This window comes from Sinohyriopsis cumingii, chromosome 15 (assembly GCF_028554795.1).
Source record: "Sinohyriopsis cumingii isolate HCF-2022 chromosome 15, ASM2855479v2, whole genome shotgun sequence".
Taxonomy (NCBI): Eukaryota; Metazoa; Mollusca; class Bivalvia; order Unionida; family Unionidae; genus Sinohyriopsis; species Sinohyriopsis cumingii.
In genome coordinates, this window is record NC_142975.1 from 36,374,317 (window position 1) to 36,518,495 (window position 144,179).

The window sequence follows — 144,179 nt, forward strand, 5'->3', positions numbered from 1 at the left end:
AAAAGAAACAAGAGGAGTCGGAAGAAGAGAGGGATTCTTCAGAGGAAGAAGAGGAAGAAGAAGAGGAGGAAAGCAGACAGGTGAAGAAAAAGAAACAGGAGAAGAAAAGAAGAAGGGAAGAAAGTGAGGAGGAAGAAGAGGAAAAGCCTGTGAAGAAGTCTAAAAACAGAGAGAGTAAATAATGACACAAAAGAAGTGAATGAACTTTTTTAAGAGTGTTTATGTTGTGAATTGAATTGTAACTATGGATAACAGAATACATTAATGATAAAAGGTAAGTGACTTTGGGTTATGATTTTAAAATAAGAACCTACACTCACGCACTCATACACAGACACGTACTATAGGGGTAAAATGGGTTGTTATTTTGAGTTATTGGCAATTGAAATGGTATCTCTTTTCGAGAGAAGTGGGTGGCCCTGAAAAGGGCCGTTATTTTCTTGGTGATGGGGTGAGTTTAAGCAATCAACTTTAACTGTCTTAAGCCTTTGCCACGTCCGAGGCCTACTTTTGATGATGATGATTGGGTTGAAATCACTAAGGGTGGTAAGGTAGGCTTAGTCTCAGGGTTGGCGTGTTTAGCTCGGGAAGGTCGTATTCTCTTCGGTCGTGATAAAGAAGTCTGATACATTTGTTTCAGACTTCTTAACTCCGCTAAAATGTCCAACAGTACCGTGACCGTTTGACTTTCACCCTCTTGTTTCTTTGCTGCTTCTTCTTCTTCTTGCTGTTTTTTTCTTCTTACCTCTTCTTCTTGCTGCTGTTGCTGTAGCAGAAAAGCTTGTTCTGCTTCCTTTTGTCTCTGTATAAATTTCTCCAATTCTTCTTTCTGTCTCTGTCGAAAATTCTCCACGTGCGGTAAAGATGGTAACGAAGGTTCTGGAACAAATTCTTGCGAGGTCAGAAAATCCACAAAATCCCAGATTACGGCTTCTGAAAGTAAGTCCGGGTTCCCTTGGGTAGTATCCACCGTCGGTGCACCCCCATGGATCGTTTTCTGAGTTTCCGTCATGTTGAATCATTGTCGCATAGATTGACAGCGCACAGGCGCTAGCGAATGTATATAGGCCACGTGACGTCACAGACTGCTCTCTTCCGATTGGATGCGGACTGACTGAATTTCGTCACGCGTGTTTGGATTGGTCAACGAACTCAATCCGTTTCAATCCTTCCTCTCCCTATAAAAAAGCGCAGTTCAGTGCAATCACTCACTCACCTATTCTCGTAGCCGCAAGATGTGGACTGACGTTGAATCTTCCACCCTCGTGTCTTCAATGATGTTCAGGACGGACATGCTCATGTATGTCCGATCCAAGTGGACCGTTGTCCACAGGACCAGCAGCAGACTGTGGATACGAAGAGTCTACATAGAGAGACAAGGTTGCCTCAAGAGGACTCTGATGTATGGCCCTGCTGTAAGACGCAGCTTGAGGACAAGAAGATGCCACAGATGCCCTTTATGTTAAGGGCATATTAACATAAATCCAAAGGCCCTTTTCAGGGCCACTCCTATTTCTCGAAAAGAGATTGACTTTCAATTGCCTAACCCCGAATTATTATTTTATATATGTGTGTGTGTGTGTGTGTGTGTGTGTGTGTGTGTGTTATGTTCCTCTCCCCCTGTTCCCTTTCCATAGACCCATCAGGTCTGGACCCTGTTACAATTCCCCATGTTCAATTTCCCTTGTCGCTAGAGTTGCCCATGCTTTTCTCCCCATGTTCAATCCCCTTGAGGCTAGAGTGGCCCAAGACTTTTCTCCATGTTAAATTTCCCTTGAGGCTATAGTGGCCCAGGGTTTTTCTCCATGTTAAATTTCCATTGAGGCTATAGTGGCCCCCTTTACTACTATCACCAAATGACATGAACACATATGAACACACTATTTACCTATTTAAAGAAACAATAAATAAAACAATCAATTTTGAAGATAATGTAAGAAAAATACTTTAGAAATGAGAAACCAATTAACATTGTATGGTATTAATATGTACTTGATAGTGAGTCAGTCGATTTGCAAGTTCAACTAATTTGTGTTTATTTATGAACTGAACTTTAATTTTACTTAACGAAACGTGTTCTGGCACTAACATTTATTTGACAGTGACTCTATCGATTTACAGTTAAAATATTTGTGTTTATTTATGAATTTAAGTAAGTTTTTACTAAACGAATCATGTTGGTAATTTGCTAAATCTCCTATTATTCCGGATTTCCCTTCAATCAACTTGAAAAATTGGAATGGATCCCTTAAGATAGTGTGACTTTAGATAAACAGTGTCAAAGAATGACATTCATCATAACCTGAGAAAGGTATCCGCAATAATCGTGTAAGCAACAAGTACCGATTAATTGAAAGTGAAGGGGGTGGTAATAATATGGTTGTGACGTGAACTGAGTAAAGGTTCATGAAAATATAAGTGATTTATAACAGATATAACTAAACCAAACGCTATTACAAAAATGTGTCCAAAGTTCTTGACCCCACCAGAAAACAGAACCTTGAGGCAGATGTGGTACTTACAGGAAAGTAGGCTATATTTTCCAAGCACTTACAAATTCTAAATTGAGTAAGGAGAACTCGAGATGAGAACAAAACAAACTTCCAACAACGTACATCTCCATAGTATTTCTTGATTCAATGGCCAAACCCAGTGCCAGCACTCTGAGGTAGAAGTGGCACGGATGGAAAAGGAACTTGCGATGATATAATCTAAATAACAAGGGAGTCGGTTAAAGGGAGCATTAAGCGAAACAAACATCAACATCGTCCAACACTTACGATCGTTCCGTGTAATACCTCAAACATCGCTGATAGACCTACACAAACTCAGTACCTCTCTCAGTCTGAGAGAATTGCCGTTAGAAACCAACCGACCAAGCCAATCAAGGCATTTTACTATACACGGACCACGTTACCGCATCCACTGAATGATTTACTCAGTCAGCATTCCAAAACTGCTGAGCGTATCCTGTTTCAAGTACGTTCATTACTTTGCAACTTAGCTTCATATGTTCGGATTTTATCTTCGCTGGACATTCAGCTACGGTTAAAAGCCCACTTCCGTGTAGTCTAGCTTTGTATGTATGTATGTATGTATGTATGGATGTATGTATGTATGTATGTATGTATGTATGTATGTATGTATGTATGTTGTTTTTGTTATAGGGTTTAACGCTATTTTTCATCACATGATACATGGCGGCCAGTATTAATGGTGGAGGAAGAACCCGGGAAATCCCCGGAAAGAACCACCGACCCACGAGAAGCTACCAGCAAGCTTTCTCACATATCCACATTGGCCGAGCCCGAGACTCGAACCCACGCAGACAGACGTGAGATGGCAGTGATCCGTGACGGAGAGCGCTTTAGACCACTCGGCCACTTGGGGCCCCGTCAATGTATGTATGCATGTATGTATGTATGTATGTATGTATGTATGTATGTATGCATGTATGTATGTATGTATGTATGCGTGAGTTCAAATCCCGTTTGTAAAATCTGTGTAAAATATTTTATTGTGGTTGGGCCCGTTTTCACCAATTATTTTATACAGAGTCTAACAAACTATGCCGGCCATTGCCTTTCTTTGTAATGCGGTTGCATGTCTGCAATAGCTAAGACTCCAACATATAGATTTTTAATACATTAGCATTTGTATTCAGCTGCAAACAATATGGGATCGTTACAGACCATCTTCCGTGTTTATGATGAATGTTTCAAACTGGTAGTTTCAGCTGTGATATGTACTCAGGCGGTTGTTCTTTTGGAACAAGCACAAGTGTCTCTCTTCTAAGTCCTCTAACCGTTCTTGCAATTTTCCTGATTGTACTAACGCACGCCTGATTGGACCAGGTATTTATATGTTCCCGTCATCTTAGTGGTGGTTTCCGCGACTGTCTTTACCTGTTCCCCTGTTTCCGTTGTCTTGGAAACAATATATTTTGCTGGCTTAAACAGTGGTTCAAACTTTTGTTCAAAGCCTGCTATGAGATCTTCCCGTGCGTATTGTCTCCAATGTAACATATCTTTGATGCACGTCCATACTATGATATATCCTTGACATGTTACAACGATCTCGGTTTACTTTAGGCACGACTGTACATTGTTAAGTCAAATAGATTACGCCAGTGTTTTATGTAAGAACTCTGGAAAATATTCTCGCAGGATTGATTGGGTGTTCCGGCATCATATCATTGTACACAACATGATTATTTTCACATGCATCAAGGTCGTCGGTGGTATCGATTGTGGTAAAGAAATCAACGGTAGACTATCTTCTAAACGTTGTTTGAGGCGCTGCCTTAAAATCTTTGAGTACATCGTAGCACGGTTGACCGTTAGTTGATGTCTTAATCTTGTACATGTTAACCCATCTGAGAATCATATTCAACAACAGCTGAAAGTTTCCTTATCCATTTAATGACGGTAAAAACACCGTTGATGTTTTTTTTATACGTGATGCAATGTCAATTGTAGAATAATACAGTTGTTGTATAAACAATCGTGTCTTTATATCGTTGTCAATGCTACATGAAAGCACGTACCGCAAATCGACGTTCGTTCAAACAAGTAACGGTAGAGATGCGTTCACTGGAACCAGTGTTCCATGGGGAACAAAAGGTTCACATTCATTAAAAAGACGGTGGCGGTTACGTCGCTGCTGTATTAAGATACCAGGGACACCGTGGAGCAAATACCCTAGTGAAAAGCACATTCCGGGATAAACTTAATGTGGGCCAGGTACACGGCTTGATATACGACTTGATTCTACAAGCAATCGAAATCTGGTGAAGCACCAACGAATCATGTTGATGTGGCATGTTACTGACATAACCTTGTTCATAAAGCATTAAACATGCACGTCAAAGTCCTGATACAGCTCTCATCCATTGCCTGAATGAAATAAAATAACTGAGCAAATCGCTCGATTTATCATCAAAGCAGCATTGAAGTTAGGAATATGTTCTGAGGCGGACAGATATCCATTAATTAGATGTAAAATATGCTGATATAAAAGTTTCAGAGCGGACATTATCCAAAATATTTTGCAGTCCCTACTGTTATTAAAAAGTTTGTTGTTGTTCTAGGGTTTAACGCCATTTTTCAGCACAAGATAGGCTATACATGGCGGCCAGTATAACTGGTGGAGGAAGAACCCTGCAAAACCCAGGGAAGAACCACTAACCCACGACAAGCTACTGGCAGGCTTTCCCACGTACCCACGCTAGCCTTGCCATGGACTTGAACCCACGCAGACAGAGGTGAGATGGCAGTGATCCGGAACGGTGAGCGCGTTACACCACTCGGCCACTCGGGGCCCCGCTATTAAAAAGGTGAACCTGCCGTTGAACAGGTCACTCTTGGAATTATTCGATCATGGTTTGCCAAATTTGCGAAGGTGGCGAATTTATCTACCTGCGCCAAAAGATGTTCTCGTGGTTGTTTTCATATAAAAACACCTAATCAAGTCCATCTTTCATTATTACCATGTGATCATGTGAAAGCACGCAAATACAAGTATGCATTACGATGACAGATATTGCCAGTGGATACAAGGAAGCTTAGTCATTGAAATAGAAAGATTCAGTGTGTTTCAGATGCACTTACACGCGCGGACCGTTAACATGGTCACGTCTATAAGAAGTCGATCCAGGTAAAGAATTTCGAAGAGCTATTGTTGCGCTCTGAACAAAACAACGGGTGCGTGTTCTTGTCGGAAATATTAATATATATCGTGACAAAGCTATTTTGGAACGATTTATTCGTACACTTGCTAACCGATTATTCGAACACTGGTACGCTCAAGAATTGTTAATCAGATCGCACAGACCCGATATTCTAGAACTGTGTGTGGGGGTGGGTGGGCCGTCCCTCTGGAGCGATCTCACGAGTAAGCAAGACGGCTTCCATTAGTAATACAAGCACTAAATAATGAAATCACATACGCGATCGGATCGAAACCCGCTGGTGCGATTCGGAGCAAAACTGTTACAGTTAGTTGACTAGGATGCACTTTCGTTCAGTATCTGTAAACATCTTTGAAGTCGGAATGTGGGTAAAGTCGATTTGCTGACCATATTTGGTCAATCGACATATTTACAATTTGAGACCGAATCGTTTTTCCAGGACATCCACAACGTTATAGTTTGGGTGCTGAGATGGAACCATGAGAGACACGTCTACGGGATGTGAAGCCTCCAGGTACTGCACTTGTGATTGAGCAGGGGTCTCAAACTCAAGCCACTCTGTAGGATGCAAGTAGTGAATGGGGCTGTATAGCGTCAGTGGAAATCCCAGTCGGAAAGGTCACGGGCACGTTTAGCGTAAAGACTTTTACTGACCCTCTGGGCACGTTTAGCGCAAAGGGAAATTTAACATGGGGAATATTGGGTCTGTGTAGCGACAAGAGAAAGTTGGGTATTTGTATAGGGACAATATGAATGGAACAGCTGAGGCGACGTCAAGGTACTTAAGATAGGAAACAATGTAGGAAGGGGCTAACCACAATGAGCGGAACAATGGCAAAAATGTTGCAAGTGGTTGACCTGAATACGCACTACCCTAGGTTGAGACAAATAGAGTAGAGACATAGACAAAGACACAGAAACACATTTATATGGCAAAGAGAACAAATATCTTTTCGAGACACATGAGTGACCCTGAAAAGGGCCTTTTGTGTTTTGTTGAAATAATTCCGTTAACACAGGGGGTATTGCATAGGTCTCTTTCTCTTCATCAAACTTCTTCTGACTTCTCGACCACAGATGAGGACTGTCTTCAGACAGCCTTATCTCTGCACATACATTCTTTCTATTCCAAATACTCGTATCGGTGATCAGCATGATTGTCCATAATGATCTGACATACATTGAGATTTAGTGGATTTTCTCTCTTCCTAAGAATTTGTTCCAGTACCAGCACCTTTGCCACCTTCTCCTTTTCCACCACACGTCAAGGATTTTAAACAGAAACAAAGAAGAACTGGAAATTGTTTTACAGCAGCAGAAAGAAGCAGAACAAGCTTTTCTCCTTCTACAGCAATAGAGAGAAGAGGAAGAGTGAAGAAGGAAACGACAGGAAGAAGCAGCAGAGAAGAAACAAGGTCTATTAGAGAAGGAGACTAGTGAAAGCCAAACGGTAACGATACTTTAAGACATTTTAGCAGAGTTTAGGAGTCTGAAACAAATGTATCAGACTTATTTATTACGACCCACGAGAAAAAGACCTTCCAGAGCCAAACAACCCAACCCTGTTACTACACCTGAGATATCCACCCTAGTGATTTCTACCAAATCATCATCGACAGGAACAAGTTCAGAAGTATGCCTTGGCCGTGGCAAAGGCTTAAGGCAGTTAATGCTGATTGCTTCCCGTTCCTGAGTTTATATATATATATATATATATATATATATATATATATATATATATATATATATATATATATATATATATATATATATAAACGCTCGTATCGTGTTTTTTTTTGTTATAAAAACAAACGCCCAACGGTCCTTTTCAGGGCCACCCACCTCTATAGAAAGAATATATTATTCATTTCGCCTAAATCAATTAAAACTTAAAATCCCTCGTTTTGCCCATAATGTACGTGTGTGAGTGAGTGCTTGAGTGTAGGTCTCTATTCTAGAAACATCAAGACCGAGAGACCCTTACGTTTTCTGTCTGGTCTATTATGTTACAAATGTTACAGTCCAATGCACACCACCTTACAAATGCACAGATGTCTTCTGTGCCTTTGTTCACTCTCTCTGCTTTTGAACTGCGTCAGTTTCACGGGGTTTTATCCTCTTCTTCCTCGCTTTCGTCTCGTTTTCTTTTCTTCTCTTTTTCTTTTTCTGGACGTGTCGTCGTTCTTCCTTTTGGGAGGGCACCTCTTCTCTTTTTCATGTTTGGAACCCCTCTCTTTCTTATGCTCTTGTTGTTTTTCATCCCAAACGGCATTACTTTATATTGGTAAAGTCCATCTGGAGTCACAAATGACGAAATTTCCTTAGTTCTTTTCCGTTAGTGCAGTTTGCCAAAATCCTCTCAGAAGGTCACATTTAGTGACATACTTGGCATTCCCGATCTGATCAATACAGTCATAGATTCTTGGTAATGGGAATGAATCTGTGTTTGTCATACTATTCACCTTCATATAATCAGTACACATACGGAAAGTTTTATTTGGTTTTGGAACAAGTATGCATGGTGAACTGCAGTCACTTTTACTGGGCTCTATAAAATCATTCTCCAGCAAATATTGAATTTCTTTTTTCAAGTATTCCTGTTTGGGATGGTTCATCTTGCATGGGTGTTGTTTGACAGGTTTAGAGTTTATAATTTCAACGTCATGACAAATTTTGTTTGTTGTTGTAGGAACATCTGGTAATAAGTGCTCATATTGAAATAATAACTGTGTAAATTCATTTTTTTTTTTACATTTTGTTACAAATGAGAAAGTTTCTGGTCCAGATCATTCATAATTTCTGAATTCCAATTTTTTTCTCACTCTAATATCAGTAGAATCCGATGATATTCCATCACTTAAATCTTCACCGAGTGGGACAGGTACAACTAAATTAATGCATGGCTAATCTGGCTATCTCATTCAGTATACTATTTTAGCATGTTTATGTGACAGAGTTGTTTTCGTTTACGCCTCCCAGAAGTATTTATGATGTAATTTAAATCATTTACTTTCCTGTCAACTGTGTAGGGACCATAATACTTGGTCTAAAGAGGATTATGTTGTATGGGCAAGAGCGCCAGGACTCTATCAACAGGCTGAAATCTCATTTTTGTCAGAGATTTTATCATATGTTGACTTTATTTTGGATTGAGTAGAGTGCATATTTGCTGTCGTGACCTCACAAGCCTTTGACAACTTATACTTCAAATTGAAAAATAATCAAGAAGATTGATATCAGAATCTTCATTAGACAGAAGTTTATCGTTCACGAACTTCACAGGTCCACACACAGTGTGTCCAAAATCCGCTTGAAAAGATAGAAGCATAAAGTTTCTTGTACTGATTCCCTAATATCAAACAATATTAAATGAATGCCTTCATCCCAATCTTTACCAGTATCAAAACAATATGATCGAACCATGTTTTTCAAAGTATGATGGAATCTTTCTAATGCCCCTTGCCTGTCAGGGTGATAGGCAGAAGATCTGAATTGTCCGATGCCTAATTCGAACATAACTTGCTGGAAAATTCCAGACATGAAATTTGAGCTTTGAGGCTAAATTGAGTTTAAAAAAACTTTTACTATCGTTTTAGATTTTATATTCTTCATGGGAATTGCCTCAGGAATCCTTGTTGATGCACACATGATGGTCAACATGTATTGGTTACCTGACTTGGTCTTAGGTAAGGAACTATCACTATCTACCATCATTCTACTAAACGGTTCGTGAAAGGTAGGAATATGTTGCAGATGAGCCTTAGGCATTTTCTGATTGGGTTTTCCTACCATTTGAGAGGTATGACAAGATTTATAATACTCACTAACAACACTTGTGAATTTTGGCCAATAGAAGTGAGTTTAGATCTTATGAGTTGTATTGATCACTAAATGACCACCCAATGGAGTTTCATGGACCATACTAATTATTTCTCGTCTGGTTTTGGAACTACAGTTTGATAGTTCACTGACCATTCGTCATCAGCAGGTACCTCGAGAGGTCTCCATTTTATCATAAGAATTCCCTTTATATTGAAATAACAGACAGGATATCCCGTTCGACGACAAGTGATTGTCGTTATCACCCTGTTTAGAATAAAGAGAATGAACCTTTAAAAGAGGATCACTGTGATCAATACCTTGTGATTGATCCAAATAATAAGTGAAAGTGATCTCATTAAAAGCATGACCAATACATGTGCCAGCTAAAGGAATACTTTCCCTATCTATATCATTCTCAAGAGCTTTCTTTGACATAGCTATGATAACTGCACAAGCTGGAAATAAATCAGGGAATTCTTTTTCAATCAGATCGACTTTCTGATCCAAACAAGGTTCGTCAGTCACAAGTGGATTAACCACAACCTTGTCTCGATCTAGATAGTTACCTAAAAATAAATGAATTCCCTCAACGGGTAAAACAGAGACTGTTCCGACTTTCACATGTCCTGAGAATAAATCTGATGACAAATTTACACAATGGAGATGAACATTAACAATGCCTAACTCTACTTCCTTAATAAGAACACTCATCTTCAGAAGACTTCTCAGAAAAAGGCAAAGTACCTGACAATGAAAAACTCTGAGACGTTCATGTGTCCCATAACATTTTAGTAGGGATAGGATTTGCCACTTGAGTGATATAGAACCCTTCGATATGAATGGTTCATAATTCTCCATAATAAATTCAGACTGGTGATTTTTAGAAGTTGTGCCAGTCTGAGTTTTAGGAAGTCTAGTATCAGCCTGAAATACTTTTCTGCCAGAAGACTGTTGAGTATAAGTATAATTTACAAAAGGAACTTTATGAGTTAAAAGATATTTATCAGCAGCTGAAGCAGCATTTTCCAAGGTTTCAATCTGATGCTCATCAAGATAAGACTTAATGTCACTATGGATACAGTTTTTGAATTCTTCAAGTAATATAAGTTGTTTGATAATTTCATAATGTTGTTCAACTTTCTCGGATAAGCACCTATCAAATAACCGCTCTTGTTCTCTAGTAAACTCGACGTGAGTTTATCCAGCTTCGTTTCTGTAGTTTCTGAATTTTTTTTCCGATAAGCTTCCGGTTCTAACTCATATCCTCTTAAGATGTATTCTTTGACCGTATGATAGTCACCACTTAGTTTAACTGACAGTGAACAGTAAATATCACTAGGTTTACCACCGAGTACATATTGTAATAACTGAGTGCAATGCTCCATTGGCCATTTGAAATTTTTCGAAATATGGAAAATATATGTCTACTTCCTTTTCTCTGAAAGGGGGGCACTAATCTAATATTCTTTCAGAGATCAAATCTTTAATTTGGATTTGAAGTATAAATGTGCTTTTCACTTGCCAGTTCCATTTCTTTCATTCTAAATTGATATTCCCCCCTCTCTCTCTCTCTCGTTCTTCCTTGTCTAATTGCTCTTGTAATTTTTTTGTTGTGTTGTAATAGCATTTGATTTTCTTTTTTCCGCTTGTAAATGCGTTTGATCTTTTTATAACTGCATTTGTCTTTCTCTTTTCCTCCGCTTGTAAATGCAGTTGCTTTTGTTTCTCTATTTCCTGTCTCGCTCCTCTTTTTCATATTGTAACTGCATTTATTTTTTGTTTTTGTAACTGCATTGACATCTGTTTTCTCTTTCTTCTGTTTGAAGCACCAGCTTCCTTAACTCTAAATCCATCTTGTATCTTAATTCTAATTCCATCACTTTTATGTCAGAACCTGATACATAACACTGTTATCCAAAACATTCTTTTCTACCAAGTACTGAACCAAACTATCTCTTATTTCGTGTTTCGTTAAATAAGGCTTTACCTCAAAATGATCGTATTTTCTGGCAAGTTGAATCAGTTCAGCTTTCTTGAAAAGATCTAATTGTTCATGTGTAGGGTTTAAAAAAGAAACTTTTGATGACATTTTAGAAAAAGCTTGCCGAGTTCACTAAATATTTTACAACTTAGGGGAATTAAAATTTCAAAAAACAACAAGTTCCCTGACTTTATCTAGCCAAAATTCAAAATTCCGGACAAACTAACAAATCTTATATTCAGTGTTTAGGATGGAATAAACGGTAACATAAGAAAGACTGAAAACAACAAGCTTTGACAAATATAATAATTAATTTCATTGGAAAGAGTCTCTAAAAATGAAAAAATATGAACTTACGGTTTTAAGAATCAAATCCAAAAATAATCCATGAATAATCCATGAATACAATTTTATAAGTCTGAATAATAAAATGTTCTAATGATTTCAAGCTCGAGTCCCGACGAAGAATCCAAGATGGAAGACGATGACGTATGCTCTAAGCTGTAGTGTATTGAAGTCTAAAGTTCCTTATAGAAATACGAAATATAACTCCGGTTTTTGAAATCTGAATGAATCAGTTTTATAAGAGTAGTCTTTGTTCGAGAATCTCACATAAGCACACGTTTGTTCCAGGAAAACATAATTAATCCCTTTGATTCCCATTAATTTGAAATAACTCGAAACGGCACAACAGTCACTTTCCAGTATAACAGCCCAACTCTGTTTACATCTCCAAAACAAAGGTTATATAGTATTCTAAAGCGCAGTTTTGAAAATCCCCAAGTTGCGAAATCAAAAAACGGGGAGGGGTTACGTGACCGTGCTTATATCACGTACGCTTAACATGATATTGACGAAAACTAATCATTTTACTCAAAGAAATAACAAAATATTGTTTACATCTTAATTCACGGTGTCGCATCATATCATCGAAAACAACCAATCGTTTTAAAATAAAAAATGGAACATATTTACGTGATTGCTACTAATTTTGAATCAATGTCAGGATCTAGGTCAACACCTGGTGTTTACTAAAATGAACACTCAAGGTCAAACTGTTTTATTGAAAGATTATCATCCCGAGTGAATAAATTGACATTACAATACGATGTAAAGAACAATAACAAAAATAAAATTAAAACTGACAAACTAACAATTAAACTGAAATAAATATATATTAAATCAAATATAATTAGATCAAATATATATAACCCCATCCCCGATTATTTCCGATTTTGTACCCATCTGTTTCACCACTGGTGCCAAGATGGAGGGGCTGTTGTGTACACATACCCACCGTCGCCTTAACAACAGCAACAACAATCCATAAAACCCTTGGACACTTTGGGTCCGTCTCACACAGCGTGAACATGACGTCCATTTAGTCTGATCTTTCCGTCAAAATATTTGTACCTTGCGGCATTGTTCGCGAAAAAAATCCACAAATACGTGCTCGTGTCTTAGAAGTCAGTCTCAAAGAAGTCTTACGATGGTTTACGTTGACAGCAGGCCAATTACCCCTTGGCAACATTCACATTCCACATCAAACCAAATGCTTTCTTGAGTGAAGCAAAGTATCCTTGACCCCGCATCGACACTCGAACAAAAAAGCAAATCATTATGGGATCCCAATGCCCCCAATGTCCTCCCTAAGATAAAAAGTCACTCCCAATAAATCCAAGCAGACCCAAAAGAAGAAAAAGAGCAGTGCTGTCAAGACCAGGGCAGATCAACAGAAAAGCATCAGAAAAGGAAAAGCCTTCAGAAAAAGAAACAGAAAAGACCACGACCTACAGTGACGGTGATCACGTTCCCAGTAGTCTCAGGTTCATCCACCTCTCCGTTGCTTGCTAGTGATGCCAGCTAGGCAAAATTTTACACCCGTTCTTCCTCATTTGATGCCACAATATAAACCTGCGTTTCCAAGAACTTCTCCATCTTTAGCTGCAGTGGCATCTGCTCACAAAGTACCTGCCTCCAAAATCAAAGTCCAAGATATTTCGGGCATGTTACAGGGTTTATTGGATTTGTCCAAGTAAGAACTGTCCCGTTTTAGTCCATTGCGAACCCCTCCACGACGTTTTGTGCCTGTCATCAATTTGATACAACGGAAAGACAATCAGCGGCGACGCATTCAAGTATAAAAAAGTCCTGTGGTAAAAAATGGGGATTAGTGTTTTTGTGATCCTGAATAACAAACTGGTCAGTATCAGCATGGACACTTACCCTTACCGAGCATATCTGGAAAATCTCCTGATGTACGGAAAAGAAGCCAAGAACATTCATCTGGATGTTTGTGTAGTATGGAAACCTGACACAACAGCCAAATTCAACGATACCGATTTGAGTACAGATAAAGAACCGAACCACAATGTGGTAATCAACAGTCGACGAAACAAAATCAAAGGACTCAACAAAATTTTAGAGCTGATGGATCATTTGCATATAGAAATGTGGTTGCAAGAGAAGTATTTGCTGAACGAAGTGGATGGCCTGAGACTGAATCGTAGCAGTGTCGCTTTTCATTTGTTATCTAAGTCTGCCTATTATAAAACACTCATTCAAGAAGCCAGATTGATAGTACGACGTGTGGAAGTGTTACTTCCATCAGTGGAAATCTCGCTTCACTTCACAACGATGTCAACCTTGCCAAAAATAGTTTATTTGTTTAAAAAATTGTTTGCTTTTAAAATAATGTTTCATGATTCATTTTTGGTTGTTTGAATAAAGAATGTTGCGTTTTGAAAAATCGTGTCGTTTTGTTTTCAATTTTTATCATTATACATGCTCTTTGAGTTATTTCTATCCCTCACCCTAAAATCAACTCTATAGTATTCCGACCCAACAAAAATCGTAGGGATGTTTTCTATCACGTTCTTCCTTTACCATATAAAGCGAGGCAGTCTGCAGTTTGACCATCCATTGTTGACTCATTAACCTATGAAGCTGTCTTCTCATTTTGCTAAACTAAACGAAGCCTACGTGTATTTGCATCGTGTCAGGCAAGTTCAGATACCCAACCTGAAAAGATAGAGAATGTCAGGATGCTGAAAGTGGACGAAGACCTGATAGAAGAGGTCTTCAGAGATCAAATAAAGAAGTAGAAATAAGTATAGACGGAGAGGTACAGACTTCAGAAGCAGAGATATCAGCAGCAACAACAGCAGAGACCAGACAGAGTTTTTTTCGACTGCCGTGTGGACACGAAAGTGTTCTCCTTCTCTTTCCGACGAAGCGGGCTCTATCCTATGGGAAAGCCTACCGAAAGACGGGGACGCAATCTTAGAGGATAAAAGATTGCCATAATTCCCGTCCACAAAAACAGCCCTTTTCAGAGTTACGCCAATACTCTAGAAAAGAGACTATTCAAATTGCCAATTGGTGTGAGTGTGTAGTGTGACTATAAACACTCATTCATTTACTGATATATGCATGTGTGTTTGTGTGTGTATTTGTGTGTTCGTATGCATTCGCATACATTTGTGTGGATAGTAAATTGTGTTTTTTTCAGTAGTAGATTTTGTAGGTTGTTTCCGTGTGTTTCTTTTCACTAGTAGATATTGTGGGTTTTTTCCCTTTCCTTCTGTGTGGATAGTAGAGTGTTTTTGGATGCGTTCGCGTACGTTGTGTGGATAGTATATTTGGGGTTTGTATGCTTTCGCGTACGTTTGTGTGGATAGTAGAATATGTGTTTGTATGTGTTTGCTTACTTTTGTGTGGTATGTAGAGTGTCAGTTTGTATGCGTTCGGGTACGTTTGTGTGGATAGTTTATTTGGGGTTTGCATGGGTTTGCGTACTTTGTGTGGATAGTATATTTGTTTATTTTCTCTTCCCTTTTTGTGAATATTATATTTTGTGATTGTTTTCTCTTCTTCCCTCTGTGGTGTGTGTGTTTGTGTGTGTGTGTGTGTGTGTGTGTGTGTGTACATATTATGTTTAGGTCTTGTATGTATTCGCGTACGTTTTTGCGGATAATATATTTGGGGTTTGTATGCTTTAGAGTAAGCTTGTGTGGATAGTAGAGTGTGTGTTTTTATGCGTTTGCTTACTTTTGTGTGGATAGTGGAGTATTTGTTTGTATGCGGTCGCGTACGTTTGTGTGGATAGTATATTTGGAGTTTGTATGCGTTTGCATACGTTTATGTGAATAGTATATATATATATATATATATATATATATATATATATATATATATATATATATATATATATATATATATATATATTTTCTCTTCCCTTTTTGTGAATATTATATTTTGTGTCTGTTTTCTCTCCTTTTCTCTGTGGTATGTGTGTGCTGGTGTGTGTGTGCTGGTGTGTGTGTGTGTGTGTGTGTGTGTGTGTGCATTCGCGTACGTTGTGTGGATGGTATATTAGGGTTTCTTTTTTCTTCTTCCCGTGTGTGGATGGTATATTAGCGGTTTGCATGCGTTCTCGTACGTTGTGTGCATAGTATGTTTGGGGTTTGTATGTATTCGCTTAGGTTTGTATGGATAGTTTATTTTGGAGTTTGTATGCTTTCGAGTACGTTTGTGTGGATAGTAGAGCATGTTTTTGTATGCGTTCGCTTACTTTTGTGTGGATAGTGGAGTGTCTGTTTGTATGCGTTCGCTTACTTTTGTGTGGATAGTGGAGTGTGTGTTTGTATGCGTTCGCTTACTTTTGTGTTGATATTATATTTGAGGTTTGTAGGCGTTCGCGTACGTTTGTGTGGACAGTATATTTGTTTAATTTCTATTCCCACTTTGTGGATATTATATTTTGTGTTTGTTTTCTCTTCTTCTCTCGGGGTGTGTGTATATGTGTGTGTGTGTGTGTGTGTGTGTGTGTGTGTGTGTGTGTGTGAGAGAGAGAGAGAGAGAGAGAGAGAGAGTGTGTGCTTGCATGCGTTCGCGTACTTTGTGTGGATGGTATATTTGTTGTTTTTTTTTCTTCTTCTTCCCGTGTGTGGATAGTATATTAGCGGTTTGCATGCGTTCTCGTACGTCGTGTGCATAGCATGTTTGGGGTTTGTATGTATTCGCGTACGTTTGTGTGGATAGTTTATTTCGGGTTTAAACGTGTGTGCTTACGCTTGTGTGGATAGTAGAGTGTGTGTTTGTATGAGTTCGCTTACGTTTATGTGGATATTATATTTGGTGTTTGTATGCTTTCGAGTACGTTTGTGTGGATAGTAGAATATGTGTTTGAATGCGTTCGCTTACTTTTGTGTGGATAGTGGAGTGTGAGTTTGTATGCGTTCGCGTATGTTTGTGTGGATAGTACATTTGTTTTTTGTTCTCTTCCCTCTTTGTGGATATTATATTTTGTGTTTGTTTTCTCTTCTTCCCTCTGTGTGTGTGTGTGTGTGTGTGTGTGTGTGTGTGCGCGCGCTTGTATACGTTCGCCTACGTTGTTGCCATGGTATATTTTGATACTTTTTTTTCCTTCTTCCCGTGTGTGGATAGTGTATTTTGGGTTTGCATGCGTTCTCGTACGTTGTGTGCATAGTAGGCTTGGGGTTTGTATGTATTCGCGTACATTTGTGTGGATAGTATATTTGGGGTTTGTATGCGTGTGCGTACGCTTGTATGGATTGAAGAGGGTTTGTTTGTATGAGTTCGGAGCTACCACCAGACTCTATTTTAATGCGAGTGCACCAGTTTGTGGACGTCCTGAGTGCGAAACAGCACCAACATCAATCGTAAGTTCATTGACAATTGCATTGTGTCTGTACGCGTAAGTATTAATTCCATCGGGAAATATCCATCTTCTAGTATCAAGCGGTGGCAATCTCGTCTTGGTATATCTGTATACAAACATGCGATGTTTCTTTGCCGACACAGACAAAAATCCTTTTGTACATTCATTCGTAGAACTCGTTCGACCTTTTGCTGTTCTTTCCGGCTTCTACCACACATGACTATCTACTTGTATGAGAGCTTTTTGGTAATTTTTACTGATTACAGTCCAGATGTTCGCATGCATAAGGATGTGATGTGAAGACAAATGTCGTATAGGATAGAAATGTCTAAACTCGCTTTAATAACACTTGATCTATTTTTTATCCGTGTAACGTGCAAACCCTACCCCAAGCCAGAAATGTTCTCAAGATATTATTCCATACCCACTTCTATGTTTATTCACGTGTCAGTTGTCTTTTTGCAGGTTTACCCTTGGTTTGTTGCTTTAAATTGACGTAACTGTTTATTGGGGTCCGCACTTTACGCATGACATCGAAAGGTCTACTCCCAAACCTCGTTGAGGCACAAAACTAAAATAACCAGGTAGAAATGACTTCCATTGCGTTATTATTGATTATTATTTCAAAGGTGACAATGCAAAGAGAATATAAATGTTCAATCCCGTCTAACGTTGATTTCGTACATTCACTAATTTCTTGTTCATGTTTGGTATGCAAAATGTGGAATAAACATTCAAAAGCATTATCCGTGCTCCCCCTTTTGAATCTGTTTATTAACCATGATGTATGGACAGAAAATCGTCTGCACAGAGCTCTTTCTCCCTGTTAAATGGACGTTTTCTTACTTTTTATTGTTAAGTCTTATCGAATTGTTACGGAACGAAATCACGTGATCTTTACCTTATTATTTTCTTCACATCTGTATTATTATCTTTGAAACACTATTAAAATGTGGACTGTGCATAATCCAAACATTCCATCAGCTATACGCCCAGTACCCCACGGACAAGGACTGCCGGTTCCTGATGCACCAGAATGATTCTGACTTGAGGCAGAGGAGGAAGCAGAAGCGGGTGAAACTTCTAGTCCTGAACATTAATGTCACATGACCCATATTTTCTCCCATCTTCCTCCTCTGAACCAGACCTCATAAGACAAGGTGAACTGAATGACCTTGTCAGGGGTTTGGAACTATCCATGAGTAAATTTTCAAGGTTAAGTGAAGAAAAGATAAGAAAGGTGTCTTTGTTGGTATAAACTTATATAAGCAAAATACATTTTTGTCTTTTGTTTCATAATAAATGTTATTTATACAACCCATTTCCTGGTTGTTGTTTTTTTTTAAGTGTTACATAAACAGGACAGGTGAAATATTATCAATGTAAAGCAACCATGAATACATGAAAAGACCTTGGTTTGCAACTTATGATTAAAACTCTGCTATCTACGCAATATATATAGACGGAAAATATAAGACTTAAATATCTTGGAAACCGTACCCAATCAGAATTTAGTACATCAAAATCCATCATAAATAGCATAGTTAATCTCTAAGGCAGACTTCCAAAAATTGTAGACCAGTTATTGACTCTATTATTCCTTAGAAATATGAGCCTAATGTGATTCCCAAGGACATATCGAGGCAGACGACATGGATTGTCCTGTGTGTGCATTGATCCCGCGACCTTGAGATTACGAATCCGATGCTATAAGTCTCTATTTTAAACGTTGTTAGTCACGTTTTAAAGCACGTACGCTCGGACAAGAACATTTTTAAAAAAAAGGATTGAGACCACAACAAATATTTAATGTGTTGCTTAACGTGAATATGACCCACACGATTGCAGTGGATAAACAACACATTAAATATTAAAAAAATGCGACCAACATAAGTACATGAGCTAGAAATTTACTGAACTGTTTAGCACCCCCTTCAAAATTTTTTTGTGATTCCCATAACGAACACCGATATTGCAAAGACGATAAATATAAATATGTATTGCTTTAGTTTATGCAATTGTTCTCTACCTGTTTAACTCGACTTGCAGCTCTGGCGATTAAACGGTCCGTGACACAAGATCAAAACGAGGCCCATTTAGAGCTTCGCAAAATGATGTAAGGAAAACCCAGTCAAAGTGAAACTAGAATACATTTTCCGTTGCAAAGAAATCGTGCGATCTCCGCTTAATTATTCTCTTCATTGGTAAGTGAACTTATTTTTTCTTCTTTTGTTGTTGATGCTTTTCAACTTTTTTTTTTACTCTAATCACTTGGAATCCGAAATTAATTATCCGCTTGACTTGTAGTAAAAGTTATTTGTAACAACGACAACGTACTGAATGACGAATTTCAACTCAATTTTTGCAGTGCAGTCACCTAAGCGGTTGTTTATAAATATTTATTGATTTTCTCAGTTATGATGTTTATATACTTGGGGGAATTTTTTTAAAAATCTTATCAATATGCGGAATTGGAAAACGAAGAATCAACCAATAGTGTAAATTGAAGTATTTCCTTTTCTCAATCAATCAATCGATCGATCAATCAATAAATTAATCACTATGTGTACCATTTTATGTACACTTTTTCTCCACTCATCGGTCTATCTACCCATGAACTATGTCCCAACCTACATGTCCACTATCAACTTACCTCTCTGTCTACAGTAACTAAATAACATCCTCGTGAGCCATCCTATACGTACCTTCATACCTCCCTACCTAATTATCAAATAATTTGTGTATTGGTATATATATGAGCTATGCACCGCGAAGGTATCAAGACTGCAATGGCATTATATCAGACTTACACTCGTATTATTATGTATACAAGATTCAAATGACAACGCCTTAAAGCAAACAAGACGGGGGGGGGGGTGGAGTGAGAGAAAGAGAAAGAGTTTTTTTTATATATATATATAAAACTCCACGAAAATCCTCCCTTTAGTTGAATAAGCAGTGTCGGCATTTGTGCAGCAAATTATTCACATTTAGAGTCTATAAGTTGAGAATAAAGCAAACAGGAAGTAAATTAATTCAATACGTATCTTACTGACCTTGACCGACTGGCCGACCTATCTTACAGCATTTGAAGCAGACACTGTAAGCAGGTACTCGCATTGCGCAATGAACAATATTAAAAGCTAGGTTATCAAGGCAGCTTCATTCTTTTTATTTTCATTTTTAAAAATAAAATGAAGAGAGAAAAAAACATAAGAAAGAAATGGTATGTTTTCAAATACAGTGGACAAAGGAGAATATAATTGTTCTATTCGGTCACTTTTTTGTGAATGTAATAGCCGGAGATCAAAATTTCATCTTGTGTCGAAAGGTAGATTGCAAAATAGTTTGATACGAATAATAAGATACTATGTTGGTGACAATTTAGGAACAAATGTACATATCAACTGCAATTTCACTTGTTATTCCTTCTGATTCTATCTAGAAAGATCTGGATGTTAATAACTAATCGTAACATCACAATTCAGAATCAAAATTATAGTTGTTATATTCATAGGATTTAATATGACTGATTTGTTGAAATGGCTTTTTAAATATAAAGTTCGTCTCCATTAGGTTCCTTTAATACAGGCATAAGAATCAATTTTTCTTGTCACAGACATACGATTTAAAAAAAAAAAATGCAAATAATAAAAGTGAAAAGAGCTGAAAGTAGTGAAAGGGGGCACCCTACGGACAATGGGAATTAGCATTACAAAACCCCTTGGGCAAATCTACGGACAATGGAAAATTAACATGGAGAAAAATCGTGGGCAAATCTACGGACAAGGGGAATTAACATGGGAATAAATCGTGGGCCACTTTACGGACAAGGGGAATTTAACATGGCGATAAATCGTGGGTCACTCTACGGACAAGGGGAATTTAACATGGGATTTTTTTTTAAAAAATTTTTTTAAAAAAAGGGGTAGGCAATTCAAAGACTATCTCTTTTCGAGAAATATGGCTGGCCCTGAAAAGGGCCTTTGGGTTTATGTTAATATGCCCTTAACATAAAGGGCATTTGCGACATCTTCTTGTCCTCAAACTTCGTCTTACAGCAGGGCCATACATCAGAGTCCTCTTGAGGCAACCTTGTCTCTCTATATAGACTCTTCTTATCCACAGGCTGCTGTTGGTCCTGTGGACAACGGTCCACTTGGATCGGACATACATGAGCATGTCCGTCCTGAACATCATCGTTGACACAAGGGTTGAAGATTCAACGTCTGTCCACATGTTGAGGCTCCGAGAATAGGTGAATCAATGCAGTGAACGGCGCTTATTTATAGGGACAGAAAGGATTGAAACGGATTGAGTTCATTCACCAATCCTAACACGCGTTACAGAATTCAGTCAGCCCACATCCAATCCGAAGAGAGCAGTCTGTGACGTCACGTAGTCTATATAGATTCGCTAGCGCTTGTGTGCAGTCAATCTATGCGACAGTGATTCAACATGACGGAAACTCAGAAAACGATCCATTGGGGTGCACCAGCAGGGGAGACTGCCCAAGGGAACTCGGACTTACTTTCAGAAGAGGTGAATTGGGATTTTGTGGATTTTCTCTCCTCGCAAGAATTTGTTCCGGAACCTTCGTTACCTTCTTCATTACCGCAAGTGGAAAATTTTAGACAGAGACAGAAAGAAGAATTGGAGAAATTTATACAACGACAAAAGGAAGCGGAACAGGCTTTTCTCCTACAGCAACAGCAACAAGAAGAAGAGGTAAGAAAAAAACAACAACAGCAACAGCAAGAAGAAGTAGCAGCAAAGAAACAAGAGGGTGAAAATCAAACGGTCACGGTACTGTTGGACATTTTAGCAGAGTTAAGAAGTCTGAAACAAATGTATCAGACTTCTTTATCACGACCGAAGAGAATACGACCTTCCCGAGCTAAACACGTCAACCCTGTGACTAAGCCTACCGTACCACCCTTAGTGATTTCAACCCAATCATCATCAACATTACGCAGTCCAGAAGTAGGCCTTGGCCGTGGCAAAGGCTTAAGGCAGTTAAAGTTGATTGCTTAAACTCACCCTTTCACCATGAAGAAAAAAGGCCCTTTTCAGGGCCACCCACATTTTTCGAAAAGAAATACAATTTCAATTTGCCAATAACTCAAAAAAAACTCACCCATTTTACCCTTATAGTACGTGTCTGTGTATGAGTGCGTGAGTGTAGCTTCTTATTTTAAAATCAAAACTCAAAGACTCTTACCTTATATCATTCATTTATTCTTTTCTCCATTTTTTACAATCCAATTCACAATTCACAACTCAACACTTTAATTAAAAGTTCATTGATTTCTTCTTTTCTCCTTGTTTAATCTCTCTGTTTTTTGAATTTCTTCACTGTCACACTCTTTTCCTCTTCTTCCTCCTCGCTTTCTTCCCTTCTTCTTTTTTTCTCCTGTTTCTTTTTCTTCACCTGTCTTCTTTCTTCCTCAGAAGAATCCCTCTCTTCTTCTGAAGAATTCCTCTTTTCTTCTGACTCCTCTTGTTTCTTTTTTGGGCAATCTGGAGACCAATGTCCTTTTTCTTGACAATAATAACAGGTATCTTGACTTTTGTCTTTTTTAGTCCCTGTTTTTGTTCTTTTTTGACGGTCTGGACACTCTGAAGACCAATGCCCTTTCTTCTGACAGATATAGCAAGTATCTTGACTTTTATCTCTAAAGGAAGGAGAGTAGTCCGTCGGCTGGTCTGAAGAGAATTTTCTAATGACCCCTCGCAAAGCTCTGACGAAACGTTCCATCTGGTTAGTCTCTTCCATCGTTGTGCTCGGCTTGAGAGTGAAATGAATAGTGAAAGGACAAGACACTCACCCTTTTATATACGCTGGTCTGCTATGACTATAAAGTAGTTTATGGTGTTTGAACTTGAGTCATTTGACTTTTTGCTTTCAAGATGAAACGATCCCATTCATTCGAGAAGAAAGAAGAAGAAAGTAAGAGGCAGAAACGTGATCTATCGCCTCGTACCAGGGCTGAAATCTTGGCACAAATTCATGCCAGTGATTTTGAAGAGGACATGAGTGAACCAGAATCCGAAACCTCTAAACCAAGTTCACCACCCTTAGTCAACCCTGAAAAGTACTATTCCATTCGAGAGACGGAAAAGCGCTCCTCTAGAAAATTTAGAACCACGGCTTACAAATACACGGTGAAGTTTAAAGATTTCAAGGCTGAAGTGCCGTTAGAGAAAGCAGAAGTGTTCATCACCGAGGTGTGGGATTCTTTGCTCACCTCACTCAAGCGACAATGTCAACCCAAAGAAGACGATCGCTTGAGACTTTCCATACAACACGACGGTTTGAAATCCCCTGTTTGGATCGAGTTTAGCACCCCTGCAGAATTGACTGCTTCCAAAGTCATGGACAAGATTCAACACGTACAACAATCTAATGACCAGTTTGACATCACCGATGGTAAAGCCACACTGGACATGACCCACGTCTCTCCTCCTCAAGGGACAGGACGCAAAAAGATGTTATTGGTGGACGACCTTCGCAACACCAAAACAAGTCTCGTCCGAATTGACAACCCTCATGACCAGATGTGCTTAGCCCGTGCCATCCTGGTGGGACGAACCTATGCCAACAAGAACGACACGGTAGAATGGAAAAGAACCTGGGACACTATTCAACGTTCCGACCGAGCCAAACAACGAAATGAAGCAGAACTCCTGTTACAACAAGCCGGACTGTCCAAAGACACACCCTGCGGCATTCCTGAGATGCAAAAATTGCAAGATGTCCTAGCTCCACGATACACCTTGAAAGTGCACCCTCAAGAAGTGCGCGGACCTCTATTGTTTCGAGGGCAAGATTTTAAGGACGGAAAATACATTCATGTCTATCATCACGATGACCATTTCGATACGATTACCACTATCACTAGATTCCTGGGATACAGTTATTACTGTGAAAAATGTGACTATGGTTATAACAATCGAGAGCAACACAAGCATTGTGGATGGAAATGCACAGGATGTTTGGCCTCTCCACCCTGTCTGAGCGAAGAACCAGTGCCTTGTTCAACTTGTCTGCGCACGTTTGTCAGCCCTACCTGTTACCAACAACATTTGAAGACGCAAGGTTCACAGAAGAAATGCGCTTGTCAACTGCTGAGATTGTGCCCCGCGTGTGGACAAGGCATACGTACCAATAATACCAAGGCACACGTATGTTCAGGAAAGAAAAAATGTCACATTTGTCACCACATCGTGGACTTGGAACACGAATGTTACGTGCAAAAATACCAACCCCCACCAGAGAAAGAGGACGGTCACAAGAAGAAAGGCAATTTCATCTTTTTCGATTTCGAATGCATGCAAGAGACTGGCATTCACATTCCTAATTTCTGCGTGGCTCATCGAGCGTGCGAGAAGTGCATTCAAGAACCTATCTTTAGTCATTGCCCTCACTGCAGCAAGATTCCTGGAGGACGTGAAAAAATCTTTCGGGGGCCGAACACGCTAGCCGATTTCGCTCGATGGGTCTTAGACCCCATCGACAAGACGTGGAGCCAAGAGGACATCGAACGTTACGGAGATTGTCATCGTCATGCCACGGTGATGGCTCACAATTTCTCCGGATACGATGGACAGTTTCTTTTGAGGCACTATACGGAACAAGGCACCGAGCGTCCTAAAGTGACTTTGAACGGAGCCAAAATCATTTTCATGCAAGTGGGACAAGTACAGTTTAAAGATTCGATGAGCTATTTGGCCATGCCTTTGAGTCGAATGCCTAAAACGTTTGGAATGACAGAAATGGCTAAAGGGTACTTTCCACACTTTTTCAATACGGAAGCCAATCAACACGCCGTTCTACCCCATTTGCCTGAGGCTCACTATTACGACCCCGACAACATGCGTACCGAACAACGAGAAGCTTTCTACGCTTGGTACCAGATTCACGTCTCAGACCCTTTCGACTTTCAGGAAGAAATGCTAAAGTATTGTCGTTCTGACGTGGACACTTTACGGCGTTGCTGTGGAAAATTTCGAGAACTGTTCATGGAACACGGAGGGGTGGATCCTTTGAAAGAAGCTTGCACCATTGCCAAAGCGTGTTCCCTAGTGTATCGACAACGATTCATGCCTGAAAACACCGTGGCTGTCATCAGCCCTCAAACGACCCACTTTGTCAAGCGTCAATACTCGGTCAAAGCCCTACGTTGGTTACATTACTTGTGCGACAAGGAAGACAAGTGGATTCAGCATGCCCGCAACGGAGGGGGCGAAAAGACCATCGGAACGTATTCGGTCGATGGCTGGGACTTAGAAAACCCCAAGATCGTGTACGAGTTTAACGGCTGCTTATTTCACGGATGTCCTGTTTGTTACCCTGACCGTGGTACTAAAAATCAGTTTTTGCAACGAACCATGGAAGACTTGTACCAGGACACTTGTCAGCGACGCCTAAAGTTAGAACAGGAAGGATACCAAGTGGTGGAAATGTGGGAACACGAGTACGATCACCGTATGAAAACCGATCCCGAGTTTAAACGCCTCGTGGAAAGTTACCAGTTCATGGACCCGCTGAACCCGAGGGATAGTTTGTACGGAGGAAGGACCAATGCCACCTGTTTGCTGTACCAAGCCGACGAAGAGAAAGGAGAAAAAATCAAATACTTGGACGTGTGTTCGCTGTATCCCTACGTGTGCAAATATTGTCGCTTTCCTGTAGGGCATCCGCAATTGCTGACGGAACACATCGACCTGAAAAACATTCGACAATACGAAGGCTTGATCAAGTGCAAAGTTTTGCCTCCCACGAACCTATACCATCCCGTCTTACCTCACCATTGTCAAGGCAAACTGATGTTTCCATTGTGCCGTACTTGTGCCGAAACGTGCAACCAAGACCAACCTTGTCAGCACAGCCAGGAAGAACGGGCCTTGACGGGAACGTGGGTCAGCGTAGAATTGTTCAAAGCTCTGGACATGGGATACCAACTGTTAGAAGTGTACGAAATTTGCCACTTTCCCAAGACACAACAATACCGCAAGGGTGACCCTACTCAGAAAGGCATTTTCGCAGACTACGTGGATGCCTTTTTGAAACTGAAGCAAGAAGCCAGCGGCTATCCTTCCTGGTGTCACACTCCCGAAGACCAAATACAATTCAAAGAGAAATACCGGGAACAAGAAGGCATCACTTTAGACCACATTGAGAAAAACGAAGGCAGGCGATCGTTTGCCAAAGTGATGTTAAATTGCTTGTGGGGTAAAATGGCACAACGACCGTGTTTACCCAAGACGGAATATTTGACAGAACCTTCCCGCTACTTCCAGATGATTCACGACAAAACCAAATACATGAAACACGTGGACGTCGTTCGAGAGAATTTGATCTTGGTCAATTACGAAGAAGATCTGGACTTTGTACAAGACGACCCTTTTGGAAATGTCATCATTGCGGCTTACGTGACAGCCCATGCTCGCTTAAAATTGTACGAAGCTTTAGAACTGCTAGGGGAACGCGTCCTGTACTTTGACACGGACAGTTGCATTTACATCCATCACCCGATTCAACATCACCCTAACATCGAAGGAGACCGTTTAGGAGCCTGGACAGACGAGCATCCTGACGACAAGATTTTAAGTTTCGTCAGTGGCGGTCCCAAAAATTACGGCTACGAATACCGTGACAAACAAGGAGAAGTGCACACGACGTGCAAAGTGAAAGGACTGACTCTGAATCATCGTACCAGTCGAGTGGTCAACTTTGGGGTATTGAAAGAAGCCTTGCAATCGGGAGAGGATGGAAACTTTAAAGTGACCACCTATCAACCGAACAAGATTGTACGTTTACCCACTCACCACATCGTCAGTCGACCCTTGGAAAAAATCTATGAAATTGTATACCAGAAGCGAGTTCGACTTCCCAATCATTTCACCTTACCGTACGGTCACGTCGGTATTGGTCTGTATATAAAAAGGAACCCTAGGCAAAATCGATAGTTCATTGTGACTACCAAGACCGAGCGAACAAGATGAATACTTTCAGAGAAACACAGAACAAGTTGTTTAGAAGGGCACAATTCAAGTGTGAGGCTTCGGAAGTGGAATGCGATTGTGAGCCTTGCGATGGGTACGATGCTGTACCTTGTGACCTGAGCGATGCCGTAAAGCATCATGGGAACTTTAGTGCCCCTACCCCTATCATGGAAAGTGATGCTGTGCGTGTCAAACCTGTGGGATGCGAAAGTGATGCCGCTCGTCCTCTTGGACATTTTACTGGGTTTCGTTTTAAAGGGGAATGTTCACCTTCACGTCTACCCCCCTACGGATGTCATCCAGCCCTGAGCAAACTCCTACCCATGTCACTCAACCCTCATCGAAACGAACCTGTGAAAGACGAATATTGGTTCCCTGTGCGTTTGTCGGAATACTGCGACTTTGAAAATCGTCTTCAATCGTTCAAAGGAAAATGGCCTAAGTATCTAGGAGGACCGACCCCCGAAGAATTAGCCAGAGCCGGATTTTTCTACTTGGGCGAAGGAGATAAAGTCAAGTGCTTCAGTTGCGGTGTGTCACTTCACCACTGGGAACCGCAAGATTCGGCCTACGTAGAACATGCTCGATGGTCACCGAATTGTCATTACTTACCCTTAGTGGGACCGAGACATTGAAGTAACTTCTTACCATAATAATCTGTTCATGAATACTTTACAAGAGAACATTTGTGCTTTGCCTGTGGAGTTGAGAGAACGCATTTATCGAGAACTGGTCAAAATACAAGTGAAACGTAAAGAACAATTGCATCCGTTACGTCACCGGTGTTTGAACCACTGGTACCTGAAAGCTATACAAGGATTGATTCAATTGAAAGTGTTCCATCGGACAGACATTGATCAACGATCCTCTAGTTTTCAAAAGGATTGGTTTGGTATGGACGATTGTAGTTACATCATTGTAAACGTACTGCATCGAATTCCAGAGGAAGAGTTAACGAATTACCAACATCTTGAACACAATGTCAACTTAGTGAAAGAGGAAACTTCTGAACGAATTGTAATGTGTAGATTAGTGACTCAACGATTTAAATTCGACACTGAAGTGAAACCATGTTTGTGCAAAGAGTACATTTCTTGTGTCAGACCAAAGAGGATTTAGTATGACCTATTCATGGATACTTTACAAGAGAACATTCGTGCTTTGCCTGTGGAGTTGAGAGAACGCATTTACCGAGAGCTGGTCAAAATACAAGTGAAACGTAAAGAACAATTGCATCCGTTACGTCACCAGATCTTTAACCACTGGTACCTGAAGGGTATAAGAGAACTGATTCGTCAGAAATTGTTTCAGTGGTCAGACCTTGTTCAATACTTCCAGGCCCCCGATGATTCACGTGTTGATCATTTCGGTTACTTCGAGATTCACCTAGAGCAACCCATTGAGGAAGACGAGGTAAAGGATTACCAACATATTTTACGTGGAATCTACTTAGCGGAAGAGGAAACTTCTAATCGAACTCTGACGTTTCGGTTACAGTATGCAAGATTTACATTACCCACTGGAAAACGAACATCACTGGCTAGAAAGTACGTGTATTCTTTTCGAAACAAAGAGACTATAAAAACAGGTAGCTATGCCACGACTTATGTCGTATGTAATCCAACAGATTCCGTGGAAGGAACTCAATGACCATATTCAAACCGTGGATCATTACCATCGATTATTGCAAGAACTGTATCCATTCAATTTGGGACGACAAGTGGTGTGTGTCTTAGTGACTTGTTTTCTGGGATTTCGTTTACCAGCCGATTCTTTGTGGACTCTTTACGATCAGTACTTACCACCTCCATGGCCTTAAATGGTCACGAAAAACTCCTTTTGCTCAAAGCCTTGCGGTTTCATCTGGATACTTCTCGACCTCAACAGGAAAAAAAGATTCGTCAACTTTTAGCTACCCAAGACGTGTATGACGATGTGTGTGTAGCTTGTGACTTACACCCTCATTGGACAGATGTTCGTGACTGGAAAAAGGGGGGTTTTGAGGTTTGGACCCAAGAAGTGGCCCAGTATGCACAAGAGTTGTTCAAGGAAAAAAGTTACTTTTCAACCTGTGTTAGTGACAGTGCCAGAAGAACCCGTCACCGAGAACAACCACTCGCTTCAGGACAGGACTGTCATGGACATTCCTGAAAGGTCATTCCGGGAGGACACTTGTGTGACAATACCTCATGTAGAGACTGTAAGAACATTACACACTGTCCCTAGGACATCTTGGTTAACCAAAACATGTTGTACAGACACTTGTTTATATTCCACTTTGATCGCTTTGCTGTGTTTTATATTCCTGTACATCACTATTTGGGTTGTATGTATTTTTGTCTTTCGTGTTCATATTTGAAACATTCAATAAACGTGTTCTGAAAAAAGTATATAAACTCTTGTCTTGTTTGTTTTTCGTGTCACAAGTGACATTTCTCACACCATGGCTACCTCTGCTGTCTCTGCTCCCTCTTCCTCTACTGTCAAAGTCATCGACGAACACTTAGATCGTGCCAGTTGGGAGGCTTTGTATCTTCGCCATCCCTTTAACATGCTCATTGCTGGACCTAGCGGTTCAGGCAAAACCGAATTCGTCAAACGTTTGATCGAGCATAAACATCATTTGATCGATCGGCCCCCTCAACGGATCGTGTGGTGTTACAAAGAGTGGCAATCGGCGTACAGCCTCTTGCGAGAAAGTCAAGGCGATTCCATCGTGTTTGTGGAAGGCATTCCTAAAGAAGACGACGGCATCGTCTCTGACTCCCGTCTAACCCATTTGGTCATTTTCGACGACATGTTAGGAGAAGACGAAGAAGAAATTAAATTGTGGTTCACGCGCAAAGGGCATCACCGTAATGCCAGTGTCGTTTACATCACCCAAAATTTGTTTCAACAAAGTAAAGCCCATCGCACCATCAGTCTCAATGCGCATTACGTGGTCTTGTTTAAAAGCCCTCGAGATAAATCGCAAGTGCAAGTCTTAGCCAAACAGTTAGGAACGCCTTGGCTGACTCAGGCGTACGACGATGCCACTCAAACGCCACACGCCTATTTACTCGTCGATTTGAAACCTACCACTCCCGAGGATTTGCGATTTCGTACCCACTTGTTTCACCACTGGTGCCAAGACGGAGGGCCTGTCCTGTACACGTCTCCGTCCTCGACTTCATTTCACTCCCCATAAAAAAAGCTATAAAAACCTCAGACCCTTTTTCGTCTGTCTCACACTCAGTGAGAACATGACGTCCCTTCAGTCGCATCTTCCCGTCAAATTGATTCGTGCCTTGTATGGCATCAGTCGAGAAAAAGATCCACAAACACGAGCTCGTGTCTTAGAAGCTAGCCTCAAAGAAGTCTTACGATGGTTCACGGTGACGGCACGTCAATTACTCCAAGGAATCATTCAGATTCCTCATCAAACCCAACGCTTTTTCGATCGAAACAAAGTCGCTTTGGTCCAACTGGCCGATCCCCGCATCGACACTCAAACCAAAAAACAAATCATTTTGAAACCTGGAGGGAGCGGTACTCTAGGAGGGGTCATCATTCGCTCACTCTTAAGATGGGATCATAATGCCCCCAAAGTTATCCCTAAGACAAAAGTTCAACGAAGCCCCAAGAAGAAAAAGACCAGGTCCCCAAAGAGAAGAACTTCTCCAGTGGCGGGACCCTCCTCTTACCAGACACCACCCCGAAAAAAGAAAAGAAGCCCCCAGAAAAAGAAACAGAGAAAAAGTCCTCAGAAAAAGAAAAGTCCACAGAAGAAAACTAGTCGCAAGAGAGGCACTGCGGCCAGGACGCAGCCTTACACTCGCAAACCACGACCTGCCACAGCGTCTCCGACAGCCTCACGTTTGTCCACTTCTCCGTTGATGTCACCAGGAACTGAAGAGTACTTGGAGACGTTGATCACACCAAGAACTTCTCCGTTGATGACCCCCAAAAGAACTTCCCCAGTGGCAGGACCTTCCCATTTAGCGGCAGTGGCTGCTGCTCACAAAGTACCTTCTCCCAAAATCAAAGTCCATGAAAGATCGGGCATGTTACAAAGTTTACTGGATTTGTCCAAGCAAGAACTGGCTCGATTTAGTCCGTTACGTACCCCTGCACGACGTGTCATGCCTGTCCTCAAACTGATACGCCGTAAAGACAATCAATGGCGACGCGTTCCAGTATAAAAAAGGCCTGTGACCGAGTAGGATATCAGTGTTTTTTGGTGCTCCTGAAGACTCAAAGATGTCACCCTCCAGAAAACCCCAAGGAAAGAAAAGGAAAGGACTGCCACCACGTTTAGCCAAACATGGGGACATGTTATCTGTCCTGTCCAAAGCTTCTCCACCCCTACGAAAAAAACTCATTCAAACGGCCTCCAAAGAGGTCATCGATACCGTGTGCGAATGTTGTTTGAACGTCTTGAAAGGCACGATCCCTTTGTCCAAACACCAGAAACAATGCTTAGGCAAACATCGTCACGTTCTTCGGAAAATGGTTCAAAAGAAAATTCCCATTCGTCAAAAAAAGAAGATGTTGGTCCAACGTGGAGGCATTTTGCCTCTCTTGTTAGGCCCCATACTGAAAGGAGTCTTGGGAACCATGTTGGGAGGACTGGTGGGAGCAAGATAAAAAGGCCCTCGAAAGTCCCAAGATCTCAGAATCGGCCGCTGACAACCCCATGGAAGGACGAAAACTAGCTTTAGTGCCTTACAAACGATGGATGGAATACCATCGGTGGCAAGAACAACGCACCCCGCATTTACCTCCCAATCCCAATTTGAGCGAGATGTCCCAGTTACAACACGAATTGCAATCCTTGATGGATCGCCAAGATTTGTCCGAAACAGAAAAATCGCAAAAGTACGGTCAACTCTTGCAAAGACTGCAACTCTTTCACCAGAAAGCTTTAGACGAAACAGCTTTACCCACTCTGAAAGATTTTAAGACCTTGATGAAAAGTCCAGCACCATCATCATCATTACCACCACCACTACTGTCATCCCCAACCGTCACCAGAGATGCTACCCCACAAAGACCTGAGGAAGAAGAGACGCGCGAAGTGTTTCAAACACCGTCAGCAGCTCCCATTTCGAGTAAGATTGCAGCATCCTTATTGACCCCGTCCCCCACACCCCAACGAGAAGAAATGAAAGCTTGGGTTAAAAAGATGATGTCCACACCTCCTTCGACAGAAGTGAAAAAGAAAGAAGAGAAACCAGAAGCGAAAAAAGAAAAGAAAACCAAAGCCATTCCATTGCCACCTCCACCACCACCACCACCTTCGACTTCTACTCCCGTAGCCCATCGGACACGTAAATCCGTTTCCAAACCACCCTTTCGACCCACCCAAAGTAGCATCACCGAAGAGTGGGTGACTTATTAACACACCAACCAACACAAAAAAAATGGAAAAAGTCTTAGCCAGCATTTACTACGATCCCTTCCATCCTGCAGGTTACGCAGGAGTTCAAAAATTGTATCGTGCTGCCAAAACGCGACTGAAAAGTCTCCGTTTACCTCAAGTGCAACGATGGTTACAAGAACAAGCTACCTACACTTTACACAAACCCATTCGACGCAAGTTTGCCAGAAGTCGCACCCGAGTGGAAGGCATCGATCATCAATGGCAAGCCGATTTAGCCGATGTCTCTCATTTGGCCAGCTACAATCGCGGCTACAAATATTTGTTTTGTGTCATCGACGTCTTTTCCAAATTTGCCTGGGTCGTGCCCTTGACTTCCAAATCGAGCAGCGAGTTAGTGCGAGCCCTGCAACGGGTGTTGAAACAAAGCGGTCGTCACCCTCTTCGATGGCAAACGGACAAAGGCACCGAATTTCTGAACCAAGCTTTCCAAAAAGAATTAAAGAAACGTGACATTCATTTTTTTACCACCGAGAATCCCGAAACCAAAGCCAGCATCGTGGAACGTTTTCAACGCACTTTGAAAGAACGCATGTGGAAATATTTTACGCATCACCACACTCTGAAGTACATCGACATCTTACCGCACCTGGTGCAAGCGTACAACCAATCTTACCATCGAAGCATCGGACGTGCCCCGCAAGACGTGACTCCCGACAACGAAGTGCTGGTGTTCGAGCGCCTGTTCGGTACGTCCCCGACGAGAGCTGTCCCCAAGAAAAGTGGAGAGTTGGTCGTAGGAGATTGGGTGCGCATTGGCAAAACCAAACGCACTTTCGACAAAGGTTACTTACCTAACTGGACGACCGAACTGTTTCGCGTCACTGGACGAGTACATGGCCGTCATCCTGCCGTCTATAAATTGGAAGACATGAACGGAGAAGTACTCAAAGGAACGTTTTATTTGCCCGAGTTACAACGTGTCACCAAAAAAGAAGACGACGTGTACGACATCGAAAGCATTCTCGAACGCAGAACCCGTAAAGTGGGCAAACGACGTGTCAAAGAAGTCAAAGTACGTTGGAAAGGATATCCACCCAGTTTCGATTCTTGGATCGACGCTTCGCAAGTCATCGACTATAAAAAGAAGTGACCATCATGCCCTTTCACACAGCAGACGCAGCTACATCGACCACTCCTTCTTCACCCAGTTCTTCTGTGCAAGATTTACAAAAACAACCCTTGTGGGTGTGGTGTGGAGAACGTGTGCCTAAAACGCAAATCGTCTTTTTCTGCCAAATCTTCGTGGTGTATTGTGTCATCGGGGCAGCCATTGCCAATTTGAGTTTGCAACAAGGAGACAAACAATTGTGGACCATTTTATTGAGCAGTTGCATCGGTTACCTGCTTCCCAATCCCTCCCTGAAATTCTCCTCGAACGGGAACGTTGTGTCCAGTGCCAGTGCCAGTCACCACTCCAACAACAACCACAACCAGAAGCCCATTTTGGGCGGAGACACACCTCTGACATCCACTAATATTCCCTCGGACAGCCACAGAACTCTGGAATTATGAGTCACCAAAATCAATTTTACTTAACCTTACCCAGTGACAGTTCCATGGAGGTGTTTCCCCACAACACGTTGTGCTCTTACACGGCCAAATTACCTCAAGCCATCCCCTTAGATCACGAAGCCCATTGGGAAGTGGCTTTAGTGGAAATGATTCACCCAACCCAAGTCCTCAATGTCATTCCCCAGCAAAATTGGTTTAAGGTGGAAGTTCATGACAAACAATTGCAAGATGAGTTGAATAAGATTGGCACATATAGCAATAAAACCTATGATGGCACAACTCAAACGTGGACCTACAACTTGATCATTCCCGCAGGCTATTATTTCAGCGGTCAACATTTGGTCAGCACCATAGCCACCAAGTTTAATGGCATGTTCCATAAAGCTTTGGGGAATGTCCAAAAAAGTGTCACCCTGGAATACCACAGAATAGCTCGTCGCTTTCTGATGAAATTTTCTGAGGGGTCCAAAAAATTCATGTCTTTCTTATTTTGTCCTGAATTGTTTGACATATTGGGCGGTGACACGGAGCTGAGGAAGATAGGAGAACGAAAAACAAGCCCCGAATTAGCAGTCGTTCATGACAACGACTCTTTTGCCAAGTATTTTCGTTTCCCGGTAGAACTGAACCAAGGACTGAATTTGATCTTCGTGTACTCCGATGTGGTGGAATACAACGTGGTGGGACACACCTCCGTACCGTTACTGCGTGTCATTCCTTTCAAAGTGGATTCTGCCACGAACGCTGACGAAGAAGGTGGAAACACTTATCACGTCCACCGCGAATTTGTCCATCCTCACTATTTACCTGTCAGCAAGTCGTATTTGGACACGGTCAACATTACTATAAAAGGAGATTTGGGACAAAATATTCCATTCACCAAAGGAAAAGTCACGGTGAAACTCCATTTTCGAAAACGGTTCTCTCACGATTCGTAAGTAAGTCATGTATCCAGTGTACCGAGGGGTGGCTCGACAGCGAGGACACGGTTTAGGAGACATGTTAAAATCGGCCTTTCGTTCGGTGGCCCCGGTGTTGAAACCGATGGTGACACGCGGATTGCACGCCTTGAAAGATGCGGCACTGACGCAAGGCAAAGAATTTCTCCAAAATGTCATCATCGACAAACAAAACCCTAAAGAAGCCTTCATGAGGGCAGGCAAAAATGTCTTGCTGCAAACGGGCAAAGACATTTTAGGCCGACGAGACACACCTATAAATGTCCTGCACGCTACCGAGTCAGGCATTCAGCAAGGACAAGGCAAAAAGAGACGACGAAGAAAACACCCTTTCACCAGACTTCAAGCTAGAAAGGCCAAGAAAAGAAGAACCGTTCGAGACTTAGACGTTTTCGATTATTGAAACACAGAAAAAAATGATGCACCGAGAGTCTTGCGCTTGTTCCAAGACGGAACTGGATCTGTTTGCCATGCCCCCCACCATGATGACCATGCAAGAATCCCAATGGGTGGAATTTTACCCCGTCTCCTCACTGATCGATTCCGCTCCCATCGAGTTTGAAATCAAAGGACAACCCGAAGATTACATCGATCTGAATAGCAGTTACTTGTACTTGAAAGTCCAAGTTCTAGATAAGGGAGGAGATACTATAAACGGCGAAGAGAAAGTAGCTCCCATCAACAATTTCATGCATTCCTTGTTCAGCTCAGTGGACTTGTACTTGAACAACAAACTGGTCAGCAGCAGCATGGATACTTACCCTTATCGTGCCTACCTGGAAAATCTCTTGACGTACGGAATAGACGCCAAGAACACTTATCTCAATGCCTGCGTGCTATGGGAACCTGACGAAGCGAACGAATTTGATAAAACAATTCTTGAAGCTGACCCCAAATCAAAAATAAACACCAATGAGGGATTTGTAGAACGAAGAAACAGAATCAAAGATGGACAGAGTTTAGAACTGATGGATCGTTTGCATTTGGACATGTGGTTACAAGAGAAATATTTGCTGAACGGGGTCAATGTTCGCTTGAGACTGAATCGCAGCAGTGCCGCTTTCCATTTGTTGGCTGATACTGATGCTACTATTGGTGGCAATCCCAAAAGCAAAATCCTAGAAGCCAAACTCTACGTACGACGCGTAGAAGTGTTACCCAAAGTAGGTAACGACATCAGTCAAACGTTGAGCAGAACGACCGCCAAGTATCCCATTCGACGCGTGGAAGTGAAAACGTTCACCATTCCCCGTAACAATCAATCCATAATCGAAGATCATCTGTTTCAAGGACAGTTACCCAAACGTTTGATCCTTGGTATAGTCGAGAATGAAGCCTTCAACGGACTCTTCGCTAAAAATCCTTTCAACTTTCATCACTTTGACGTGACCAAGATCGAAGTCAGTCGCGATGGCAAGACCTTGTGTACCCGACCTTTCGAGCCTAAATTTGATCCCGATAAGAATTACTTGAGGTCGTACTTGTCCCTGTACGAAGCCACCGGCCAGTTAGGAACCAACACCAGTCACGGCATTACGTACGAGGATTATGCAGGAGGCTATGCTTTGTGGGCTTTCGATTTCACTCCAGACCAAGGCAGCGACGAGGGACATTTCCACCCTATAAAATCTGGCCAGATGCGTGTGGAACTTCAGTTTGAAAAGCCACTGGACAAGACAGTGAACGTCATCCTGTATGCAGAATTCGATAATACCATAGAAATCAACAGTTTGAGAGAAGTCATTCTAGATTATTAGAGGCTATGGAAGACTGTTATCCCTCTTTACCTAGTGGAGAAACTTTGGAGATGGAATGTGAGGAGACTGTGGAAGAAGAAGTGATCATGATGAAATCGAGATGGCCAGAACAAGAAGCCCATTTAGTCTCCTGTTTTGCCAAACACTTGGTCGACAAAATAACAGAATTGATCAAGAAAAACTGCTATGGATGTCAAAACGATCATCCCAGTCAAATTCAACACGATAAATGCCTGATGTTAAGTCAAGAAGAAAAATTGGACGAGTATCTGGACGAAGCTTGGAGTCTCATCTCGAACAAAGACGTGTTGCACCAGTGGTATAAAGACTTGCGTGAACATTCTTGTCCACCATTAACCACTCAAGAGATCCATCGTATCGAAGCTCTCCTGAATCAGAGTGAGGAAACAGAACGAATAACCGCTTATTCGTCAGACATTTTCAAGCAAAAAGTCAGGATCGAATTGACAACGTATTATTACCTGTGAAGAAGAAAAAAAACCACACAAATGGATACCTGGGAACTTTATTACCTTTTGAACCACAGTTCGTATACGGCTTCTTGGAATCCTGTCGTCTGTGCTAAAGATGAACTCCCTCATCGCAAACCTAAAGACCATCAAGCTTACGTGATCAACACGGACGACAGTCATCTCCCAGGAACCCACTGGGTAGCCGTCTACTTTCCTCAAGAAGGATGTGTGGAATATTTCGATTCGTACGGATTGCCCCCTTTGGAAGACGATATCATCGACTTTATGAGAAGAAATGCTCAAACCACCCGATTCAATAACGTGAAATTACAAGGCACAGATTCCTTGGTGTGTGGACAGTACTGTGTGTATTTTCTGCATCATCGCAGCCTGGGCTATTCCTTAGAACATTTAGTGACTCATTTCGATCCTCGTTCTTCTGCTAGAAACGATGTGAAAGTAGATCGATGGTTCTGTGACCATTATGCTTATCTTTTGTCTCAAGCTAGGAAACGTAGTGTCCATCAATGGCCTAATGATTTCCAACAGTGGAAATCACAATTTCATTCACAACGTTGTCAGCCCTGTTCAAAGTAGATTGTCCATTGAGAAAAAAATGTTTGTGATTTGAAAAAAATTGTTTGATGTTATAGTGTTGGATTATTGTTAAAAAATGTTAGAGTTGTTCTTTAGTGTTAAGTGATTTTTGAATAAAAAATGTTGTGTTTTGAAAAAAATGCCTTTGTGGTTTGTTTAGCTATAAGACTGTTGAATTGATGCTCTTTCATTTCTTACTATCCCTCTCATGACACTCACTGAAACGTTGAGACTAGAAAACCGTGTGGGGATGTTTTCCTTCACGTCCGCGCTTTGACTTTAAGAACCGGTTTGTTTCCAGTCTAACCATCCATTGTCGACTCATCCTCCTACGAAGATGTGCTCCAAACTAGCTAAGCTCAACGAAGCCTACGTGAATTTGCATAGGGTCAGACACAGTCTGATACCGAAGCCAGAAGAAATAGAGAATGTGAGAATGTTAAAAATCACTGAAGACCTGATAGAAGAGCTCTTCAGAGAAGAAATGAACAGGGAGAAAGAAGAATGGACAGAGAAGTACAGACTTCAGAGACAGCAGCAACAGCAACAACAGCAGCAACAGCAGCAACAACCTGAAGCTGACAGAGGCTTTGTCGATTGCCGTATCGACACCAAAGAGTTCTTCTTCTCTTTCCGAAGAAGCAGACCTATCGCCAGAAAGTCTATCCTCAGAGGACATCGCATTCTTAGAAACTAAAAAAGAATGCCATAGCAAACAAAAAAAAACAGCCCTTTTCAGGGCTACCCAATACTCTAGAAAAGAAATAACCATCGATTTGCCAATGTGAGTAGTGTGAAAATAAACACCAACTCTTGCTATTAAAAATGTGAGGGTATGTGTTAGTAAGAGCTTAAAAAATAAGTTGGTGAGGATAGTAGATTAAAATGATATATTTTCTTAGTGTTTGAGGTGTAAATTTGGGGTTAGATTGGATTGATTTGAGTATGTGGATAGTCTATTGAAGTGATTTATAAAAATTTTATAATAGTGATGGGTAGCATAAAAAGTGAGAGAGTGTTTCTTTTAGGTCCGCGCGTTGTTTTGGGTCATGATCTAGGTAAGATCAATTTTACGTTATTAGGGGGATGTTTTCCATCACGTCCGCGCTTTCACTATAAATTGAAACTCGCTGGGCAGTCTAGCTACCCTTGTTGATTGATCAACACAGCCAGAAGAATGACTAGCAGAATAGTGAAACTGTTAGAACTCCAGATGCACCTGGAATATGCCAGGCGGATAGTAAACGAACTATCAGCAGAGGCTATAGTAGAAGAAGCAAGAGTAAAGAAGGAAGAGGAGGAGAGAAGAGAGAGGGAAGAAGAGGAAAAGAAAAGAGAAGAGAGGATGTCGTTCAATATTCCCGAGACAGAGGATTGGGGTGTTGAAGCGAATCATCCTCCCTCTGCGCTCCCCAAAAGAAAGGTGAAAGAAGACTGGGGAAGAAGATGCGTGTGCGGCGCCAGGCCAGGAAGGTGCAACCATTAGATAGGTGCATCAGGAGTTAAAAAAAACAGCCCTTTTCAGGGCTACCCAATACTCTAGAAAAGAAATAACCATCGATTTGCCAATGTGAGTAGTGTGAAAATAAACACTAACTCTTTATTAATAGTGGAAGTGTATGTGTTTGTGTGTTTGTGTGTTTGTGTTTGTAAGAGTAAAGGTATGTTTGTGTGAATAGTAGATTATGGGTTTCTTAGCGTATGTGGAGAGTATAGTTTGGGTTTTATTATATGAAAAAAGTAGGGGGATGTTTTCCTTCACGTACGCGCGTTGTTGGGTCATGATCTAGGTAAGATCCATTTTATGTTTTTAGGGGGATGTTTTCCTTCACGTACGCGCGTTGTTGGGTCATGATCTAGGTAAGATCCATTTTATGTTTTTAGGGGGATGTTTTCCTTCACGTTCGCGCTTTCACTATAAGAACCCACAGTGTTCGTCGTTCAAACCATTCTGCAAAGAATAAAAAGAAGATGGCGTCAAACCAAATGGACAAAATACAAACCTTGCAAGACGTTTTAGACAACTTAGGAATAATGGAACAGATGCTAATAAGACTGGTTGAAGACCATTATTCCTATAGTCCCCATCGTGTAAAGATGGAAATTAACAACTTAAGAAAAGCAAAGGACAAGATTAGTGGTGTGATGAAGGAAATAAAGGAGGAGAAGGAGGATGAAGAGGAAAAGATAAGAATAAGAACATGGAACGAAAAAATTGAAAAAGAAGAAGAAAATGAGAAGAGGAAGAAAGAAGAAGAGGAGGAAGAGAAGAAAGAAGAGGAGGAGAAAAAAAAGAAGAGAAAGAGTGTTGGAGATAAAATAAGAAGTTGGTGGAGGAAAAGAAGAAATTAGAAGCAGAAGAAAACCCAAAGGCCCTTTTCAGGGCCAGCCATATTTCTCGAAAAGAGATAGTCTTTGAATTGCCTACCCCTTTTTTTAAAAAAATTTTTAAAAAAAAAATCCCATGTTAAATTCCCCTTGTCCGTAGAGTGACCCACGATTTATCGCCATGTTAAATTCCCCTTGTCCGTAAAGTGGCCCACGATTTATTCCCATGTTAATTCCCCTTGTCCGTAGATTTGCCCACGATTTTTCACCATGTTAATTTTCCATTGTCCGTAGATTTGCCCAAGGGGTTTTGTAATGCTAATTCCCATTGTCCGTAGGGTGCCCCCTTTCACTACTGCTGAAGCAGTCTTGCACGGGTAGTGATTTCATACTAATAGATGACAAACCGAAGATCAAAGAGCCGATTAACCGATGTTTATATCAGTTAGCCATATCGCAATCATATATATAATTTTCCTTGATTGCTTAAGAAAGTGAACCACCCGATATTCATTTTTATCAAACTGCACGCTGAAACTTTTTACTATGTTATTTAGCAGCGGTATTTATCCTTCAGAATAGTGCAAGGTGTTACTGTACCATTTATTACACAGGTGATACATCGAATACAAATAAATCAAAGACTCTGCTTGGGCTATTAAAAACGGTATTATAACTAATGCACAATTGTACATTATACGCCATTTCTATACTAACATTTTTATTCAAAAGTGACTCGACGAAAATAAAACCTTTTATAGCTTTTATTGATTTTAAGAATAAAAAATCTACAAAACATTTGTTTATGTAGAAAAGACAGGTCTCTGGTAAAGATTAGTAAGATGCAAAGTGACTGGGAGTATGTTAACGATGATAAGGTCTATCTCATACAGCTCACTGCAGTCATCAGTCATGTATAAACTCGCACTCAGACTGTTTCAATTGTTCACGTAGGCTTCTTCCCGGCGAAAGCCTCTCTCCATCTGTGTTTAAGTAGTGAAGGGGGATACCCTACGGATAATGATAAAATATATTACAGAAACCCCTGGGACACTATACGGAAAAGATTTTCCAGACCCCCTGGTGACACTCTACGGATAATGGGAATTTAACATGGGGAATATTGGGACTGTATACGGACACCGAAAAGTGGGGTTGTTGTATAGGGACAATAGGAATGGAACAGGTAAGGTGGTGTCACAGTACTGAAGATTGGTAACAATGTCGCAAGGGGCTTGCCTCAATCGGAACCAAAGAGCGGGAAAAACAACATAGAAAGTTTTGGCGGGAGATAGACATATATAAAACATAAAACATACAGCACACAAACACAAACAAACTATACAACCGACTAAAACATACTTTAGGCAAGAAATCATATCTTTAGGTTTTTCTTCTTTATTTTCTTCAGTTCTTCCACCATGTTCTCATTGTCTCAATAATTCCTTTCTTCTTCTTCTTTTCCTTTTCTGGCATCAAGTCAGGATGTCCCATAGATCTAAGTTTCTCCTGATCCTTCATCCAGTTTTCGTTCAGTCTTTCATGCTCCTCTTTTTTTCTTTCTGTTTTCTTTTTCCTTTCTCTCTTTAGCCCAGTTACCTTTAATCTTCTAGCACTGTTCTCATCATTTCTTCTCCTTTCTTTAGTTGGTCAAGCCCCCACTTTACAAAAGACCACTCTGTCAAATTCAATATGTCTTCTAACAAGCACCTGATTTTGATGACAGCATCAAGTGCCTGCTTCAAAGTTCCCACTCTCACATATTTTGGTTGAATAAGGCCTCTTAATTTCTTCACTTCCTCCTCTATCATGCCTTGCACCAGATCCCTGGCTACTTTCAGGTTGGTCATTTTACTTGTTACAAAGTCTTTGGTACCTGGATACCTAAATTCACGTTCTAGCCTTTCCACCACATAGGCGGCATCCACCATCCAGTACCAACTGTCTTTCAAATTGTTGAACAAATCCACTGCCATCTTTGTTTATTCAATGTTGAATGGCGCGAACGACGAACGCTTTGATTTCATATTTGTCACTCAAGGACGTGAAGGAAACAATCCATTATACTATCTTCACATATTATCTACTATCCACACACGGAAAGGAGATAAAACAAAACCCAAATATACTATCAACACAAGGGAAGAGGAAAAGACAAACCCCAAATATACTATCCACACACGGGAAGAGGGAAAAGAAACAACCAAACCCAAATGTACTATTCACACACGGGAAGAGGATAAAACAAACCCAAATATACTATTCACACACATGAAGAGGAAAACAAAAACAACAAACAAACAACCAAATATACTATCGACACACGCGAAGGAGAAAAACAAACCCAAATATACTATCGACACACGGGAAGAGGAAAAACAAACACAAAATATATTTTCAAAAAGCGCAATATCTACTATCCACACAAACGTACGCGAACGCTTACAGATCCCAAAATATATCATCAACACAAACTAAAGCACACTTATACAAACACACATATTACTATCTACACAAACGTAGGCGAGCTCATACAAACACACATAGCCGGGCGTACTCTTAGTGCATCTGAAGTTTCAGAAGTTTGGTTAGTCTGCTGTTCACGAATTAACGATGGGTAGCCAGACTGATGAGCGCTCCCTTTATATTTGTAAAGCGCTGACGTGAAGAAAAACATCACCTGATACCAAAACTTTCAAGACCCATATCATCGGCCGAAAAATATGGAACGCGCGGACCTAAAAGAAACACTCACACACTTTTTACTTGTAAACACTAATTACAAACACATACATATTAGTTTTTGATAATCTATGGAAACGAAGTGCTTATAGACACACTACTAACACATTTAAACAAAGTGCTTATAGACACATCTATTTTTTTAACTTACTAACGTACAATTGGCAATTAAATTATTATCTCTTTTCTAGAGTATTTGGAGAGCCATGAAAACAGCTGTTTTTGTGAACAGCGAGTTATGGCAATCTTTTATTGTCTTAGATTGCGTCCCCGTCTGGCTACATGCTTTCTCACAGGATAGGGTCTGCTTCTTCGAAAAGGGAATAAAACTTCTGTCTGGTTCCTGCTGCTGCTGTTGCTGCTGCTCTCTCTGCTTTTGAAGTCTGTATTTCTGCGTTCATTCTATCTTTTCTTTCTTGATTTCCTCTCTAAAGAGCTCTTTTATCAGGTCTTTTGGTCACTTTTAACATTTGGACATTCTCTATCTCCTCAGGCTTCCGTATCAGGCTTTTTCTCACACGGTGTAAATTCATGTAAGCTTCGTTCAGATTGGCTAGTCTTGAACACATCGTCATAGGAGGATGAGTCAACAATGGATGGTCAGACTGGTCGGTCGGTCTGTCGTTTTGATTATAGTCGTGTTCACCCTTGCTGGCATGTACGACTGTTTAATTTCCCATTTGGGAATGATAGATTTTGTCGAAGGGGAAGGAATGGTGCCACTTCCCCCAGCGTATTAATGCACTTAAGGAGTGCTATTTGATTGGTCTGATTTCGAGACATTTATGTGTCACGGGAATATTGGTGAGTGGGAATGGTCCACAGGCATTCACCTTGATGGTACATGTCTGGAGATGGCAAAAGAGGATCGGGCTCAGTGAAAGGGATGCGTCCTACATCCGGTATCGATTTTTGTGCCCCAGTTTCCGAATAGTAAATAGCTTCGTTTGCCTTATTTATAATTTGACAAATAATTTATAATGTTTGTAGCAGAAAATAAAGATGTAGATGGCACGATGAATCTCCTAGTCTATTTTAGTGAACAGTTATTTAATCTAGTAATATTTGGAGTTTCTATTCTAAAAATAAATATTTCTGCCTTGTGCGGGGTGTCTGTTGCCTGGGTTTTAATCACCTTATAGATCAATATTTGTTTAAGGACATGTTTCCTAATTATATAATTTGGTGCCACCTGGTGTGGCTGGTACTGATTGCTTTAGATTTTTAGCCACTAAATAGGTCTAATTTTGGGTTGTTGCTCTAGTTTCTAGTTAATTTATGAGTCAATTTGTTTCCGCATTGTGTAGCAGGCCCTGATGGCTGCGACTTAAGAAACCTTATAAATTTTAATTTTGATGGCCATGATTAGTATATTTTAAGTCGATTCATCATGCCTTAAGTAATGATAGAACATATATATGCTAGTATGAATGCTGGTTTCTTTATTACCAATCACTTGTTGCATTGCTTAATGGATTATACATTTGGACAGCTCAAGCCGCCGAAATGGGTGATAGGTGCAAGTGTAGCATCAGCCCGCGAACTGGCGGTATTCGCCCCATTTCGGGCTGTAAACCGTATGCTACTCCCGTCACCAATTTCCCGCCCAGAAGCACTATGACATGTCCGATAATGCACATGTTGTATGAGTGTATATTGATTAAGTACTATTTCTAAAGCAGTGTCTTAAACTATATTACTTATGTGATCTCCCTAGGTATCCGGTCGGTCTGAGTACATGTATTTAGTTGGCTTAAGGAAGATTAACATAGCATCAATTGTTTGATTGGGGTTTGGGTTGGTTTGGTAAAGAATTTCGGGTTAGGTATATGACGAATTAATTTTCTGTTTCTTGTTATGTATTGACCAGTTTTTTTAATTTGTTCGTCATATATTGGACATATATTGGAAACAAACAGGAGGGCGTCATCATCAACGCAACTGGAGCATTTTGCTCCAAATTCACATATTCCCCATACTGCTTACAAGTACGGTTTGACTGTATTGATTCGTTACTGATCTGTTGATGACGTTTGATATTGGTTTTCAGTGCTTTGGTATTGCGACTTTGTTTAATCGAGTATAGCGTACGTCCTTCGAGGCATTGTCCCATTGTATTTGCCATTTAGAGACAAGTTCTGGCTATAATGCTGTACAATTCCGAGACGCTGTAATTGATGTGGGTTGGTTCATTTTCGCTCAGTGCGTTCTTTGCTTCTTGATCGGCCTTCTCGTTGCCTGGAATGTTTATATGTGATGGAACCGACATGAATTCTACAATTTGGTCTTGTTTTGCCATGTTGTTAATTAGCAAGTAACTTTCTTTAAGGAGCTTTTCAGGCCCCTTTGAGTTGCATGTTTCCAGTGTTTTACGTAGACTAGGTGAGTCGCTTATTATTAGTATTTTTTGAGTTTTTTGTTGATATGCTATATTTACTGCTTCGAATATAGCCCATAATTCTGCTGTGTATATTGAGCATTTATCTGGCAGTCGGCTTCCTATTTCGTTATTCATTCCGGGGTAGTTAGTGCTGCAGCATTTATCTCTGGGTTATTTGATTTAAACCCGTCTGTGTATATTTTGACAAAATTTTTGTAAGAGTTGTCTAATATAGTGAGGATCTTTATTTTTATTTTTAAAGGATGTTCTTCTATGGATCCGAAGATTGTTGCTAGGGTGTTGACAATTGTTGTTTTCGTTGACCGTGGCGTAGGGTCTGGATATCGAATCTTTTCTGAACGAAGGCAGTCGAGTTGTACTTCTTTACATGTTATGTGGATCATTTTCTCAGATGTTGGAAGGGGACGAGTCTCCGGCTAAATGGGATGTTGCATTTGTTGTTGTTGTTGTTGTTGTTGTAGGGTTTAACGCCATTTTTCAGCACACGATAGGCTATACATGGCGGCCAGTATTAATGGTGGAGGAAGAACCCGGGAAAACCACGAAAAGAACCACCGACCCACGAGAAGCTACTGGCAAGCTTTCTCACATACCCACATTAGCCGAACCCGAGACTAGACCCCATGCAGACAAAGGTGAGATGGCAGTGATCCGTAACGGAGATCGCTTTAGACCACTCGGCCACTCGGGGCCCCCGTTGCATTTGTTAATGATGTTCCTGTTGGGTGCTTCGGATTTTGTATGGAAATTCTGGCTGTATATCTTAATGTGAATTCTTCTCTTCTTAGTGTTGAAGATGTTTCGCCTGTTTGGATATGTAGTTCATATTTAGAATTATTTCGGAGTGTGCCTGTGCATTAACGCAAATCTTTTGCTTGCATTATGTCAAGGCGTTGAGTATTGACGGTTTGGCAGATGCATAGATCTGGCATCCATACTCCATTTTTGATCTAATTAAAGCCATGTTAAGTGTTACCAATGTGTCTTGGTCTGCATTCCATTGTCAACCTTTGATGTTTTTCAGAAGATTAAGGTCTCCGCTACATTTCCGTATTAATTCGGTGATGTGATGGTTCCATGTGAGATGTTTGTCGTAATACTTACCTATAAATTTGGCCACTCTTTTAAATTTGGTTGGTTCGCCTTGAATATATAGGTTTGGTGGCTCTATATTGCATCTTTTATGGGGGGGGGAGAATAGTATTCCCGTTGTTTATCCTTTTATATTTTACGGGGTGTGAATATTATTCCCGTTGTGTTTCCTTTTGTTAGCTTGAACCCCCATTTGTCAGCCCATTTGCCAATGCTATCTAGGCTGACACGTAGTTTTGTTAATAGTTGCTGGCTGCGTGGGTTGCCCGCTTTCCATAAGCCGCTGTCGTCAGCAAATTGGATAGGTCTTTTTTGCTGCGATCGACAGAGCGATCGAGATCGTTTATCATGATGTTGAATAGGATCGGACTCAGGATATTCCCTTTATGGGTGCCATTTTCTTGTACATATTCTTTTGAATAATGCGCTCCTATTCTGGTTCTGATGTGTCTGTCTTTTAAAAAAGTTTTAATCCATTGATGCATGTTGCCATTGATTCCATAATGGTTCAAATTGGCAATGAGACCATCAGTCCAAACTAAATCGATGGCTTTCTAACGGTTTAAGAAAATATCTATGAGGAGTTTATCGCATTTTCTTTTAGCATTAAAGGCTAGTTTGATACGGGACTCGAGCCTTAGTAGTGGATCTAGGGTAGATCTTTTATTGCGGAAGCCACTTTGGTTTTGTGAGAGAAGATTGTTGCTTTCAAGGTGATGTTTGAGTATATTGTTTATCATCGTCTCCATGACCTTGCATATGGTATCGGTAAGGGAGATCGGTCTGTATGAGGATATTTATGTGGGGTCTTTGCCAGCTTTAGGGATCGAGATAAATATAGCCTGTTTCCTTTTGTGGGGAATTTGCCCTTTCTGCCATGATATATTAACCAAATCTAGTATAATTCCTTCTATATAGGGTGGTATTTTCTTATATTTTTGTCTCCTAGGTTATCGTTACCTGGGTAGTTTATTTTCTTATGTCTAAGTGCTGATTTACATTCGTCCCGGCTAAATGGTTCGTTTAAGGGAGAAATCATTTGATCTAAGTCAGTAAGTAGATCTAGATATTTATACTTTTTCTATGTACTTGGAATCTGACTGTATAATTGTCACTTTTGCTCATTACAGTGTATTGCTAGTTGTTCTGCTTTATCTTTATTGCACCCCTGATGTTTGGAATACTGTTGCTATTTGCGCCTCGCAATGCTTTTAGTTTATTCTAAACTTGTTTAAGTTGCATTGGTTAATTTCAAGGGTGGAGCAATAGTTTTGCCAAGACGTTTCCTTTGCTCTTTTAATGATATTCTTTGCTTGTTTTAATTTTAGTTTATAGTTTGTATAATCAGTTGAGAGACCTGTATGGCGAAATTTATTAAGGGCTTTCTTTATTTCCTTGATTATATTTTTGCAGTCTTCGTTCCACCATGGGATTGGTTGTTTAGCATTAGCGGTGGTTTTGGTTCCTGTAGTGGGGATACTTTGAGTGGCGGCTGAATTGATCGCTTCAAGGATCTTTCTTGTTATATTTGTTAATGTCGTCGTTCCTTAGGCTGGCTATAATCACTCCGGTGAGCAAAGAGTTGAATGAATGCCAATTGGCTTTGTCTAATCTCCATTTGGATACTTTGAAGGAAGTGGCAACAGGATTGGTAAAATTAATGGTAATAATAATGGGCATATGGTCACTGCCCAATGTGGAATCTCTATCTACATTCCAGTTAGATATATATACTAATCTGGCTGTGCATATTGTTAGATCAATTCCAGATAGTGATCCATCCTCTGGTGAAATTCTGGTTTTAATACCATCATTAAGTATGACCATATTATTGTGGGTGGTCAACATCTTTTACTATGTGAATTGAAGTCACCGCAAATAATCTATTCATTTGATCTGCTGATGAGTTGGATATAGCTGAAGGGGGAGACGGCACTGGCTTGCCGGGGTCGTAAATATTAAAACTTTCAAATGAAAACTGCCCACTATGGATGAGTATCGATTGATATTGGAGGGTTGTGTGGTTATGGGGTCGTTTGTGGCTACAGTGTGTTGCTGAAATGATGTATTTGGGAGTGAATCATTGACAAAGATGGCTAACCACCACCTTTTAGCTCAGTTTATTAATGCTTAATCCCCGGCTCCTCCATTGCCAGATTATTACGTTCTTTTCCCCAGTTTTATCCATTACTGTTGTTATAATAAATTATGGTAGTAAATTATAGAGCCAAATTAGTGTTTGGTTTGGAGGTGTTTTTCCAGTAAATCAGATAATTGCTTGAAAAATGTGATACTTTTGAGAGGAGTTAGTGATCCCCACCATGAGGTCCATTACGTATCGGACAATTGTGTCACGTGAGAATACCTCATGTGGGATGCACTTGTGCTACATGTATTACTTTCGCCCTTGCTACTTATATTCCTTGGCAGTGGTGGGTTTGTAATTTCAGTTTTTGCCTGGTTTCGAACCTCCAGAACGAAGCTCGATATGTATTATTACCTTTAATTACTTGTTTTGGTTTAGGATCCACCTGTTTTTTATTGGCGCTAGAGAGCAAGAGGGTGGTTCCTGTTGTCAGCTTTTTTTTTTAATTAGAGCGGGCTTGGCTAGGGTCGGGTTTGGGGTTTTGTTTGAAGTTTGGCACATTTATAGCAGGTGTTTGTGGTTTTTGTTCCTTTTCCTGCACGTTTCGTTTCTATAGAATAGTTGATTAGGTAATAGTAAAGGGCAACTTTAGGTCTTTCATTTCTTTTATGATTTCCTCTTCCCTTCTGGTGTAATCACAGTCTTTGGAGATAGGATGGTGGGGGGGGGGGGCTGTTGCAGTTACATATTTTTGTTTTAGGTATGCACATTTGCTGTTGTGATTTCCACCGCAGGTGTCGCATCTTTTTTTGTTTTTGCAGCTGCTGGCTTGGTATCACCATGAATTGCAATGACTGCAGAAGCGAGATTTGATATTGAATTCTAGTAGTGGGTGTGAGTGGCCATCAAAGTAGACGAGAAGTGATGGAATTGAATAGAAATCTAGTAGGATAATGTTGGTTGGTTGTCCTTGGCTAGTCTTAAACATAGAAACTCTTGATATATCAGCGCCCTGGTTTATTAGTTATACGGCTATGTCGTTGTTACTTAAATGATTAAAGTTTGGATATAGTTTAATGAACCTTTTGTATGTTGTAGTTGATTTTTGTCCAATTATCAGTGTTTGTTGAGTATTGGTTTTTTGGACAACATCTTGTTTTTCCTGCTTTTTATTGTTCCTTGCCTGGTCCTGCTGTATTATGCTTGGGGTGTTTTTTAAGAGTGCTTTATGCCTTGTTACGTTCAGTTTGGTTTGGTTTATTTGTTGAATCTCCATATATTTGACCACTTGCCTTGAGGTGCTGCTTCTGACTATGACGTAATTTGATCTTGGATGATTTCAAAGGCTCCAGCATGAGTTTGAGTTAGTATTTATGATAGACTAATAGAGCTTATATTGAGTTGTTTGGAGCTGTTGCTATCGATGAAATGGGTAAGATCGATACTATGGTATTCGATATTTTTCCTGTTTGTTTGCCTTTTCTGGGGTCGTGACCTGGTCTCGACATCGTCGGACTTTATCTTCGTTGGGGTTCGTTTCGCTCATTTGGGAGTGCATTTATGCTTGGGGAGAACTTTCGGGGCATTAGGATTACATTTTAAGAGCTGTCGTTTCAGTGTGGTTAACAAAGAATCCATACGTTACTGATGAACCTCTCTGCTTCTCTAATATTACTTCGGACTTGAAATCTTTAAACTTCACCGTGTACGTGTAAGCTAGTAGTTCTAAATTGTATAGAGGAGCGCTTTTCCGTCTTTCGAATATCGCAGTACTTTTCAGGGTTTACTATGGGTAGTTAACAGTGGTTGGTGTAGAGTTTCTGGGTCTAAATTCTGGCTAACTCATGTCATCTTCAAAATCACTGAAATGAACTTGTGCCAAGACTTCGGCTACTGTACGAGGCGATAAATCACGTTTTTGCCTCTTACCTTTTTCTCCATTCTCCACGAAATGATGCGATCGTTTTATATTGACTCCAGAAAGTCGAATGACTACATTTAAACGCTATGGACTCCTTTACATCCATATCAGATCATTGTATGTATAAATGGTTAGTGTCTTCCCTTCCAGTATTCATTTCACTCTCAAACCGACCAGGACAATGGAAGTGCCCACACACATCAAACTTCTGATCAGAGCTTTGCGAAGTTTTCTTCAGAGAAGTCGACGGACTACTCCCCCTCCTTTCGAGATAAAAGTCAAGATACTTGCTATATTTGTAAGCAGAAAGGATATTGGGCTACAGAATGTCCAGACAGTGAAACGTAAAGATACTTGTTATCATTGTAAAAGAAAGGGACATTGGTCATCAGACTGCCCTAAGAAACAACAGGAGCAAGAAAGAAAGAAGGGTTCCTAACAGGAAGAAAAGGTACCCTCCCCAAAGTAAGAACACAGACACGTTCAGAAAGATAAAAAAGTAGAAAGAAGACGTAGAAAAAGTGAGGAAAAAGTGGAGGAAAAACCTGTAAAAGTGAAGAAATTTATTTTAAAAAACAGAGAGAGAGAGACAGTGAGAGAGAGAGAGAGTGAACTAGACACAGAAGAAGTCTATGAACTTTTTAAAGTGTTGCGTTGTGTTGGGAACTGGATTGTAACATTTGTAGTAGAATAGACCAGACAGAGAAAGTACGTGTCTCTTGGTTTTGTTTTTTGTAGAATATGGATCTACACTCACGCACTCACTCACACACGTACATCGTGGCAAGAGAAGGGATTTTTTGCTTTAATTGATTTTGTCAAATTGAATGATATCTCTTTTCCAGAGAATTGGGTGGCCCTTTAAAGGATATTTGGGAATTTTTTTTTCATTGTTTTTAAAAAAAGAAAAGCACACTCAGGAATGTGACTTAATCCGCTTTAACTGCCTTAAGTCTTTGCCATGGCCAAGGCTTACTTCTGGACTAGATCATGTCAATGATGATTTGGTAGAAATCACTAGGGATGGTTGAGGAGGCGCAGTAATAGGGTTGGGTTGTTTGACTCGGGAAGGTATTTTTGTCTTGAGACGTATTATGAAATTTAATACATTTGTTTCAGACTCATTTACTCTGCCAAAATGTCTAAGAGTACTGTCTGTATTTGACATTCACTGTCCTCCTTCTCTCCTAGATATTTTTTGTTTCTGCTGCTGGGTCTTTTTCCTGTCGTTTCTTTCTAGCTTCGTCTTCTTCTTGTTGTTGCTGTTGAAGGAAAAAAGCTTGTTCTGTTTCTTTCTCAAATTCTTCTTTCTGTCTCTGTTTAAAATCCTCGACGTGTGATAAAGAAGGAGAAGGTGGCAAAGGTCCTGGTACCGGAACAAATTCTTGCGAAGAAGAGAGAAAATCCACTAAATCCCAATTAAAATCGGTCCCTTCTGGAGGTAGGAGTGTGTTGACTATGCTAGCCGCTCTTATGCCATCGCTTCTCGTCTCCACGGCTGGTGCACCCTAACTCATCTTTTTCTTAGTTTCCGTCATGTTTGAAAACTGCCGCATGGATTGACTGCGCACAGACGCTAGCGCACCTATCTAGGAAATGTGACGTCACAGACCGCTCTTTTCGGATTGGAAGACAGACTCTACACTGTGACTGAATTTTGTAGGATTGGTGAAAAACTCAATCAATTTCCATCCGCTCTTCCACAATAAAAAATAGCAGTTCATTTCATTCTTTTCACCTGTTCTCATCACAAGCAGTAGACGAACGTAGACTCATCTACTCTCGTATCTTCGATGCTGTTCCGTACGGACTTACTCGTGTATAATAAATCATCATGGACAATTATCCCGATCACCGCTACTAGCGCTTTTAAAAGAGGAATGTATGTGGAGAGACAAGACTGTTTGAAGAGAGTCCTTATCTACGGACCAGAAGTCAGAAGAGGTTTGAGGAATAGAAGAAGACTTATGCCATGCTCTCTATGTTAGCGGAATGATGTCAACATAAACCCGAAGCCTCTTTTCAGGGCCACTCATATGCCTCGAAAAGATTTGCTATCTTGTCTAATTTTTTAGTCGGTTGTATAGTTGCTTGTATTTTTTTGTTGTATGATGTATGTGTTATATATGTCTATGTCCCAGCAAAATGTTCTAGGTTTCTTTTCCCGCACTTTGGTCCCGATTGAAGTCAGCCCCTTGATACACTGTTGTTGTTACCAGTCTTCAGTACAGTGACGTTACCTTACCTGTTCCATTCATAGTGTCCCTATACAACAACCCCACTTTTCTTTGTCCGTATACAGTTCCAATATTCCTCATGGGGGGTGGGGGTGTCTGAAAATTCTTGTCCGTAGAGTGTCCCATGGGTATCTGTGATGTATTTTCCCATTATTCGTTTGTATCTTCTTTCACTACTGTAGATTCATATTAACGACATCGAAATTGCATTACAATCAAATAGAAGCGGATATCAATTTAGGAAAATATGTCTGTATACCTGTTTTTGCTTGCTGATGATACTTTGATATTTTCACAGACAGCAGATGGTCTACAAGCATCCTTTGATAACCTACATAAAATGGAACATATTTGTGAATATTAGTAAAAATAAGGTATGATATGTTTAGTTTACAAATGAGTTTGAAGACTAGACCTTTGAAGTAAGGAGGTGTGCTTCCAGACATTGTGGATAATGTTAACTAGTTAAGATTTGATTTTTACCTAACGAGGCACGTGTCACTGTGCAATAGAAAATAATGCTGGCAAAGGTATCAAAGTAATTAACATATTTCTCAATAATAATAATAATAATAATAATAATGATAATAATAAAAATGTTTTCTCTGGCTAATGCTATGATTCCAAGTTGTACTCGAGTGGGTATTGGTACATTAGAGTGATCCCAGCTATCCATTTCTATTTGACCCTCGGAGTAATTATATTTGATTGTATACGAAGGCGTGTTAACCTCGTTCTCGCGCAAATATGCTTCGAGCAGTGTGGATTATCGTCAGTGCAAGCATGCCCTCCCAGCTGATCATCATATGACAATTCTGGATCTATCACGTGATGTTAAACCTTATAAAACAAAAAGAAACAAAGACGGTTAATGAACTTGTCCGGTAGATTTTAATTCCTTCAAACCGAGTCTCATATCTGGCAAAATATAATGATACTGCTTGTGTGAAAAGTAAACAACGCCGTCTCTAGGGTTATGTGCTACTGGTGAAGTATGACGTTGCTGAATATATACCATCATTTTCATTACACCCTACCTTATGCTGTGAGAGTCAGGTTTATCAAAACCTTTCCCAGCACCAATAAAAAGATGTCTGCCATTAGCTATTCGTTATTTTTTTACCTCTCCTCCACTGGATACAATTCATTCGAATAAGCCATGTGAATTTGCTATTGGTGAGGGTAGGGTCATTGTTTACAATGTTTACGTGGCGCTGAAACATTACATTTTATTGTTAAACGCTGCCGTTGCAAAGCTGCTCAGACGGCCGCAATCAGATATTGAGATACCGATGCCAGTGCAGTCTTGAATGTGAGGGTGATCGGTGTCGAGAAACCCACGTGGAATTCCGTTTTTGCAGACAAAATCATGATCTCTGATCTAACATTCAGGGTAGTGTTTGCAACAACACGCTGCATCACAGTATTGATTTTGTGAAGCACACGAAGTGTTTCCATGGATATCGCCTCTGAACTCATAATTAGCATTCTTTTTCATCACTGGTTTTGCAGTGAGTTAATGAATCAACGTGCGAAACATCTCCACGCACGTGATGTTATCGGTGAGCATCCAGTGACAAATTGATGCGATCTTACTGAGGATATCTATTGACAAACACAAGAGTTTCTAACTGATCTACAAGTTCCTGGACTTGTTGCTTGTCTGCGGTAGCGCAATTGACGATGGATATTTGTCTTGGCAAACGTTGAGTCTTGTTGATAACCTCACTAACGACTTTTTGCAAAATCTGTATCACTCTTTGATTGCACGGTCAAATTCCTTCCAGTTCTCGCCTGTTACCACATTCTGATTAAAACTCTCACGATATACCAACTTGGACCAGTTTAAATACTATCTTGCGTCTGGATATTTGTTGAAAATGCGACAACGTTTCTTCGACAACTTGCGGACTTCCACAATCTGCTCTGACAAGTATTCGATTGCTGTCTTAACACTTGGACCCGGTTTTTCTTTTGCTGCCATTATCTTGGCGGTGCATTCCCAAATGACGCATGGGTTTTATCATCTTTGCAAATGTTTGTTCGAAGCCCGCTGTGCGGTCTGTCCCAAAAACAACGCATGGATATGTATCGCTGTACCATGATAAGTTTGCCACTGTTGGACATCAAAACGATTGCGCAATACAGCAATCTCGGTTCAGTAGCTCCATCGCATCAGATCACAGTGTAACAAATCAAGCATTAAACTTGTTTTACTTCTTCGTCGTATTTAGTCGAACCATGAAGTTTTTGTGATCGTTGGACTTCACTAGAACGTTTAGATATTCCGCGTAAATGATGTATGAAATCTTCATCTTCCGTTGCCGGGTTTTGGCATGATCGTGCACTGTGGCTTTTCCTGGACTCCTTAGAAGTAAAGGTTATGACGGTCAAGCAGCTGTTGGATGATAAATAGATAGAGATAATGGCGATACGGAAACATTTTGTCTTGTACTTTCTGTGTCGGTTAAGCATTCGGTAAAGACCTTTTTCCGTATGTTATGTTACCTCACCTCTAGCCCATCAGTGTTCCTCAACAACAATGGATAGACCTATATCCTCACGTCTGTATGTGTGGATAGTCATTACGTATAAAGGTCTTTATTTCAAGCGGATAGGTTAACGGCTTTTTCGGGGCTGAGTTCTTCAGGTGTTCTGGGTATAGTCTTAGATACATGTCTAGGATGTTCTGTGTTGCCAAACTTGAATTCATCCAGTCACTCTCTGTATTTCGAAGATGACCTAAGACAGGTTAACCATTCAGAAAACTTGTTGTCGCAGTTTTTTTCATTTTAACATTTATCACACTGCCTGCGGCGGAATACACGTTGGCGTTGGAATATAACTTGTCTCCCGGAAAGGCATGTACGGGAAATCCTACCATTAACTTCAAAACATCTGGAAAGAAACCATCCGGAACCTGGGCGGGCGTATTTTCCGAACTTTTCGAGGAATGATGCTAAAGCCATTATCGCCAGTCCAAAACCACGGTCATGAACCTGCAGGTCGTTAAGGGCCCCTTTGGTTAATTGCCCACAAATGATGTATTCTTTACCGAGAACAATATTCTCCTTCCCCAAAAACGCGAGGGAAGTTGATATAATCGATAGACTCATGTTCCAGAGAAGGTTATGTATCTTTACACCTAAATAACTCTTCACAGACATGTTGCATTTCTTCGGGTTGCGCATCACTACTTTGTATTATTTGTTAATTGAAGTTGTTGTTTCAATATACTATATGCTAAATGAATCTTTATTTGTAATTTGTTGTTGACGGTGGTCATGGATATATTCGCGGTCTTTGCTGTTTTTGTTGTCTTCGTTGTCTACGTCGAATATTTAACTGCATTTCTTGGTTGTGTCTCTGTCTTCAAGTTCTTCAATAGTAATTAGCAGCGGCGACTCAGTTTCTGTCAGCGACTTGAAGGTTGTTGCACAGTATCACACAACGTCATTTTTACACTTCTTAAGTTTTCGGCATTCACGTTCTAACGCGATCTCTAAACTCCAGTAAATTTTTCATTGTGTTCCGGATACATGTTTATTTTATTTTTAAAAACTATAATTTTAGAGGACTCTGTAACAAATCAATATGATGCATTCAAGCTGAACACCGATTTGACCTTTTCTGTAACGTTAGAAATGCACCATTGCGAGGCTAATTGAATTCCCTCATCACCTAAAGCTTGTGAATTATTCTACTATGTTGTTTTTGTCAAATGTCGTTCTTTGTACATCATTATACAATACTCGCTGTTAATATTGAATACCATATTACACAGCAGAAAATGATGACCGCTATTGCTGCACCTGTTGATAGTATTTCTTAGAGATTTATGGGGACGCTGCTATCTTAAGCTGTTGCACACTACTGTGTTACAGTTAACATATGCATTACTGGTCAGTTTCCATTACGACAGTGTGACTTTACAATTTCCGAATGAGTCTCTATGCTGTAAGACAACATCTTAGAAGACTCACATATTTTCAGACCAGACTTCCTCTGAAAAAAATAATGTTTGTCGGTAGGTAATGTAATCGAGACCGGTAGTACCTTGTCAGACCTGAGCTGAGCCTGTGCTCGATGTTTCCTCAGTTATAAAGAAAACGTAATTTTCTGTGATTCTAACCTAGGATGTCTCGATTAAAAGTAAGACGCTCCAACCGATTAGGCCACGCAGGCACTTAACAAGTAAGAAAATATAACTTTATTCAAACTGAACATTATCGGAGAAAACCACGTAATGCACCCTTGCCTTGTTAGATGTGAAAGCAAATCCATTTTAGAAAATTTACAATCTTCAGCTCAAATTCCGTGTGTTATGATCCCGTAGATCGGGCTTTGTTACTGCATACCAAGTGATAGATGTAGAAAAATATGAGTTAAGCATGTCGAATGCTTAGTATGAGAATCATTTATAAACACAAGGGCGAACTATTTAGTGCACCTAAGTTCACAGGATGGGATAAAGTTTTCCGCTTTGTTCGGGCAAATGATCGCACATCACGGTCTTATTTTTCCAGGTTCACGAGACTACTTTCTGATGGCAGAGGGTGTTCGAGTCGTGAGAGGGCCAGACTGGAGTCTCGGAAATGCAGATGGAGGGGAAGGTCATGTGGGGACGGTTATTCAGGATTCGGGAAATGGCACTGTCGAAGTAGTGTGGGATATGGGAACGCAAAACACATGCAAAACTGGCAAAGATGGCAAATTTGATTTATACATTTTAGACAGTGCACCTTTGAGTAAGTTAAAGAATAATCTTAAATCCGATTTATCTACTTTGTTAAACACGAGTTTTATCAAATAAAGGAATTATTTGGGGAAAAGGAAATCCAAATGCAAAAACAGAAAGCTTTCGCAACTTGTTTTGCGGCGTTTTTCCAAGCGCTTAAGTGTAGACCGTCTCAATGAAAAATTATTTTACAGTTTTTACTATTATGGATCATTCAGATATGTGTAATAAAAATGAAATTTTCCGCTCTAAAGTTTACTTTTTATTGCTTAACTGTTAAATGTGGTATTCTGTGGAGACATTTAATGTTCATTACACCATCGTATCCATTCTAAAATAAACGCTACTTGTCCGCTATTTATTTAGTGCAATGTAGACCGACAACACCCAGTGCAATAATTTTCTTGTATTTTTCCATCACAGGTATCAAGCATGTTGGAGTAATGTGTGATGAATGTCAGACCGATGATTTCACCGGTGCGAGGTGGAAATGTTCCTTATGTGACAACTATGATCTTTGTACACTTTGCTACTTTAGGGATAAGCATGAATTGCAGCACCCATTCATGCGAATATCTTCCCCTGGACAGCAAAGGTATGTTCATTTTCAATATACCCAGAACATTAGAAAGGCCATACATATGTTTATTTTTAATTTTGAAATGATCTGCTTATTGTACAAACATATTTTCCAATGATTTCTTGGCAGCTTAGATGCTGACATCAGCTGATATTTTGGGTGAAGATCCACGAGAACCAGAAGGAAACCGTTGAACTTGTACAATCATCTGAAATGTTTATTCTTACGTAAAAAGGCCTAATGACGGTAATTCGTGAGGAGTGTCTTTCTTGATACATATACATTTATGTCCAGCCCCACCCCCAGGTGCAGTATATATATCCCCCGTCTATTTGTAGTCCTCAAGTATACAGCTTAAAGTGAGACTGATTTGTCGCCCTCTCACAGTCCTTGGAAACAGGGGTGATTCCTTTGGATGGTGCGGATATTGTTTTTCCTGCCACTGCTCTAACAGTTGGTATTGTACCTCACGGAGTTGTGTTCCTATTGCTATTGTTCCAGGTGCAGGTTCTGGTCCTTACATGCCCTCTTCTCTCTTTCTGCTTCTTGATCATCATATTCACTAACAGCGATGTATTAAGCGCAAGATGGTACATTTTAGCATTGTCAGTTCTAAGATGGTACATTTTAGCATTGTCAGTGCTAAGATGGTACATTTTAGCATTGTCAGTTCTAAGATGGTACATTTTAGCATTGTCAGTTCTAAGATGGTACATTTTAGCATTGTCAGTTCTAAGATGGTACCTTGTAGCATTGTCAGTTCTAAAATGGACCACCTTCGGTTCGTATGTCGCCTGTTGGGTTGGAACTCCAATTCGTGTACCCGATCAAAAGAGTGTTGTGCAGATTCTATATCAAATAAAACTTCACCGTTCGTTTGCTGACATTTTGTCTCCTCTTATTTCTTGTTCTGGTAACTGTGAACGGTAAGACGGGATAATTATGCGAGAAACATGGCCGTGTTGGAAAAGTACTCTATATTTAGTACGCAACAAAGAATATACAAGCGGAAGAAATGTAAAACATCTACATGTATAGAAAGAGAAATGAAAAGAAATAAGACGGCTTCAATATAAATATGACACACAAACCATTTTTCTAAACTCAGCATTGTTTTATGAATCCCGCTCCACTGATTCACTAACGGACTAAACAGGAATGAATATGAACGATTGGAGCAGTCCCATGTCTTAATTGTATTAACTATTAAAACCTCTTTTAATTTTTTTCCTATATAGTTAATATTATTGGTGTGTTACACCTGGCGTTCCAGTAATTCATGGCAGTTTTGTCTTGTCATCAATTCTTAGCTAAACTAAAGTAATGCCTTTAATTATCATGAAACTGCCGCTCTGGAGAAAACGCATAAAATAAAACAGTAAATGTTCTAAATAGAATCCACTACTTATTTCATAAAGAAAATATACATTAATATTGTCCACACCCCATCAGATCTTATCCATGTAGTCTGTTATTGTTCTACTGATTCGCAACAGTATTTCTGCTTATAAAAAATATGACATCGTCTTTAATGGCGGCTGAAGGGGAGGCTGATAATCCATAGAAATCAATTAAAAATATTCCAGTCTGTAGTCCTTCAGGAAGTTAGCAATGACCCAATGAGTTTCTGGTCGATGGCCGTCATAGGTGCTAATGACATATACTTAAACGTGTGGGTGCTCTAATGACAACAAGCTAACACACGCTTCGTCTCAAGGGTAATAGGTGGGGATGTTGAGTGGTCTATCAAGCCTTACACTATTCTTTAAAAATTGTCTCTTCTTTGATACGAGGTCAAGCATCTTCCATATAAGGCTTTAAGTGTTCTTCTTGGGTCATCATCGAACATTTGGTGTATTGAACTTTACTGAGATGATCGACTTGTCAGTTAGTCACAACAATATTCTGTTGTAAGGAGGGTGATTTACTTTACCAAGTGTTAATAAAACAAATATCTCTATGTGTTTTCCTCATGTTTCGACTGGTTTGCTAATACTGTTTCCTCCCCACGTCTTTGTCCTTGTTCTTTCACTCTTTGACTTCTTTGGAGTTGCTGTGGCTACGCTTCTTTATCATATATGTCCATCTTTCCATTTTCACTAGTGAACGTTTAGTTTATGACCAATAAAACGGCTTAGCAATATCATCCATAGCTGCAGATCCCTTTGTTATAAACTCAAGGTGCCACAAAGCATACCTATTCACATTATAGATGACGACGACGATCTTAGACAAAAGATAACTTGATACTTGAGAGCATTTTCTCCTCACCCACTCATTGTTACTATTTGTTTCTTCGAGTCATGTTGTTACGTGTTTAAGCTCGAATAAACAGCAACATAAGAGAGTGAAAACAATAAGATATGAAAAATTTAAAAAATAATTTATCTCCCTGGAAAAACTCTGTAAAAAATATAAAAAATAAGAGCTTACGGTTTTAAGAATCAAATCCAAAAATAATCCAAGAATAATCCACGATTTAAATTTTATAAGTCCTAATAATGAAATGTTCTAATTAATTCAAATTCGAGTCCCGACGAAGAGTCCAAGATGGAAGGCGATGACGTATACTGTAGCTATTATTGGGCTGCTGTGTCTAGTTCTATCTTATTCACAAACAATAAGCCAGTGTTTGAATTTCCCTATAAAATGTAGTGAAATGTCTTTGTTCAAGAATTCTGTATGAGCACTCATATATTTCCAGGAAAAAGAATTATCCTTTGGAACCGAAATAATTCGAATAAACATTAAACTGTTAATTCCTGAATGCCACAACAAAAGAAATACATTTAATTCCCATTGTTTAGAAGCCCAACTGAGAGATATCTCTAAAAACAATGATTATACAGTAACTCGAAACGCAAAACAAATTCCCAGATGAGGTTCTTTCCAGAGCCTTCGAGAAGTATTTACGTATAAAAGCACGTATTATCAGTATGACCTTGACAAAAACCAATCATTTTACTCTAAGAATATGATAACAATAAAAAGTTGTTTACTTCTCTCACTGATTTCTAAATAAAAGTCGGGAACTAGGCCATCTTCAGATGTTTACAACTGAAGAGTCAAGGTCAAACTATTTATAAAAAATACGAATTCCTAGTAATCAAAGCTACATTATTCTGACATGTAATGAAATTAAAAGTAAAAGAATTTTAAAATTTACAAACAGTTAAATTAAATCAAATATAAATTAAATCCACTATACTTAACATTGTTTTATGTATATTTAATTTGCATTGTTTGTTGCTTGTTTCGTCATGATTATATATGTATAATTGTATTTTTTATCGACCTTAGTTTAAAAACCAAGTTCATGGTGTATCTGACTAGGGACATTTATTTTATAAACAGGACAATACATAGCTAATATGTTCATGTGAATATAGATTAAAGATAAGGATCATTATCAATGAGTTAACATGTTTATCTTAATCGGAAATTGGGACATTGGTATTCCGCCATGGAAAAACCTGGTGTACTTGATGTTTGTCATGTACTTTATTATAAAGTTGATAGTAGACCTTGTCTTGTTGACTCCATAAAGTGTTCTATAACTTCACTTTTGACCCTCATGCTAGTTCTATTTTTGTGTCTTATTTGTTTTCAATGTAATCTTGTTTACTTGAGAAATTGCTAATTCTTGTATTATCATCTCTAGCAGAATCTGTCTATTGTTGTGTTCACTATTTCATTGTGTGGAATTATTTATTTCAATTATTATTTACGGGAATTAGAATATGATCATCAATAATATTCTTGGAGATAAACATTAATTTGAATTTATATTGAATTCAGACAATACTATTTTTGGATTATTTGATTGTAAAAGATCAAACGACTTAGCAAATCTCACGATACAGACCACTGGCATATTATCATATTGGAGACCACAGGCGCGTCAACACATTCAGTATAGGAACTTATTGGGAATACCACTGGAATTCAATTGGAACTTTATACATTTGGAGTTGTGATTGAACGTTTAGGACTATTTGGGATTTAATTGGCATTACTGTATGTTCTTTTTAAATTTTCACTTCGTATTTTAGGAAACAAATTAACTGTTGCAATTCGCAAAACAAAAACAAAAAAGTTTTTCCTCACTTCGTTTACTTAGCTCAGGACCATAGAGTCATAATACATGTAGTAATGATACTGGCGAGAATGGAAGAAGGTATATCGGTATATTCATGACTCGTTAATTTTATATTCGATGACGTGGGAAGCGGCAATCCAAGACTCGAAAATAAGTATATCACCTCTCCAACACTTTTATTTCTTTGATGTGATATTATCATATTTATTTACCCATTCTAAGTCGCGCAGGTAAAATATCCCTTTGAAAATCTCTCTTTTTTGTATTGATCAGTACATAGACTAACGAGGTCCATGGACATGTCTCGTAACACAAAACAACTTTGTCATCTGGATGTAACGTCTCTTTGACAAAATGCATTTTCTTTTTCTAATGCGTTCTCAATATCACCTGTTTAATACCAAGAGAAGGACGGGGTCCTAAACAATAGATCAGATACTTCCACTTTATTTTGGACGATCATTTGTTCTGGTGCACAATCGTTACTGCGATGATACGATTGATTGAAAGCTTTCACAAAATGTGGTAGCACGTCGATACATTTTGAATTTATGCTGTGGTTTAAAATGCGCTTTCATATTTTCTCATTTTCTTGGAAATGTTCAATAACAGTTGTTTTGATTTTCGTGATTGTCAGTTATGAAATCAAAGAATGCGTCGTTTGTTTGTCACATTTCTATTGAACACAGAGAAGCACCATGCTCATGAATACAGAGAGCTCATCCTGTACCTCGAAATTCTTGTTTGATTACAACATATACACAATGAACAAGTGATAGAACATGGTCCCATTCTCAGATGACGTTTACGGATACGTAGGTTGAAGAAATGTGGCTGATTTTGGCAAGTTATGTCATAACCCAAGCATTCTGAACTCCATCTAGACGTCGTAAGACATTGGTATTATTACATGCTTTAAGGGTAGCAGTGCTCAGGTGATTCTTATATGCAGGTTTGATTTTTACTTTTCTGATTAGTGACAAAGTTCTGAAGAGGAGTTGATAACTCATTACTATTGTCTCAGTGTTTAATGCTAAATAAAATAAATATAGAAGAGGTCGCTACAAAGTATAAACATGCATGAAAACTGACATATTCCGAAACTTAAATTTTCAGAGCTACCATGAAAAAGAGATCAATCAGCTCACGTAGCCGTGCACTGGGAATCTACCCTGGAGCTACAGTAGTAAGAGGAAAGCATTGGGAATATGGCACACAGGACGGTAGGAATAATAATAATAATAATAAGAAGAAGAAGAAGAAGAAGAAGAAGAAGAAGAAAAAGAAGAAAAAAAAAGAAAAACAAAAGAAGAAAAAGAAGAAGAAGAAAAAGAAGGAAAAGTAGAAATTTTAGGGCGGCTTTGTCAAATATATCGAGACAGAATTTTACTCAAGCTTATATTGGGCATACCTTTAATTCAAAATTAAACTTTTTTACGTCATAAATTCCGTAAGATAATATTTCTTTTTAACCGAACTGCTTTGCTCCTAAATTATTTAAAAATTACGAAGGTATGACTTTTAGGTCTGACTTCAAGAGTTTCAACTCTGCTGATTACTTTCTTGATTAGTTTGCAAAAATAAAATCTTTGGTACATGTTATCAGAGTATTTGGTCTGGAAGGCAGATAAAATATGTTCGCACTTTAACAAGACCTACATAGAGGTACGTCGTAAAATAACTATCAATTATCACAACACTGTAGGAGGCCCTGGAAGTTCAGGCAAGGTTGTAGATATATGCAGTTTTGGGGCGGGATGTAACCGGAACGCCGCCCGTGTCCAGTGGCAAAATGGCGAGCGGAATGTGTACCGAATGGGAAGCCGTGGAAAGGTGGATCTCAAATGCATCGAACAGGCTCCTGGAATCGAGTACTACAAAGACCATTTGGAGGCACTTGGTAGGTATCGTTTCATGAATATAACAGAATTTATGCCTTGACATTGCGTATTTTTGCTACAATATATCTTTAATTCATAAATGTACGTAAATTGGTAAATATGCATTGGAGATTTAGAGAATGTGTGGCTGTGTTCGTAAGGGTGAGCATATTTTCACCTCACAGATACAAGTAGATTGTTTTAAATTGTGTCCTTCAGTTTTTTCCTCCAAAAATAACCACAAAACCAGAAAAATTCTTAACTCACTAATACAAGTTGTTCTTTTCTTAGCATTTGTAGTCAAACCATTATTCTGTTTCTTAGGCAGCATTTACAACACCGTATTCCTTTGGAAGCAACTTGCGTCATAAATTACTCAAATACTGTTAGTAATGATATTAACAAAATGTTTAAATATTTTGACCTTATCCAAATAAAATCACTGAAAAAATAGTAGCAGATTTACTGATCTTAATCGGTCGATTGCTTTATTGGAAATTTCGTATTCACCAGTTTTAAGAATTGTTTTTCAGTTCCATTATGCCACTTGTTGCAGTCTAATCTACCTTGATATATACGCTTCTCTTTTACTATTCTGCTCTGTCATTTGTATGCTTATGTGATTTTAATTGAGAACGTCTATGAGGTCTACAATGCTTTCTACATCTTATGAACACTACCTCTTTGAACATCGTGAATCATTCATAGTGAGTCCGTCAGCAATTGCTAATTTTATCTTCGTCTCCAAACAACACAAGCCATTATCATTAGAACTTAGCGGACATCCTTAGAATTTACGTAAATGACGCCAATAAACCGTCAAAACTGGCATCTGTTACTCAAAATAGAAAACAAATCGTTGAATACTGTTTGAAAGAGGATTGTTAGAGAGCTTTAAATATTTACAAATAACGTCAATCCACCATCAAATATGTCGGCAATTCCAAAGCATTGAAAAAGACAATATGCTTCTAAAACACCAGACGAATAAATTTTCATTTTGTTTATAAAGCGTTGCTATTTTTAAGATACTGTAATCATAATTACAAGTTAATCAAACAGACATAACGAACTTGTCTCCCTTCGTGAAATTTGATTGGTTATAATAAAATATAAACCATGGAAACCTGCCACATTGTTGATTCAAGGTCGGTCAATAAAAAAGCAAATATTAATCGACTTTAATTATGAACTTCTGTTAATTCACTACACTTCATAAGAATTCGAAAGAGACTTAGTAATTTAATTGCTGCACAGGCCACACATAAGTTTGCTCCAAGCAGAACTGTCACTGAGATATTGAAGAATCCCAGGCCTGCTTGCAATGTTGTCCAAGTCGATGTATATGTTGTTACTACCACTACTGCCTAAACGTTCTTTTTTCCCTTAAAAATAGATTAAAATTCTCTCATGTGGCTTGTCTTTTCGTAAGGCTCTATCACTGAAACTTACGATACTGAAAACAAATCATTTAAGAAGCTTTATCTGGCAAACGTAGCAGACTGTATCCAACTTTGACAGAAAACGTTCAGGTATTTCAGTATTAGATAAATGATACTGATGTGCCATCAAGTTTGAATTCAGATTTTAAAAAATTTATAGAAACAATGATACTTGTTTTCGTCGCTTATGTAATTGGAATAAATGTCTTCGGAAAGCATGCTGCTGACGCAGACGTCTTGGCCGACGGCTCATTCAGCAGATGTCAACGTGGGCAGTGATCTGAGGTCACCATTGGGTCTCTTGTCACTTAATTGCAAAATTATTCTAGCTTTTAGAGCATTTTGATTACAGATTCCGGTTGTCCTTACCCGTTATAGACAGCATAGATTTCTTTTCTGAGGCGTCCAAAAGCATATCGTCTCAGATTACCCATTCCCGAAAACGTTTGGTGTTTCTTGTGAACGTTCTTCCAAATGTTTACCTTTCCAAGGCTCTCTGTCAAACAATTGGTCTTCCAATCGGTCACCTGTAAAGCTTGTATGTGTTATTCGTTTCTAAAAACGATCAGGTTAATTGAAATTAAAGACATTAAAAAAACAATTGAGTTGATTTTGACCAGTTATTTTGTTCACGGTGGTTTGGATGTCATAAAAGGATCAAGAATTGTACTGCAATTTATTTGGAAGAAATTGACTGCTATATTTGCATTAAACAACAGGTGGATATATTGTGCGTTCTATGCAATATTCTACCTCTCAATCGGCTATTTCATCGCAACCATTTGAACATACTTTTGGTAAACGTTTCCCTACGTCTACTGAGTTCCTTGACTGACAATCTTCAGAACGGCTTTAGATGATTCTGACTTTCTGTATTCGAGTCCATAAGTACTACATAAACTGTATTCATTCAAAAAGAATCATGTACGGGTAACTATTCTCTATTAGGTAAATAAATTTTGATATTGTTTTACAATGATGATAAAAAAATTTAATTTTCAGTGATAGCAAAATTTTGTTTTTTACTAAAGGCATGAATTATCATATTGAAGTACCATGTCTTAATATTTAAATACTGTTCCAGTAGGGTATAGTGACTTGCTTAACTCTAAAGTGCTTTGCCTTGCTTTTACACTAGCTGTAAGTCATTTATGTAAAATCAATATAAGATTACCAGTAATTATTACTTCGTACAACTCGAAGTCTGACTCTGCGAAACCGCCGTTAGAAGTGTCTCTGATCGAACTGTGTCAGTAATTTAATGGCACGTTTTACTTATATGATTTTACATCTGTGCCGTTAACAGACAACCCCGGTGTATAGGATACATCAACAATTAATGCCAAACGTATTACAGTGCAATAATATTTTGTTGAACAATTACATTACTCAAATTTCAGGTTCGCACAAGGGCTATATATTTATTATTAAAAATGATATTAATATGAAAAAATCTATGTAACAACAAGGCAAAATACTTGGAGATAGGAGTGTCTTCTAACAATAATGAGCATTATGTAAATGTTTCAACACAGACACATTTCTTTACATGCTGAAGACATGTTGCACAGAACTTTGGTTGCCGTTTTTTGTACGGAGACAGACCGAGGGTGGTATTATCTACAGGAGCACGAGATACAATTTAAGCTTACAAATAGTTTAACTGTAAATATGCACGCACTCAATTAAACTTGATTTTACATATTTAGACACAAGAAATACAAACAGGGCGCCAAAGGAAACGTGTAAGCATCACAATGTTTCTTTATCAAGCAATTCCCCAATATGTTTCCTCTGCTTCGTGTTACACTTGTAAGATGGCAACATTGCGCCGCACGATTATCTCTCTGTTCCCTTTACCGTTTAAAGTCTATTAGAGGTACCAATGTTAATAACATGGAACAGCAGAATTTGAGAGGAACCGTTGCTAAATTTATCTTTCCTGACTATATGCACATATTCACCTGAAAGTAGTTTTCCCAATGAAATAAATAAAAAATCTGGCGTGACATATCCATGATCCGTTATTCTCTCTGTATCAACATTACCGTTTCATTGGATAGGACCCAAAAAGGATAAAATGATTTGTGACGTTCAGTCAGATCATCTTTTCATAGAACCATAACGAATCTCGTATGACTTTCATTGTCTTGTGACAACAAGATACAATATAAATATTTTGTTAGCATTATCTTCATCAAGTATCTTCTTGTTCTTGTTCTTTTTCTGCTTCTTTATCTCACTAGTTAAGAACGTTCAGTCAATATGTACTACAGAGTAAGCATTGTGCTGATGTGCCGTTAAACTGCATCACAGACCGTGCAGCATGACACGAGCCAGCATGTGCAGAAAGTCTCTGAACTTGGAGTTCCAAATACTCCACTAAGCAATGCTACTTAAACATGGTGCTAATTCTAAGAACGGACTCAAGACAATATACTTTGCTTTGTGAACTGATAAAGTCTTGTAAGTAGAAATTATAGAAAATCTGAATTCCAGTAAATTCATTTCTATTCTTGCTGAAGGAAATACGGATGCTACCGTTTCGGACCAAGAAATAGTGTATATACAATACCCTGACAGTAAAAGATTTTGCCTTTTGGAGAAATAAATAAGTTGACTATTATTCCTCAGTTTTCTATCGATTAAAATACATCTCATCAAATCTAGGCAAGACAGTGATATTTTTGGACCACAAGTGGATGAAAACTTTCATCAACCTTGATTACATAGACATTCTGCTTGATAGTATATTCCGATTGTGCACGTTGATAGAATTACATAGAAATTCGGCTTGATAATATATTCCGATTGTGCACGTTGCTATGATACTCTGCTTGATAATATATTCCGATTGTGCACGTTGATAGGACACTATGCTTCTAAATATACATCCAACAGCTTTGTATTCAATCTGTGCACTTTATTCTTGTGTATAACTTATTAGATTGCTTACTTCATTAGATTATTAGAAAGAGTCATTCTGTTGAAAGCTAATATTGTCCAATAAAGGCATATTTTTTTAACATTTCGACACAGACAGGAGCGTGGACACAGTCTGTACAAGCTGCAAACGATAGTTTTTGAAAGAATATTGCTACCATCTTCGTTGTAGATTTTGGTGCAAATATATTTAAGTCACTATCCTGCTATATTTAGATACAATACATCATGAAATACCCCGTAAAGAACCTCCCGTTATCCCCCACAAGCCGGGTAAGCGATAATATAATATGATATAATATAATATAATCATATCAATCATACCATGCCATATAATGTCATCTTTCTGTTACAATCTTGTCTGGGAAAAATGCAGCCGGTTTCGTAATGGTGCCTCGTATCCTGATCCTCCCCCCAACTGTAATTGACTGTTACTATTGCAGTTTTATAAATATATCTTTTTAGAACTGCAAGTACCTGCAGCTTACTTACAAACGAGATAGCACACACATACAGGTCAATCCCAGAAAAAGACATAGATGCAAGTTTTTGGCAAAGTTTAAGTACTTGTTTGCAAGTTTCAGTTACGAAAATGCGCAAAGTACACAGAACGTAAAAGGGAATCTGTTCGTGAAGACATCCATATTTAAATCGGTCTTATCGTCTTTGTTTTCGTAAAGCAATACCTGACAGTTTGTAACTAAGCTATTACTCAGACTGATGGTTAATTGTACTGTAATATAAGGGTGTCCATAATCGTGCTTTATATACCCATATTTCCCTTGGTACTTGCTGGGTACTTTGCTGATAGTCTAAACTAAGCCTTACTAACAACAAGAAAATTATACAAACTGCATCAACATGAGATTTAAAAAAGTGTACGTAGGCTATCCCGGTTATGATGTAGGTTTATCGCCCTGTTGTTTGCCCTTGCCAATACTGTTATCTGTTGCCTTGTCTGAGAGTATTGCTTCCTCTGTCACATACCAAAACCGTTTCTTTCTTGTGCATTATCTCTTGGAATTTCTGCCTTTTTCAGAAACTGGCATAAAAACAGACCTAGCTAAAAACGTTCAAATTTTGAAATGATGCTAATCATTGTCAAAAGCATATAATTGTTTAATTTCCTCCAATGCCTTATTCTTATTCGTTAAAGTCCATTAAAATTTTGCTTGGATGAGTTTTATACTATCTTCAATTTTTTGTTCAAGATTTCGAAAGAAATTCACGTTATCTTATTTAATTTTAAAACAAAACCTAAGAAGAAGTACAACCTATGAGTGTTTTCTATGATATGACGTGGATAACTGATACCATATTTATCTACAAGTAATAAAAATCTTCAATTTGACTGCCACAAACATGTTATCCAGAGCATGTGCAGTTGTGAATCCACTTCTTACGATAAATAGTAGATATATCAAAAATGGCAAATAGTATCACATATATGAAAAAATGAAAGCATTCGCTACAAATAGAACCCATGATCATTAGAAACGTGTAATGTGTTGAACACATACATGCATAGGATTCAATATTAGAATCATTATGGATCAAAATATGAAATGTCAAGTTGTCCATAAAATAATAGCTGAATAGAATTTAAACATTTGCTAGATTTTCATATATGGAAGACTGTAAACTCCTGTTATTAAATTCAGAAAGAAAAGTGTATGTTGGATGAGTGATTCATTTCACTTTGAGAAAGCTATGGTTGTGACTTTTTTCTTCAGCAACAGAAGCCAGCGAGTCCGGTTTACAGTAGGTAGTATTCGGTAACAATATCTCAATGACTAGTACAAGTTTTGGCTTTATTATCAATTCTTTCACATGACTGTTTTGCAATTAATAAAATTTGTATTTGAGATTTTCTTTTCCATTTTTTAAATAAGAAAATTTAGTTTCAACAACGCATTTTTACGTTCATTATCTCCCAAGTTTTTAGCGTTACCACACACTGGTAACGTGTCTTCCTGTAGATGACTTCATAATGTGATGATCACGTCATTTTGAGTTAAACTACACAGGAAGAGTTGATTTCGCAAAAACCGGATTTAACATACCTACATTAGATAATGCCACATGTTCCAAGGAAGTTTTCTCCATATATAATAATATGTTGTTAAGCGCAGTGAGAAATTAATCCAACGGTGGGTTAATTATCCTGCATTATTTATCTAAACTGCCGGTATTATCGCAAATCTGAAGTCTAACTGTTGTCTTTCCCACACAGATACGAGAGGACTATCTCAACAAGCAGCAACATCGACATCCACTTCCTCTTCTTCGACCTCGACATATATCTCCTCCTCTCAGGGAGGATTTAAGGAGGGAGACAAAGTTTGCGTGGAGCTGCCTGAGAGCGCACTCCGTGAGCTCCAGAGAGGGCATGGTGGATGGAGCATGAGTATGGCGGAGGTCGGACTGTGCTATGCACTTATTTTTGTTCTGCTGTAGTAAAGATAATGTTGACTGAAAAATATACGCGTTTAAAAACTGCAGTTATAGGATCGATTGAGAATTCAACAGAAATCATCTTATAAGGGTTGGACTTCTATTACAAATATAGAAAAACTAGGATTGGTAGATCTACATAATGTTTCTTATCGTCTACTGTAGTATAAGCTATACAGGTCATGTAGACGTTCAGTACCAACTATTCAGTAGCTGGTGTCATTTTTTTTACAATTTTACTTCAAATATCCTTAAATGACAATTATTCACTTTATTTCGATCCTCTTACATCCATATTCATTTGGAATGTCATTATCTAAACGCCCCGATACATAATATGGCAAAGTTCAAGTACGTGGACAATTTCGTACGAAGTCAGCTAAAAGTGTGATCCAGTACAAACCGGATTGTATGTCGAGCGCTTTGATCTCACAATGAAAGCTGTGCGTCATGATACAAATTCGTACTACCATGTTGTTTGTTATGACAGACCCGACATTCACTTTTCTTAACCCCAGTTCCGTACGTGGTCACCGTTGTGCAAGTCCATAGTGATCGATATCATTCATCTGAAGGTTTTAGTTGGCATTTAAGGTGCTAAGCATGATACAATCATGATTGAACATACATTGGTTAATCTATATAAGTAATACATTTTGGAACCACAAATAATATTTAATTTGTGTAAATGTGCATACACGATATCAGTGACACACATTTTAAGTAAACAAATGATGACAGATTGCATCCGTTTTAAATGTAATGAGTGTTCGTCCTGCATTGTACACGATATGGTGATTTCTTGGTTAAACTATCTTCTGGGACAATATCTCTAATCCGAAATTACTATCTGAACTGGCCGCAATTTTGGTTCCGTTAACTATGACAGATTTATGCACACATTAAAAGAAAAATTTTGCAGAACGGACATATTGGATAATCTAATTTTGTGCGCGTTACATGAATACATATTTGTCCAATGTTTATATGTATCTCCTTGATTTAAATATTGTTGTTACTCTTACTTGATCAGATTTTCCGAATTTCTCATTTTCCACCTCAGATTGAGACTTCACGTTGTCTTGCAAATTATGAAAATATGCCTATTTGGGTCAGACTCACATCTACTAGAGTTAATGAAAAGTTGTTATATTATCCTAAAAACCGCACAGAAGAGGATAGTTTTTTTGCTGAATTCCTCAAATGAAACGAAATTCGAACATTTTCCTCGGAGACTTGGTTTTTTCTAAGTGAATTAAATATATTGCCATTGTTTTTAATATTTTGATGTATGAAAAATGCTCATTATTGTTTGTGTGTGGGTTTAACGTCATTTTTCAGCACATGATATTCTATAGCTGGCGGCAGATATATTTGGTGCAGCAAAAACCCGGAATACACGCGGATAAAGGTGAGATGGCAGTGATCGATAAAGGTGAACGCTTTAGACCACTCGGTCACCCGGGGCCCGAAATTCTCAGTACAAAATCCATTATTGCAACAACAAAATAAAACAGGAAGTAGAATATTCACAAATCTCAGTTTGAGAGAACATTGGATATTTAGTGAAAATGCATCCTTAACATTAAAATATCTCAACGAGGAAACTAAAATGGTTTGAAGGTACGCATTTGAGGAATTCCAGAACACACACACACACACTCTCTCTCTTTCTATATATATATATATATATATATATATATATATATATATATATATATATATATATATATATATATATATATATATATATATATATATATATATATATATAATTATATCCCTTACCTTAAAATGAATCTTAAAATCTTCTCCTGCAAAATGAAATATTTGTTCTTCCTATGATTAAGCTCGGTCGTATCTTGTTTAGTGCATGCGATCTTATTTGTTAATAATCACGATCTTGTCTTCTGTGAGATTTGATTTTTTTGTTGTATCAAGATTTTTCATTTAACCACAGTGCATCGGCCAACATGGGAAAGTTAAAAAAATTGAAACTAACGGTGACGTTGTGCTTGACTGCTTGAATAATGAATGGAGATTTAATTCTCAAGCTTTACGGAAGGTAAGTTTCTTCTTTTGATGCTTATATATATATATTTATATATATATATATATATATATATATATATATATATATATATATATATATATATATATATATATATATATATATATATATATATATATATATATATTGTAAATCAATTCTATTTTCAAACGTATGTGTCCTGTTTTTTTTTTTTTTGATAAGTAATACAAACTACAAAATCACTAATTCCTATGTCTTGAGATGGAATATATCGTTAAGCTTCACTAACATTGGCAATTTAATAATTTTTAAATTCCACAATTGCAAACGTTTCTCTCTTTTGAGTAAAAGGCTTAGTTACAATTAAGTTCATATTACTACATACATTTACAAGCATTGTTTACTCTTACATATATTTGAAGGAAGATGAAATAATTTTCGGAACTTTAATCTTCATTAAAAGATCTGTTCATAAAATAGATATACCCAAAGCAGCTCTACTTAAAATATTTGCCTAATTGATTCCTGAATATGTGTTATAAATTTACATCTGCTTCATCAGTCGGAAAATTAGTAGGAATTGTTGTTCCTAAAAAGATATGGACCAAAAATACTTCGTTTAATGACAGATTTATTGGAGAAAATATTTGCCAAATTTACATGATTAAGCAAAAAAAAAGTTATACTTAAAAGTAAACAATTTCCAGATTTTCTCCTTCTGAAAGCGTTCGCAAACGTGTTTTGATCAAGTGCATCGGAGCTATTTGGGGAAAGAAAGCTTTACGATTAAATTCCAGGAAAATGCTGATCGAATTCAGCACGCCAAAGTTAGTGACATTAAAAAGGTTGTTTTTCAATACAAAAATATCACGTCACTGTTTAAAACACAAAGAAATTATTCAGCTTGTATTATTTTGGTAAATCCACGTGAACCATATTTTAAGATATGTTTTGTTTGGAGAACGTTTCTGAGAAATACCTGCACATAGGTTAAAACAAAAATGTATAAATACTTTGAGGAGTTCATGAATAGGAGGATTTATTTTTAAAAAAATGATTCAAGATGGAAAAATATTTAGTTCATTTGAATATATTGATATAATGTGTGAAATATGCCGTGCCTCTTTTTTAGTCAGATATTTAATTCGTTTTTAATTAAATGTACACATTAACATTAAAGTATAGTTTACAAAAATTGGTTTGAAACAATTCTACAATATCATAATAACTTTGTCAATGAATTTTCGTGAGTTTAAATTAGTATTAAAATCATAATCAGTAAAATATTTTGAAAGTATATTAAACATTGATTATGACAGTAATTAAAAACAAATCTTAACTAGTCCAAAATGTGCATTTTATGTTATTCAGTGAAAATATTAGTATAAATAATTGTCTTTTAAAATGACTTCAGTTTTATTGAAAACATCGTCCAAAGGAAATTTGGCAGTTTTTCTTTTCTACTGATTTTCAGGAGAAGGACTGCAACCAATTCTTTGTTTGCTTCTATGCATACCTTAAACTATGTAATGGCTTATATGAATAAAGGAAAATATTTCATAGAATTAGTACTACCGTGTTTTTATTTACAAGATCTGCTTCCAGCAGCATTGAACTTTCTTCCTTTTGCATCTATTAGAAGTACATACAAGAGTAATTGTACGCATACAAACAAGTCTGATTTCGCAAAAAGAAATATTATCGTTGGAATTAAAGACAGTGGCTGAAGAAATGATAAAGACCCTGATTTTATATGCAAAATAAAACCTTTTCAAATGAATATTTTTATTTTACAAAAAATCACCAATATTTATTCAGTTAAAAAAGATTAAATTCAAATTGTATGTGGAAAAATACGTTACTTGTATGGATTAAAGATAGGAGGAATTTTATAGAATTTGATTCTTGTATAAACCTTTTGATAGAAAATTAATTTATAATGCTAGTGGAACGAAAATAATGTATTATTTATTATTGCGACTCTATGGTCTTAAGCTAAGTAGTAGATTGAAGTGAAAACAAGTTTAGTAAATTCGACAGCTAAATTTAGTTCTCTAAGTTAGAGACTAAAACTTGAAGAGCAACTTATAATATTGTGATTTAAATCCCAAACAATCCTAAAAGTTCAATCACAATTCCAAATTGTATAGAGTGTTTTGAATGAATTCCAGTATTGAATGTCATGATGTGCCAATAGTCTTGAATGGGTTGATGTGCCACAGTCTTGATGTATTGCGATGACATAATCAAGAAAGTCTTTAAGTGAAATCACAATAATCCGAAAGTAGTGATTTGTCCAAAATATGAAAGAGCACTTTGTAATTCAAATGAATAATGTTTAAATAAATAATTCCTCTCAAAGTGTATACAAACGCAAACGAAAATGATTCCAAAGATTGATGTTAAGATCTACATAAATAATTGGATTCCAGAACATTCTAAGGTCAAAATGTCATGTCAACATGTTTACAAATTACCATTATCTTAAAGTTCAATCAACCATTATGGACAAAAGTTAGCTATCGAGACATGATGTTTACCAATAATCAGTAGCTTAAACTGTGACCTACAATCATGGATAAAAGTTAAGTACAAAACACAGACACGCATAACATTATAACTTAGAAGTTTTAAAATGAATCTTTTCGTCTCACTATATAAAAACAATCTTGATATAATGGCAACTTGCAGTGTCATTGTATATATGTTTTGTATAAATAAATTTGCTCATTATCACATTTTCATTCCATTGCTTAAATACAGTCTGTGGATTGTCAGGTCAGGATTGGATGGAAACTTAATGCCACTGAGCATCAGATTCTACTCAGATGTAAACAATCGATATCATCGTTCTGATCTACTTCAGATTAATGTGAAGCCTTTCCCCACGAAATAACCTACCCATTGTCTTAATATAACTAAATTATCTAGTACGTGTATAAATAACCACGAAACAATAAAATGTAATAAATATTTCAGTCACTATATTAAAAAACAAAACAAAGTTTAACAGAAATAAAGCAGAGGGCCTTATCCGCACTTTTTTATTTCATGAGAACAAAACTAGCAAGGAAGAATCTTAAAACACATAATATTATTTAAAATATGAACGATTTCTTATTTATTTGCCTTATTAGGTACCAACACTTAAAGTCGGTGACATAGTACAGATTGTGCCTGATGAAGACAAGGTCAAGGCCATGCAGAAAAAACACGGGGGCTGGTCTGCTGACATGAAAGTGGTGAGTTAATGTGGTTGATTGAGGAAGACAAACTGCAAAATTAAATTAGTTCCGTGTAGATTGATTTCCTTTCAGATTTTCACAGAAGCGGATATTGATAAAAACGTTTATCAGACACAGTATACAGGACTGGGAATTTCTAATATTAATACTTGTGATGGTATGATATAATAACTCTTTATTACCCGCAAGAAAAAGCAATAACAATATTAGTCCCAACTTTTGTGAAAGTACTATTTATCCTCTAAATTTCTCCAAATTTTAGTATTACTAACTATTGTTTTTTGTTTTCGTTTTCTCTTCTGTTTCCTCATAGATATCTGGTGTGGTCGATTGATAGGAGTCAGTTAGGAACAGTTCATATTAGTTATTATATTATATTTTAATTTTAGAAATATTAGCTTTCGTGTGAACTAAAAACTCAATTGACCTTATTTATTCTTATGAATGTATTAAGAGATATTATTCGTATTCAGATATATCTAGAATGATCAAGGGAATCAAACTAAAATTTCCCTCAAGGAATGAATTTAACGTCTGCCAAGCAACAACTTTGCTTATATAGATCTCTCTATCTATCTATCTAACTATATATATATATATATATATATATATATATATATATATATATATATATATATATATATATATATATATATATATATATATATATATATATATATATATATATGTAATTCTAGGCTCTTGGAAAATGCGGGAAAATTGTGAAAATTGATTCAGACGGGGACGTGGCTGTTGCAATGGGAAGTTTAGCGTTTGTCTTCAACCCCGCATGCTGTATTCCTGCGCCCGGCAGCAAGCCCGACAACGTTGGTCAAGCATCAGACAACTCATTTTCTGAAGATGACCTTGGTTCATCTACAGGTATATTTGTCAACTTTAAATACTGTATCATAGTGCTGAAAGGCCAGTTGGATTGTCAAAACGGAGACTGTGATGTAGGCATCTTTTAACAAACCTTTGCATCCAGAAGGTAAAATAAAAATTTGTTAGACCAGTGCATTCAGTATTCATTGTAAAGTTTGAGCGACGGTCGTTCAGTTTATCCTTGAACAATGGTTCAGATCTTGTTATCCTAATCACGTTGCATGAAATTCAAGCTTTTTGTCCCCATAAGCTCATCTGTGATACACTGAGTACATCTACAATCAAGTCAAGCATGCTAGTAGAGGAACTACAGACAAGATATCCAGTAGGTTCCATTATTATGTTTTCACAGTAACTACAATTACATGATAGTTAAACGTTTCATTCTTCTTAGCTTATTTGTGTGGTTCGGTCTAAATAGAGTTAAAAGACTACAAGGAAAACAAAGAGCTAGTACTGAAAGAAATACATGAAATGGTTAACATTTAATCCTCGCTGGTTATGTTTATTATGTGATGAATAGGATGGATTATTTATGCATTTAATTAAAATTATGAGTTACTCAGAATACCCAGAAGAGTGTGAAGCATAACTTTCGAATTTTTCTTCTTGTTAGATTCATTGAGATCACGGCAACAACATTCAGCACAATATGTATTGCTACTTTCTTACCACAACGTACAAAACTTGAAACCTTTCTATAAAGGATCCAACCAGTAAATAATTGCCATGAATTGTCAATGTATATAATCTCGTGCCAATTATATAAATTGAAACTATCTTTTTGAACATGGCATGAATTTCTGATGTTATATTATTATACCATGCTATATGATTGACTTATATGGTTTGGTTTCAATGCCTTTATCTTCTGTTGCGATATGTGTAGTGCATTATAAATGGATTTCTACTCTCTCACATGGTTCTAAACGTAAAACTTATTAAAAAGGTAGGTTCCTTAAATATCGGTATTTTCAAGCATGAATACACTATTTTCAGTTGAGGATGAGAAAAAGGAAGATGATCCAGAAGAAAAGACTGATGTTGCTGATCTTTTTACCAGGCTGGTGGCACAGATGCTTCTTTCAGATCAGCGAGGGGTTTTTGCAGCAACTCCAGATCAGCTTGTTAGCGCAGCTTCCAGGGGAGATGCATCACTAGTTCAGAAGATAATTAAACAGCAACCCTCACTGGTAAGATGATTTTCTTGAGCAGTTCATTCCCATGTCAATGTTGTATAACAATAGACCATTATATTAGCGCTGTTTCCAGGAAAGACGTTTCTCTAGCACAGATGATAGTAAAACGTTAACTCTCACTAAGTACATCAGCCTATTGAATGTTTCATTCTCATATCTATACTGTGTAGATGTAGAAAATGCTGTTTCCAAGGAAAATGGTCTACATGTTCTGAAGATTGTAATACAGCAGCCATTACAGGTAATATATTTCCTAAGAAATTTGCTTTAATATCGTGAAATCCGGCTTTTAATTAACACCGGTCATTACTGTGAATTTGTACCGTTGCATTCATTTTTTCATGCAATTTTTCAAACCAAATGTACTACTTATAAGGTCAGAATTGTATGATTGTTTAGCTTAATGTAATAACTTTAAAAAAAAAGTGTGAAATGAACAATAAACATGTGAAATAAACAATAAACGTATAGTTTTGTGGCCGAAAATTCCCATTTATTTCTGGCTTACAGGCTTCTACATCAGAAAGACTGCAATATATTTACGTCAAATGAAGCCTCAACAACCAACGAAACATTACTGCCAAGGTTTCCACATATGTAACACATATTTATATATGAAACATGTACTTATCAACACATGTAACACATAAATATTTCGACACGTGTAACTCACGTAAACATTAGATATGAGAGATACGTTTGACTAACGTATCGTAAAATATCTGAAAAGCAAGTTTGTTTACGCAAATTCTGCACATATGGATTACATTTTTGTATAAGCAAATGAACTACAGATAATTCCGATACGTTTCACCTGCGTGATGAACACAGTTTTGATACGTACGGAGACTAATGTATGTTCGCATGTACACCGTCACATGTCTGATTCGTAAATAAAGTGTTTATTGTATATGACATAACCTGTACACATACATATACGATTAAAAGAATGCAGCCAGTTATAATGGAAAGGCAGACGATGGTGCATTGTTGTATGCATATATGCAATAAGAAAACACATTCGGTTGGGACCATCATCTTTCAGGTCATCTAGGTCACCATTTCAGAAACATCATGGTTAGTTAAGTTTATCGTTATAGGTAAATGAAAAGTTCAAAGGGATTACAGCTCTGATTATTGCCAGCCACGAGGGACACAAAGACGTTGTAGATGTGCTTCTGAAGGCAAATGCAGATAAAGAGATAAGGGAAGCGAAGGGCAACACAGCGCTAATGGCAGCTCTTATGGGGTATGTCTGTAAGCTATTATCAGTTTTACTGTTATTTGTTTTTATTTCATTCGTAAGAAGGTTAAATCGAAATTACGGGTAATAGATTCTAGCCTTGCTTGATAGGGATATTCGGTCTTTCTTCAGAGAAACATTCATTTTATGTGCAGTATATTGAAATAGTTACAAGTCTCGTATTGAAATTCATGATAACAAAAATATACTATAGTAGCATCAGTTTTCGAGGGGGGGGGGCAATTTTCGAGGTTGTCGTTGTTGTCCCGAGCCACGAATTTAAATCTCCAACGAAAAATGAGCCACGTAGGATGATGACTACCCCCCACCCCACCCCGCCGTTTTCTTACAGTGTATTAATCCTAGAGATTAACACAGCTAGTAGTATTTGATAAATGAAGGTCAAAACAGTAATCTGGTAATTAAATATTAGCTTTTACATGTGTTTGTTTTATTTTTTATTTTAACCTTTTGAAACAAGAATTATAAATCATTTTATATTGTTTCAATGCACACGTTATATAAGGTATCCGATAGCTGTAATTTTATACTCGATCCTTCATTCTTTATTTTTTTTTGGGGGGGGGGCACCAGACAGATGCCCTCCTCCCCACTTGCCGAAAAAAAGGTGTTTTATGTGTGGTTGTTTCCCCCATAGGTGTGTTGTTTGTTTTTTGTTATAAAAGAATTTTTGATAAAATAATTTATTTAAAGTAAATTTTTGATGGGGTATTTCTATTCCTAGTGTTTTCTATAGGGTTGTTCATCCGAGCCAGGTTTCATTCACCTAGTTCGAAATCCCTCCCCCTAAAGTTTTTAATAACCTTTGCTAGAGGTCCCTTATGTCCTGTGTTTGATATGTGTATTTTGCTATATTGTGTGTATGCTATACATATATGTGTAAGGACAGCCTTATATCAAATGTCAGTTCCCCTTTGGTTTGTCTAATTATTCCTCTTTATTTCAAAGGTTTGATTTCATTTGTAATTTTATTAGCAATTTATAATTTTGGCGAGTGAACGGTGTGCTAAGTCGTTATTTAAAAGAAAACCTAGTGTTTTATGTGGGTGGTTATATTGTGTCGTTCCTCGCATTATATTAGTTCCCGTATTTGTGTTGTGTTTGTCCATTTACTTCACGTAGGTTTTTCTGATACTCTTTCGCAGACCTGTTCACTTCGCGCGGCGCCTTGCGACGTAACCGTGCGACGTCTGTGCATCTTACTTCACCCACATGAAGGTTCCCTGTGCCTTTCTTACAAATAAAAAATGGAAAAAGAATAAAAATTTACACATTTAGATGAAAATAAAAACATCCCTAATAGGCCCGAGTGAGGGATTAGTTGAGGGCTCCAGCCCGCGCATGGTGGTGACACACCCCTAATGGGTGGCAAACCGAAGCTCCTCCTCCCCTCCCCTCCCCCTCCCCCCCCCCCCCCCACGATTCCTTGGACTATTCACATTTAAGAAATTATATTAGGTGGTTTATGCACCGGGGGGATACATTTTTATTATTTTTCCGCATGCCATCATGATTTCAGTAATGTATTCGATGACCTTAAAAAGTGTATTTTTGTCGAAATCGCCATCTAAGAAAAGTATGTTGTTCCTCCGGTATCGTTCCCTTTTGCAAATCTCCATAATTAGTTGTAATCTTTGGGGTTTTATTTTATCACATTGGTGTGATTACATGGTCTTTAACGAAGTTAGCTCTTTTGCGTAGTAGGCATTTTTGTATAACTTTTATCGTATGTCTCTTTAAAGCTACATCACCATGGGTGTAGAGGTAAAGGGTTCCTGACTAATTGGTGTGGAGGTGAGGGGTTACAGACCTATTAGGTCTGCTAGTCCCTCATCACTGAAGTGCTTTCCTTACCTTCTGAAGTGCTTTCCTGTTATACTTTGTTGGAGGCGATAGTAAGGGTTCTTCTCTAGCCGATTCCCTTGATTTTAATGCTGGAGAGCTGAGCTCTCCCCGTCTTGTTTGGAGTGAGAAAGTTTTCCCATCCCAAATTTTGTAATGAGGCATCTTTAGTCGTTTCATTACCTTCTACTTGTAGGTCCTGTTTTGCATTTTCCCCCATTGCTTTCCTGTTCTCTTTGTACGTTTGTCTCTACATCTTTTTGTGTGTTTATCTCTATATTTTTGTCCCATTGCTAGTTGTTTCGGGTGTTTCTTGTCTTATAACTGTTAAGAGATTCCCTATCCGTGTTTGTAGTTCTTCATTTTCTTCCGTATTAAAATTTTTTATTCTTGTTGCCGTTTTTGCAGCATAGGTTGTTGCTGCAGGCTGATTAGTACAGTATTATGGTGCATGGCCAACATGTTTGCATCTGGGACATAGTCTCTCGAGACTGAGTCGCCAGTGATGATGACATCTCACTCTGGATAGGGTTTCGCGCTGGTTGGTCGCACACCACTATTTCTATGTTGACTAGTACAAATATTGAATATGCTCAAATAAACATGTTGTTGTTGTTGTTGTTGTTGTTGTAGGGTTTAACGCCATTTTTCAGCACACGATAGGCTATACATGGCGGCCAGTATTAATGGTGGAGGAAGAACCTGGGAAATCCCCGGAAAGAACCACACAGATCCTCGAGAAGCTACTGGCAAGCTTTCTCACATACCCACATTGGTCGAAAATAAACATGTACAAATGATGGTAAAATATACAAAATGTCAATGAAAGTTGTTCAAAAATCTTTGCACAACCTACAAAAATTGAAAAAATTCAAAACATTGCTTTGAAATTTGCAGAAATGCGTAAATTGCAAATTTTAGTAAGAAAATTGGAAAGAAAAATACAAAATCTATGCATTGACAACAGCAAAAAATGTGTGGAAGGCATTCCTTGTCTTGCAGACTCAGGTACATAATCCTCTGGTTGCTTTGCACGTGCCATTGACAATAATAAAGTAAGACTTTACTTCTCAAGATGGAGAATCCTTCATTCGAGTACAACTAATGTTGAAACGTTTCAATTCTTCTGCAAGCACATTTCATTTTATCCATGCATTCTTGATCCAAAAGAACACCAATCCTGTAAAATACTATAACTATTACTTGAAACACTATTATTAATGAAACACTATGTATATACACTAATTACAGCAGAGTATTAAAGCTCACACTTCACAGATTTTGGGACAAAGCTACTGTATCAACATTGTGGCAATCAAGTCTGATGGTACTCACAAATGCTTCTCAGGTAAATACTCCCCAAATTGCTGAAAGACGCTTGTACTGAATTCAACGTTTTGCTAAAAACAGACCACGACATCACTGTGTCCGGCTGCCGCCATATAGTTTTCGGACAAAGAACAGAGGGATGCTTAGAAACACGTCTAAGAAAAACACCCCATATACTAGTACATGCAAAACACAAAAACAAACACAACACCTCTACTTATTTCTAACTCTCTCCCTCTCTCTTAACTATACAGCTCCCGTACTGTATAGTTGACTAATATAAATTGAAATTTTGACCACAATAAATAACAGAGGGGGCCAAAACTCGAGTCGGGTGAAATACGACAAATAAATAAAGTATGGACCCTCACTCGAGTACAGCCCGCCTCATTTCTAATTTATGCGATGAGCGACACATATAAGCACGCACATAAAACACTAGGCCTTTTTTTTCTTTTTTTTTCTATTGAAAATAGTACACCGCTCAGTTGCCCTTTCAAAAATGATTAATAAAGTATATTAAAGGAAAAATAAGAACTAGTACTAAGGCAAACTGGGGAAATTTGACTGATATGCTGTCTCAACACGGAAACTAATATAGCATTCACACACATAGCAATACACATATAGCAAACACGAGACCAAGGAGACCTCTAGCAAAGGTCACAAACACGAACTAGGGGAGCGAATTCGAGCTAGGTGAAAGAAACTTGGCTCGGATGAACACCCCTATAGATAACACTAAGAAATATAAATACCCCATCAAAAATATTTAAAATAATTAAATATTTTTTATTGAAAATTCTTTTCATAAAAATAAAACAAACAACATACCTGGGGGATTCACTTACACATAAAACACTTTTCACTTTTTGGGGGGGAAATGGGGGGGGGTATCTTTCTGGTGCCCCCCCCCCCCAAAAAAAAAAGAAACACGTCGTAATTCACGACAGTTTTCAGTCGGATAACATGTTCAAACCTTTGAGCACAACCACACGCAGTTCGTTTCTCTAACTAACACTAACCTGTTCGTCGAGGAGAGCAGATGCACTTTGGGTGCGCTCTATATCAGCTTGAAACTACATAATGGCATGCACCAAGCAAATCGCAAGAAGATCCATCGGATAAAGAAGTTTTGTAAGTGCACATTGTTTGAAAGGGGATATATTCCCTTCCATTTTCTTCTCTTTTTTATTTTGCACATTTACATGCCTTTTTTCTTTTTGCACCCTAGTCAATTTATCAACTTAGTTTGAAAGTTTAATAGAGGGCTTTTTGCCTTTACAATTAGATCTTTGACAAATTGCACTACCATTTTCCATATTCCAAATTCTCCTTTTGTATTTGAAGGAAATAATTAATCGGTTTGTACCTTTTCCAAAACGTTTGCATTGCATTATCATTGTTAGCAATAGAATTAGTGGTGTGAGATCTACTCACGCTAATTAATATCAAAATTGGAATTTTGACATTTACACAACCAGTCTTTATATCCCAAACTCCAATTTTGTATTTTGGGAAAGATTTAACCAGTTAGTATCTATTTTCAAAATATTGTACTAATTATCATTGTTTAGCAGTAGAAATAGTAGTGTGATATCAACTCACGCTAATTAGTGCAAATACTGAAATCAGCTCACCTATCGACAGCAAAAATGACTACCAGCCATATAACAGGGGATCAAAGTTACGCAACTACTTTCATACTAGATTAGAGGGGCCAGAAGGGAAACAACAGATAATCGCATACCATCCACCAGGTTGCCAAACCATAGACTTTGGAAAGATAGACAGCTGCCTTAGACAGGCTGAAATTTTAACAGTGCTGAAACTGCAAGGGATAGGTATCCATTCAAATCGAGGGGCTACAGAATGGGGGCCCAAATAAGTTTATACTGTACCCAGCAGATTCCGACAATGTAATCATTAAAGAGAACTTCCTTGAAGTAAAGGGAAATAAAGCCTACGTCTATCAAAGTGAGCCAGTCACAAGAGAGGTCGAGGCCAAGACAATAGACATCCATGTGTCGGGACTCCCTCTAGAAATAAGTAGCAAGGAAATAATAGAGAAAATTGAGAACAAATTCCAAATAATTGTAAGGAACAGCAAAATGGCCACAGTATTTGGATTTCAAAATGTAAAGACTGGAGTAAGACTCATAACAGTGCTGCAAAAAAAAACTACCCACCTTTTTCTACGTTATGGGTTTTCGCCTAAAATCTTGGCATAAAGGAGAGGAAAAAGAAAGACCTGCACAAGATGCAGACAAATAGGTCAAACACCTCGAGAATGTAAAGGTGTATGTGGCAACATTGGAGCGAATACTTACGCAGGAGCGGTAGGGAATGCTCAGACTTTGCCAGACACAAATGACAACATACATAACGATGTCCAAGATGCAATTTCAAAAGTTCTCCAATAAATAAGAAAGAAAACGCGAATCACGCCACATTGACTGACCAGAATCAAACAGCAATACCAGAGGAAGCTCCAGCAACCTCGGAATGGGCTAAATTTTTGACCCCCAAATAAGACGATGATAGGGAAAACCCCAACAAGAGACCACCTCCTGATAAAAAACAGGTTCCAAATCCTAAGGGAGGAAGAGGGACAAACAGTTGGGGATGGAGAAATGGAGGAAACAGAGGGAGAGCAAACAGACCTAATCGGTCTGATGCCCCTAACCTCCACTCCGACACCTGCCCACAGGAATAAAAGAAAACTAAGAAAATCTCCGTCGGTGTCATCAGAGAGTGATTCGACGCTTTCGGAAGAAAACCCTCCACCAAATGACAGAACAAAGCCCCCAAAAAGAAAAAAGAAAATCATCTGAGTGACATGACTGAGAACGATAATTCATATGACGGAAACACACAAGTCGGAGTGAGCGAAAAAAAAGAAGACGAATACGACAACATACATGTGAGATACGGGCTTGACATTACGGAAACGGACACGGACACGGAACAGGAAACAGGACAAGAAACTGAATTATCGAAAAGGACGGAAAACACAATACAAACAGTAGATAACTCTGGAAACCGATCTGATCGAGGGCCTGATGCCTCCGAGGAAATGAACACACAAAACTAAATAAATAACTGAATAATAGTTTAATAAGAAAAAATAATTAATTAAAATACAAAAGTACCTTTGAGATGGAATGCGGCCACCTGAAGGGAAAAAAATTGGAAGGAACAAACTTCCGGATTGCTTCAATAAACAAAAATGGATTAGATAGGGAAAAAATAAATAAAATAATTAACCTAACATAATTTGATGTTATTTTAATACAAGAGACCCACAATAATTCTTCAAGTGAACTAAAAGCCACTGTTGAAGAAAAAATGAATGCAATCGTTATTTTAAATAACTGTAAAATTGGTGATATAAGGTGGGGGGGAGTGGCGATAATTATTAGAAATAAATAAGGTTTTAATTGGGAAAGAGTTGAGGAAAAGGGAGAATTTAAAGGGCGGATGATCCACATAATACTGAACAAATTGCATATTATAAATGTTTACTGCCCGGCAATGAGGTATAAAAGACATGAATTTGTGCAAAATTTAAGCAAACATCTAAATGATTATACAACTAAACCACTAGTTATGGGAAGGGATTTTAACTGGGTAGGGGATAGCATTGATAGGACGGGAGGTTTGTCAGCAAATGATTTTAGTTCCATAGAAATAATAGAAAAATTACTAAAGAGCCACAAACTAACAGATATATACAGAAGCCTAAATGTAATTAAAACTGAATACACATATGAATATAATAATGGGGCAAGCAGACTGGATAAAGTTTACGTAACTATATTTGAAAATAACATACACATAAAAGCAGAAATAAGAGATTTTAAAATATCAGATCATAAACTTATAAACTCAGAATTGAAGATAATGAACATGGAAAAATGGGGGAAGGGAGTTTGGAAAATTAACAACAGGATATTAGAGGTAGAAGATTGTATAAAAGAAATCCAAACTGAATTAGAAAAATTCAAAAATCTAGGAGAAAGGAAAATTACAAACATAATAGTAGACTGGGACAAACTAAAAAATAAAATTAAGGAAGTAGCAATGTACCATTCCAATAAAAAGAGAAAGTTGCAAATAATGGAAAAGGATGAACTAAATATATTATTAAAAAAACAACTAACAGAAGACACTAAGAGAAAATACAAAGACAAACTAAACAAAATTGAATAGGAAGAAAAGAAGGGAAGGGAAATACGAGATGAAAATTTAACAACATATATAAAAAAGCAAAAAAAGCAGTAGACTTATATAAAAGAGAAGTATTGAAAAGAGGGGGAGAAAAACGACTAGAAAAAATAATAGATAAAGGAAAAGAAGTAATCGACAAAAAAGAAATCATGAAAATTATAAGAGACTTTTATGAAAGTTTATACACCTCACAAGAAATAGGAGACAGTACTATCACAGATTATTTAAAAGAAATAAAATGCGAGAAGATATCATCAGAACACAGGGACCTGTGTGATGATCTGATTTCTAGTGAAGAAATACAAAACACTATAAAACAATTAGTGAAAGGCAAATCACCAGGGAGAGATGGACTCACTGCGGAATTATATCAAAAATTCCAAAGTGAATTAGCGCCGATTCTTGAAGGGCTATATAATAACATACTTTTAAAAAATGAATCAATGTCTAACTCCATGAGGGAAGGATTTCCAAAACTGGACCAAAATATTGTACAACAACATAACTGCAAGAGTACAGGTAAATGGAGCTGACACGGAAAATTTCGATATACAGAGATCAGTAAGGCAAGGATGTCCATTTTCAATGCTATTATATGTAATAGCACACGAAACTCTGAGTATAAAAATAATGAATAACAAACACATCGAAGGAATAAAAATTCCAAATCTAAAAGACGAATTCAAAATGCTCCAGCATGCGGATGATTGCACCAACTTCATTAAAGACCTAAATTCCTTTCAACACCTAGAAAAGGAATATGATCCTTTGGTAAAGCCTCAGGGTCAAAAATCAATCATGATAAAACTGAAATTTTGAAAATAGGAAACTGGAGAGGTAATCAACCGGGACTACCCCCCACCCCAATTTAATAAAAGACAAGGTTAAAGCATTGGGAATCAATTTTGGGAAAAACGAAGAAGTAGAAAACTGCAAAACAATAATAACGAAATTCAAAGAAATCATGCAAATCTGGGCACTTACGCCACTATGCATTATGGAGCGAGTACAAGTCGCAAAGACATATATGTACCTAAATATGAACTATCTTCTAAACTCTATGGACATAGAAAACAATCTTTTGGAAAAAATTGACAACGAAATTATCAATTATATATGGAATTTTAAAACCCATTATGTCAAAAAATCCACTCTATATAGGGCAAAAACAAAAGGGGGTTTAGCACTACCAAACCCAATCTTAATAAAAATGCTAACATAATAAATAGGATCAAAATCTAAACACTCAACCGGAAACACATTGGGAAGCATTATACATGTACTGGTTTGGCTTCTCCATTAGAAATAGGAAGGACATTTATAAAAATAATAAATTAACTAAAAAACTTGAAGTACCTAGGAAATTTAGATTTATAAAAGAACTGATATGCAAATATAGGGATCAAGAACAATTATGGGAAATAGAGATTAACTAAATAAATGATTTGCTTAGAGATGAAACAGCAAAAAAAAAAAAAAAAAAGTAGAGGAAGAAATAATCTATGTTAATTGGGATAGAGTGCGGAGGCATTGGGCCAACATCGAATCCCCTAGAATCCAGAGCAGGATATTCAAATACCTCCACGACGCGTGGTTAACGGGAGAAGTCCCTGTAAGAAGAAAAATGATAAGAACAATAGTAAAATGCCCAATGCGCAAAACAGCGAATTTTACGAAATACCACGCAACCACGCAGTGTGAAGTAAGGAAAAACGACAGAATTAAATTAATTATGGAAATTTGTAAAAAAAGAGAAATATCAAAGGAAACAAATTTTATATTTGGATGGAAATTTTGACAAAAAATATAATAAATAATATAACCGATGATATTATAAAAACAATGATGGCCTGTGGACAGGTAATAGCAATTAAGAAATAGAAAACATAGACCATCATAAACCACAAACCGTAGAGATAAATAATTTATTTGAAATTCAAAGTTAAAAGTCAATTTTTAAAAAAAATCCTTTGATGTTTCTTAACATAAACAATAATAATCTGCCATCCAGGGAACGGAGGTGGGAAAGGTTCCTTGGTAAAACGCTCATCAGGGGCGTTAACGCAAAAGCGGGCTAAGACCTCAGTCCCATCCCTGCTTTCTTTGGGAGGAGATAGTGCGATAAAACAAATAAATTTAATATACAGGTATGTATGTGATGTTGCTAAATAGGAATTATCTACCAACAGAAACCCTATATACAAATAAATTAAATGTAACGTCAAACATTTAACCATCCACATATTTAAAAGCATTATACAAAGACGTTGCAATGAAGTTTAAATTATTCACTTTCCTTACCTAAGGGGGATGGGACAGTGTATCTGTATGGGTAAAGTAAGAGGTAATGACGTCATGGGGCTATATCACAAGGCGCCACGCGAAGTGGGCAGGCCCATAAAAGAGCCTAAGAAAACACCCCATATGGAACATTAGCACATACGAAACACAAACACAGCACAGGACTAGGAAATAGCTAATACCCCTTTCAATCTTCTCTCCAACAACTGTACAGCTCCCGTACTGTACAGTAAATTTAAAACAAATTAGAGAATGTTGGCCAAAACATAAATACAATAAAAAAGAGGGGGCCAAACTCGAGTCGGGAGAAGTACAAAAATAAATAAAGTATGGACCCTCACTCGAGTACAGCCCACCTCACTCTAAGTAAATCATGCGAGGAGCGACACACATGAGCACGCACATAAAACACTAGGATTTCTTTTTTCGTCATAGTACACCGCTCAGTCGCCAAATTCAAAATTATTGAAAATTAACGAAAAAAAAATTAAATCAATGGTATCAAGAAAATCAAGAAAACTGGGAAAATAAATCTGACTGAATTGCTATCCCAACACAAAAGCTATACATATATCACTCACACAATATAGCAAATACACATAGAGCAAACACGAGACGTAGGAGACCTCTAGCAAAGGTCACAGAAAAAGCCATGGGGAGGGAATTCAAGCAAGGTGAAGGAAACCTGGCTCGGATGAACAACCCTAAAGATAGCACTAGGGAAATATAAATACCCCAATCAAAAGCTTTATAAAATAAATTTTTGAGCAAAATTCTTTTAATAAAGAGAATTAAACAAAACACCTTCAGGGGACACACATACATATAAAACACCTTTCCTTTTTTTCGACAAAAAAAGTAATTCACGACATATAGGCAAAAATGTTGTTTTTAATTGCTCTTCCCTCACTGGGAATGTAATGTTTTGATATGTTTGATTATTCTACTATAGTATATGAGTGTGCACATTAATAATTTTGTACATTTTATTTCTTTATCATCCTTTTGACATTCCCCAGCAAAGTGGAATGAATTTCCCACTGAATTAAGGCACAAAGATACAGTGATCCCATCCAAGAGTGCTCTTAAAACTCACTTATTTCGACTGCAAGAACAAACTTAAAGACCTAATAATGTTTCCTACCTTAAATATTTCAGCATGTTTTTATGTTTTCTAATTTCATGGTGTTTGTTTTTTGCAATCATATCATTATATATGTTTTTTATGTTATAGGTGTTGTCTAATGTTGTAAAGCGCTTAGAGCTTCTAAAGATTAGGCGCTATACAAAGTCCTCATTATTATTATTATTATTATTATTATTATTATCATTATTATTTTCAAATCTACGTTGAGTAAATCTGTTATATGTACACATTATATATATATATATATATATATATATATATATATATATATATATATATATATATATATATGTGTGTGTGTGTGTGTGTGTATGTGTTTGTGTGTGTGTTTGTGTGTGTGTATGTTTGTGTGTGTGTGTGTCCGAAATGAATGTGTTGAAGCCAGTAATATTCATTTATATCTACTTTGTTTCCTTTTCAGTTAGTTTTTGTGTGTAAAATGTGTATCATTTTAAGAGTGGCTGTCGTCATTAGGGACAGCAGTTTTTGTATTGCTGTTTCCATCAATACATACAATTATACTTCCGACAAAATGTAATTGTATATATCTTTTAATTAAGGAAATGTATTATCCATGTAGTATAAATATAATCAGCCAGCGCTGCTCTTTTCAACACCATTAAGTCTAATGAACATGATGCATTTTTTATTTTCTAACCTGTCATTTAAAATTACGATTTGTTTGTAAAACAGACATTGAAATAAATATAAATTTTATCTCCTTTTTTCTTAACTTTGCTACCGATTAACACGTCAGAATCAGAAAAGGTTAATAAAATTCACTAAAGCATAATACAAACAAAAAACACAACAACAAACCAACATTGATACATTGTTTTTAAACGTATGGAATATATATGTAACATTTCTAGATCATACATGCCTAAAATCACATCAACTAAGCAGAGCGTAATTTTATGCGCTAAACAAAATGTAAGAAATAGTCACTTTTCTACATACATCTCTCTCTATTTATATGTTAAAACATAATCACATATAATAATACTTCATCGACATTATTTAATTGGGGAGTAGGGGGAAGGGCTAGATGTTCCCTTGAAATTTTCATCTAGAAATATTCAGGGTATACCTACCAGTGATGAAATACAAGGAATTTGTGTATTATACTGTTCTAGAAGATTCATCGAATTTGATTATGGTTTATACAGTCTGCATCCTTTAGCATCACTGTAACTAAATATTGGAATACACATCTGTATTCAGATGAACAAATTTAACGCATGGTACATGGTTTTCAGTAAGAACAATAATAAGAATACTAACACGGAAAAGAAGACTGAACGCCACTACGACGGTTGGCCTTGTCCGAATGGTTATTTTAGAAACTGATATCACTGCTTGTGAAGTTTCACAGAGGTAAAAAGTACAAGCGCCATTAAATAAGTCCAGCTTTCTCAAAACCACTGATAATTAGGTCAAATCTTTCATTCACTGTCGCGTGCGCTGCAATTATCCATTTTTTCAGCGTGAATTGGCTATTAATGAGGTTGCAAGGTTTACTAATGCTGTGCACTGGTCGTCACCAGTAACATCTTTTTCCGAAATGGTGTCCATGACCTGTTTAGCACACCGCTCGTGGAAGTGCGACTTGAATTATTTTTGTACTCTTTAAGTCTAGTGGTTGAAGTCGGCCTGTAGAAGAGGCAGGTACAAACATTAGTTGCCTGGTAGGCAAGCGCCTGTGCCGTGTTCGCAGCTTCTGACGGGTTAGGAAGTCCAGGAGCCGAGGAGGGTCTATGTTGAATTTTGCCACACTTAAGGCACAGTTTAACACCATGATCGTCAGAAAGTACTGATGGTGCAACTTGATGGACATGGTTTAAGTAAGAGGTCATTCATATGTACTTTAATAACCGATGTCCTAGTGTTGTTGGCTGCTTCGGCTTCCTTTGATGTTGAGCACTCAAACGAAAACATTGCGAAAGTGATTAATCTTGACAGGTGTTTTATTTGCGCTCATAGAGATGGAAGTATTGTTTTAATGTTGTTGGTTGCATCGGCTTCGACTGATTTTATTCACTTTGTCGAAAACACGGTGTAAGTATTGTACTTGCCAGGTCTTTGATGTGTGCTGATACAGATGGTAGTATTGTTTTAAAAATTAAATTGACGCCGTTTGCGTCGGCATAGTTTTATTTCTTTTGTATTCTTTATTTTGGGTATTTGTAGAGATTAAACCATGAAATTAAATACCTACTAATATGCAAACTTTGACAGGCAAAACCACGTATTTAAGTAGCCACGAAAATGTGTTATTTTTTAAAATTTTTTTACACAAAATCACGAAAATTGAGCCCAACGAAAATAAATGATACTACAGTAAATGGTTTCCTTAATTATAAGTTTTTAATAATTTTTCTTATTTAATTAATTATGGAGAGACGTATTACAATTTTAAAACACAAACTATTTCCTTGCTTGCAGAAAAGAGGAAGAGATTGCATTGCTTCTGATCAGGTCAGGAGCAAACATAGCTGTGGCAAACATAGATCGCAGAACGGCAGTGCATGCAGCAGCTATAAATTGTACAAATACAGCGCTGAAAGAAATACTGCAGAGAAAGTGCGATCCCAATGTCAAGGTATAACCATAATACAAGGGATTGCTATTGTAGCATTAATATAAGTTTTGGTTTACTGATATCCGAGAGCTTCTGGTGTGAAGTAATGAAACAGCTGTGTAAACCTCCATGAATTTGCACAAAGAAGAAAGTAACCTCACTTGAAAATTTAAATATTAATGCAGTTGTTTGATGACTCTAAAGCTGCTGTTTATTGGCTTAGTTTCACAAAGTATTTTCTGGACTGTACAAACCGAAGATAACCTGCAAAATTGACACTTTGTAAATGTACGGGTTAATATGTATCCAACATGCAATATTGTATTTACTTTTAAAATACAGTTTGGAAAAAAAGTACATATTCAGATCGGACCCAATCCCCCAAATTTCAAGAACATCTCAAGTTTAAAAGTGTCCAAAACACTGCCGAAGCATATTATTTGATTCATAATCCCACTATATGGTATTACATTCACTTAAGGTAGGTTGAAATGTTGATAATTAACCCTGACTAAATGACCAATTCTTATCTAAAAATACTTAGCTAAATTGTGTGTGAAATTTCCATTCTTAATTAAAAAATAAGAATGTTTAAAAACCTATTATCTGAAAGCTACTGTGTATATTTCTGAGGTATTTAATTTTGCCAACATCAGTTATATATACATGTATATATTAACCTTACCGCGTGCACAGGACGCGTGGGGTGACACACCGCTGCATGACGCCATCACGGCTAGAAACAACTCTGGAGTCTCGATTCTTATAACGCATCCACAGATAAATCCAAAAATTGCCAACAACAAAGGACATTGTCCAATACACCTGGCAGCTATGAAGGATGACGACGTGTAAGTAATGATATTGACCTGCTGACTCTTGTTTCAAACTTTTATGCCGCTAGCTTATTTTTTGCCCCACTGAAGACGCTAGTTGTGATACATTTTCATTCATAAATGTATACTATTGATATTGTAAGTACACTCCCCTCCACATTTCGACAAGCTATGTTAATCGCTTTTAAACTAAATGTACCTTATCTGAGATAAAGTTAATATTTTAAATTAGTTTCTTTTAGAATGAAAAACTTCTATCCACAGATGTAGATCGAATGGCGCGTGCTATTGTGTGTATATGACTAAAGAAGTCTCATCGCTATATTTCACTCTGATGTGTTCCTATCATAACAAGAATTTGTAAAATAAAATTCACCATATTCAGCAGCACCAAGTCAAAACTTCGACTTTTAGGGCTATTGGATTATTTCTGTCATATTCCAGAGTTTCTGCATTGTTACGTTGATTCATAGCAGCTATTATAATATAATATGCACACATACTTTTGTATCAACGATAAATATTAGTAAAATTTAATATTCATAATTGAAATAGGTTTGCATTTTAATGTTACATATGACAAAATCATGCACATGAATTGCTGAAATACATCTTTGTACAATACGAATATTAAATTTTGTCCTTCAGGTCGCTCAGTGTAATACTGAACAAATTCCCCAATCTTAAGGACATCCAGAAGAAGGATGGATATGCCCCTCTCCATCTCGCAGCACTGAATAACAACATTGCGGCGGCTAAAGCGCTCATTAAGGTAGTCATTATAGAAAATAGAAATATCACATTCTGGGGTTTCGCATTCCTTCTGTTTCTTTATTATTTTATATGCACTTGGCACGTGATAGGCCTTTGCCCTTCACACAAAATAAAAGTGTAGAATTTAGAAAATCCTTGATGTTTGCACAAAAGAAAAGAAAATTTAATATTGTACAGAGTGGCTGAAGAACTTAAATAGCTGGTGCTCTGTCATAAAACCTTGCTTAGTTCCTCGTTCTTTTGTTTTTTAGATAACTTGTATTGGTTTATTTATCAGAAATTCACTTCTATTAGCAAATTTATACTTGGTAGCCATTATAGTACAAGTCACATAGGTCATGTACGTGTTCTTTGGCAATTTTCACAGCAATATGTGTCATTTTTGAACTGGATTACGCATACCTTTACACGGTGCTTATTCACTTCATTTCGCTCCATGTTCATCAAAATTCCTTTGAAAATTATTAAATAAACTCCTCAAGAAAAGCTTAACAGCAGGTTCAGTGATAACGTATGTCATCATTTGGGGATAACCAGTTCGAACCGGTTTTTGTCACGCGCTATGATGTAACAGAGAATGCGCCTGCTGTTGGGAAGAAGTCGTACTACAAAGATAAACAGAGACGTCACCATTTCATGATATGTATCCAAAGCACGGGAAACCATCACCCTTCCCCCAAGGACACAAGTCCAATAAATTGGAGGTAATTATATAATTTCGTATCTATCTTGTTTATGACTTTTCGTGTATTCGTACATAATACATATATATGTTCAGGTACAAATATCTTCCTTCATAAAGTGTAAGCAACGATGCTAGCCTGGATCTACGAATGAATACATATGCAATTAAATTTTACATAGTGCTAAATGTTAATTTTAATAAATGGTAAATCTACAATTAAAAATTAAAGGTGCTAACAAAAAATGTATGTTACTCCTCTATCCCATTCGTTGTTTGACATCCATACAAGACATAAATGAAAATCAGTGCGACTTCTTATTCACGTGAATATAACTTGATTCCCTCTGCACTATCAAATGGGTAAACCCGATATCAACGATTTTGACCTGGTCTAATGCCAAACTGCCACTGTAAAAGTCCATAGAGATCGATAATTTACGTCTGGAATTTTTTTCATGACAGTTATTGTTCAGGTAACTAACAAAATTACGATTGAAGAAACTTACTTTGAATTCTATTACAATGAAATTTTAAAAATAAAATTATTGTTTAAAATTTGTATCAGTAAATGCGCTTACATGACCCGAGGGACTTGTACTATAATTGTTGTGCCTGTTGGTATATTTAGGATCTAAGGATAGGGAAGTAAATCAAATCATGGTTTAAAACGATTTGAACATGGCCTTTTGGGTACAATTGGAAGCTTTTCCTTGGAAAACGATATTCAATGCTTTTATACAAAGAATACAATAGAGTTGCACCAGAGAAATAACAGTCATAGTGTACAGAAGAACTGTTTAAAAACCCCACAATATTTATGCCAATATTATATATTAATATATATATATATATATATATATATATATATATATATATATATATATATATATATATATATATATATGCTCTAGAGTTTTACACATGTTTATTTAAATATCCAACTTCCATTCGTATAGTCTACAAGTACAGCGTCGTTTTTATTTCAGGCAAATGCTTTTATTAATCACGTGAACGGGGGAAAATTGACACCCCTTCATCTTGCGTGTCATCAGGGCTTTTTAGACATGGCGAAACTATTGGTAGAAAATGGTAAGTAAGTAGATAATGGAAATTGTGTGTATAAATGTACATGCAGAACATTTAACAGGCGGTATTAAATTACGTTTTTCTAGACAGTATTTTAAGATACACATTGGGAAACCATGACTATAGTCATGTTTTTTAAATGCATACTTTCACACCGATATACGAATTTGCCATACAACTAGAATGTAACATATAGCACGCAGACCTTATTCATGTGTTGTGCATAATTTTGCACACATCTCATTGTACACGCATTGTTATCACTTACTTGGATCAGAATATTCAATTCCTTAATGGTCTTGCAATTTTTTAAAAATATTTGTAAGGCTACTCAACACCTGATCAGCCGATTACATTTACATTGTTTCACTTTATTAAATAATTGACTGCATAGGCTGCTAATACACGACATATCAACACATGAAAGGTTATATGTGCCGTGACAATTGGAATAAAGTCTCGTGCCCACATACACAGACATGAGTTTACTTAGCCTGGTCTGGGCACGAATCGAACCCGTACTATTTTATGCACGATTCGCCACTGGCCAAATGTAACTCCTCTTTAATTTATTTTTAAGAATTTGTTAAAAATTTGCCAAAATTGACTGAGAATTGCACATTTGTGATGAAAAGAGACTAAATTATAAAATGGTGAAAGTATTGAAAACCTCAATTGCCAAAATTCTTCTTTCCTTTAGGCGTAAACTACACACATTACTTTCATAGAGATGGTTAATGAGTGTACAAGTCATTAAATGTATTTTAGGGTACAGTACTAAACTATTCCAACATGTATGCAGTATACAGGGCCACTGTACTGCACCCTTCTGTCGTGTCTGTTTTATACCAAAGCAGTTTACTGTACTTTTCTATCATGTCTCTGTTGTAATGGTGATACGGCGATACACCTTACTATCATGTCTGTATTATACGAGAGCACTGTACTCAACATTTCCACCATGTTTAGTATATTAGAAAACTGTGTGGCACATTACCATTGTATCTGCATTACGTGTGAGCACTGCAGTGCACTTTTCTATCATGTCTTTATTACATTGGGGACACTGCACTGTGTTATATGAGAGCACTGTACTTGACATTTCAGCTATGTCTAGTACATGAGAGAACTGTGCGGCACCATACTATTGTATCTGCATTACATGTGAACACAGTACAGCATTTTTTCATGTTTGTATCATATGAGAGCACTGTATTGTACCTTGCCATCATAACTGTATCATATGAGAGCTCTGTATTGCACTTCAACATCATATATGTATCACATGAGAGCACTGTATTGTACCTTGCCATCATATCTGTATCATATGATAACACTGTATTGTACCTTGCCATCATATATGTATCATATGAGAGCACTGTATTGTACCTTGCCATCATATCTGTATTACATGAGTGCACTGTATTGTACCTTGCTATCATATCTGTATCACATGAGAGCACTGTATTGTACCTTGCCATCATATCTGAATCATATGAGAGCACTGTATTGTACCTTGCCGTCATATATGTATCATATGAGAGAACTGTATTGTACCTTGCCATCATATCTGCATCATATGAGACACTGTTTTGTACCTTGCCATCATATCTGTATTACATGAGTGCACTGTATTGTACCTTGCCATCACATCTGTATCACATGAGAGCCCTGTATTGTACCTTGCCGTCATATATGTATCATATGAGAGCACTGTATTGTACGTTGCCGTCATATCTGCATCATATGAGAGGACTGTATTGTCCCTTGCCGTCATATATGTATCATATGAGAGCACTGTATTGTACCTTGCCATTATGGCTTTATTTTATTAGAGCATTGTAATGCACCTTACAATCCTATCGCTATTATATAAGGGCACTGCAATACCCCTTAGCTTTGTGTCTGTATTCTTCGATAAAAGAGTATGTAACTTGAACGAAATATATAAAGAAAAGTTTTCTTAGCATGTGTATATCTAGTTTCTAAGAATTTTTAAAAAGGTTCAAATATAAGATGTAGTTCCATATTAAAATTATCTTCTCCTTTATTTTATTATACAGGTTCTCTTTTTCCATTAGATAACAGATATAAAACTCTATTTCCATTAGATTATGGAATATAACACTGTATTTTCATCAGATTACGGAATATAAAACTGCATTTCCATTAGATTACGGAATATAAAACTGCATTTCCATTAGATTACGGAATATAAAACTGCATTTTCATTATATTACGGAATATAAAACTATTTCCACTAGGTTACGGACTATAAATCTGTATTTCAATTAGATTACGTAATATAAAATTGTATTTTCATTAGATTACAGAATATAAAACTGTATTTCCATTAGATTACGAAATATAAAACTGCATTTCCATTAGATTAAGGAATATAAATCTATTTCCAGAAGGTTACAGAATATAAAACTATTTCCATTCGATTACGTAATATAAAATTGTATTTCCTATAGCTTGCGGAATATAAAACTGCATTTCCATTATATTGCAGAATATAAAACATTATTTCCATTAAATTGTGGAATATAAAACATTTCGGTTAGATTGTGGAATATAAAACTGAATTTCCATTAGGTTACGGAATATAAAACTGCATTTCCATTAGATTACGGAAATTAAAACTATTTCCAGTAGGTTACGGACTATAAAACTGCATTTCAATTAGATTAAGTGATATAAAATTGTATTTCCTATACATTACGGAATATAAAACTGAATTTCCATTAGGTTACGGAATATAAAACTACATTTCATTTAGATTACGGAATATAAAACTATTTCCAGTAGGTTACGGAATATAAAACTGTATTTTCATTAGATTACATAATATAACATTTTATTTCCTATAGCTTACGGAATATAAAACTGTATTTCCATTTTGATTGTGGAATATAAAACTGCATTTCTATTAGATTGTGGAATATGAAACTGCATTTCCATTATATTACGGAATATAAAACTATTTCCAGTATGTTACGGAATATAAAACTGTATTTTCATTAGATTACATATTATAACATTTTATTTCCTATAGCTTACGGAATATAAAACTGTATTTCCATTTTGATTGTGGAATATAAAACTGCATTTCTATTAGTTGTGGAATATGAAACTGCATTTCCATTAGATTACGGAATATAAAACTGTATTTTCATTAGATTACATATTATAACATTTTATTTTCTAGAGCTTACGAATGTAAAACTGCATTTCCTTTAGATTGCAGATTACAAAACTGAATTTCCATTTAATTGTGGAATATAAAACATTATTTTCATTAGATTGTGGAATATAAAACTGTATTTCCTATAGATAACAGAATATAAAACTGCATTTCCATTTGATTACGGAATATAAAACTGTATTTCCAATAGATTACGAATATAAAACTGCATTTCCATTAGATTGCAGAGTATAAAACTGTTTTTCGATTAGATTGCATAATATAAAATGCATAATATAAAACTGCGTTTCCATTAGATTACGGAATATAAAACCGCATTTCCCATAGATTACGGGGAAATAAAATTGCATTTCCATTAGATTACGGAATATAAAACTGCATTTTCATTAGATTACGGAATATAAAACTGCATTTCCATTAGATTACGGAATATAAAACTGTATTTCTATTATATTACGGAATATAAAAGTGTATTTCCATTAGATTACGGAATATAAAACTGCATTTCTATTAGATTGTTGAGTATAAAACAGGATTTCCATTAGATTGCAGAATACAAAACTGCATTTCCATTAGATTACGGAATATAAAACTGTATTTTCATTAGATTGCGGAATATAAAGCCACATTTCCTATAGATTACGGAACATAAAACTGCATTTCCATCAGATTATGGAATATCAAACTATATTTTTTATTGGATTACGGAATATAAAACTGTATTTATATTAGATTACGGAATATAAAACTGTATTTTGTATTGGATTACGGAATATAAAACTGTATTTCTATTATATTACGGAATATAAAACTGTATTTCCATAAACTACGAAATATAAAATTGTATTTCCATTAGGTTACGGAATATAAAACTGTATTTCCATTAGATTATGGAATATAAAACTGTATTTCCATTAGATTACGGAATATAAAACTGTATTTCTATTAGATTACAGAATATAAAATTATATTTCTATTAGATTACGGAATAAAAAACTATTTCCATTAGATTATGGAATATAAAACTGCATTTCCTATAGATTACGGAAAATAAAACTGCATTTCCATTAGATTACGGAATATGAAACTGCATTTTCATATGCAAGATCCTCTACATATTACTGTGAAAGAAATGTTTACATTGATTTCATCAGGCGCCGATGTAGAAAGTGAAGATAAGGACAGGGATACACCTCTTCACCTCTGCATGGCAGGACGCCGAGACGGAACTGGTGGTGGGGATTTGGTAATGTCCTGCATTGTATTATTACAACATCTAACGTAGGCCGACCGCCTCTTAGTTTTGCTATTTTTGTTTAAAAAATGCAGAATTGTCTTTTCTATTTTGTATGGCTGTGCGGCTGTAAGGTATTTTTAGCAGAATTATGGGACATTATGACACTTTTGACTTTAATTATGTTTTGGTCATCTCGTACATCGTATAGTATCCATCCATCCATCGTTCATTTTTTATGCATACGTTTGCTTTCAAAAGCCTCAACGTATCGTTGGTTTTGTGCTTTTTTGCGCCAGTTTTATGCACATGATAGGCTATACATGGCGACCAGTATATCTGTTGGAGGAAGAACCCTGTCAGGCCCCGGGAACCACAGCCTGATAGGAAGGTATTGACATGGTTTCCAACATATCCACGTTGGTCACTCCGAGACTCTACCTCACGTGGAGATACGTGAGATGTGTTTGTGACCTGTAAGGGAGAACGCCTTAGAACACTCCAGGCGCTCCGATACAAGTATCAAAAACAGATATTAAAAAGATATGGTTTAACACAAATTAAATTAAAAAAAGGCTGCAAAATGATAAATAAATTTAATGAAAGACAATTTTGCTGACATCATGATTTTCTGGATATATTTTATATCATATTTGGTCACCACTTTAAAATCTCCCTTTTTAATTCATTTATTAAGAAAAAATGTGTTTAAAAGATTTGTTACATTATGTCATATATTTGTGAGTGGTATAAGGATAATTTGTTTCTAGATAAGTTATGTACGATGCAAAAGTCATATTCAAAGACTGATGACCTCATTCTACATCCATGAGGTAAGAGCGATCATTTCTTGAACCGAGAATCATAAGGTGGAATATTGTGGTTTTCTTTGAACTTTTTACTTTCTCTATCATTATAAATGCAATAACACAAAAAAATATTTTTATTTTCAATATAAAGGTGATTGGCATGTTATCTATGGACGTTCACTACGAAAATGGTTGATAGTTCCCATACCTCTGTAGAATAGTTCCTTTAGAATATTAATGTTGTTGTTGTGGGGTTTAACGCCATTTTTCAGCAGACGATAGGCTATACATGGCGGCCAGTATTAATGGTGGAGGAAGAACCCGGGAAAAAACCCGGAAAGAACCACTGACCCACAAGAAGCTACTGGCAAGCTTTCTCACATACCCACATTGGCTGAATCCGAGACTCGAACCGGCGCAGACAGAGGTGAGATGGCAGTGATCCGTAACGGAGAACGCTTGAGACCATTCGGCCACTCGGGGCCCCCAGAATATTAATGTCTCAGCCGATATGCAAGAGCAAATTTTAAGACTTCTGTAATGTAAAATATCATAAGCTGTATTCATGGTTCTGCTAACAAACAGTACGTCATAAATTCCCTTGTCATGATATTTGAACTTGGTTTCATTGCTTGGCATTGTGACTATTGCAAAAATTGTCTTTATTTGTGTTTTCGTTTTGTACTTATTTGAAAACATACACAATTAGAATGTAGAGTAATTTCAATTAATTCTTGAACTCAACATTTTTTCAAAAGTACAAACGAATCAGTTTATTCTAAATAAACGGTAATAAGAAAGGGTCAGTTCGTTTTTGGTCCTGTCATATATAGTATTTTATACCATGTCATGTCAAATATAGTATTTTATACCATGTCATGTCATATATACTATTTTATACCATGTCATGTCATATATAGTATTTTATACCATGTCATGTCAAATATAGTATTTTATACTGCCATGTCATATATACTATTTTATACCATGTCATGTCATATATAGTATTTTATACCATGTCATGTCATATATAGTATTTTATACCATGTTATGTCATATATAGTATTTTATACCATGTTATGTCATATATAGTATTTTATGCCATGTCATGTCATATATAGTATTTTATACCATGTCATGTCATATATAGCATTTTATACCTTTAGTTTGCTGCGCTTCTCGGCATACAGATTACCTCAGAACAGGAAATCAGAGACCGTGCAAACTTGGCTTGTTACCTAATTTCGAAAGGTGCGAGTGTGACCTGCCAAAACGATAATGGGAAGACACCAATACAAATCTGTTCCGTAGAAAAACTGAGGAATGCTGTGGCTCAGTTTGCAAGGCAACAGTAAGTCACGTGACGTTATAGGGATTACCTTAATAAAATGTGAGAGTTTTGTTTTTGATGGCTTTGCATGCCTTAATAGTGAGAACAATCCATGAATATTTAAAGTGTATCTCTTAAATTTTCAAGGTACGGTCCAATCAAATAAAACTACTAATTCATGTACACACCTATTGGCGGATAGTTATTCTTTTATTTACAAATAGTTTTAGTCACTATGAGTAACTGAAGGTAGCGAGCTGATGCACATCAGTTGCTATAGTTGTAGTTGTTGTTGTTGTGGGGTTTAACGCCATTTTTCAGCACACGGTAGGCTATACATGGCGGCTAGTATTAATGGTGGAGGAAGAACCCGGGAAAACCCCGGAAAGAACCACCGACCCACGAGAAGCAACTGGCAAGCTTTCTCACATAACCAACATTAGCAAAATCCGAGACTCGAACCCACGCAGACAGAGATGAGATGGCAGTGATCCGTAACGGAGAGCGCTTTATACCACTCGGCCACTCGGGGCCCCTATCGTTGTAGTAAATGATAAACTATTTCTAAAATAATTGACCTCTCTTCCCAAGAAAGACACCCAAAATAAACACAACAGAACCTGACAATATCAAAACAACTTCTTTTCAGCCAATAGCAACCAAAAAACTACAACAATGGCCAGTTCCGGAGCAACCTGTCCAGTGATGTTGTTTATAGTCTACATTTTCCCCCAAGAAAGACGTCGAGAATAAAAAAATTACAATTATCATAATGAAAGAGTTCTGCCTCTCAATCAAAATACAACACTATATACGTACATATTTTGCTAGTTAAAAACGAAAATGGCGACACATTTCGTACATTTAATTTATAAAAGCATGTGCATCTGTTCTCAAACTTGCTACAAATCAGAGTCATTATCGACATGGTACTGGTAAGAAAAACAGTTACTTTTAATCCTTACTTTATGCAAGGGAATTATAAAATTCTGGCGGCAGAAGGTAACTTCCAATGTTGACCTTGGGACCTGAAAAGACTCGTACTGAGTATATTTCGCATACTTTGAATTATATGAACACGTATTTAGGTGGCTGAGTACATATCGCATACTTTCAATTATTTTATTGCACATTTGGGAGTATTTTGTACATTTCATATACTTTGAAATTTATTATTTGGCGAGTTACTAAATCTTTAGTTTGAAAATCCTCCCTAGTTATAACATTTACAGTGTGAACAGTATTGGATAAAGACTGGTTTGTGGTATATGATCTGTCTTTGTAATGAACTTGATGAAAGTCATTCAAGAACACGCCGTCCAAATTCAGGAGGAAGCTTTGTTTGCGTTCCTTCGATCTGCTTTAATAATCGTTTATTATTTGTGTTTATGCAGTGACGAGGTTGCTCAAATCAAATCATTGACATAAGGTACGAATATGATGGGGTGTTTCAAAGAAGTCGATTAAGCAAATTATAAAAAGATACTTTAGGTGGAAATAAATATTTTAAAACTTTAATGTAAATTAAAAGAGGAATGATACCTATGACTTCAGAAATCCTGAAGACCATTGTGTACGCTTTTCATATTTCATTCTTGTGATGAAGTTGATAAAAGTTAGATGGTTCTTGATTTATAAAACAATGTTCGTTTTGAAAAAAACATGTTTGTACTTTAAATATAGCGATCTTTAGAAGAGATTACATAGTAATGATAAAGATGTGTTTCTCTCTCACATTTCTATTACTTATTCTATTTAGGCAACCAGCGGCAGCTAGATCGGGAACCACTTTAGGTGACCTATTTTCAATACTTCATCTGCCATGTACAGTGTGCATGGAAAACCTTGCAAATGTCACCTTTATCCCCTGCAAACACAAAGTGACGTGTCGCAACTGTTGTTTCAAGAGAGATGATTGTCCCATTTGTAATCAAACCATCCGAGACAGGATTGACCAAAGTGAGTAACTGTTATTTTGGAATAGCAACTAAATGTACAAATAGGTAACATTGACTCATGCATATAACACAATGCTTATTCTAAAGTCATTGGACAATACAAGTAATTATGAACATTGTTTTGTGCAGCTTTTAATTCACAGGGTAACTATACTTAAATTTAAACATGGCTGCTGGCTTTTATTTCTTATTTACATCTTTGTACGTGTAAAACTGTGCATGTTTTATTTCTATCATTAGTGGTGGGGAGTAAACGATGAGTACATAGTATCATTCCTTCCATGTTACTGACTTAAGAAATTGAATACTAAATTTCAAATTGCAGACGGACGCAGACTTGTTGTGCTTGACGAACCATGTAAAGTGCAGTAACAGCTTCGGCACAGAATAAAAAGTGATGTGGAAAGAGGGAAAAGACAGAATGTTTTTTTTATAGAAGAAATCGTAAAATTTCTGAAACTTTTTTTGGCAGGATAAATTGAATATATAAAAGATATACAGATCGCATAAACTAGGCATATTATTTTGCTGTAATATACGTACAGAATATTTCAGCTGATGCAGATTAATTTGTTCTAATAGTATATAAGACTCATGTGACAAGGAACGTACCTATTATTCATCTCACCTGGACACAAACAACATATTCATATTTTCGTTGTTTAATTTGCATGTGGATTGAAATTGTTGAAAGTATAATACACATAATGGGTGTCGTTTGCTTATTCTCTCGTGAGAGATAATTTTTTTACTATCTTTTTATGAGAATATTTTCTTTCACCTTTAAGAAGAACGTTATGACATATGTTGGTTATTCTGACGGACGCAATTAGTTTGACCTAGTAGCCATACTAGATGTAATATTTCTTACTTATAGTTTAATGACAGCAAGCTAAGAACCAACAATTAATTAGTAATTAGATTATTCAATGTTTATTTGTCCATACATTTTCTAGTGTTTCCATCAAGAGAAAAAAATAGCATGATAATTATTATCCGAATGATGACAAGGGTACCACATTTTTCGAAAAATTATTGTTAGTATTGTTGTTTCTTCTTCTTCTTCTTCTTATTATTATTATTGTTATTATTATTATTGTTATTATTATTATTGTTATTATTATTATTGTTATTATTATTATTATTATTGTTATTATTATTATTATTATTATTGTTATTATTATTGTTATTATTATTATTATTATTATTATTATTATTGTTATTTTTATTGTTATTATTATTATTATTATTATTATACTACTACCATTACTACTACTACTACTGCTGCTACTACTACTACTACTAATTATTATTATTATTATTATTATTATTATTATTATTATCATCATCATCATCATTATTACACTGTATGATTAATTAAAAATAAGAAGATTCACTGGGAAAGTAGTTGACTTCAAAAGTAAAAAGGAAATCTATGTTTTGACATGTAGTCAACTAAAAAATATTGCCACAGGATAGAAACCTAATTACAGTCTTTCACGGTTTTACCTTCCTCTTCCTTCTTTATTTATATCAGTAATGCTTTGAACGGAAATCTAATGAATGTTGGCAACATATACAAACGTTACAGTTTTGTTTAATATTAATACTAGCCATAATCAATTACTATTAGTATAGATGGCGCTAAAGATATCTTCTATTTTTATCAGGTCTTACGTCTGCTTTGACGCATTCTTCTAAACTTCATTTTTTATTTGCCATTTTTTTATTGGATAAACATTGATTTAGATACGTTCTGTGTATTTATTCCTTTATTTGATGAGATTTTTGAAAGGAATGCCAGAATCAGCCAGTTGCGTTTGCTGTATCAGTTTATAAACGGCCATTTTGAGGATGGTACAATACTATTACAATTGCAGTAGAGATTGCTCATTTTATTTTCAGCTTTAGTTTTGAGCAATAAGCTAACTGAATGTCATTAAATTATGAATTGACAACTATCTAAATATGTATGAAACTATTGGCTAAATCCCATGATTCTCTCAGTCTTGGATTCAATTCATAGCTATCTCATGTTAATGGCACATTTTTAGGCACTTATTATTTGTCAACGCACCATGTGAGATTAATAGGTGGGTTTTTTGTTGATCATTTTGATTTTGTTGTAAGTGTGATGAAACCATGCTAACTAACGTGCTTCAAGCAACTGCAAGCTTTGGTGATTCCGCGAACGAGGTCTAAGAATTGGCAGAGAAGCAGGATAGAAAAAGACCCTCAAACATTCATGGTACCTAAATGTGGAAACATGGCGAACTGGAAAAACACATATCCTCACTTTTATCTGGCTAAGACAACTTTCTAAAACTATTACAGCCATGACTCTAAATAGTGAACACTTGCAGATATTTGACCATTTTTTTAAAACAAATTAATTGTGTACACAAACCATCCCAAAAAAGACTAAATAAAAAAAACAAATACCAATATTTCTAGCGCATTAGTTGAACAAACAAATATGCACAAAGAGATATCAACAGGAAAAGTCTTTTTCCTCGCAAAATACACATTACAGGAGCAGCAAAAGTAATTTCCTTCACGAAATTGCGCGTACTACAACAGTAGAAGTCAGTTTTATCACCGATGTGTGTACTACATCTCTCTGTTTTTCCTGTCGCATAGGTTTCTTTCGCTTGACTTTAAGGACAATTTACTATCTTACAATTAGAGTATAATTCGACGTAAAGTCCTGATTATAAATGTAGTATACTATCAACCATTCTTATTAAAATAATTTTTGCTTATGCCAGTCTTAAAATAGATTCAGAATATATTTTGAAGATGGAAACAGAGACAAGAAAATCCGTCTTGGGATTAAAATTTCTATTTATAATTTTGGGTTTACAGTTTTTAAGGGATTTTGTATTTTCATATGTAACTAAGATGATTTCAGTTTTTAATATATTAAAATTTTATCTTTTGTTTTTTATGTCAATATTCGGTTTTCAATTTTATCTTTTCAATTTTTCATTTTCAGTTTTGTTTTTTAATTTTCATAATCGGTTGTATAGATTTCGCTATTGTACTCTTTCATTCTTAATATCCATTATAATTTTAGGTTTTCCTTTTTTATTTCTCTTTTTCATTTTTAATTCTAATATTTTAAATATAAATTTGTTGTATCCACAAGAAAGGAAACACGAGCTTTGCTTTTATTTCTCAGAATATAAATCTGTTGTATCATTGTGGTAAAAATATATAGTTTGCTTTGTCAACGAAAATTTGTTCTATCATGAAAAAAAGTGAGTGTTGGTCTTTTAAACAAGAATGTTTGTTTTACCATGAAATAAAGAAAACACGAACTTCGTTGTTTTCTAAATGAAACTTTCTTTTGTATAAATTTGTTGTACATTGACAGAAAAAAATGATTTTGTTGTCTTAAATGTAAATATTTTTCACTATGAAATAAAGAGTACAGGATCGTTGGTTTAGCTTTTTTCCATGCTTAAATTTGTTGTTCCATGAATAAGGTAATATGTTTTTTGTATTCTGACCCATTCTTTATGTTCCATTTTTACACCTGTACGTTTCAAACAGTATAATCCACACTAATCCTTATGATTCCTTTTACAATGTTAATTCTGAAATATTATACTTCAAACCATTCCTTAGGTTTCCATTTTAAAATGGTTCCTTTTCAAATATAGCCGTGTACTCCATTCTTGCTAACTCTTACTGTTCATCATGATTTATTTTAAAACCGGTGTTATTTAAATATTATCATTCCCACCATCCATCATGAGCCATTTTGCATCAGTACTCTTTAAATTTGTATCACCCACACCACTCATAAAAATTCCTTTCTACACACGTACTTTGTAAATTAAGTGTTAGCATCCACACTATTCCTCAGGATTCCTTGATACACCAGTATCGCTTTTATGCCAAAGGACCAAATATTTCTCGAAGTCGGTCTCGAAAAGCAATGATGTGTATCATAATCTATTGGCAACCCTATTTTTTTTTTTATTTTAACCCTATTTGCACGCACCAGTTTACATACGTTAGTAAATTTACAAGCTTTTGAATTTTTACATTGTTATGTATATTTCATTACTTTTACGACTCTATGGTCGCAAACGTAAGTAACAGAAAAGAAGCACAACTAAGAAGTTTTGTAAAACTCAAAAAATAATTTAATTATCAAAGTGATAAATGAAAAATGTGACAGAAAATTATAGTACAATGAAGTGAATCCAAACTAGTCCTTATAAAAGTCTTGAAAGTCCTAACGATTTAAAAGTCCCATATAATTTAATTATCAGAAATGTACTGGTCCTCCAAAAATCGTCACGTTGTCAAGATGGCCCTGTCCAGAATTCTTACGAATAATTTGTAACAGTTCCAGAATAATATTATTGTCCAAATAATGAGCACTTTCTATCCCCACTGAACAGTCAAAACCGATGTTTCTCCTCTCGAAAAATATCTAAGTAGAACATAAAATACGTCTGCAGACTTACATCAGGAACACAAAAAGTGTGAATGACTTCAGAACTCAAAATGAAACTGAATGCTTAACTTTCACCTTATTCTCCGTAAATTACCTGTGTTTGGGAATGGACCCGATATGACAAAATTAACTATTGATTTACAGCATACTATATCACGACTTACTATATTCAAATGACTTCACGCAACCAATGGGGAAGCCACATAATTCATCTCGAAATTTCCATATCCCAATAGTCACTGAGAAACTACGCCATAGACGTCATTTTATGTATTATTATTACGATTAATATTACTAATTGTCAAAACGTAGGTAAACAACTATTTATAGATCCAACGTGATTTGTGTTTTCAACAGAGCCAAATTACGTACACGTAAGATGCGTTCAGTTGTAATTGAGAAGAATTATATATTTAAAGTATTCGTTGGAATTGCGAAGTGCTCATTGACTTTTTGACAAAAACACTACTTTGGGTTTATCGAGAACTCATTCAAACACATTCTGGATTACATTGCTGTGTTACAGCCGTACATTGAAGTCTATTGGAACGCATAATGAATATTTTTTACTTTTCGACTTGTGATAGGATATTTACTATAATTTGGAATTTATTACATCACGTTGCGTCTTTCAAATTGTAATTTTGTATTCATGGGAAATATATTGGTTGTCAAAGTTTACTTAAATTCTTTGCTTGAATTCTTTTCTGTTACATATCTGAAGACATCAACTCGTAATATTTGCAAAATTTGTAATGTGAACGAATTTGCAACAAGTTCGTAAATTTGCATGCTGACTAAATTTGCACCTATCACTGGAAGGTATTGCAAAAACATTCTCTCTTTCCAAATAGCAGAGTACGAACTCATATTAAAGTATATATTACGTGTATCTGAATTAATTTCTTGAAATATTTATCAAGAAAAAATAAAGTAATTATTTTTTCCAGCGTTGGGTAAAGTCAGTTTAGCGGACAGTTAAGCGGTCCTGGCAATATTCAAAATTTACACATAGACTCATTTCTATATCATTATGCCCAATCTTTGAAGAGACTACTCGAAGCACGTTAAATGATCAATAGAAAAATAAGTTAGTGGGTGGGTGGATATATGGGTTGGCGGGTAGTCATTTGAGCTTATATGTCATTTAACAGGATACAAAAAGAAAAATGATGGAATTCAAGACATTTAAGTTCTTGATATGTTCTCGGATATTGATTACGAAGTAAACAGACTACATGAGTTAGGCTGAGAAATGACACAGTTTAAAAAAATAAAGACGTGATTTTAGAAGCCTTGATTCGTTCTATGTTGATTTAACTGTTCTTTATCAATATCGATATTTAAATTTTCAATAATCAGTTAAATCACGAAGCAGTCTTAAAATGCTTTTAAACATTCTAATTATTTGCTGCTTTATTATAAATAATTTTCAAATTGATAGGGATATATACAATTTTAACGCAACAACGCTCGCACGAAAATACTTTGGTAAAACTATATTTCATATACATGATAAAAATATTTTATACGACACCATTGTTTTACTTTTTCCCCAGGTAATTAGTAGTATTGTTTCAGTTACATAAGGCTGTTGTTCATTAGAAATAACTCCTGTACTAATACCAATTGTATTCAGATCTTCGTGTGAGTCAAAACCGTAACCAATTAGGTTTAAATACGTACATAATAATGACTTAAAAAAATACTTAAGTCAGAGCTGGCACAATTTTGTAGTATGTTTTGCATACTTTAATAACAACGTAATAGCCTATCCTTATTGTTCGTGTCTATAGCTGATTAAATATCACTTACTCGTACAAACTCATGAAAATAACAGACGAGGCTCATATTACCTACAAAAAGTATTTCTGCTATGCGAAGAGTTCCAAGGCTTGCCGATAATTGTCAGCCTGAATTGTCACATGTAGACCGTTATGCTAGGATTTTCCGTATGGAGTACTTTCTAATTTTGTTCATGTTCGGAATAGTGTATGTAAAGACTTGTGCTGGAAACTTTGGAACTAAGAAAAAAGGTACTGCACAAACACCAATCGTCAAAAATACACACCTGATGCAAGACACAAATATACACCTGACTCAAGACACAAATATACATCTGACTCAAGATACAAATATACACCTGACTCAATAAAAAAGATACATTTGACTCAAGACAAAAATGTACACCTAACTCAAGAAAAAAAATTTACACCTGACTCAAGACAAAATATATACACCTGGCTCAAGAAAGAAAAAAAAGGAATACGAGAATCTAGGCTTGGGTAACTTCCATTAACGTTGTAGTCATACATTGTTATTCTGATCTAAATAAAGCGGCGAAAAGATAAAATTGAAACATGACCCATCAATAATTAACTCTACAGATGGAAAAACAAAATGTATATAGCACGTGCTTCCACTAGCTCTGTGTTGCAATTAGACTATTTGTCTGAAATAAGACTTTTCTACATATAATATAATAAACCTGAATCAAACGTGACAAAATCCCCTATCACCATCACCTAATCAAGATAATATTCAAAACGTGTTCACATAGAGTCTCATTTTCATAATTTCAACGTCAGCCACAAAGCGGGGTTTCCCCAAAAGTAAGTAAACCATCTGAATACAAAATATCATTCATAGATTCAAATTGTTTCAAGGTGTATAGTAGATAGATAAAATATGAAGAAAACAAAGTCAATTTAAAAAAGGTTTATGTCGTGAGATATACTTGATTTTTTATTGATCGTCTAATCATTGCAAAGTATTTGTTGAAGAGTATGTATGTCATAAATGTACATGAGTAGACATATGAACATAAAATTTAAGTTTGAGAGAGAGAGAGAGAGAGAGACTCGTTCCACGTGAATGTTGGGGAAATTGTTGAAGTTAAGCAGTGTGCAATGTCCTGTACAACGTCCAATTCTAAAGTATCTATATCTAAGTTGCAATTATAATGGAGAAGATATATATATATATATATATATATATATATATATATATATATATATATATATATATATATATATATATATATATATATATATATATATATATATATATATATATATATATATATAAAATTAAAAGAATTCATTATTATTTCAAAGAATGTTTTTGTTCTACTCATCAGACGTTGAGAGTAATATACATGTACAAAATGTGTGTACTTGATTCACTGATGCTAACACGAGGTCTTGAAGAGTTTACATCACTTTTCGGGGCCACACAACAAAATTACAAGAGTTAAAACACTAATTACCTGGACTCATGGGTGTGCTCATGTTCAAAGAAGTTTTCAACTGTGCCTGCCATCTGACAACACAGCTCATTTCTGGCACCAGACGAAGACTTGCTATGCCTTCATCTTTTTCCTCAAGAACAATTACAATACAAATTAATAAGATCTTCAAGTATGGTATATGTGTATTACAGTAATCTAATCAAAGTGCTTACTTACTTATTTTTTAAAAGATGATACCATTGTGATACCATTTCCTATCCCAAAATGTTATTAGAGGATGTTAGTCTTACTGTTTCCCAGATGTTATTAAAGGGTTTTAGTCTTACTGTTTTCAAAATGTTATTAAAGGATATTAGTCTTACTGTTTCCAAATGTTATTAAAGGGTACTAGTCTTACTGTTTCCTAAATGTTATTAAAGGATAGTAGTCTTACTGTGTCTGCTAATACAATAAATACAAACTGATCATAGTTTCCATTATCTGAACCTTGAAATAACCATACTGATACAGGATCGTTTTTACTTATTTCGTTAATAAAATCGAATATATCTCCTTGGTAAAAGTTAACAGTTCGATTTCGTGGAAATATTGTTACTGCATTAGTCCACGCATGCGCATTATGATGAATAATTTCAATCGAAGATCCTTTTGATTTATATTTTGATTCGTCCAAAATCTCTCCGGTTATCGAATGTTATTGGGAATTTTAATTTCTTTCCTAGCTCAGCGACGTCTTTGACAGACGCTCTGGTATCTTTAACTAGTTCACCCAACTCATTTATTATTTTACTCCTTTTATCCGTTAAACCATTTCCACATATCGCGTTGGTAATGTGTTCCGTTACTCGTTCGGCAACACAATTTATTTTTGAAAATTTCATTGGTTTTAGATTATTGACGCTGGGTTGATCTTTTATCGGATATAACATGTAGATAACCGCGGTTACAGGATACGCTCGTTCACAATATGGTTTGTCAATGCCAGTCAACATTCCTGGTTTGGAATTTTCACTCAATATGGCAATTTCTTCACTATGAAGGACATGATCATGTTTGCCACGGATAATCCAAGTATTATTGTCTGTTTCTGCTAATACAATAAATTTTACTTTAAAAAGATATTTTCCATCGTCGAGATAATTAATGATTGTTGTCGCTCGTTGGTCGTTCATCGTACCATCGACACCTTTGTCATTGCGTATGATTTTAAACGTTGACCACACATGAGATGCACCATTTTTCTTAAATTCTTTCTTGGCGTCATGAATGCTATTAAACAAACTTATATTCGTCGGATCCACCAGAGTTTGTATCGGTAAGTCAGTGGATATTCTGTCAAGATTAAATTTATCGTTAGTAGGCTAAATCTTGGATAATTTCTCAAATTCATCCATATTATAATTGAGACAAATATTTAAATTGAAATATTATATATATATATATATATATATATATATATATATATATATATATATATATATATATATATATATATATATATATATATATATATAATGATTCAAACAAAGAACAAATGCAAGTGGCTAACGATAGGTTCTACAACTCCTTGTAACAAAGCTTGCGTAAACGAATTCTGCAGACTTCATTTACAAAGCGTTCGTAATGGAACTCTAGAACCAAAACCGTGTTTGAAATGCGGTGTTGGAGTTAGAGGAGAAACGCGGCGGTGCGTGCATTGTGGTGGTAAAAAATACAGAGACCTGAAAAGATATTATGATAAAAAAATAACACCGACAATAATGACAAAGTTATAAAAAGTGCAGAGGATTATCTACCTAGATTTTCAAAGTAACGATTTAGACAAATAATCATTTGAACAAATAAGATTATATATAATAGAGCAAAATTAGCTTGTGAAGTATCCAATCATCAAAAATTACGAAGCATCTAGTGATGGTATCACTAGGTAAACAGAGGTAAGTAAAACATTTATTTAGTAATCTAGAGCTTGTGTTTGCGCTATATTACACAATTGTATTATATCGTCTTGGTTGAGGAATACAATTTACATATATATTTTATAATATAACACAATAAAATGAATTTTGAAAATATTAATGCTGATAATTCTGCAATTAAAAAATTAAAACATGACGGTATAAAAATTCAACTTGATCCTGAAAAAATTATTTGCGATTTTGAATCATTACAGCAACGGAAATTTGAAGGTGGATATACACTACCAACGGAATATAAATTGATTAAAATCATCCAGCAAGTTACGTTAGAATCTTTATCAACAATGAAAGATACAAAAGTGGAGAAATTGGTCCTACTTTCAATCGCGATTGAAAAAATTAGATCAAAATTAGCTGACGAATACGAAACAAAACAGATTATCAATACACGCGTAAGACGACTGAAAAAGATTATATCAGATCATGAAAACGAAAACGCTGTCACTTTTGAAAGTGATTGTAGCAACAACGTCTCTAGTGATGAAAATGAAAGTTATGGCTAGTGATTGTGAAAGTAAAAGTTATTTTTTATACTGATTATAATATCTTTTTAATGTTGATTTTCTGAGATTTTAGTGAAATGTATTCAAAATTCATCGTTTTTTTCACCGATTTTAGTCGATTTATCACTGAAGAATCAGTGAAATTGCAGATTTTTGAAGGGTGAAAACCCCAGCGATTCTCTGAATGATTTATCGATAAATGGAAAAAATTCATGAAACACAGTCCAAGGTAATGATTTTTGTACTGAAATATATCTGATATTGGTGGTTTTTGAGCAACAAAAAAAAGGAAGAAAATGTATCGATTTATCGATAAATCTTTAGAGAATCGCTGGGGTTTTCACCCAATCAAATTATAAAATCTGACTGATTCTCATTATTTTTAGTATTATTTATCTGAAATCTGAGCAAGAATCAGTAAAAAAAATATTCTGTTATAATACATTCTGTTATATGTTTTTTTTTTATATTTTAGATAATAATCCCATGAATCCGAAGAAATAGACAATAATTATTTAAGTTGATCAAATTTAATGCAGGAATGTGCATAATTCAGAATCTGATCTTTATCACACTTGATGATAATAATATGATCGAAAAATCTACGGACATTTTATTTATTACAATAAATTTTTATTTTTCTGAAATATTTTATTTTTTCTGAATTTTGTTAAAATTTCTTATTTTTTCATGAAATTTAGTCAAAAGCCATCGTTTTTTCCCCCATTTTAGTCATTTTTGTCAAGGAAAATCTGTCAGATTTCTTAATTCTTGAGGGTGAAAACGCCAGCGATTCTCTTAGTGATTTATCGATAAATCGATAATTTTTCGATAAATTCTTGTATGACACACCTAAAAAGGATGTTTCTCATGTATTTTTTTTTGGTCAGTTTCTGGCTGATTTTCGAGTAAAAAAAGAGAATTTATCGAAAAATGGTCAAAACCAATTAGAGAATCGCTGGGGGTTTTACCCTTAAGAATTACGAAATCTGACAGATTTTCTTTGACGAATTTATAAAAACAACAATTTTGTCATCAGAATAAAAGAAATCTGATTTCGCGTTGAGGTTGAAAATCGCTACGATCTTACGTAGATATTAATATTCAGATTTACATTTCTTAAGTCAATCAAGTGCCCGGATTGGTCAGTAAGTTTGAAATGTATTCTTGATAATAAATTATTATGACATCGTAGATAAACAGGATTAATAGGTTCTTGTACAATCAGATATTCAGGAGGTACTTGCGGTGTAAATGTATATAAAATATATCTTTGTTGAGCTTGATTTGATTTTTCAAGATCTATTTGATAGCTGCCATCAACTGTATCACATACAATATTGACTGCCATTGTTGATGCTATATTTACAATTCCTGGTGAAATATGTCTGCCGCCACTATATGGATCATTGTTATTTTTGACAATAGCTGCCGGTGGGGCTACTTTTTTCCATGACTAAACGATTTGGGGAAAATATTCATTGATAATATCATTTAGTGATATTATTTGTTCGTAAGGTTTTAAATTCTGGTATTAGAAAGTTTAAGATATCTTTTACGGTTATTTTATAATGATTAGCAAATATTTGCTTTAAAATAATTTTTTTTCCGCTAATATTTGCTCTACCTTCATTTGCCATAAAAACAGTACCTCGATTTATAATCTCAAGTTCTGATACAACTTGATTTAAATGTTGTATTGTTTCAATGATTTGTTTTTCTTTTTTAATTCATTATTAGGATATTCTTGAATATATTATTGGAATAACTGATGTAGAGTCGTGGATACAGTTTGATGTTTACCTTTAATTTGATTAGCTGTTAATCTAATCATAATATGTATCATTTTTGTGATCTATTTCTATGATGAAACTAACGATGTAACGGGTACTAGGCCAAGGATGCTCAGTTTTATATTCTGGTTCCTTCGTATAAAAAAAAAAATTTTCGTTAGTGGAAAAAATCATCTCGTTTTGGTTCAGGTGGTCCTTCATAAACAGGTATTATTTCTGGCCATCCTAAAATGCTTCGAATTGATGAAGAATAAATGTCAATGACTTAATCTTGCGAATTTATTTCAATTGCAGCTGATAACGTAGGTTCGTAAACTGTTATAACTATTTTGGATTCTCTTTCTAAGATTGATTTTATTCTACGTTGGAATTCATCATTGATTTGTTCGATTTGATAATTACCTGTAGGAAAAGAGACAACCTGCCAATCAGGTGTTCCATCATCTTTATTTTTATTTGCAAATACAAGCGAATTATTCGCCTGCAATCCACCAAATTATTTTGGTCTGATATTTAGCCAACTGTAATATACTCATAATTGTGCTAGTGCGATTTCTTTCACTGGAATTGAAGTTGGAAAGTTAACCCTAAATTCTGGATTAGTTGAACTTACTGATATCATCGTGGTTTATGACGGAGTTGTGTTCGTTACGATTTGTTGAAGTAGCTCGTTCGGATATGACATTCTTATTTAAATCCTGATTTTCTAAATCAATCACAGTCACTGTTTCTTTGTAGATTTTGATCATATCCGTGAACTCAAAATCTGATATTTTTCCATCACTAAGACTTGTTGATAATAAAGAGGATAATTTGGAGTATGCTAACGTCGTTGTTTGTAATTTTATTATATAATCATGCAATTTGCATTTGTGCACGTACACATTTTTTGGCGACGATATTAAGAATACCAGCAATCGTTGTTGCAGCTGAAACACAAATTGTTACAACTACTGGTGCCATCAGTAGTGATGGTGTTATTGCTGATAATAATACGCCGGTTCCAGCAATAACAGCAAATGCTGAATAAACAATTATGTCAACAATAACTACACGTCTGCGATATTTCTTTACTTTTACTGTATACTCGTCAACAATATCTTTTGATTTTGTTTGCCATTCACGTGCTTGATTGTATCTATAATGTTGAACGTTGATCGGAATACTCATTATATTTTAATTAGGTGGGAATTTAGCTACTAATCCAAGGCACCAATAATAAATTAAACCGAGCATTTTTTCTTCGGGTTCCACAGTAAATGTTACCTCGTCGTTTTGATCTAACATCACTAACATAGATCCACCTGACGGATAACGCCGTGAAATCGTGGTACATATTATAAATGTTACAGCACCAAGTACTGAAAACCTGTATTTACCCGTAACCTCAGCGCGATGTTTAATGGTTTTATTTAGTGGTGACCATAATGCTTGGTCAGACGCTGCTGTATATACTATAATGGTAATTTGCTTGTGGGGAATTTTAATCAGTTCAATTTTTTAACGATATCAGGAATTCCACCTATAACATCTTCTAGTCTTTTTCTAATATCATCGATATTACTCTGTGCTATCGTGGTTAGCTCTGAAAATGATTTAGGATCTCTGGTAACATCTAATCGTTTATTAATCGTTTCAATATCTGATATAACTGTTTTAATATCACCGAGTTTTGCCTTAATATCAGAAAGGTTTACGTCAACAGACAACGGATTTCCTAAGAATTCTTCTGCGGTTTCATTATTTTTTTCTAAAATTTCTGCGAATATTTGAAAACGCACTTACGTGAACGTCATACTCAGCTCGCAGCGTGGTCAATTTAGTTTCTACTGTGTCTACATATTTTTATGTTGCGGCATCTTCTTCTGATGTTGGATCTCTTAAAACAACTATTTTATTTCCGTTCATACTGAGTTCACCTGTCCTTATATCACCGGTAGATCGCAAAAGATTAGCAACGCTTTTTGCAATTTCATTTCTAATAGTTGCGATTGATATACTTGACTCTACCACTGCCAGTAAATACTGGAATGTTATCCTCAGTAGCACCTAGAACCCTACGAATTATGACATTCCATTTGATATTTCTCGTCCTTAAAACACCGTATTTATCCTGGGAAACAACAACTTCATCTGGGTCAGCTCCAGAGAGGTTCATACTATCGGCAAGTTCATTTTTAGGCGCCTAATTTGACAAATCAATATCATCTTTTTTCTTGTGTTTCATGGAAGAAGATCTTCCGTAAATATCAACCATTATACTTTAAGATCTGTTTAAAATGATTAACGGCTACTTGTATAGTCGTGCACGACTTTATGAGGTGGTAATGTTGATAAAGATATAGCACTGATCACATTAATTACTTCACGACCACATATTGACGGATCAATTAGTGTTTCTGTTGGTAATGATGAATACCAAAATGGAATATTACCGGCGTATTTTAAAAAATTATACTGGGGGAGGAAGCCCGAATGAATCAAAATGAATAGAACCGCGTGGATCAAATGCGTATGCAACCTACTGAGTGTCAGGCTGTGAATTATTATCAAGATTTACAATTCCTGTCTCTATGTCGTGCGGATGTTTCGGTAAAAACTCCTCTAAAATTTTCGATATTTAAATTTTAGCAGCATCAAGAAAATCAAAGTTAAACTGATTAACGAAGTGTTCCTGGAAGTCTCAGATTTTCCGTACCGATAAGGGGTTCCTGGTAATCTTAGGCCTTTCCCCCCTTTTTATACCTGTCCTGTTGCTTTCTTTAATGCCATTCCAGCGGCGGTTCCAACAGCACCAAGTGCAGCTGCTTTTGCTACAGCTGGAGCCGCAGCGGCTATTAACTCTGATATAGCCGCAATAAGTGGAAATTGACCGCCTGTTTTAATTGAGTCTTTAATGAAAAGATGAAGTTGAACTCCGGTTTTTGATTCTAAAGCCTTATTAAATGTTTGAGCTGAGTCTTGGTTAATGATAATTTGTTTGGACCGTCACTAGAAATTTGATCTTTCTTTAGTGTTATTTTTGTTCCGCATTTACTTGCAAGTTTTGATTGTAATTTTTTAACCTGACCGGAAGTCAGAGTGACATTAACGTGACTATATGACATTTTTATAATATGATGAGTGATTTAATTACGTTTTCTACTGGAGCGTCATTAACTCTCATTCATCCACCAACACCTTCAAGTAACATTGCCTTATCTGAAAGAATAACTGCAACTAATATGTGGTTAACACCAGCACCTCGATTAACGCGAACTCGAAAGTGAATATCAACGACTGATTGTCTCGATAAATCAAGATGTTCCAGCGAAAAGTAATAAATTGGATACAGATCCTTAAAATCCCGCTGAGTTATCTGCAAGCCAGTATCTACATTTTGATCACGTCCCATAAATGTCATCAAACGATGATATGCACGCGCTATGTAGTTATTTTCAAAATTTAAAGTTATATCTTCAGATGGTTCTTGATGTCCATTTATCCGTAAAGAAATTTCACTAACATTAAAATTGTCAAAAATGATATGACTATATTCTTGTGAATTTAATCGTTCAGCACTTTATAAAGCGATAAATATATGCCTTGGCGCAGAAACTCCCTGTTGTGATGCTATTTGCCATGTAAATAACCCTGCAATATTGCTCCGAATTCTACCTGTGGTCATTGTTAACCATGATAACAATGATTTTCCACCTGAATTCATAAAAGAGAGTAATCTTTCTTCTGCAGCAAGCGATGGAGTCATTACTAGCATCCACAATGAAAGTTTGAATACTATTACTTTGCCATCAGCAACAACGTCTGGTCGCCAAATATCATCATTGTTATTACCCTTTCTTTCAAGTACAGCGGTACATTTCGCTCCAAAGATAACCTTTCTGACATTTCTACAGAATCCAAAGATATGTGATAGTGGAATCGCGCATGAAAATCTTCTACGACTATCTTTTAACACTGACATACGTGTAGCAAATCCTAATGGTAAATGTTATTATCCTGTAACATCAGAAATGCAGCGCCCGTTCTGGCTATTGCTCCAGCTGGTTGTAGATCAGTCGGAGTAATTTGTATTACTTCTACTTTTAAATGTTGTCTGTGATCAGGATGATCAGTGTTATCTTTAGTGAACATCATTGACGGACCAGCTGCTCTTGTAGAATTATCTGAATATCTTGCAAGACTAAGTAATGTTGCAGCAACATCAACGTCTTTTTGAATTGTTTCAATATTTATTCCATCAATCATGTACGTAGCGCTATCAAACAAAGCCATAATACCATTGTTAGCAAAACAAACTATGACGTTATCTCCGTATGCTGTATTAACGATAACATGTGTTACAATTTCTCCTTCTACTTCAATAAATGCTTCGGTGGGTAAGAAATATCTGCTTGTATCCTGAACTTGTAATTCGACTCAACCACGCTGATTTGGTACGCGTGCGTAATAAGAATAATACTGATAATCGCGTACGGATTCATCTTTATGGTGCATCCATATCAAACTTTGGATCGGATATACGCTTGAACATTTCATTATAATTGTTATCGTCTAAGACGAAGACCACTTTCTGAAACAACACTCGTATTTATCGGTATAATTCCATTAGTTAACTTTGTAGGAACAGCTTCATTAACAGCCATTTCTGTTAGTTTCTCATTTGCAGCTTGATTTACTATTTTACTAATTTTTGCAGGCATAACTTCATTGCTGACCAGTGTCACCGGTGGTTGTGGTTTTCTTCGTACTAATCGAGCTAATCTTTCTTTGATCGATGAAAATGCTTTACCAGCAACATTACCAATAGCACTAATACCTTTATCACTAACAGCCTCAATAGCCCTCATTCCTAACTGTTTTGCAATCGGTATTTCTTTTGGAGCTATTCTCTTAAAAAAACCACCATGAACAACATCACCGAGTCCATCTCCGTAAATTGCTTTGTAAGTTGGTAATTGTGAATTTACTACTCTGACAATTACAGGCCCACGCTGGGCAATGTGTATAATCATTTTTTAATTATATACTGATTAATTAGTTGTTTAGTCGCTATAATAATTATCAGCAATTTCATTAATGAGAGAATGGTAAATGTTGTGATCCATAATACCGCCTGTCAATAATCTTCGACAAATATCCAATACTTCTTTGATGATTTCTGGAGAATTATTTCCTGCGCGTTTTCCTCCAATCAGAACTTCCAATCGATCTACGTCGGAAATGATGTTGTTAGGACAAGCAGTAAGACCACTTCCTCCTGGTGTAGTGAGGGAAGAAAAACCATTTCTAGTAGCACTGGGAGGATAATCAGTAGGTTGTTGCTTTCATTTTTCTACATTTTGTTTAAATTTAATAATTCTGGATCTTTTGATTTAATATCGGTACCTTTAGCAGCAAAATATACCACAAGAGTCCAATTATCCGGTGATACTTTTCCAACATGTTCTGGTTTTAAATATACTCTTCTTTGATCATATTTATTCGCATCAATATTAATAAATTTTCCTTGATTTTCAGCAAAATAGTTAAGAGCGTCATCAGTAATAATATCGTTAGGAGATTATTGTTGTTTTTCTGTTGTTCTATTTGTTGCTGTGATGGAGGAAGTTGATAGGAAGGTTCTTGCTGAAGAGGTTGTGGTTTTTGTTGTGGACGAGGAGTTCGTGATGGAGATTGTGGTTGTTTTTGTTGTTGTTTTATTTGTTGTTGAGGCGGGGAAGAAAATTGTTTTAATGCCTCATTATTAAGTCTTTTTATTTCATTAACAAAACTTCTATATTTTAGATCATTATCTCTGGCTTGTTTTTTGTTGTAATATATACGATATACCCACGTAACGAAATTATCATCATTTACAGTAGCATAATTAGGTTTTAAAAATTTAATCTTTTCAAATATAGCTTCCAATGTCACCCTAGGCAAATCTTTCCCTTTAATATTTTTAAGTTCCTCAATAACACCTTCTTCAAATTTATTAACCAATTCAATATTTTCTTTTCTTTCTTTAGGTTTAGGTGAAAGATCTTTATTGTTTATTTCACTAATACATTAAGTATTTCTTCACCTACAGGAGGAGGCTGAGCAGCAGCTATTTCAGTTGGAAGATCTTTTAAAACCTTTTTGCCTGTTTGGTTCTTTTTGCTATTTTTTCAGTAGCTTCTGCAACTCTTTCAGTAACCTTTGTAACAGGTCTAAAAAATCGTTCTTTATCTTCTGCAAATTCAGCCTGAGATTCTTGACGTTGTTGTAGTTTTTGTTTGAGAGCATCACGAACAGGAAGAAATTTTCTAATTGCTTCTAATCTTTCTCGAGCTAATCTAGCTGTATAAGATTCCGTACCCGGTGTCATTGTTGATATAATAATGATCTAATTGTAGCAGCAGAGTGGGTGCGACCTAAATAAAACTTTCAGTGGGTAAACGAAAACACATACAAATTTAGAAAAACACAAACGACCACAAAAAAACTACAAAAAAACTAACCAAATTAGAGAAACTCTCGGTAAAGTTAGAGGCTTTGGTTTAGCGTTAGTGACCTTACTTTTCTGCTGCTTCCCGGCTTTTAATTTTGTCTGAAAAATTAGAGATACATGTAGCAGAAAGTATGAACTATCTCTTATATTAATTAGGCTGTTCTGCCCGAAGCTCCACAAGCTCCACAAGACAGCTAAAATAAATTAAAGGTAAATTTTATCCAGTTCTAATTTGCAAACGTTTTGCGCTGCTTGTTACTTTTGTCTTTTTCTTCTTTCTTTCAAGGTTAATTTAGTGTCATAATGTATCCCATTTCATCCTCCAACTCCGCCTTCAGAACGTGCATGCAGTTTCTAATATTATTTCATTCTACATATTTAGAGCCTTTCCTATGAAAAATTCTAAGGCAGGAAGTCTCTATTGCAAACGTTGAAAGCTTTTATTTTCATTGTTTAAACCGGGATTTTAACATACTATAGATAGTACGTAGGAAATGGGAGCTAAGTGCCTTTCCCAAGGACAGATCAAGTCAGTTGACCCTGGCTGACCTGGGCGGGTATTAAACCTTAGATTACGAATCTGACGCAACAAGACTCTATTTTAAACGTTGTAAGGTACGCTTGTAGAATTCCACACATGAGCACACCCACGGACAGGCTATTTTAAGCACTGCAACAAGCATTTTAAATTGTTGATCAGGGTGAATATGACCTAAATGATTGCAGTCGACAAACAAAAACATCAAATATAATACGGCAACCAATAAAAATGCATACAGTTTTATTGCTTGAAATTTGTTAAACTGTTTCCAAAAATCGGCCTGTTTTTCTATAATGTGCATCAAGCTACCAATGATGATATCTATGAATTTAAATAGTTCTAATTCCTGGAATTGTTTGTTCATTGTTCAAGTCATCTAGCAACTCGGCGATTTATTGGATACTGTAAATAGATCAAAACTAGGCCCGTTTTGTTATGCGTTTCGCCAAATGATAACACTCCAGGTGAAACAGTACAAATTTTCCGCAGCGAAGAAATTGTGGGATCATCGCTTGATTGGTATTTACATTAATAAGTGAAGATATTTTTTTAAAGGTCTCTTTGGGGAAAGTAGTATGAAAGTACATCACGTTGATGAACTAGTGTAGATATGAAAAAGTAAAGCTAACTTGCTGATGTCGTCTGTTTTGTCAAGAGAAATCTTTTAGAAGTATTTGCTTGTGTATATCATTACACTTGGGGCGGTGTAGAAGGGTGGGCTATTATCTCTAAAACGTTTAAACTAAATACCTTTTTCAACATCTGCTCCTGGAATCGGAAAAAGAATTCTCCCACTTGAAGTATAATAAAAAGTTGTACAATGAAAACATGGTGAACGTTGATTTTGCACTCCATTTTTTAAAGGCAGTGATCTAACTGCTTGTTGAATACCATTATCGATTGACTTTTTTCACATCTATGTTGGGATATATTAAGATATCGGGCGATTTTGTTTAATTAAAATAACATTTAAATAACAGAAATTGATAAACAAAGAATCAAGCAATAATGTGAATACAAGTATTTCTTTTTCTCATTCATTCAGTAGACTTTATATACCTATCTATCTATGCTTCTTTCTTCACTCATTTGTCTAAGCATTGACCTTTTACCCAACCTACATAAGCAATGGTCACCCAACTGCATACATACAATATATATATATATATATATATATATATATATATATATATATATATATATATATATATATATATATATATATATATATATATATATATATATATATGATGTATGGACTTCTCTTTGGACATTCGAGGTGGCAAGCATGCCCCTCATTATATCAGATTAACACTCATGTTCTACTATAGACTCGATACGCGTTAAAGCAATGAAATTTTTGGAGAGAGATCGAGAGATCACTGTCTAGCTTTTTGGACTAAATTTGAGTTAAATAGTGTAGACATATTTTGCAGTAAATTAGTCACATTTTGAGTTTTTAAGTTAAGGCTTAAACAACCCGGAAGCAAATAAATTCACCCTAAAATTTATTTACCTTGACCCATTAATCTAACTCAAAACTGTAAGCATGTCATCGTACTGCCTAATGAATAATATTGTAATGAAATTGTCGATAAAACTTAATGCTTTAAATTTCCTATTTAGAAATAAATACAAGAAATGAACTAATAAATAAAGACATGAGCTGTTTACAAATGCAGTTGACATAAGTAAATATAATTTAACTTTTCCTTAATTTTCTTTCGATTGTAGCAGCAGGAGATTCACATTTTACTTCGTGTATTCCAAAATAGTCTGACATGAATAAAAGAATACCGTTTGGGGGGAGAAAAAAATTGGAACAATTTCCACGCAAGCTTGTGATGTGTGATGTGATCTGGGGTTTTAACGTGGCTTTAACAATTTTTCAGTCATAACGCTACGATGTCTGCATTGTGGCAGTTTATAGTGATGTCTTGCACTGGGGCATCATGCCGCAAACATGTAGCATGATGTCCAACCCAGGCACATTATCCTGACACCAGGCCGACCAGTCCTAACACTAACCTCTTAATGCTGAGCACCAAGCGAGGCAGCTGTTAGTACCATTTGTGTAAGTCTTTGGTATGACTCGGCCGGGGATCGAACCCACGACCTCCCGCTTCCGAGGCGGACGCTCTAACCACTAGGCCACCGGAGCGGTACGCGCAAGCTTGTAGTTTTTCATGATTCTAGCGTCAAAGATCTTGATGGTAAAAGTTACACCACACGTTCATGTTAGCTTTTATAGACATAGTATATATAACGATTTATTGTAAAGACATTTTAATCATATAGTTCTTGTCTCCAACAGATCATGTTAGTACTGACGTAAGTATAAACTTTTCTTATCAGAGATATACGTTTATGCAAATAATCGATGAGAACAAGTTGTCGCCATTCACCTTGTCGGCACCAGGAAAGTGACTCACTCAATCTAGGTAAGACGGGGTGATCTAGTTGCGCATCTGCAAATGTGTCTAAAATGTTTTTTTTTTTTTTTGTTTTTTTTTTTTTTAAAATAAACGAAGAAAATGCCAACGGTATATAGATTTGTGTTTATAGTTGTGGACATACCGACAGGTAATGCAAAAGTGCGGATCTTTCAATGCCGAGAATTCACATCGTGAAGCTAAACATTCTTTGAGTTCCTGCCTAATTTTGTTTTTGAAATGTCTGTTGTGTACAGAAATATTATGTTGGAGAGATAACTTAGATAAAAATAAAATAAAAATCACACATATCTCGATTCATTTTGTAATGTTTAGCGATTTTATTTCAAAGCAGATTTTATTCCATTACTGCTTCAACAAGCAAAGATACGTTGAATAAATCTAAAGTTCTATTTATGCATTATATGTTTTAAAAGACAGCGTTTCATTCATTCTCTGACAAGAATGATTAGATTGTAAAATTATTTGAAGGCAATTAAATATGAATACAAATAAACTAATTGGGCAGTTTAAGCTCCTCGGACCCCGAACGGGTGGCACAGGGGTCTACGGCGCTCTCCTTTGCGGATAACTGACATCTCATCTATGATCAAATGGGTTACAATCTTGGCTGAGAATGTATGAGAAAAAGCTTGCCAGTAAGTTCTGCTGGATCGGTCGTGGTTCCTGGGGGATTACCCAGGATTTTTCCTACACCAGATATCCTGACCTCCAATAACAGCCTATCATGTGCTGAAAATATTGCGTTAAAATCCACCCAAGCCAAACAATTTGTTTTCAATTCAAATGCAGTATGCTGAAGTTTTCGTAGGAAAGGTCTTTTCATTCGATGTTGATTTGATCTCTGGAGTTATTTTATTTAATTTGTCTACTGTTTAAATGAAGAAGGGTCGAAGCTGAATATACCCTCCATCCCAATCACCCACTAGAAAGTGTATTCTTGAATAAAGTTTTGTACAGCTGCCCTTCTGAGAGAGAGAGAGACAGAGACAGACAGACATAAATAGGCAGAGATAAAGAGAGTTATCATTTTGTCTCCTATGAAACAATAATTGCCTCTGTTTGCTGCGAAAGATTTATGTAAAGCAAAAAGCTTTGAATCAATAATCGGGAAGCTATCGAGCTAATTTACCAAGTGAAACAAGTTCTCCTTTTAGTGTAGACAATTATTTTAGTGTATGCATGATGACATTACGATATTACAAAATATAACCTTGCATCCGATACCTATTGAGTTTCGTTACATGCTGATTATTCTATAAACCTAGCCTTAGTGCTCGTCGAATAATCATTAATAATCATTAGCCAAGGTTTAAAGCCGGATGTGAGTGTTTATTAAGGAGGTGTAAGAATGTACATTATCCGGCTTACTGGTTACCCCAGGGATCACAAAGCTCTCTGATCACAGAAATTCAAATGGTACTAAATTTTATAACAGTCTAGTGTTTCATAGCCTCGACCACAGTAAGGTTAGTAGTATACCAGTATTTGAGTCTGTAAATATCTACAAATTTCAGTGATATTTTCGTATTCTTTGCATATTATTTCATGATGCAATTTTTAGCCTGAGACTAAGTTTTGCCTCAATCAGTTTCACAACTATTGAGCTTCCGGTTGGAGATGGTTAAACTTTTATATTGAGTTTGACCTTGAGATTTGGAGTCTATCAATCATGAGAGACTTTACAGTTTTAAAAGTGACAGTCGATGGCTAAGAGTAGACAATCAATCTGAACTCTGATTCAGAGTTTTATGATCATCTCCAAGACACAGCTTTGTTTCTGCATACGAAAAGATTCATGTAGAAACACTTGAGCTTAGTCGAGTGATTAGTGTAGGTGATCATACGTAACTTCATGGACGAGATAGTCAGTGTACCGCAATGCACAGATTCAGTTATTACTGGCTAATTGTCTGATAGTACGGTCTTATCTGTTTCAAGCTGACAAGACTTCGTTCTGATGGCGAAGGGACTTAGAGCCGTGAGAGGCCCAGATTGGAGTCTCAGAAATACAGATAGAGGAGAAGGTTGCGTGGGGACGGTTATCCAGCATTTGGGAAATGGCACTGCCAAATTATTATGGGATATGGGAACGCAGAGCACATGCAAAACTGGCAAATATGGCGAATTTGATTTAAGCATTTTAGAGAGTGCAGCGTTGAGTGAGTTCAAATGACATTCGTAAATTCGACTCACCCCCATGACCCAGGTCTATTAAAAAATTTGAAAACAGGGTTGTAACAACAAGTGAAGAAGTCATTTGGGGAAAAGTACATAAACGTGCAAAAATGAAAAGCTTCTCCAAGTAGAACCCGTTTTACGACCTTCTTCAAAGTGTTTGAAGTGCAAGTATACTCAAATAGGAGTTATTGTGTACTTTTTCAAGTTAAGTATGGGACTTAAAGATGTATGTAATAGATGTACATTTATCAGCTCAAAAATCTTAGTTTATAATATTTAAGTTTTATACACGGTTTTGTATGGACACATTTAGTTTTCATTGTACCATTGTAGCCATTCTAAACAAACATTACCTCTCATCGAATCATTGTGTACATTGTGGATAGAAACCGTCCACTAAAATTCATTTTCTCGTACTTTTCCTTCAAAGACATCAAGCATGTTGGAGTAACGTGCAATGAATGTCAGACCGATGATTTCAACGGTGCGAGGTGGAAATGTTCCTCATGCCAAGACTAAGATCTTTGTACACTTGCAGCATCCATTCATGCAAATATATGCCACTGGACGGCAAAAGTATGCGCATTTTAAATATACACATTAATCTCTACATCTTTTATTCAAGCGATTCTACCTATTGTACCAAACGATTAACCTATAATTTCTTGACAGCTGAGATATTGACATGAAATGGTAATTGGGATGGAAATCCATGAGAACCAGAGGGTAACCGATTCATTCTGGACTATCAGCTAGGTCTCTATGCTTACCTGAGAAGGAGGATTTGGTGACGTTAGGGATGGTCTGAATCCCATGGGGAAATTGACATTAGTAACGGCATGGTCTGGATAATATGGGCAATTGACATTAGTAACGGCATGGTCTGGGTCCCTACAGGAAATTTACATTAGTAACGGCATAGTCTGGATAATACGGTAAATTGACATTAGTAACGGTATGGTCTGGATAATACGGAAAATTGACATTAGAAACGGCATGGTCTGAGACCCTACGGGAAATTGACATTAGTAACGGCATAGTCTGGATAATACTGGAAATTGACATTAGTAACGGCATGATCTGGATCCTTACGGGAAATTGATATTAGTAACTCCATGGTCTGGATAATACGGGAAATTGGCATTAGTAACGGCATGGTCTGGGTCCCTACGGGAAATTAGCATTAGTACGACACTATTAGCCCTTCACACATCGCAGCTTTAATATTATTATAAAACTCTGTGGCTTTAAGTATGTTTGATATTACGGATGAAACTGGGGACCTATGGAACATTAACATTAGGATGGCATTTTAGGATCCTATGGAAACTTTTAACATGAGAAGGATGTGGTCCCTCTGTCAGACAGGAAAACAAAAACACATGTGCAAACACACATATTGTAACAAATATACAGTCACAAATGAGTTGGGGCAACACTGAAAAGGTCCACTACATTGTAACAAACACACAATCATAATGACAGACAAGACATCTAAGACCATTTCTTAGTTTTAAATACAAACTTTCTTTCTATCCCACAACCATACTAACACACAGATACAAAAGTACCATTAGGTAATTGTTCTTTACTAAACATTTTACCATATCATTCACAGAGTTATTAATATATTGTATAATTGTCTCGAATTACTTTTGTAAACATTATTTAACCTTGAATCTCATGTTATATTTATTTTACGCTGAAAGGATTTAAAAGTCGAAATTGGTATGTTCGAAAAGAAAAAAATATTTCTTTTTCATCTTAACTCTAATAACAGCAATATTCCTATCAAAGAACGCTTAAAATAAAAAAATACAAATTTAAAGAATGTATTCAGATTTTAATAAATTATCTGCTACAATAATCCTCTCAATTTGTCTCAGGAACATTCCCCATCTACAAAAAAACAACATACAACAAAACCACAAGCAAACAATCTTACATAAGCCAGTCCAAATGGCTTTGTAAAGATAAAACAATCGAATAATTTTGGGTAACGTCACAACCTTTCTCAATATCATCTTGTGAACAGTGTAAGTGATATCTTGGATCAATAAATAAGATTCGTGCATGTGTTTCACCGTGGAATGTTGATTAAGATCAGCAATTTCTCGCATATTTAATCGTAAAATTTTCAACCTTCAAACGCAATCCGTGTAGATAATTCAAACACTTTTTTAAAAATCAATATGAATGAGTAAACAATGTGCCTTTTAATAAAACACTTATTTCATCATTCAATATTTTAAAATGTGTTATCGAATACATCTTGTTCTGTACTTTAAGAGAAAACTTGTTTGGTCCAAACGTATGTTTCCAGGAACAGTAACGCAACTATTTTTTTGGCTAAAGAGGCATATTCAATTTTGTAATATTTATTCAGAAGCAATTGGTATCCAATTAGCCAGATATTATTTAGGTCAATGTCGATTGGTTACAAAAGCGAAAAGGAAAAGCATAAAATGATAAACTTACCTTTCTTAAAGCTTGTCAGTTGAATTTCCATTCATTATTCAAGCAGTCTATCACAACTTATCCGTAAGTTTCAATTGTTTTTAACCTTACCATGTTGACCGATGCACTGTGGTTAAATTAAAAAAATCTAGATACAGCAATAATAAAGAACCTCACAGAAGAGCAAACATTTCATGGCTGCGGTGAATAAAAAGATAAAATCGCAAACATACACCATAAACAGCCTAACTTAATCGCAAGAACAAATATTTTACTTTATAGGGGAAGCTTTTAAAATTCATATTGCGGTATAGTTTCCTGGAAGATTGTTGTTGCACACAATTTGGTCAGATACTCGGGGCAGACATACCAAGAGAAAGCTTTTTCATATATTTTATAATAAGATTCCATCCCTATCAACGAGGTTTCTTTTGCAAAGCTAAAGGTTTATATGCAGTATTTTGTATCGACCTATTGTAAGTAGTATAGGGGTGGGGGGGGCAATATATGGACAACCGGAAAATACATTAAGGAACCCCCCTGTGCCTGTATACGGACAAGATTTATACAGACAAGGAAAATCCCAGTCAAAAAGGTCTTGGGCCTGTATAGGGACAAAAGGTTGGGGTCATATACGGACAACAGGAATGGAGCAGGTAAGGTGACGTCACAGTACTGAAGATGGGTAACAATGTTGCAAGGAGCTGACCTCAATCGACCAAACAGCGGGGAAGAAAAAAACCTAGAACGCTAGGCAGGAAATGGGACTGGCGGGACAGAGACATAGATAACAATACAACATACAACATACAAACACAAACAACTATACAACCGACTAAAAAAAATTAGGGAAGAAAGCAAATCTCTTCGAGGCATATGAGTGGCCCTGAAAAGGGCCTTTGATTATTTTTTTTAACATCATTCCGTTAACATAGAGGGCTACGCATAGGTCTTCTTCTCTTCCTCAAACTTATTCGGATTTCTGGTCCGTAGATGAGGACTCTCTTCAAACAGCCTTGTTTCTTCACATAAATTCTTCTTTTCCAAGCAGTCGTATCCGGATAATTGTCTATGATGATTTCACATGCATGGGTAAGTTGACGATACGAGAGTAGACGATTCAACATTAGTCCACATTTTGTGACGAGAACAGTTCGTTCTCCCTTATAATCAGTTAAATATTGTATAAGTAAACTAAACTTTAATTATTAAAGTTATTTAAAATTAATCGTATATTAATTATTATAGTTATTTAAAATAAATCGACGTAAATCGTTGTATTGCATCTAATACATTAAAACATGTGGTAGGAACATTTATTTACACCGGACTGAAATATCACGAAAAAACATAGTACAGAAGCAAGAGAAAATTTTTAAATGTTCATTAATTTACAGGAAAACAACTGGAAGCTTATGTTTCACTTCCATACAGACTTTAAAAAAGTTTCGCAGGCTTAGCTGAGTGAAATAAATTCATATAACGCAGAATTAATATTACACTTTGTTTACAAGATCCTGTATCATTTGCAATGCATTGAACTTTCTTCCAGTTATGTTGATTAAGAGTACATGTACACATTCAAACAATTTTGCTTTTATAAAAAGGCAACGTGAGACTGATGATTGATAAAGTAGTTGATTTTTTATCCAAAACAATATCTGTTAAATTCAAATTTGAGTAAAAACAAACCAAACATTATTTCAACTCAAAATAGATGAATTCAATTTTTGTGTGGAAAAATATCTTGCTTTTGTGAATTAAATATAAAAGAATGTGAAGTCAGATGGTTTTTGTTTACAAAATCTGATATAATTTAAATATCTCTATAATGCTAGTGAAATGCAATTACATTTATTATATATCTATTAAAAGGTATAAGGTATATAGTTTGGTCTAATTATATAATACCGTTCCAGGTTTGATAACTAAATGTAGTGTGGTTATATGTGTGTTCCGTATATATTAATTTTTTCCATATCAAATTTTGATTCAATTCCTTAAGTACAATATCCAGATGATGGTCAAGTGCGGACTGGATAAGCAATCTCGTGTCATTAAGCTTCGGAATATATACAAGAACAGGGAATCTATCTAGTACATGTAGAAATCACTGTAAAAAAAAAACCCACTAAAGCAAAACAATATTTCAGTCACACCATGGAAAGAAACTTTCACAGTTTAACAGAAACAATTATCGAGAACTTTGAGAAGTTATTCTTATCTAATGATAACAAAATTTGGTAGGAAGAACATCTTAAAACAGATAATATCGTTGAAACGCTAACATGTCTGACAGATTCGCTCTCCTTTGGTAACGTCACTGCCAGCAGGTGACATAGTGCCAATTCCGCATGATGCGGACAAGGTAAAAGCCATGCAGAAGAAACATGGGGGTTGGTCTGGTGACATAAAAACGGTGAGTGAATGTGATTGGAAGATCAGATTTCTTAACAAGTCCATGCCCATGTTGTTCAATATGCTATAACATCTATTGAAGTGGGCATTGATATAAACTGGTACAATTCACCTGATTGATTGCTGCAGGCTGCTAATATTAATCTTTGTAATGTTGATATGACATGACATGATATGATATGATATGATATGACATAATATGACATGATATGATATGTATGATATGATATGATATGATATGACATAATATGACATGACATGACATGATATGATATGATATGACATAATATGACATGATATGATATGTATGATATGATATGATATGATATGATTACTCTCTCTTATGACTCAAGAAAAAGCAAAATGAATATTAATCCCAGGCTTTGAAAAAGTTCACAATAACATTCTAGATTTAGTGTGAAGTTTATCATGTTTCTATTTTCACTCTTTCTTCTCTTTCCACTTGGGTAATTGAAATGGTTTGTTCACAGGGGTCTGTAAAGAATGAATTAAGGTAATTCTTACATTTTCTTCTAATATTAAAAAAAACTTCTGTATAGAAAGAATGACAAGATAAAACTAGTTTTGTTGCCAACTACACAAATTTCAGTGACCGCGTTCATTTTTCTCAATTTCTTAATATATCACTTTCGTATTCAAATGAATGAAAAACGATTATGAGGATCACACTAAAATACTGTCACAAGGAGTGAATTTAAATCCTTGCTACAACAACGTAGATGACAGATTTGTTGCAATAAATAAAAAGGTATTGTACGAGATATTGCATGCACAATATTACATGTTGGAATAAATCAACACACACACACACACACACACACACACTATATATATATATATATATATATATATATATATATATATATATATATATATATCGTATGTTCTTTTTGAGTGTAGAAAAATTGTGAAAATTGATTCAGACTTTCGTTTCCAACCCCGCATGTTGCATTCCAGCGCCCAGCAGAAAGCCTGACACAACTGGTGAAACAACAGGCACCGCAGTTAATGAAGATGACCTTGTATCATCTATGAATATGTATGTCAACTTTAAATACTGTATTTACGAATTAAATGCCGAAACACCAGTATATTTTTCAACTTTAAAATATTGTATTTACGATCAAGATGCCAAAAAACCAATTTGTTATATGCTCATTTTCCTCTCAGTTAAGTTTACATTGTCAGAATCGTACATTACTTTACGATATTGCACTCACGTGTACTTCATATTTCACACACTAGGACAACACGTGTGCCCAATGGTGTATTAAGAACAACTTTGTAAACAAATCATGTACACTCACATCGTAGACGCTTTACGTTTTGGTTGATTAAATTTGTTTCTGCATGAACTAAAGCAGATGTTTCGTGTACTGCCACATACCAGCTGTTTTGCCACATTCCGCGTTAACATTTTTGATACAATGTTTCAGATTTAGGCTAGCGATAGACGCCAGACGGGTCGATACTAATAACATGCAAGTGACAAGGCATAAACTGTCTTTTTTAGCTGGTAACAAGAATGGCAAAAATATACTTACAGTTTTACATCCTGAATTTCCTTAAGACGTGCTTTCTTAGTTCTGCAAATCCGAATTACATGAGACATGTCATGGGTTTTCAAGCTTCATTCCACATTTTGAAATTGTGCTGTAATTCTGGCTATATTCCAGTGCAATTAAATCCTCAATTAAATTATCCTTACTGCACTCAAAATGAAATAAACATTATATTATATAGCGTCTTTTTGATAACTGCAATTGGCAAGATTTCACATTTTTCACATCTTCCCCACATTATGATTTCAAACATTCAATGACAAAACAGAAACACGTTTGCAGATGTCAAAACACTGCTCCCTCGCTGCTGAAATCAAATGTATTTCATCTAGAATTGACACAGATAAATCCAATCATTATCGCAAAAATTTAGCAGAATGGATAAAAATACCAAAATCTATTCATTCCAGGCTAAATACAAAAAGTTGTTGCAATGCGCATTCTTTCACAATATTAACCTAAATTTCAATTTTAAGTAGACCAAAACGCCCTTTTGTTTCGAAAGTAATGTCTATTCCGCGACTAAATTTATCTTTAGGAGTTATGAGCGCATTAATGGTGTTGTTTTTGTGTACTGATGAATCTGCGCTTGAGCATTTAGTTTGGAATATATCATACATTCAGTTACTTTGTTTCTTGTAGTGTATTTTTGTTTATATAATTAAGCCTTAGTTAGAATCAAAGAATGAGCATATAATGAAAAGATTACTGCATTTGTATGGGAAAATACGAACTCGTTTTGTCGGATGGATGTACTGAACTCCCAAGGTCGTGCGGTGTATCCATCCGAAAAACTCGATCATAGTTTCCCATACAAATGTAGTAACCTATGATTAAACCTTAATACTGTATTTACAACGAAGATGCAAAAAAGCATATATATTCTTCAACTTGAAATATTGTATTTACGATCAAGATGCCGAAACTTTGAAATATTTGTCAAAACTGAAAATCGGCTATAGGCATCAAGCAACAAATATGTTTTATTTACAAAGTAAATATAACAGAATATTAAAAATAAAACGAATCTGTTGTGTTAGTGCATCCAGTAATCTTGTAAAGTTTGAGTGACAATCGCAACGTAATGTATCCTTGTCCATTATTCCAGACCTTGTTATCACCTTTTTTTTGTTTATCGCACGAAATTCAAGTTCCTGCACTCTGCTCTCTAACTCAACAACCTCCGATGTGATACATATGCAGATGAATAACATATTAAAGATCTTGCAGGTTCTATGTTCTTTGAATATTGTAACTAAAGTTATACGATGTTCAGGTTTCATCGCTTTTTAGCTTAACCTTAGGTTTTAGACTAGTAAGATTTAAGATACTACAGAGCTATCAAATGGTTACTGCTTAACACGTGTAGGAAATGGTAAATGGTTAATCCAGTCTAATGGTGACGTGCATTATAAGATGACGGAAATGAAGCGTTTACAAATTTGATAAAAATCAAAAGATAATTAGAAAGTTGGAGATCGCTTTCAAATTTGGTTATGATGGATTCACTGAGAGCAAAATAAAGGTGTCAACCATGATATGTATTACTTTTGATATTCACAATATGCACACTTTGAAATATTTCAATACAGGATCAATCCTGCGCATAAATTGCTTAATAATTGTCATCAATTGACAACAGATATAACCTGGTGTAAATTATGAAAATAGGGGATATCATCTGGGCATGGGTTGATTTCAATGCATTACTATGCATTTGTCTCCTGCTTCACTATATACATGTATATTAAATTACATCTAAAGGGATAAATTTAGATTATATTTCTACTCTTTCACAATTCTAAAACAGTATTGTGTCCTTTCTTACAGCGCTTCTCCTCTTATCATCATAATATCAAAGTACTAAACATCAAAATTAAATAAATCGGAGCTGGTTTAATTTTCTGCGTTTGAAGCATGATTAAAATGCTTTCAGTTGAGGATGCGAAAAATGAAAACGATCTAGATGAAAAGAATGATATTGGAAATAGTTGGGCAAGACTAGCTGCACAGATGCTTCTTTTATAGCACCGAGGGGCTTCTGATGCAACTCCAGATCAGCTTGTTGGTGCTCCTTCCAGGGGAGATATTTCCCTCCTTTAGAAATTAATTAAACAGCAACCCTCACTGGTAAGTTGATTTCGTTGAGCAAGACACAAGTCAGTGTTATGTGCAACAGTAAGCAGTTTCTTAGCGCAGATGATAGTAACAGACCCACTAATTTGATAATCTTTTAGAATATTGTATATTGCACAGGTCTAAATAATTCTGTTTCCATGGTAAAAGGTCCCTATGTTCTGAGGATTGTAATACAGCGATCATCACAAGTAAGATAATTCTCACGAATGTTAATACGGTGAAATTCTGGTATTAAAACGTGGGTAGTAAACAATAACTATGTAACTTTCATTGTGGCGGACAATTCACATTCACAAATAATTTGCAGGGGTCCAAATCAGTAAGACAAGATGTTTACGTCAAATGAAGAATAACAGCCACAAGAAATGAAAATCAACTGCTAAGCTTTGCACACATAACTGTTTTAAATTTACAATTGAGGAACGATTGTTTTCGACACATGGAGAATAAAAATATTATCGCTAGCGAAAACCACGTGTTATGCGTTACATATGAGAAACATATTTAAGTCACATTTGGTAAAACACGTTAAAAGCAAGTTTAAATAAATGGTTGCACATATGAATTTCATTGAATTTTTTTGTAACAGTATATGAACTTCATATGCATCCGATACATTTCACCGACGTGATGAGCGTGGTTTTGACATGTGTGGAAACTAACACATATTCTGATCTGTGGACCATTACATGTCTGACTCGTAACTAAAATGTGTTAAACGCAAGCGCCAACTTTACCCGTGTACCTATAAGATTCCAAGCCTGCAGCCAATCACAATCGAAAGACAGGTAATGATGCTCTTTTAAATCCATGTATACAGTACTTCAAGAGATACGGTTCAGCTCTTCGGCTTTAATATATCCTTTCAGCTGTTTTTTATATTATTATTATAGGCAAACGAAAGGTTCAAAGGGATTACATATCTGATTATTGCCAGCCACGAGGGACACAAAGACGTTGTTGGTGTGCTTCTGAAGGCAAATGCAGATAAAGAGATAAGTGAAGCAAACGGCAACACAGCACTAATGGTAGCCATGAAGGATGATGACATATGAGCTATGTTATTTGTCCCCAGTTTACATTACTGATGACTCGTGTTGCAAATTTTGTCACTAGCTTATTTTTGGCCTTCTTTAGATGCAATCCAAGGTACAGTTTCATTCATAAATGTATGCCATTGACATTGTAAGTTTCATTCATAAATGTATGCCATTGACATTGTAAGTTTCATTCATAAATGTATGCCATTTACATTGTAATTGCACTCAACCGTACATTTAGATAATTTGTGTTAATTAATATTGTCTTATCTAAGATACCATAATTGCATTTTATTTAGTTCCTTGTAGAGTGAACAACTTTTTCCACAGATGTAGAACAAGTGAATTCAGCTTCGCAAAGATATTGCAAATAAAATAGTAAATCCCAACCTTTTTCGCACTCTCAAGTTTATCTACTGAAACCAGAATTTGAAACAAATTTAGCAGCATGAAATTGCAACTTTAATATTTCACATTTTATGTTTATTGCGTTATTTTTGGCCATATTTCAGAGATTCTTGCTCATAAACTTCTGAATAGTACATGAATTCATATCCGCTAATATAATATACAATACACGAGCGACTTTGCATCTTTATGCTCCCGTAGTTTAATGACAATACACGGCGTTTTTGCAGTTTTTATTTCTGACAAACTCGTGCACATAAATTGCTGAACTAGATATTTTTGCAATACAATATTAAATTGTATATCTCATGTCGCTCAGTGTAATACTAAACCATTTCCACAGTTTTAACGATACCCAGACGAAGAATGCATATGTTCCTGTCCATTTGACAGCACTGAACTACAACATTGCGGCGGCTAAGGCTCTCATTAGGGTATTAAAAAAACAGACAAGAAATTCATTATTTTGGGGGTATGATTTCTTCTTGTTCGTATTAATGTTATATATACATGGCACATAACAGGTCTTTGTCTTCCTTACAATGAAACAGGAAAGTGTAGATGTTTTAGGAGTTACTGATGCTCAAAAAATAGAAGATAAAAACTCAGATAATGGAGAGTGGCGAAACAACTAACATATCATGCACTTGGTCATAAAACCTTATTTCCGTCAAACATCTTTTCTTATTTCCTTTTTCTCATGTAGTTATTTGTTCTCAATGTTGTTTTTTGGGTTTTCTTAATTCACGAGTGTTTTTATGATCATATAAATCTATCTCGATCTGCGAATGTGTACTTTGAATTCATTAATTCTCAATAAAATTATTACATCTAATATCTAAAGCTACACAAGTAAATTACGTTGTAGTTTGAAACGATTCAAGCATGGTCTTTTCAGAACAGTTGTAAGATTTGGTTGTAAAAACTGCTCAAATGCTTTTATTTAAAAAATTGAAACAGGTATGCCGCTGAAAAATTACAATTATGTTGGACAAGACAACTCTTTTACTCTACATAATACTTCTTATATATTTTGTGTTATGTAGATATAATTGTATACAATTTTCTAGACTTGGATTTTTTAAAAAAATATAAATATCAAACTTCCGTGTAAGATATATCAGTATTCTACATGCTAAGGTTATTTTTGTCTTTCAAGCAAATGCTTTTATAGATTTTGAGAACGGTAACAAATTGACAACTCTTCATCTTGCTTGTCATCAGGGCCTTTTAGACATTTGAAAATTTCTGGTAGAAAATGGTAAGTAGGTAGAAAATGGAACGGACTTGTATATATGCATGTACATAGCATTTATCAGGAGGTATTCAATTACGTATTCTAAGGAAATGTTAAGATAGACTTTCGCAAATCATGCTTATAAGTATTGTTTTTGAAAAGCATATTGTTCACACTTACGTTTAGGGGCTTGAACTTAAATAGCTAGACCAGGTGCAACCAAACAAGTATTGAGTTTTTTTCCAAAATATAAATTTATTTAAATATAATATGACATCAAACAAAGTGAAATAATTAAAATAACTTACAATGTATGAATTCTTAGAATGTAAGCCTAATAATCCTAAATCCTAATATTTAGTTCTCACTAACCCAGAAACAGTCCCAAGTTATTTTGAATAATAGTTCTAAAGTGCTTATGTGCTATCGCGATAACACCATTTAATTTACACAGTTATTAATCCAAATGTTTTAGCATCAATGCAATCTCGACAACGTAGATGTTCTAGAATATTTCACATACTCCGATGGCATTAGTGAAATATTCAAATCCTTGAAGAAATTTACATAATCGCAACGTACTGACTGTTTAAATTAAAAATAATCTATTCTGCTATAACCATCGATATATTATAAATAAATCACAAGTTTCTCTCTGCATCTTACAAGCATAGCATAACTGCATAAGAACGGAATAAGTGGTACATGTGTTCATTATATAGTAATTATATACGCACCAAACCAACAATAATTGATTCACAATAATTTGTCGAATATTTAAATCTTATTTATTTCAAAATAACTCGGACGTTCGTAAGAAACGGTCTTATTCTAACCTTCAAATCCGATCGAACCAATCATATGCTACAGCGTGCGTGATATATCTCCACACAGCGATTTCGCAAAGAATTATATGATGTTTATGTGACCTCCTTTTATGATTCAAGTGCCATACTTGTTGTTGAATTGACCTTAGCGATCTGCCTTGTTGTGAAATAAATTCTCAAAATAAGTATTTCGGTCATATCGTTATTTTTATGACACCACTGTACTGCGTGTTTCCATCATTTCGTTATTTTTATGACGTTACTGTAATGCACTTTTTTATTATGTCTATAATTTTCCTAATAGGAGATTGTGAAATAAGCGAACTGTATTCAGGGTTTATCTAAACATGCGTATATTTCATTAGTTTCTACGAGCCATTGTGTCATGTAATACAAGAATATAACACGTATTTCCTTAATACAATTAGCTTATTCTTTACCTTATAATTATAGTTTTACAAATAAAATTCTCAAGTCCTGTATTTCCTACCGATCGCTGATAATAAAATTACTTTTACCGATTTAAGACACAACATATATTCGTTTGAAAGAAATGTTTCTATTGATTCAATCAGGTGCTAAAGTAAAAGCTGGGGACAAGACAAGGAACACGCCATTTCACCTCTGCATTGGTAATGTCCTGCATTATAGTAGTGCCTTTGAATTTAATTTTGTTGTTGCTGCTAAATGCAAATTTATTTGTCGTTTGCTGTTACAGCTATGATATTGAAACATAATTTTGCCAGGTTTTAGGACAATATGATGTAATTGACTACACTTGGTTTTCGATGATTCATATTCAATACGTTAGCATGTGTATCTTCATGCGTACGATTCCTTTCAAACCTATGCCATACAAGTTTGAACACATTAAAAATGTTTTCTTTTACACGCATTCAACAAGTACGCCTACTACCAAATATTATTTAAATTTGATGAATTGCTTGTTTTTTACATTATATTTTATATTCAGTTTGTGTCATGTATGGTTACAACTTAGGAGAATCTCTTTATATTTTTATTTATTTCTTAGAAAATATGCCTCTAATAGGTTTGAAATTGTTTCTTTATGTCATGTATTTGTGAGTGGTATATAAAAAAAATTCAGAAATTTTGGTTGGTAGGAATAACGATCTCGTTCTAAATCAATAAGTTAAGGACGAACATTTCTTGAACACAGATTATAAATCGAAATATTTTTTCTTTTACCTCTCTACATTGTCCATCATTAACCAAAAGAATGGTTCAAAGTTTTAATCCTATACCCAATGAAAAAAAAATTATTTTTGAATATTATTGCCTCAGCCGAAATCTGAAGTACATTTGAATAGATTGTAATGTAGAATGCTATATGTTTCGGCGGACAAACAGGAATTCGTGAAATTCTCTAGACTGATAGCTGAACTCAGATTTATTGATTTGTTCTGATGGCTGAACAATACTGCCTTTATTTGAATTTCCTCCTTGAACTTTTTTAAAATCAGCACAATCTACATAAACATCTTGGTTAGTTGTTAAGCTTAGCTTTGTCATGAGAGTCAGCAAAAATGAAATAAAATAATTAATAAACGGTAATAAGCATAGGTCAATACTGTTTTCGTTATATATATCTTGGGGGTTGTAAGCTTGGTTTGCTGAGATTCTTTGTCTCCATATAACGTCAGAACAGGAAATTAGAGACCGTGAAAGCCTGGCCTGCCACCTGATTTCAAATGGTGCCTATTTGGAGTGCCGAAACAATAATGGAAAGACACCACTACAAGTTTGCTCCACAGAAAAGCAGAAAATTGCTGTGGCAGAGTTTGCAAGGGAACATTATGTTTGTTATATGAAATTATCTTGAATAAAATGTGGAATTGTGTGACATTTCCAGTTGTAGTCAAAATAATCCTAAGAATATTTCAAGTGAAGTTCCCTTCTACATTGCAGCATACCTGCTTGCTTATAATTACTATTTATTTAGAAAAGACCATTTTAATCAATATGAATAACTGTAGGTACTGAAGGAACAAGAATAATGTTTGTCCAGTTTAAGCATAGTGTTAGATATATACCTTTACATGTCATGTATGATATCTGAATATCTTCAGATTCGCAACTTGCGACAAAAACTAAAGTTATTAATACTTGTAATATTGGTACATGTCAATGTAACAGTTACCATCTTTCCTACTATATGCATGTTACAAATAAATTTCTGTGTAAGAAGTAAAACTATGCGAGGCTGATTATAGGATCTTTAGAGATATGATTGAGTATATTTCGCATACTTTTAATGTGTATGATATTTGATAAAAAAGCGAGTTTTGAGATTTCAACTGTCACATGCAAAGAAAATAAACTCGAAGAAATCTTATTCAAACATACGTCGTAAATTTTTAGGATAAATTTTGTTCTTTCTTTTTGACGCTCTGTTACTTTCAAAGTTATTTGTCGTGTTAATGTCGTGATGAGGTTGTGATATTTTGACTCAACTTGAATCTGTGACATAAAGCGCAGATGGGGTTGGAATTTTCCCGGAAACCGGTTACGCAAATTGCACACAGATATTTTTGCTGGATATTAACATTTTGAGCACTTTGATATGAAATAAAACGAGAATGTTTGGTATAACTAAATAATTCCTGAAGAATGTCTTTAAAACATAAATAATTTTAGTGTATGCCTCTTAAATGTATCATTCTTATGATAAATCGGGTAAAATCTAAATAAGTCTACATCAATCAAATAATATTCTTATTTAATGAATAAAATGTGTTATGTATATTTGATTTAATTTACATTTTATTTAATTAAATTGTTTGTAAGTTTTACTAAGAACTTTATATTTTTCAGAAAAGAGTTTGACCTTGAGTCTTCAGTTGTAAACACCTAAAGCTGGCCTAGTTCCTGACCTTGATTTCAGAAATCAGATAGAAGTAAACAATATTTTATTTTTATCTTATTCTTAGAGTAAAATGATTGGCTTTTGTCATGGTTATACTGTGAATACGTGTTTTTGGACGCAAATACTTCTCGAATATTCTGGAAAGTTGACCCTCATCCGGGAATTTGGTTTGTGTTTATAGTTACTGCATAATCTTTGTTTATAGAGAATATTTTTATCAGTTGGGCTTCTAAACATTGGACGTAAAGGTGTTTTTGTGCCATTTTGGAGTTAAAATTTTAATGCTTATTTGAATTGTTTGGATCCTAAGGGATAGTTCTTTCATCTGGAAATATATGAGTGCTCACACAGAATTCTTGGACGAAGACATTTCATTAATTTAAAGACCTGATTATTTTTGTGAATACTACATAACTCTAGACCTTACAACACCACAAAAGATACAGTAGACGTCATCGCCTTCCATCTTGGATTCTTCGTTGGGACTCGAACTTGCATTCATTAGAATATTTCATTATTAGGACTTCTAAAATTTAATCAGTGGCATCACTCGGTTGGTGTCACCCAGTGCGGTAGCTCATGGTGTCACCCCCATGGTCCTCCTTCCGTAACAGCCCATACAGAATCCTTAGTAATGTCATTTTGGTGTCACCCCCTCTGATGGTGTCACCCGGTGCAGTCCGCACCCCCCGCATCCTCCTAGCGACGCCACTGCT

The 144,179-nt window shown here is 36.2% G+C and overlaps 2 protein-coding genes across 3 annotated transcripts; both read left to right on the top strand.

The window, feature by feature from the left end:
- The first annotated feature begins 19,239 nt into the window (after nucleotides 1-19,239).
- On the top strand, nucleotides 19,240-108,265 carry LOC149781611 (E3 ubiquitin-protein ligase MIB2-like). 2 transcript variants are annotated; one of them, XM_089935656.1, is made up of 20 exons: nucleotides 19,240-19,379; nucleotides 57,237-57,458; nucleotides 57,872-58,043; nucleotides 63,244-63,350; nucleotides 63,833-64,027; nucleotides 67,159-67,194; nucleotides 70,626-70,810; nucleotides 72,807-72,911; nucleotides 76,016-76,120; nucleotides 76,822-77,005; nucleotides 78,008-78,201; nucleotides 79,308-79,456; nucleotides 92,766-92,922; nucleotides 93,598-93,752; nucleotides 94,386-94,509; nucleotides 96,183-96,285; nucleotides 100,645-100,736; nucleotides 102,700-102,884; nucleotides 104,623-104,822; nucleotides 105,147-108,265. In XM_089935656.1, exons 2-20 carry the CDS (start codon nucleotides 57,257-57,259, stop codon nucleotides 105,191-105,193), a joined length of 2,697 nt encoding a protein of 898 aa, XP_089791782.1. In that variant the 5' UTR covers nucleotides 19,240-19,379; nucleotides 57,237-57,256; the 3' UTR covers nucleotides 105,194-108,265. The 2 variants fall into 2 exon arrangements, with proteins under 2 accessions (XP_089791782.1, XP_089791783.1); XM_089935657.1 differs by lacking the exon at nucleotides 67,159-67,194.
- On the top strand, nucleotides 38,622-40,268 carry LOC149781612 (uncharacterized). The gene is made up of 2 exons (XM_089934766.1): nucleotides 38,622-39,693; nucleotides 39,764-40,268. Exon 2 carries the CDS (start codon nucleotides 39,875-39,877, stop codon nucleotides 40,253-40,255), a length of 381 nt encoding a protein of 126 aa, XP_089790892.1. The 5' UTR covers nucleotides 38,622-39,693; nucleotides 39,764-39,874; the 3' UTR covers nucleotides 40,256-40,268.
- Nucleotides 108,266-144,179: the final 35,914 nt, after the last annotated feature.

Coding starts and splice junctions, on each gene's coding strand:
- LOC149781612 (XM_089934766.1), top strand. CDS start 39,875: ATGGCGTCAAACCAAATGGACAAAATACAAACCTTGCAAGACGTTTTA.
- LOC149781611 (XM_089935656.1), top strand. CDS start 57,257: ATGGCAGAGGGTGTTCGAGTCGTGAGAGGGCCAGACTGGAGTCTCGGA. Junction 77,006..78,007: donor TGACCTTGGTTCATCTACAG/GTATATTTGTCA, acceptor CACTATTTTCAG/TTGAGGATGAGAAAAAGGAA. Junction 100,737..102,699: donor GAACTGGTGGTGGGGATTTG/GTAATGTCCTGC, acceptor TTATACCTTTAG/TTTGCTGCGCTTCTCGGCAT.